The sequence below is a fragment of the Gorilla gorilla genome, chromosome 2 (assembly GCF_029281585.2).
Source record: "Gorilla gorilla gorilla isolate KB3781 chromosome 2, NHGRI_mGorGor1-v2.1_pri, whole genome shotgun sequence".
NCBI lineage: Eukaryota > Metazoa > Chordata > Mammalia > Primates > Hominidae > Gorilla > Gorilla gorilla.
The window spans coordinates 153,335,634-153,479,812 of record NC_086017.1 but is presented as its reverse complement, the minus strand read 5'-3'; the positions used below and the strand labels follow the sequence as shown (position 1 = coordinate 153,479,812).

The following is a 144,179-nucleotide window of genomic DNA, read 5'->3' as shown; positions in this document are numbered from 1 at the left end:
ATGCATTTTTTACCAAAATCCCTTTATGGTAGGGTAGGAAGGAATTGGAAAGAAGACAGTAAGGAGGGAAGAAAGCCTTCCTGCTATTTCTGCTTCCAGCTTTGCCCCATAAACCTATCTCTCCTATTGTACTTTATGAGTACAATATGACCAGGAGGAGTGCTCACATTCTGATATGGTATTCAGCCACCTGGATCCAGGAGGAAACATGGTCTAGGACTACCAGTGGAGACTTAGCTGGCTGGCTTTCTACTTTATTCCCCAGGCTACCGGCTCCCCACACCGAGATTCTCAGGGACTGCCCCTCTTCACCCAACTCCTATCCCCTCATTGGGCCTCCCATCTTGGTAATATTTTTTTTACTTGAGAATCAAAACAAGCCAAAACCCACTCAAACTAGCTTATGAAAAGGAAGTGTGTTGTAAGAATGTGGGCCAATCTCAGAGAATCCAATCTAGGAAGGACAATCAGGCTTCATTGGGGATGTTACCTTCCAATTCACTCTGTCTCTTCTCCATGGGGTCTTGGGGTCTGTGTGGTCTATGACTCTGCAGATCAGGTCTTTGTTCATTTATCCAGAGGAGGGATGGGGAGGGCAAGGCCACCATGAAGGGGGGCAGTCCCTGCTGAGCTGCGAGTGGACAACTTCTCTTACGGAATCTGGACAGGCAGGTGAGAAAATGCTGACCAATCTAGGGTAGGCTCTTAAGCAACAACCACACCTTGGGCCAGCAGTCAGTCAAATCCTTAAAGAGTTTTACATAGAAGATGGTCTGCAAACCAGCTTTGGCAAATATTCACCAAAGCTTATTGTCTATGACACATCTGTAGTCAGCTCTCAATCCCAGCTAAATTCCTTCAAGTTGCAAAATGTTGGTTTTAGAAATTTCCAGTGCTTTATAGCGTCACTGATCCCTATAGTTCTGGGAGCCCTAACCCTGTTTTAAAATACAGAATAGATATACATTCTAAATATATTTTTATTCTAAATATAGAATGAAAAAGACCTATATCTACTGATTATTAAATGCTTGTTAATTATTATATCCCAGGCTAATGTCCTGAGTAGTTTATATACATTATCTCACTTAATCCTTATAACCCTATGGAGTAGGTGGTTTTCACCTATGCAGTAGACTGATTCGAAATCCTACATTCCTAACTACTTTGCTCTACTATAAGGCCTAGGTTTTATTTATTTATTTTTTGAGACAGAGTCTCCCTCTGTCACCCAGGATGGAGTGCAGTGGCACGACCTTGGTTCACTGCAACTTCTGCCTCCTGGATTCAAGCAATTCTTCTGCCTTAGCCTCCCGAGTAGCTGGGATTACAGGCGAGCACCACCAAGCCCAGCTACTTTTTCTTTCTTTCTTTCTTTCTTTTTTTTTTTGAGATGGAGTCTTGCTCTGTTGCCAGGCTGGAGTGCAGTGGCACAATAGCTCACTGCAATCTCTAACTCCCGGGTTCAAGCGATTCTTCTACCTCAGCCTCCCTAGTGGCTGGGATTACAAGCACACGCAACCACATCCAGCTAATTTTTGTATTTTTAGTAGAGAGGGGGTTTCACCATGTTGACCAGGATGGTCTTGATCTCCTGACCTCGTGATCCACCCGCCTCGGCCTCCCAAAGTGCTGGGATTACAGGCATGAGTCACTGCGCCTGGCCCAGTTTTGTGTTTTTAATAGAGACGGGGTTTTGCCGTGTTGGCCAGGCTTGAGTTGAATTCCTGACCTCAAGTGATCCACCTGCCTCAGCCTCCCAAAGTGCTGGGATTACAGCATGAGCCACCACGCCCGGCCTAGGTCTAGGTTTTACAATATGGTTTTTAGGTCAACACTGGATAGTTTTATTACGAATATATTCTTTCACTTATTTGCTATTTATTAGTATCTCCTAAGGGCCTAGCACAACCATGGGGGCTACGAATAGAACATCTAATCTTGACTGTCCATAGAGGCTAGTAGAGGAGGGATGGGGAAACCACCAGACACAAGAGCAGCATGACAAATACACAAGAAAGAAGTACTTCAAAGGCTGGGAAGTTATTGGGGACTTTTCCTGGAGGAGCTGAGCTTTAAAGGAGATTGATCAGAGCTGGATTATGTATGATACACATTAAGAGGTAAAATGGAAGCAAAGGCAGGCACCAGCATAAAGAACATTGCAAACCAGGTGAAAGTGTTTGAATTTCATCCTAAATGCCATGTTAGTGAGAGCTTTTTTGTTTGGATACAACAAAATCTCACTTAAACTAGCTTGAGAAAAAATAAAATAAGAATGGGGTTGAAGATTTATCCATAAGGATGCAGGAAAATCATCTAGATTCCAAAGACAGGAACACAGCTGGGTTTTAAAGGGACTTTGACCAAGAACAAGAAAGCCATCAGGAACCGGGGTAGCTGCCTCCTCTAGTCTCACCTCTGCCTTTCTATTTAACATGCATGGCTTCTATATGCCAGTTACACATTGCCTTGGTTCCAGCAATCAGTCTAGAATTAGCATCTCCATCTCAACTCCAAATGTGGGAAGTTTACATCAGATGGCCACCTCTGTGCCTAATTCAAGTAAGGTCAACTAATGTAAATGCTCACTATGTTGCTTAGGCTGGTCTTGAACTCCTGAGCTCAAGTGATCCTCCCACCTTTGCCTCCCAAAGTGCTAGGATTATAGGCATAAGCCACCACACCTGGCCCTATTTGATAATTTTTTTGAAGGGTTACTTGGTTTGAAAATGAAAACTGGTGGCATTGAAGAGAACAGAGAGTGAAAAGCATAGACAGGGAGACAGAAAGCTATTTAGTAATTCAAGTGAGAATGATGTGGCTGCACTCTTAGAAGCTCTTGTATTGTTCAGCATGTTGGATATTGAAGTGAAACAAGAAATGTGGAAGGAGAGTCTCCAAGATCACCCTCTGAGGCTGACCTATTAATATTTACCAGAGATTCTCTCTGGTGTGTTGCATTTCAGGTGTATCAGCTTCAGAAATGACACGAGACCATCAAGCCTAATTGAGGTGAATTACTTTCTCCCACACTCTCCCATATATGACCTGCTGAATCTCTTTATTGTCTAAGAAATGTAGAAGTTCCTTCCAAGAAGTCTTTCAGCCTTATGGAATTTCCTAGAATGTCAAATGGATGTTGACTTCTACAATCACATTCATGGATTATTACCAAGAGCATAAGCTCCTATTTCTTACCAATAATGCATCACCTTACCTTTGATTATTATGTTAGAACGGCATGTTCTACAAAAGAAAACTGGGCACAGATTGGTGGAAAAAATCTCTCATGTTATGGCCAAAGCTGGAAATTTCTCCACTACCTTGGTTTCAGGGCTTTATAACTTCTTTTTTATTATTATTATTATACTTTAAGTTTTAGGGTGCATGTGCACAATGTGCAGGTTAGTTACATATGTATACATGTGCCATGCTGGTGCGCTGCACCCACTAACTCATCATCTAGCATTAGGTATACCTCCCAATGCTATCCCTCCCCCCTCCTCCCACCCCACAACAGTCCCCAGAGTGTGATATTCTCCTTCCTGTGTCCATGTGTTCTCATGGTTCAGTTCCCACCTATGAGTGAGAATATGTGGTGTTTGGTTTTTTGTTCTTGCGATAGTTTACTGAGAATGATGATTTCCAGTTTCATCCATGTCCCTACAAAGGACATGAACTCATCATTTTTTATGGCTGCATAGTATTCCATGGTGTATATGTGCCACATTTTCTTAATCCAGTCTATCATTGTTGGACATTTGGGTTGGTTCCAAGTCTTTGCTATTGTGAACAATGTCGCAATAAACATACGTGTGCATGTGTCTTTATAGCAGCATGATTTATAGTCCTTTGGGTATATACCCAGTAATGGGATGGCTGGGTCAAATGGTATTTCTAGTTCTAGATCCCTGAGGAATCGCCACACTGACTTCCACAATGGTTGAACTAGTTTACAGTCCCACCAACAGTGTAAAAGTGTTCCTATTTCTCCACATCCTCTCCAGCACCTGTTGTTTCCTGACTTTTTAATGATCGCAATTCTAACTGGTGTGAGATGGTATCTCATTGTGGTTTTGATTTGCATTTCTCTGATGGCCAGTGATGATGAGCATTTTTTCATGTGTTTTTTGGCTGCATAAATGTCTTCTTTTGAGAAGTGTCTGTTCATGGCCTTTGCCCACTTTTGATGGGGTTGTTTATTTTTTTCTTGTAAATTTGTTTGTGTTCATTGTAGATTCTGGATATTAGCCCTTTGTCAGATGAGTAGGTTGCGAAAATTTTCTCCCATTTTGTAGGTTGCCTGTTCACTCTGATGGTAGTTTCTTTTGCTGTGCAGAAGCTCTTTAGTTTAATTAGATCCCATTTGTCAATTTTGGCTTTTGTTGCCATGGCTTTTGGTGTTTTAGACATGAAGTCCTTGCCCGTGCCTATGTCCCGAATGGTAATGCCTAGGTTTTCTTCTAGGGTTTTTATGGTTTTAGGTCTAACATGTAAGTCTTTAATCCATCTTGAATTGATTTTTGTATAAGGTGTAAGGAAGGGATCCAGTTTCAGCTTTCTACATATGGGTAGCCAGTTTTCCCAGCACCATTTATTAAATAGGGAATCCTTTCCCCATTGCTTGTTTTTGTCAGGTTTGTCAAAGATCAGATAGTTGTAGATACGCGGCGTTATTTCTGAGGGCTCTGTTCTGTTCCATTGATCTGTATCTCTGTTTTGGTACCAGTACCATGCTGTTTTGGTTACTGTAGCCTTGTAGTATAGTTTGAAGTCAGGTAGTGTGATGCCTCCAGCTTTGTTCTTTTGGCTTAGGATTGACTTGGCGATGCGGGCTCTTTTTTGGTTCCATATGAACTTTAAAGTAGTTTTTTCCAATTCTGTGAAGAAAGTCATTGGTAGCTTGATGGGGATGGCATTGAATCTGTAAATTACCTTGGGCAGTATGGCCATTTTCACAATATTGATTCTTCTACCCATGAGCATGGAATGTTCTTCCATTTGTTTGTATCCTCTTTTATTTCCTTGAGCAGTGGTTTGTAGTTCTCCTTGAAGAGGTCCTTCACATCCCTTGTAAGTTGGATTCCTAGGTATTTTATTCTCTTTGAAGCAATTGTGAATGGGAGTTCACTCATGATTTGGCTCTCTGTTTGTCTGTTGTTGGTGTATAAGAATGCTTGTGGTTTTTGTACATTGATTTTGTATCCTGAGACTTTGCTGAAGTTGCTTATCAGCTTAAGGAGATTTTGGGCTGAGACGATGGGGTTTTCTAGATATACAATCATGTCATCTGCAAACAGGGACAATTTGACTTCCTCTTTTCCTAATTGAATACCCTTTATTTCCTTCTCCTGCCTAATTGCCCTGGTCAGAACTTCCAACACTATGTTGAATAGAAGTGGTGAGAGAGGGCATCCCTGTCTTGTGCCAGTTTTCAAAGGGAATGCTTCCAGTTTTTGCCCATTCAGTATGATATTGGCTGTGGGTTTGTCATAGATAGCTCTTATTATTTTGAGATACATCCCATCAATACCTAATTTATTGAGAGTTTTTAGCATGAAGGGTTGTTGAATTTTGTCAAAGGCCTTTTCTGCATCTATTGAGATAATCATGTGGTTTTTGTCTTTGGTTCTGTTTATATGCTGGATTACATTTATTGATTTGCGTATATTGAACCAGCATTGCATCCCAGGGATGAAGCCCACTTGATCATGGTGGATAAGCTTTTTGATGTGCTGCTGGATTTGGTTTGCCAGTATTTTATTGAGGATTTTTGCATCAATGTTCATCAAAGATATTGGCCTAAAATTCTCTTTTTTGGTTGTGTCTCTGCCCGGCTTTGGTATCAGGATGATGCTGGCCTCATAAAATGAGTAAGGGAGGATTCCCTCTTTTTCTATTGATGGGAATAGTTTCAGAAGGAATGGTACCAGTTCCCCCTTGTACCTCTGGTAGAATTCGGCTGTGAATCCATCTGGTCCTGGACTCTTTTTGGTTGGTAAGCTATTGATTATTGCCACAATTTCAGCTCCTGTTATTGGTCTATTCAGAGATTCAACTTCTTCCTGTTTTAGTCTGGGAGAGTGTATGTGTCCAGGAATTTATCCATTTCTTCTAGATTTTCTAGTTGATTTGCGTAGAGTTGTTTGTAGTATTCTCTGATGGTAGTTTGTATTTCTGTAGGATAGGTGGTGATATCCCTTTATCATTTTTTATTGCATCTATTTGATTCTTCTCTCTTTTTTTCTTTATTAGTCTTGCTAGTGGTCTATCAATTTTGTTGATCCTTTCAAAAAACCAGCTCCTGGATTCGTTAATTTTTGAAGGGTTTTTTTGTGTCTCTATTTCCTTCAGTTCTGCTCTAATTTTAGTTATTTCTTGCCTTCTGCTAGCTTTTGAATGTGTTTGCTCTTGCTTTTCTAGTTCTTTTAATTGTGATGTTAGGGTGTCAATTTTAGATCTTTCCTGCTTTCTCTTGTGGGCATTTAGTGCTATAAATTTCCCTCTACATACTGCTTTGAATGCGTCCCAGAGATTCTGGTATGTTGTGTCTTTGTTCTCGTTGGTTTCAAAGAACATCTTTATTTCTGCCTTCATTTCGTTATGTACCCTGTAGTCATTCAGGAGCACGTTGTTCAGTTTCCATGCAGTTGAGCGGTTTTCAGTGAGATTCTTAATCCTGAGTTCTAGTTTGATTGCACTGTGGTCTGAGAGATAGTTTGTTATAATTTCTGTTCTTTTACATTTGCTGAGGAGAGCTTTACTTCCAAGTATGTGGTCAATTTTGGAATAGGTGTGGTGTGGTGCTGAAAAAAATGTATATTCCGTTGATTTGGGGTGGAGAGTTCTGTAGATGTCTACTAGGTCCGCTTGGTGCAGAGCTGAGTTCAATTCCTGGGTATCCTTGTTGACTTTCTGTCTCGTTGATCTGTCTGATGTTGACAGTGGGGTGTTAGAGTCTCCCATTATTAATGTGTGGGAGTCTAAGTCTCTTTGTAGGTCACTCAGGACTTGCTTTATGAATCTGGGTGCTCCTGTATTGGGTGCATATATATTTAGGATAGTTAGCTCTTGTTGAATTGATCCCTTTACCATTATGTAATGGCCTTCTTTGTCTCTTTTGATCTTTGTTGGTTTAAAGTCTGTTTTATCAGAGACAAGGATTGCAACCCCTGCCTTTTTTTGTTTTCCATTTGCTTGGTAGATCTTCCTCCAACCTTTTATTTTGAGCCTATGTGTGTCTCTGCACGTGAGATGGGTTTCCTGAATACAGCACACTGATGGGTCTTGACTCTTTATCCAATTTGCCAGTCTGTGTCTTAATTGGAGCATTTAGTCCATTTACATTTAAATTTAATATGTTATGTGTGAATTTGATCCTGTCATTATGACGTTAGCTGGTTATTTTGCTCGTTAGTTGATGCAGTTTCTTCCTAGTCTCGATGGTCTTTACATTTTGGCATGATTTTGCAGTGGCTGGTGCCGGTCGTTCCTTTCCATGTTTAGCGCTTCCTTCAGGAGCTGTTTTAGGGCAGGCCTGGTGGTGACAAAATCTCTCAGCATTTGCTTGTCTGCAAAGTATTTTATTTCTCCTTCACTTATGAAGCTTAGTTTGGCTGGATATGAAATTCTGGGTTGAAAATTATTTTCTTTAAAAATGTTGAATATTGGCCCCCACTCTCTTCTGGCTTGTAGAGTTTCTGCCGAGAGCTCTGCTGTTAGTCTGATGGGCTTCCCTTTGAGGGTAATCCAACCTTTCTCTCTGGCTGCCCTTAACATTTTTTCCCTCATTTCAACTTTGGTGAATCTGACAATTATGTGTCTTGGAGTTACTCTTCTCGAGGAGTATCTTTGTGGCGTTCTCTGTATTTCCTGAATCTGAATGTTGGCCTGCCTTGCTAGATTGGGGAAGTTCTCCTGGATAATATCCTGCAGAGTGTTTTCCAACTTGGTTCCATTCTCCCCGTCACTTTCAGGTACACCAATCAGACGTAGATTTGGTCTTTTCACATAGTCCCATATTTCTTGGAGGCTTTGCTCATTTCTTTTTATTCTTTTTTCTCTAAACTTCCCTTCTCACTTCATTTCATTCATTTCATCTTCCATCGCTGATACCCTTTCTTCCAGTTGATCGTATCGGCTCCTGAGGCTTCTGCATTCTTCACGTAGTTCTCGAGTCTTGCTTTTCAGCTCCATCAGCTCCTTTAAGCACTTCTCTGTATTGGTTATTCTAGTTATACATTCTTCTAAATTTTTTTCAAAGTTTTCAACTTCTTTGCCTTTGGTTTGAATGTCCTCCTGTAGCTCAGAGTAATTTGATCGTCTGAAGCCTTCTTCTCTCAGCTCGTCAAAGTCATTCTCCATCCAGCTTTGTTCTGTTGCTGGTGAGGAACTGCGTTCCTTTGGAGGAGGAGAGGTGCTCTGCTTTTTAGAGTTTCCAATTTTTCTGCTCTGTTTTTTCCCCATCTTTGTGGTTTTATCTACTTTTGGTCTTTGATGATGGTGATGTACAGATGGGTTTTTGGTGTGGATATCCTTTCTGTTTGTTAGTTTTCCTTCTAACAGAGAGGACCTTCAGCTGCAGGTCTGTTGGAGTACTTGGCCGTGTGTGGTGTCAGTCTGCCCCTGCTGTGGGGTGCCTCCCAGTTAGGCTGCTCAGGGGTCAGGGGTCAGGGACCCACTTGAGGAGGCAGTCTGCCCGTTCTCAGATCTCCAGCTGCATGCTGGGAGAACCACTGCTCTCTTCAAAGCTGTCAGACAGGGACATTTAAGTCTGCACAGGTTACTGCTTTTTGTTTGTCTGTGCCCTGCCCCCAGAGGTGGAGCCTACAGAGGCAGGCAGGCCTCCTTGAGCTGTGGTGGGCTCCACCCAGTTGGAGCTTCCCAGCTGCTTTATTTACCTAAGGAAGCCTGGGCAATGGCGGGCGCCCCTCTCCAAGCCTCGCTGCCGCCTTGCAGTTTGATCTCAGACTGCTGTGCTAGCAATCAGCGAGACTCCGTGGGCGTAGGACCCTCCAAGCCATGTGCGGGATATAATCTCCTGGTGCGCCGTTTTTTAAGCCCATCGGAAAAGTGCAGTATTCGGGTGGGAGTGACCCGATTTTCCAGGTGCCATCTTTCACCACTTTCTTTGACTAGGAAAGGGAACTCCCTGACTCCCTGTGCTTCCCGAGTGAGACAATGCCTCGCCCTGCTTCGGCTCACGCATGGTGTGCGCACCCACTGACCTGCGCCCACTGTCTGGCACTCCCTAGTGAGATGAACCCGGTACCTCAGATGGAAATGCAGAAATCACCTGTCTTCTGCATCGCTCACGCTGGGAGCTGTAGACCGGAGCTGTTCCTATTCGGCCATCTTGGCTCCTCCCCCAGGGCTTTATAACTTCTATTGTTCACAAGCATTGTCATATCATTAATTATGTCTCCATGAATCCAAAACTGAGTTTTGTTCTCAAGGCTCAGTAATAACAACTACTACTACTTATGGGATATCTACTAGGTAGGTACCAATCAATTTATATAACACTTTCAATCCTCCAAACACTAATAATATTATAATAATATAAGATATGGGCTGGCTGGGCATGGTGGCTCACGCCTGTAATCCCAGCACTTTGGGAGGCCGAGGCGGGTGGATCATGAGGTCAGGAGATCGAGACCATTCTGGCTAACATGGTGAAATCCCGTCTCTACTAAAAATACAAAAATTAGCCGGGCGTGGTGATGGGCACCTGTAGTCCCAGCTACTCGGGAGGCTGAGGCTGGAAAATGGTGTGAACCTGGGAGGCGGAGTTTGCAGTGAGCTGAGATCACGCCTCTGCACTCCAGCCTGGGCAACAGAGTAAGATTCCGTGTCTGAAAAAAAAAAAAAAAAAAAAGGTACAGGCCAGGTACAGTGAGTGGCTCACACCTGTAATTCTAGCACTTTGGAAGGCCAAGGTGGGTGGATCACTTGAGTCCAGGAATTTGAGACCAGCCTGGCCAACATAGTGAGACCCCATCTCTACAAATAAAAAAAATGAGCCGGCCATGGTGGTGCACACCTGTAGTCCCAGCTACTCAGGAGGCTAAGGCAGAGAATTGCTCAAGCCCAAGAAGTCAAGGCTTCAGTGAGCCATGATCACACCACAGTACTCAGCTTGAGTAACAAAATGAGACCCTGTCTCAAAAAATTAAAATAAAATAAAATAAATATATCTCATTTCACAAATGGGAACACTAAGACACAAAACTGTTAACTTGCCCAAAGATAGTTGCTGAACTGAGATTCAAAATAGGCCTGTTGAATCCCAAAACACATGTTCTTTCTTTTCCCTTTTGAATTAATTTTTAATTATACAAGTAACACATGGCTACATCTCCTGGTGAAGCAGCATCACTGTCTAGGGTAAATATCCAGGGTTCGTCATCTCATGCCAAGAAAATTAAGGGCACAGACATGTGGGTGGATTAAGGAATGGAAAGTTTAATAGGCAGAAGAAAGGAGAGAGGAGAGCAGCTCCTTGCAAGAGAGAGGTGTCCAAAAAAGAGAAAAGCAGTGGAGTGCAGCAGATTTTATAGGCAGGCTTGAGGAAGCAGTGTCTAATTTATGTAGGGCCCATGGACTGGCTCAATCAGGTTTGACATTTACGTAGCACTCAAGGAAGGCTTGTCACCCCACCCTAATCTTATTATGCAAAAGGGCTTTCCACTTGGCCAGCACCATCTTGTCTGCTCCTTACTGTACATGTGGCTGACAAAGAGAAGGGAAGATGAAGCCACCATTTTGAACATCCCTAGTCCCATGTAGTATTTTTCTATTGGCACAACTGCTGGCATTCACTTGTGCAAGCTTCCAGCTTGCTTGTTCATGTCTGCAACTCAATTTTACAGACTGTTCTTTTTTAGTAAAGAAAATGATTTTGGGGCTGCTTTTTATTAAAAGGAAAACCTTACCGAGGACTCCCGTGCCCACAATATCTGCGTAAGTAATTTGTTCTTAACTCCTGTATCATTCTGCCCCTCAGGAGTGGTAAGCCTAACTGCTGTTAGGATGTGTTGGACGACAACTCTTTCTGGCTACTTCCTGCTGAAAAGTGGTGTCATGTGGGGAACAGCAGCTAGGGCTCTTCCTGGGGTTGGTCTAAGGTTCCACAGAAGAAAGGCATGTCCATATGTGTTTCTATGTGCAGCACCATTGGAGGTTGATTGCAGTCACCCATTCTGATGGATTGTGATACTGGTTTGCCTCCACCAGATGCTGCTGAAACATTAATATAAAAGTAACATTCTTTTAGGATAAGCGACATTGGATTTGGGTGACTAGAGTAACTTTAGTGTTAACCTTAAATCTTCCCTGCAATTATTGATCCCTTCATGACTTTCACAGACCATTTATGACATGCTTAGACTTTCTAGCTTGTCCTAAACATCCCTCTTTTTAAAGAACCAGTAATTCTCTTTAGGACAAAAATTTAATATACAAGATCCCTTCTTATATAAAGTTTATTTTCTTTATAACCCTCTTTGCATAGCTAGGCTGTGACACATTACCAAAGCCAATAAAAAATCTTGGCAGACTCAGTGATAGTAAAACCTTCATGTTTACTTCTTGATCAGTAGCTATTATCCCTGCTATAAGTATAATAATTAAGCAAAATACTACAACAATGGAAACTCTCTGTCCAATATTTCAGTTAGAAGGTGCTATCATATATGGCTTTACTGCAAATAGTAGAGTGAGTATCGCAATTCCGGCAAGGGTGGCATAGTGGATTATTTCCATCTAAAATTTTACTTTCCAAGATACACAATTTCCCTTTGGAGGTTTGTGAAGTTCCTTGGCTTTATTTTCCCAAACAAAGAAACCTCTGGGTTATGGACACCCTACTAACTTTCATTACCTGGCAGGATTTTCAGGATAATTGCCCAGAACTAGCATATTGATCCAGATTTTTACATTACCCATCCTTTTGTGTTTCTTCTGAGCTGCAGGAGATCATGATTTGATTCACAGGAATAAGCAAGTTTAGTCTAAAATGTAGGCAAAAAAAACTTAAAAACAATGAGACTAGAATTTAATGACAAATATATAAGTTTTGGAATACAATTTTTCTCCCTGTTGTCCTCATTTTGGTAAAAACAAATTATGATAGGACCATGTTATTCATAGAATAAATTTTAGTCTTATACTTGACCTGATTATTTGCATAAAGTCCAGCAAGATCAACTATTTCTACATGGGCCTTTTGGGTTGGGTTTGATGGAACTCTATTCCCCAAGGAAACTGAAATAAGACTTTTCAAAGCCCAGCCCAGCCATGGGATTGTATTCTCAAATGCCTGTGAATTGGGCGATCCTCTCAAGATAAACTTGGAGCTCCTGGACCTCTTAGAAAGTGACGTTCTTTACTGACAACAGGTCAGGAATGCTGTATGGGGACTGTGTAGACAAGGAATGAGGCCAGTCTTCCCCAAGGGGCTTTTATTTGCTCTGCATGTCAAGCTCGATTCCTTAAAGGGAAACACATGCTTCCAGTCAAAGCACTGGTAAAATAAGAACTTTTTTTTCCCAATGGTGTCCTGTTGCAAAAGAAAAATGGATTCTTATTGCACTGATGCCAACAACCATGTTGCCATAAGTTAATAATACTCACAGATAGTTTCCAAATTCCAGAGGAACCAGACAGAGAGAAACAAACATGCTCCAAATTTTATTAACAGGAGTATACCTTACTCATGAGGTATTATTATTATTAAAGGCTGTAACTAGTTCAAAATAAGTTTCCTTGACTCTGAAAAACAAAACAAGGATCAGCAATATTCCAAGCAAAAGTTGAAAAGGTCGATTTAGCTTTCTGAGTTCACTTAGTTAACTCTTGGTTTTGTTGATATTTGTGAACATTTTAGCTTGTCATGAGTTCTGTACTTTTTTTTATATTCCAATGTTATAATCTTCAAAGCTATTAGAAACCTGCATTTGAGAGCACCTGTTAACATCTTATAGCTTGACTATAAATCATCTTTTCAGAAGGAACAAAGCAAGACAATTGTCTGCAAATGAAAAAATTTCCAGGGTACAGTTAAAAATGCAACTGATAAAGAAGTTTGGTTATCTCTATGGTTTACAATGACTTAACATAACAACCTTAATTATGATGATAGCATATATTCAGACATTAGAATTTTAGAAATCCCCAATTTTGGAACATATATTATTATTATTCACCAAAATATAACTTAAAGATTGAACATCATTTTGGCAATCCCATCTAACTAAACATATCAAATAATTCTGTTCACCACCTCTCTGGATGCTTCAGGGGCCCTCTGAACCATCCAGAAAGCCAGACATCAGGAAAGGCAATTTTGAAATTTGAAGTTTGATTTTGGAGAGGCTGTTAATGTTAGAGGTTTAAAACACTTGATTTTATGAAGTAGAATTCCAGATTACAATAAATTATTTATTTTTCCAAAATGATGACTCAAAAGGCAAAAACCTTTTATTAGCCTTTACTATCACATGAAAATCCTATTCAAAGCAAAATTTTACCCTTGCATTAGTTTATTGTTAACCCCAATTTTTTTATGAAACCTCATAGACAATTCCATTTCATCTTAACCAATTTGACCATGAGGTGAAATCTTTACAAACCTTTTATAACCCTTTTGCTAAAGGGCAGATTAGCGTTTTAAGACAACCTTTATTTCAATGCTTAATTTATGAAACGACCATATAATTCCCTTTTGAATGTAGTTAATGTTTACACATGGAATTTTTGCAACATTAATTTTTACAACCTTTCTATAACTTGCTTAAACCTTCAGCTTTCTTATCTAACTTAAGACAATCTTTTATGACTAGGAAAAATGTACATTTCCATGCCTTCTCATAATCTTTTACTAGAAAATACATTCTACTGTTTTTACACACCTTGCATATAAATTTATTTTTAGTAGTTTAAATTACATGTTATTGAAGTGGCTATGTTGTCTGGGGTAAATACCCAGTGTTCATCATCTCATGCTAGGAAAATTTAAGACACAGACAAACATGAGGAGTTTAGGAGCAGAGGTTTCATAAGCAGAAAAAAGAGAAAGGAAAACAACTCTTCTAGTGAGAGAGAGGGGGCTTCTGAGAGCAAAAAAAAAAAAAACTGGCCAGCGATGAATGTGCTGGATTTTATAGTCAGACTTGAGAAGGCAGTGTCTGATTTACATAGGGCTCACAGATTGGTTCAATCAGGTGTGACGTTTACATAGCTCTCAGGGAAGGCTCCTCATCCCACCCTAATCTTATTATGCAAATGAACTCTCCCCTGGGCCGGTGCCATCTTGTCTGCTCCTTACTGTACAGTGGCTGACAGATAAGGGAAGATGGAGCCACCATTTTGAACATGTCTAGTCCCAGCTAGTTCTTTCCTACCTGCATTCATTCGTGCAAGCTCCCAGTTGCTTGTCTATGTCTGAGGCCCAACTTTACAGGCTGCTCTTTGCTAGAAAATGATTTGGGCTGCTTTTCATTAAAAGGAAAACCTTACCAAGCACTTCCATACCCTCACTATCTGCCTAAGTAATTTCTTCTTTGTCAGGCCTCTGAGCCTAAGCTAAGCCATCATATCCCCAGTGACCTGCACATATACATCCAGATGGCCTGAAGCAACTGAAGATCCACAGAAGTGAAAATAGCTTAACTGATGACATTCCACCATTGTGATTTGTTTCTGCCCCACACTAACTGATCAATGTTCTTTATAATCCCCCCCACACTTAAGAAGTTTCTTTGTAATTCTCCCCACCCTTGAGAAGTTACTTTGTGAGATCCACCCTCTGTCCCCAAAACATTGCTCTTAACTCCACCGCCTATCCCAAAACCTATAAGAACTAATGATAATCCCACCACCCTTGCTGACTCGTTTTTTGGACTCAGCCCACCTGCACCCAGGTGAAATAAACAGCCTTGTTGCTCACACAAAGCCTGTTTGGTGGTCTCTTCACACGGACACGTGAAACATTCTTAACTCCTATATCATTATGGTGGTAACTTTGGGTAATTTTTAACTTTAATGTGAAACCTGGTAGGTTGTTCTGATTATGTATTAGGCATAGATAAAGTCTGACTTTTTCCAGCATACTTAGGGGTGTGGTTAATTTCGTATGTCCCCAGGCCTTACCAAGTTGTAAAGCAGGTAGTTTACAACCTTGGAACATTTAGCAAACCTAGTATCTGACTTACATGATTTAGACCATCTATTTACATGTTTATTACCCTTGTATTTTACCAATAATTCTTGACTATTTTTATTTCTTAAAGATTAAAGTCATATGAACTAAAAAGCATTACAGCTTTTTATTTTTTCTTTAAAAATACTTGATTTAAGCACTCATTTTTCTTTAAGCCAATCAATTAGAGCTCTTTTTATAGACATTACACACAACACATATATACACAGACAGACAGAAGATTCAGCACTTCTGAGATTTTTCATTTGTAAGTTTATTAATTGGATTACCTGCTTCAGGGTAAAGCCCTTGGAGGAACAGGAAGGAATGCATTTTTAGGGCCTAATAAGCAGGCACAGCTGAAGGCAAAGACAGATCCCCAAAATTAAGGGTGCCATTTTATACTGGATCTTGGATCCCCAAAATGAGGGAGATGCTACAGGAGGAGACAGTGCAGTGCTTCTACCTTGCATATCATTGCAAGGCAACCCAAAGCCAATCGGCTTGTTTTGTAATTAGCCCATCCTCCATGGAGTCTCATCTCTTAATGGGAGTGGGGATGTTTCCATATCTTCCAGGTGGACAAGAGCATGCTTCTCTGATTCAAATGTGCAAAGAGTTAAGTATCCCTCCATGAACACTATTAGCCATCCCTTAAAGTATATTTCCTACCTAGTTATTACACACCAAAGCTCTCTCATACTGCAAGGTAACTTTTGATACCCCCAAAACTTAAAACTATCAGATAACACAATGCAAAACAGAACAGAGCCTTTGATTTTGAGAGGGATCCATCCACTTTTAATTCCTGGGGTTACATGAGGAAAATAGGGTTTTTTTCCCCCAAAATGGAATCTATGGTGCCTCCTCTGTTTTTCCCAAGGAGTCCCAGGCTACCAGAAGTTATCTTAGGGCCTCTCATGTGTGCATTAAGAGTGGAAAGACAAAAAAATGGAGAAAAATAATTCAGTCGACTGAGAAGAAAAAAACCTTTTTCCAGAAAAATAAGATCCAAGAAGGGAAAAACATGAATGCCTTTTAAATATACTTATAACTTGGCTATCCATTTTTAATTAAGCTGAGCACTATTTAAGAAAATCCTTTTAAATCTTTTGTTACTCGACTTCAGCCATGCAAAACAATTAAGATTTTCAGCTTTTGAACTTTACAAAAAGTAACCCCACAGGTGAAACCAACAAGCCTTAATTAGGTTATAACTTAACCTCCAGTGTATGAGGTATTTTCAAAGGGGTGGTAAGCAGCTTTTGAAACCATCATTGCAAAATTGTGACTGAGACAGTGAAAGAGATCCAACCCAAGTAACTCCATCTTGCTCCAGCCTGCAAGCTGTCCTTGCCCATCCCTCGGCGTGGGCTAAGCCAACTTTGGGAGAACCCTGGTTTGCAGTTTACAGTTTAAAACAAAGATGATAACAGCCCCTTCCTAAGGTATACTTCCCTCTTGCCTGGGGACCAGACAAGAAACTAGCCACAAGATTAGAAACCATGGCCTAGAAGTCACACAGCTGGAGGTTACAAGATTTTGACCCTCCCTAAGCTGCTCTCAAGATCAGCACTTAAGATGTTTTGTAAACCCTGGCCTTGACGGATCATCTGGCACCACCCAGATTGATAAACTGGCTTATCTGATTTTGTGGCCGCCACCCAGGAACTGACTTAGCACAAGAAGACAGCCACCATTGTAAAATGGAGACTAAAAGTATTGCCACGTGGTTACAGGTCATGTTTCCAAGGACACGAAACAAGATGGAGGCCTGTAGCCAAGTTTGTTACTGATCATTTTGTTAGGCTGGCTTGAATAGCAGTCTTATGCGGTCCTGGCCCTGCATCCTAAGGTACCCTTTCTTTTGACAAAACCATGTAGAAAGACACACAAAACACAACAGATTGGCTTAAGACCAACCACACAAATCCTTTTTCATTAATTAAAACTTTATATAGAGAATATAAACAATAATCCTTATTTCCCCTTTTACCAGTTTACTCAGGGAAAGAGAACCAAAAGCTCAACTGGTAAAAAACAAAACAAACAAACAAAACACACACACAACTTTTACCCTTTTTTCAGCATGTCAGGCTTCTGGGTTCCCTTACCCCTAGCTCAACTCTAAGCCAAGCATTTTAAGGTTTGAGGAAATTAGCTCTTCCCAGGTTGGAAGAACATTATAAAAGAAGAGATAGAAGCCATTTTAAACCACGAAAGAAGGAAAATTACCACAGAAAAGTCTGGGAGTTCCAATTAGGATTGTCAAGAGGTGCTGCCTCGCTTCCTATTGGGAATGGTGTTTCCCCTATTTCTTCACATTCTCTATTTTCTCCTTTCCCTTTTGGCCTGCAGTAGGAAACATATTGCTCATCTCTGAAATGCTCTGCCGCCTGCAGAGCTGCCTGTTTTTCAGCTACGGTTAGGGTTTGGTTTAGGAGCAGCATAATATCACTTTATGAGAGGTTAAACACCTGAGTTAAATTTTGGAAAGCTTCTATATAACTATCAGGGTTGTCAGAAAATCGGCCTAAGTCTCCCTTTATTTACCTAAGGTCCTGTAATGATAAGGGAACTTTAGGGGGCCCCAAGTTAGGGGGATCCTCAGATGGTTCCCCCAGAAGTTGCTTCTCCAATTTTGGGGAATCATTCTCTATAGGCCTGTCTGATATGACTACTACAAGAGCTGGGTTGATTGTGCAATGCTTGCAAAGGTCTAGTAAGAAGGCCATGCCCTTGTGTAAAAGAAAGTGAGCCACTTTTTCTTCAAAGTCTCAGGGTTAAAGGAGTCCCTGTGCTTCAGGATGCACCCCAGAGGGGTGCAAGCTGAAGATGGTTTGTTACCCATTTAGAAAGAGAAGCAAGAAAAAGGCATCCCTTTTGTCTCCTTCCTTTTGGTGTGACCAAGGGTGGAGGAAAAGACAATGGGGGCATCCCCTCTGCTGTTTTCCCTCCTTGGTTCCTAGGTCCTGGCACCTTGTTGAACACGCCACCCATGGTTATAAGTGTGACCCCTGCCAGCCATGGAACCAGAGGAACTAAGCAATTGAGATTAGTCACGCTTACCCATGTGACTCTAGTCCTCTGCCTGTGATTTCCCTTTGACTTCCTAGACTTGTGTGATCTGTGTGCCTCCCTGAAAAATGGATACTGGGAAGGACTATGTAATAGTTGCCTTTGGAGCTGGGCACAGTGGCTCATGTCTGTAATCCCAGCACTTTGGGAGGCTGAGTCATGTGGGTCACCTGAGGTCACCCAGGTTGGTTCGAGACCAACCTGGCCAACATGGCAAAACCCCATCTCTACTAAAAATACAAAAATTAGCCAGTCTTAGGCCGGTTGTGGTGGCTCACGCCTGTAATCCCAGAACTCTGGGAGGCCAAGGTGGGTGGATCATGAGGTCAGGAGATCGAGACCATCCTGGCTAACACAGTGAAACCCCGTCTCTACTAAAAAAAAAAATAAAAAAAATACAACAAAAAAAGAAAATTAGTCGGCTTGGTGGTGGGCGCCTGTAATCCCAGCTACTTGGGAGGCTGAGGCAGGAGAATGGCGTGAACCTGGGAGGTGGAGCTTGCAGTGAGCCAAGATCACGCCACTCCACTCCAGCCTGGGCGACAGAGCAAGACTCCGTCTCAAAAAAAAAAAAAAAAAAATTAACCTGTCTTGGTGGCAGGCACCTATAATTCCAGCTACTCAGGAGGTTGAGAGGGGAGAATCACTTGAACCCAGGGGGCAGAGGTTGCAGTGAGCCGAGATTGGACCACTTCACTCCAGCCTGGGTGAAAGAGCAAAAACTCCATCTCAAAAAAAAAAAAAAAAAAAAAAAAAAGATCGTTGCCTTTGGAGGGTATTAGATTGAACTCCATATTTTGCTATTATGGCCCATGCTGAAGCATTTCCCCCTAGAGAATGGTTCTCATTAACTTCTGGACTTAAAATCCCCTTACTAAGTATTGCTTTAACTGGAGACATAATAGGTGACTTAAAGGAACATAGGGACCTAATGGTGATTTTCCTGCTGATGGGACAGTATTGGAACTAAAATTTGGTTCTGGAGGACATTTTACTCCTAATTGTTGAATGCAGAGTTTTCCCATCCACAGAAGCAGCATAAAGCTTGGTCTCTAGTGGAGAGGTGCAAAATGGGAGAAGAATTGGGAAGGTACAGTGTTATGTCAAAGGACTGACAACACCTCATGGAGATGATTTTTAGTTCACTAGGTGGCGATATTGACCTTAAAATGCCATGTGCTCTCCAGCTCAAGGGCAGAGAGTGACCTGGAGATGCCATGTGCTTTCCAGATCAAGGGCAGAGGGTGAAATGCTCGCTGTGGGAGAAGACTTTCTGTTCCTAGGAAATCACAATGGCATTCCCCTGAGCTATAGTCCAGTTACTACAGCATTTCCTGATCTTTCCTAACAGGATTACTTCCCTGAACTATAAAAATTCCTGCGCATTGCATGCAGAGAAAATAGGAGACATGGTGACCATGGATAGAAGAGGAGGAAAATTTTGTGACAGGATAGCTAGAGATCCTTTTTACCAGCACTCAGATGGGTGGCCAGAGGCTGGGTTCAACCCAGAAGCCTCTGGATAACACCAGGGTGTGCCCTGGCCAGAAATCCTTAGTTGCTCCAGGACCTCTCCCAGCCCCACGCAATGGCTGGGAGTGTGATCCCCCCAGCCATGGAACCAGAGGAACTAAGCGATTGAGTTCCATGAAAGGAAACTGGTTTGAAGCATTTTTAAATGGAGTCTGAGAGCCTTGAAATTAAAGGTCAGATTTAAGGTTTGCTCCACACTTACTGCTCTGATGTTTATACTTTCCATTTTGGTTCTGATCCTGCATGAGCCCCCAAATGAAGCGGCATTGTTGTCTAGGGTAAATACCCAGGGTTCATTGTCTCATGCCAAGAAAATTAAGGACACAAACACATGTGAGTGGGTTAAGGAGCAGAAAGTTTAATAGGCAGGAGAAAGGAGAGAGAAGAGCAGCTTCTTGTGAGAGAGAGGTGTCTGAAAAAGGGAAAAGTGGCAGACCATAGCAGATTTTATAGGCAGGCTTGGTAAAGCCCACTGATCCGTTCAATCAGGTTTGACGTTTACATAGCCCACAGGGAAGGCTGGTTTCCCCACCCTAATCTTATTACGGAAATGGGCTTTCCACTTGGCCAGCACCATCTTGTCTGCTCCTTACTATATTCATGACTGACAAAGAGAAGGGAAGATGGAGCCACCATTTTGAACTTGCCTAGTCCCACGTAGTATTTTTCTATTGGCACAACTGCTGGCATTCACCTGTGCAAGCTTCCAGCTTGCTTGTCCATGTCTGTAGCTCAATTTTACAGGCTGTTCTTTGTTAGAAAAGAAAATGATTTGAGGCCTGCTTTTTATTAAAAGGAAAACCTTACCAATACCCTCAATATCTGCCTAAGTAATTTCTTCTTAACTCTTAGTGCTAAAGGTCTTAGCTGATAGTAGCCACTGACAGCAACAGGCACTGTTAAGGGCTTTTTTCTTTTTTCCAATGTTTTATTATGAAAATTTTCTAATAGATAAATCTAAGTTTAAGATATTATCAGATGAACATCTATGTACCCACCACCTAGATTCTACCACTTACATTTTACTGTACTTGCTTTATTATATATCCATTCATCTATCCATCTATGGAAATATTTTAATCTTGGAAGAGCTCCTGGGAGCACCGTGTTGAGTCATCTGCTCTGCTTAGAATGTCAAAGAATGACTATTATGCCACCTTGCATGAGTGGGGAGCAGTAGCAAAACTATGTGCTTTTCTGACTAGGTGTGGTAGCTCACTTGAGGTCAGGAGTCTGAGACCAGCCTGGCAACATGGTGAAACCTTGTCTCCACTAAAAATACAAAAATTAGCTGGGCATGATGGCACACCAGTGTAATCACAGATACCTGGGAGGCTGAGGCATGAGAATCACTTGAGCCCGGGAGGTAGAGATTCAGTGGCTGAGATCACGCCACTGCACTCCAGCCTGGGCAAGAGAATGAGACTCTGTCTCCAAAAATAAAAATTAAATTTAAAAATAAACCATTTGCTTTTTCAAAAGAAGGTACAGGAGAACTTTGTCAAGAATCCAGATTAACATCAAGGAAGAAGACTTCAAGGATGACTTCCCAAAATGGATCAATGTCTTTTCCTATCCAACTCCCAAACTTCTGGTGCAACAGCCCTGAACCAACTATTTGCAGCACCAGAATGGCAAGAACTATCATTTATGACAATAAGTCTATCTTTATTTCACTTGAGATGAGGGAATTTGTGATCAAGTGTGACTAAACCTACAGATGGACAGGTTAAGATAGTACAGACTTCTAGGTATCAACTTGCCAGGTTTTGTATCCCTCCACATCTATTATTTTTAAAGAATGTGACTAAGAGTAAATGAATCAATGTTTTAAAAAACAAAGCAGAATCTCAAAACTGGCTTTGACTACTTGTAGCAAGACTTAAGGGGCATACAGCATTCTAGCTGCAGTGTTGTCTGTAGGGGCTCTTCACATAGGCTTCTTCCAGGAGTATGTTCCCACGTCTGTGACTCAGGTTACTGGGCCTATGACATGTAAGAGCAGGCAGGCCAATGTGGCATCCCCACTCAAAGGTGTCCCTTGAAGCATGTAAGAGATGATGCAGTGCCAAAAAGGTGAGCCTTCTGCCAGAGGGCAGGACATTATTGGAGGAAATGTCAACAAGGACCAGGGGCAGAATCAGTGGGGCTGGCCATGCAGAAGGGAAAACTTGTGACACGGCTCAAAGGAGTTCATTCAATGCAGTTTCGTAAGTATTAGCTGGGGGCTGTCTTAGTCCCTTCTGCTGCTATAACAAAATACCTTAGACTGAGTAATTTATATATAATAGAAATTTATTTCTCATAGTTCTGGACTCTGGGAAGTCCAAGATAAAAGGCACCAGCAGATTCAGCGTCTGGTGAAGCTTTGCTCTCTGCTTCACAGATGACGTCTTTTGCTGCATCCTCACGTGGTGAAAGGCAAAGGGCCAAAAGGTCAGGCAGTCTCTGAAGCCTCTTTAATAAGGGGATTAATCCCATTCATGAGGGCAGAGCCCCCATAACAATCATTTCCCCAAAGGCTCCACTTCTTGATACTATCACCTTGGGACTTCAGTTCCAATGGAGAGGAACATACCATAGAGACATTGAAACCATAGCAGGGGCCTGCTGTGTTCCAGAAGCTGCCAGGAAATCTGGTCTTCCAGAGAAGAACTCTGAAGGAGTGGGAGAGAACCCTGGGCTCAGCCAGCATACAGATTTCGATCCCTTCACAGAAAGGGGAACTGTGTGCTTACTACACAATGCTCTTGCCTCACTCAGGAACTTAAGGAGCAATTTTTCTTCTCTCTTATCAGAACATTAAAAAAGTAAGCTGGCATAATTTCCAGGCAAGCAGTTCTTTTGACAGAAAATTTTACTCTCTTCATTTGTTGCTACATACTGTATTTTCTGGAGAATGAGCACAGAGGCCCTTGCTAGAGAACAGCAGATATTAGTCACAGCTCGTTGATTTCATCTATTCCTCCCTAGAAGGAAAAATCACTACAGGGTGATATAAGAAAGTAACTAAGAGTAGGATGCCAATCTCAAATTAGCAGTTATGAGACAAATGCTGGTGTTTGTAAGCAAAGGACTCAGGAGTTTAAACCCCAGAATCTGCACACATTGCAGCATAAACTGAAACAAATTAGTAAGGCAGTTTTTGTGGCCTTTGTGATTATTTATTTATTTATTCATTTATTTTTGAGACGGAGTCTCGCTGTGTCGCCAGGCTGGAGTGCAGTGGCACAATCTCAGCTCACTGCAACCTCTGCCTCCCAGATTCAAGTGATTCTCCTGTCTCAGCCTCTGCGTAGCTGGGACTACAGGTGTGCGCCACCACGCCCAGCTAATTTTTGTATTTTTAGTAGAGACAGGGTTTCACCCTGTTGGCCAGGATGGTTTCGATCTTTTGACCTTGTGATCCGCCTGCCTTGGCCTCCCAAAGTGCTGGGATTACAGGCGTGTGCCACCGCACCCAGCCTGTGACTTTTTTAACCTGTAATCCACCATTGCCAGATAAATCTTCCCTGAATTCAAAACATGCACACACACACACACAAACACAGACACACACACACACTTCTCCCAAATCAAGAACTTAGTCAAATACTAGCAGTCTCTCTCTCTCTTTAACCACAAAGCAAGGAGAGGAACCTACAATCTTAACCAGCATTTATGGGGTTATCAGATAATGATTTCTCAATTACACTTCCTCTAGGTCACTAAGTGAAGTAAGTCATCATTTTTTGCCAGAAATATCATCATCTGGTATTTCTACACTTATGAACAGCAAGTAATACAAGTTACAATTATATGAATCATCTTTGATTCTGCCTTTCCTTCCCCCTTCCTCGCCTCCCAAATCCAGTTGGTTCCCAAGTCCTAGTGTGTTGTTATCTCCTGTATCTGCCCTCTTCTCTCCATCTGTATGGTTAATGCCTTCATACAGGTCCTCTTCCTCTCATATTTGGACTGTTGCAATAGTCCACTATTTTCCTCCTTTCAGTCTTGAACCACTTCAGTCCATAAAAATAACCGTAAGAAATACTGTTCACAGATCAAGTACTTCATAAGCATTCTGTCATTTAACCTTTACCACACTGTCATGAGAGAGCCATTATTATTCCTGTTTTCTGATTAAAACTCAGGGAAATGAAGTGACTTACATGGGAACACACAGATGGTGAATGGTAAAGGCAGAATTCAAATCTAAATCTGCATGATCCTAAAGCCAGAGACCAAGACACCATGCAACACTGCCTGCCTCCCCACTCTGCTATCAGAGGCTTCTCCTAAAATGAACCTGACCTGCTTCCTGGCTCGGAATTCTTCAATCACACCCCATTGCCAATTGCAGGGAATCTTTTTTAAAGCCATAGAATCCTTTAATCAATAAGATTGAAAGCATTATTCTTCTATATAAAGCAGATAAAAATGTAGCTGACATGCTTGGTACAGGTGTGGAGATCTAGCTGACTTGCAATGGTAGTGCCAAGAGATGTGTGGACTCCCACAATTTAACGGAAAACATTCGTAAGATTCTTCCCATTGTTTGATGTAAAAGTAGTGTTAGGTAAAACATTATGTAAAATAAAGATTCAAGCTTTCTCTTCCAGCCAGATAGATGTCTCTCAGTGACTTTACTGCAGTTCTCCCACGCTCACTGCAACTCATCTTTTCCCTCTGCTCCCCTCCCAGTTCTAGACCTGAGGCTCTGGCCCTTGCACTTCAGATTGGGCAATAGGAGTGAAACTCCATCTCAAAAAAAAAAAAAAAAAAACCTAAAATAAAATAAAGGGAATCCAAATAGGTACAGAGGAATTTAAACTGTCACTGTTTGCTGACAATATGATCCTTTACCTTGAAAACCATAAAGACTCCTCCAGAAAGCTCCTAGAAATTATAAAAGAATTCAGCAAAGTTTCCAGATACAAGATCAATGTACACAATTCAGTAGCTGTTCTATACACCAACAGTGGACCAAGCGGAGAATCAAATCAAGAACTCAACCATTTTTACAATAGCTGCAAAAAAAAAAAAAAAAAAGGTAGAAATATACCTAACCAAGGAGGCAAAAGACCTCCACAAGGAAAACTACAAAACACTGCTGAAAGAAATCATAGACAACACAAACAAATGGAAACACATCCCATGCTTATGGATGAATAGAATCAATATTGTGAAAATGACCATACTGCCAAAAGCAATCTACAAATTCAATGCAATTCCCATCAAAATACCACCATCATTCTTCACAGAATTAGAAGAAACAATTCTAAAATTCATATGGAACCAAAAAAGACCCCACATAGCCAAAGAAAGGCTAAGCAAAAAGAACAAATCTGGAGGTGTCACACTACCTGATTTCAAACTACACTACAAGGCCATAGTCACCAAAACAGCATGGTACTGGTATAAAAATAGGCACATAGACCAATGGAGCAAAATAGGGACTCAGAAATAAACCCAAATACTTAGAGCCAACTGATCTTGGACAAAGCAAACAAAAAGATACAGTGGGGAAAGGACACACTTTTCGACAAATGGTGCTGGGATAATTGGCAAGCCACATGTAGAAGAACGAAACTGGATCCTCATCTCTCACCTTATGCAAAAACCAACTCAAATCTAAAACCTGAAACTATAAAAATTCTGGAAGATCAAGCACTTTGGGAGTCTGAGGCGGGCGGATCACAAGGTCAGGGAGATCAAGACCATGGGTCTGTCGTGGGGTGGGGGGCTGGGGGAGGGATAGCATTAGGAGAAATACCTAATGTAAATGACGAGTTAAAGGGTGCAGCAAACCAACATGGCATATGTATACCTATGTAACAAACCTGCACATTGTGCGTGTGTACCCCAGACCTTAAAGTATAATTTAAAAAAAAAAAAGGAAGAAGAAAAAACATGGAGATAAAAAGACCACCATCAGATACTGGCTGGGAAAGGAAGTTGAGACTGACATTGCAGAGTGGTTACTCCCAGGCAACAAAGAATTAATACTAATTCATTCAAATGAGAGAGTGTCATCTGCTCACACTGTAATTGGCTATTAAAGCTTAGTAATTGATACCAAGAGACTTTGACTCCCAGCATTTGGCCCAGCTGTCATGAAGTCAGCACAGTCAAGACTGACAAAGAAGCTTTGTTGTTGCTCATGGTGATCACTGAGAGTTTTAGGCAAAGAAAAATCATTCTTAGAATGTGGGGTCTTTGGCTTGCTGAGAAAAATGTCTGTCCAATTTCCTTGCCAAGTTTTAAGACTCCAAACAGTAAGAAGGATGAGTTTGATGACGTATATTTTGTTATTTCTTTACTTATTATTGCTTTCCCACTACAGTTTATTATAAATATTTCCAAATGCACATAAAAAGGGAACAATATATCAGTGAACATTCATGTACACATTCGTTATATTTTACCATTAACATTTTCCTCTTCTTACTTCAGCGTATACTCAGCGTATACTGCTCCTTCTATCCATCTCTCTTTCCATCTAACAATCCATCTTATTTTGTATACATTTCCAAGTAACTTGTAGACATCAGTATATTTTCTCCCCCAAAATCAACTAGAGTTCAACATTTGTATGGTTTGTTTTTGTTTCTTTTGAGGTAAAGTTTACAAAAAATGAAATGCACAAATCTTAAGTGTACTAATTCATGAGGTCCGGCACGTATATACACATGCAACCTAAACCATGATCAAGACACTGAACATCACCATCACCCACAGAAAATTCCTTCATAGCTGATCCAATGACTCTCCACCCCCAACCCCGAGAAACAACCACTGTTTTGAAATTTTTCCACCACAGATTAGTTTTCCCAGTTGTAGAACTTTATATCAATGGAGTAATACAGTATGTATTGTTTGCGTAAGGTTTCTTTTTCTCAATATAATGTTTTGGGATTCATTCATGCTATTGTGTGCATCAGTAATTTGATTCTCTTTATTTCTGAATAGTAGTCCATTGTGTGGAGAATACAGCTAGTTATTTATTCTTTAACTGATGGCCAGCTGGGCTATTTCCGGTTTGCCACTCTTAGGAATAAAGCAGCTATGAACATCCTTGTACAAGTCTTTTTGGGGACATTTGTTTTCCTTTATCTTGGGTGAATACCTAGGAATTGAATTTGTGGGTCATAAGATAGGCATTTGTTTATTTTCAGAAGAAACTGTCAGGCTTTTTGTAAAGTGGGTGTGCCATTTTACGTTCCCACCAATGACAGATGAGAATCCAGGCTACTTCACGTCCCCGCCAACATTTGTCTTGTCAGTCTTCAATTTTTGCCAGTCTGTTTGATATATAAGGGTTCTGTTTATTTATTTACCAAAACAGAGTCTCGCTGTGTTACCCAGGCTGGAGTGCAGTGGTGTGATCATGACTCACTGTACCTCCACCTTCTGGACTCAAGCAATCCTCCCACCTCAGCCTCCCAAGTGTCTGGCACTATAGGCATGTGCCGTCACGCCTGGCTAATTTTTAAATTTTTTGTAGAGACAAGGTCTCACTATGTTGTTTAGGCTGGTCTGAAACTCCTGAGCTCAAGCGATGTTCCCACCTCAGCCTCCCAAAGTGTTGGGATTACTGGCATGAGCCACCATGCCAACTTATTTATTTTTTGATAAATACATTAACACAACCAGATCTATTTACTTTTTCTACTTTAGACAACAAAGTCAGATTATTTTTAGAAAAATCAGTCATGCGCACTTAGAGAAATTGATAAAACTTTGTTTTCTTGTACTCAGGGAATTAGAATATTTTATTTTATATATTCTTTTTTTTTTCCTTTGGTAGACAATTCCACTGGAAAATTAGGAATTTTTTTTGTTTTTTGAGATGGAGTCTCGCTCTTTCGCCCAGGCTGGAGTGCAGTGGCACGATCTCGGCTCACTGCAAGCTCTGCCTTCTGGATTCAAGCCATTCTCCTGCCTCAGCCTCCCGAGTAGCTGGTACTACAGGTGCCCGCCACCATGCCAGCCTAATTTTTTGTATTTTTAGTAGAGACGGGGTTCCACCGTGTTAGCCAGGATGGTCTTGATCTCCTGACCTTGTGATCCTCCCACCTCGGCCTCCCAAAGTGCTAGGATTACAGGCACGAGCCACCACGCCCTGCCGAAAATTAGGATATTTTTAAATGTACTTGCATTCTCTTTTCTTAGACCCCGTCTTATTTTATTTTTGGACTTGCAGTTTTTTATTGTGGTAGAATACACATAATAAAATGTGCCATTTTTGGTATTAAGAACATTCATGGTGTTGTGCAGCCATCACTACTACCTAATTTCAGAACATTTGTATCATCCCAATGGGAACTCTGTACCCATTAAGAAGTCATTCTCTACTCTTTTTCCTCACAGCCCAGGCAACCACAAATCTGCTGCCTACTGTGTTTTTTGTTTGTTTGTTTGTTTGTTTGTTTTTGAGACAGGGTCCTGCTCTGTTGCCCAGGCTGGAGTGCGGTGGCACAATCTCAGCTCACTGCAACCTCCACCTCCTGGGCTTAAGTGATCCTCCCACCTCAGCCTCCCTAGTAGCTGGAACCACAAGCACAGGCCACCATGCCTGGCTAAATTTTTTTGTATTTTTTTTAATAGAGATGAGGTTTTGTTATGTAGCCCAGGATGGTCTCGAACTCCTGGGCTCTAGTGATCCACAAGCTTCAGCCTCCCAAACTGCTGGGATGACAGCCATGAGCCACCACGCCCGGCCATCTGCTTCCTATTGTATGCATTTGCCTACTATAGGTATTTCATACAAATGGAATTATACAGTATGTGGCTGTTTTGTGATTATATGATATAAGGTACAATTATAGTTCCTTTGCATGGCCGGACACTCAAAAACGCTACCATGCAGGACCACACCTGGGGTCAGGGTAACAGTAAGCTGGAACTGTAGAAGCAGCTTATGTATGACAAACAGGGTGGGGTTAGCTGGGTGTTGTGGGCTTCCTAAAGATTGGGTATTCTGAATAATTCCATGGGCCCCACGAAGAAGAGCCAGTCCCTGGCTGTGGGTACCTTGGGGCCTCTTGCAGTTGAGTGTATATGAACAGAAATCCAGAGTGCTACAGCCCAAGAAAGGAAGTGGCTAGGGTGGAGCCTTAGCAAACTGCCCATGAAGGGAAATTGAGAGGTGTAGACATGACCTCAAAACTGAGTCAAGACAGCACTTGTGAAATATGATTTTACTACCATGACCTCAAAACAGGATCAAGACAGCATTTGTGAAATAAGACAGGATAGCACCCGTGAACAACGAGAACCTGAGGTGTGAAGTCGCCGGGATGGAGAGTTAGCAAACTGTCCACAAAGGGGCAGCAAGACTTTTAGCCAAGTTTTAGCTTGACTCAAAATTGGGTCAAGAAAGAACTTGTGAAATATTCTATTACAGTGGCCTTTTGCGTTAGGCTTCTCTCACCTAACATAGTGCGTCCAGGGGTCATCCATGTTGCAGCGTGTATCAGTCCTTTCTTTTCAAGGCTGAATAATATTCCACTGTATCCCATATTTTGTTTATTCATTCAGCTGCTTAATGGGCATGAGGGTTGCTTCCACCTTTTGGCTATGGTGACTTGTGCTGCTGTAAACATTAATGTGCAAGTTTTTATTTGTGCACCTGTTTTCAGTTCTCAAGGACATATACCTAGGATGGAATTGCTGGGGGTTATGATTTAACTTATTGAGATGCCATGAAAGGAAAGCATTTTCCACAGCAGCTGTATCATTTTTCACTTCTACCAGCAATGTGCTGTGTTTCTTTACATACTTAACAGCACTTATTTTCTATTTTTTAAAATTATGACCATCCTAGTGGGTGTGAAGTGGTATGTAGTCGTGGTTTTAGCTTGCATTTCCTTAATGACTAGTGACAATGAGAATCTTTTCACTGGCTTGTGGGCCATTTGTATCACTTCTTTTAAGAAATGTCAAGTCTGTTTCCCATGTTCCATTGAGTTGTTTGTCTTCTTACAGGAAGTCTCTTTTAACTCCAAAAAACAACCTTCTTTCTCCAAATAATTTTATCTTATTTTTAGTATTTGCAGTGTTGATAGGGGATTAAGGTTTGTTTATTCCAACATGTGATACTTTTAAGGCATGGTAAAACAAAGAGTGTGCATTGTTCACCTAAAAGGATCAACTTTTCAGATGACACTATTCTAGTTTTATGAAAAGAGCTGAATATCCTGATTAGAGGGCATTACGTTGCAATGAAATTCAAATCTTTAAATCCTATTATCAGAACCGGTGGCAAAAACATTGCTTTTGTAATTGAAGAAGTTAAACACAATGGAGAAATAGTGAGTCTCCTCAATTAAACCTCATTAATCCTCCAAAATAATTTTTAATGTAGACAAAATACTGTTAAAAATTCATAGAAAATGAGGTCTTAATGACCTTAATTCTAGGCTATTTTTAATGCCTACATTGGGCAAATGGTATCATAACCAAGAAAATCATAGCCAACATAATCAAATTGAGGGGTTTACATCTCATATACACCACATTGTAAACACCCAAGCGTCAGGGAACCCACAAAATCTAAGTCAGTTAATATTGCTTGAATCAACCTGGTTAGGAACCGCAGTTTCTCTAAGTGGAAAGTGGGCCAAAGTACTCCAAAAAACATCTTTGAAGTGTCAAATAAGTGGACACAATATATATAAACAAGGATAAAATATATTTTGTCTACAAAAATTAGTGTGACAAGGCTTTACATTAAAAAATATTTTTAAAGAGATTCCTTGGTCTTAAGGAAAATTTATCTGTAGAACCGCCTTCGAGATAAGAAACAGGGTGAGTATAAATGGACTCCTCTCAAACAGAAAATTGTCATCTCAGGAATCAGAATGCACACTTATTTCATTTAACATTTTGATTATCATTCTACGAGAGGAAGTTCACAATGACATATTTAGGTTGTCTGACGAATTCAAACTGTTGAGTTATAAAAACATCAATCCCAGCAGCAGCTCATGGTGGGAGTTCAACTCTGAAAGCTTACTGTCTAGATCTAAAAACGGGAATGGTTCCCAAAATGGTTTAGCTAAACTCAAAGATTTGTTGCACCTTTCTTTGACGTATTTAATTAATGTTTATTCCACCCCTGCTGTGTGGTTGGTGACAATACAAAGATGAAATAAACAAAAGTCCCTGAGCTTAGGCGGGTCTCTATGCAGGGAAAGGAATTGGTGCATGAAGTTAATGGATATATGCTGACATGGAAGTGTCTACAGGGCCCTGTGGATCACAGCAAAGAAAGCGTACTAGTATCAGGACAGGCTTCATAAAGAATGTGTTGAGCCTTTTCCCCCTCCCCAACTCCTCATTTGAAAAAAGAAGTCAAACCTACAGAAAAGTTGCAAGGAGAATATGATAAACATCTCTCTCTCTAAATGTAGATGGATGGATGGGAATATATGTATTTCTAAATATAAATATAGCCATCATCCAGGTTTCCCAATTGTTGACATTTTTGCCGCATTAACTCTTTCTCATTTTCTCTCCGTAGCCTTCTCTTTTTTTCTGATCTTTTACTTCTAAATACTTAGACATATATTTTCTAGAAACAAGTGCATTCTTCTACTAAAACACAGAATATTACAGTAAGGAATTTTAACCTGGATATAATTCTATAGCTAATATGCAGAATGTATTCAAATTTCCCCAATATTAGAACTGCTTTTTTTGGTTGTTGTTCAATCTAGAATCCAAATAAGAATTGGGGCCAAGCCCTGTGGCTCATGCCAGTAATCCCAGCACTTTGGGAGGTCAAGGCAGGCGGATCATTTGAGGTCAGGAGTTCAAGACCAGACTGGCCAACATGGTGAAACCCTGTCTCTACTAAAAATACAAAACTTAGCCAGTCATGGTGGCTCATGCCTGTAATCCCAACTACTTGTGTGGCTGAGGCACGAGAATCACTTGAATTTGGAAGGTGGAGGCTGCAGTGAGCCAGGATCGCACCACTGCACTCCATCCAGCCTGGGCAACAGAGCGAGACTCTGTCTCAAAAATAAAAAATTTTTTTTAAGAAAGAATCAGATTAGCACTGAATTTAGTTGTCATGTCTCTCTAATCTCCCTTAATCTAAATTAAGTCCTCAGGCATATTTCCCTAATAACACTGATATTTTTGAAGGTTCCAGGCCAGTTGTTGTGAAGAGAGGCTCTCAGTTTGGATTTGTCCAATTGTTTTCTCATTATTAGATTCAGGTTAGACATCTGCAGCAAGAGTCCAACCTTGGTGATAGTAAGGAGGCATTGGCAGGTAGTGATAGGTATGGTTGGGATTTATACTCAGAACAGTTTAAACAAGGAAGTAGACAAGTAATAACTGACATTCAGTAAATAGTGAGGGCTGACCAGATGCGGAAGCTTTGCCCCCAACCATGCCCACTCCCAGTCAAATAAATAGAAATGCTGGTTAACACCTAACAACAGCAACCAAAAATTATTTTATTTATTACTATACTTGAAACCAAGAAAGACGAATCCTGAGGTACTTAGAGTGGTGAGGAGCTGCTATGGGTGGAAAAAGTCCTTTATGAGAAACTAGAACCTTTGTGTTTGGAGATAATTTTTGATATGGTTAGGCTTTGTGTTTTGACACAAATCTCATCTTGAATTGTAATCCCCGTAATCTCCACCTGTCAAGGGAGAGACCAGGTGGATGTAATTGAATCATGGGGTGGTTCTCCCATGCTGTTCTTGTGATAGTGAGTGAGTTCTCACGAGATCTGATGGTTTTATAAGAGGCTCTTCCCCTCTTCCCTTGGCACGTCTCCTTTCTGCCACCTTGTGAAAAATGTGTCTTGCTTTGCCTTCGCCTTCCGCTGTGATTGTAAATTTCCTGAGGCATCCCCAGCCATGCTGAACTGTGAGTGAATTAAACCTCTTTTTAAAAATATATTTATTATTTTTGAGACAGAGTCTCGCTCTGTCACCCAGGCTGGCATGCAGTCGCACAATCTCAGCTCACTGTAACCTCCACCTCCCGAGTTCAATCAATTCTTCCACCTCAGCCTCCCGAGTAGCTGGGATTACAGGTGTGCACCACTATGCCCGGCTAATTTTTTTTTTTTTTGTTTTTGTTTTTTTTTTTTTTTGGTAGAGACAGGGTTTCACCATGTTGGCCAGGCTGGTCTTGAACTCCTGGCCTCATGTGATCCACCTGCCTCCACCTCCCAAAGTGCTATGATTACAGATGTGAGCTATCACATCTGGCCACCTCTTTCCTTTAAAAAATAACCCAGTCTCAGGCAGTTCTTTATAGCAGTATGAAAATGGTCTAATACAATTCTCCACGGCATTTCTTTTTTTTCTTTAGACAAAGTCTACTTCTGTCACCCAGGCTGGAGTGCAGTGGCATAATCTCAGCTCACTGCAACCTCTGCCTCCCAGGTTCAAGCAATTCTTCTGCCTCAGCCTCCCTAGTAGCTGGGACTACAGGTGTGCACCACCACACCCAACGAATTTGTATATTTTTAGTATTGATAGGGTTTCACCATGTTGGCCAGGCTGATCTCAAACTCCTGACCTCAGGTTATCTGCCCATCTCAGCTTCCCAAAGTGCTGGGATTACCGGCATGAGCCACTGCGCCCGGCCTTCCATGGCATTTCTACAAGTCTTATGACAATTTTAGTCTCAAACTCCCTATTCAAGCATGTACACGAGATGGCCTTGGAAACTAGAGATAGTGCCTCCCTCTGGATAAGAGAGCAGATTGTTCCTTGATAAGGATAATAAAGACAATATTTTCCTCAGAGGCGAAGATTGGTATTTTTGCCAGCAGTCCCTTCAAAAAGGTTGGAGGTTTCCTAACCTCAGTGCTGCAGTCACTGTGTCACTGTGACACAGCCGAGAAACACTGAGCTCCTCCTCAGCACTCTTAGTACCTCAGGACTTGTCTCGATGCACAGAGTGCCCCAAAGTGAGCATGAGGCTTGCGCTGCCTGCTGTGCCTAAGCCATCAGGATTTGTCTCCTTAGTGGCTGAATATATGGAAGTGTGGTGAGCTGACCCAGCAGCAACTGTAGTCACTGGTACTTAAGGACTGCTTGACACTATGTCACCCACCAATGCAGGGTCTGAATTCACAATACTTCATATGGTAGGAACACTAAACTGAGAAATTAATATGGAAACTCATTTGAAACCCATGAAACCTTCAAGGTCCTGGCAGAGGCAAACATGAAACTGCTCTATAGGGATGCTCACGTAACCCACAATGCACAGAATTTCCATGGAGAAAAAAAAAAAAACTCCACCAGAGATAATTTCACAATTTACAAGATGAAAAACCACAGAAGAAAATTACCACTGTGAGGGTGAGGGAACATACACAGCAATTGGAAGCATTTACACTTCAAGAGATAGAGATAATAGAGCAATCTGAAAAAGAATTTGAAATAAGTATGTGTATTAGTCTGTTTTCATGCTGCTGATAAAGACATACCTGAGACAGGACAATTTACAAAAGAAAGAAGTTTATTGGAGTTACAGTTCCACGTGGCTGGAGAGGCCTCACAATCATAGCAGAAGGCAAGGAGGAGCAAGTCACATCTTACGTCGATGGCAAGAGGCAAAGAGAGAGTTTGTGCAGGCAAACTCCTGTTTTTAAAACCATTAGATTTTGTGAGACTCATTCACTATCACAGGAACAGTGAAGGAAAGACCCGCCCCCATAATTCAATCACCTCCCACTGGGCTTCTCCCACAACAGGTGCAAACTGTGGGAGTTACAATTCAAGATGAGATTTGGGTGGGGACACAGATAAGCAGATCCATATGTTAAAAATAATCAAATAGGTAAAGCAAAGAAAAGACCCTCTCTGGCAAGAATAATGTAAAATAGTAATAATAAAGAACAGATAATTTTAAGTAGAAATTCTAGAAAATAAAAAAAATATAGTCAGTTTTAAAGCTAAGTGGTTAGATCAGAGACATAGCACAAGAGAGGATGATTAGATTGGAAAATGGAGCTGAGGACATCACCCATAATATAGCACAAAGTGATAAATAAACAGAACATGGGAAAGAGCTATTAAGATATATGGCCAGGCACGGTTGCTCATGCCTGTAATCCCAGTAGTTTGGAACACCCGATGTCAGGAGTTTGAGACCAGCCTGGGCAACGCAGTGAAACCCCGTCTCTACTCAAAATACAAAAACTAGTCAAGCATTATGGTGGGCACCTGTAATCCCAGCTACTCAGAAGGCTGAGGCAGGAGAATCACTTGAACCCGGGAGGAAGAGGTTGCAGTGAGCCGAGATTGCGCCACTGCACTCCAGCCTGGGTGACACAGCGAGACCCCATCTCAAAAAAAAAAAAAAAAAAGAGGTAAATGAAGAACAGAGTGAAAAAATAAAATATATGTAGTCTGGGCATGGTGGCTCACGCCTGTAATCCCAGCACTTTGGGAGGCCAAGGTGGGTGGATTGTCTAAGGTCAGGAGTTCGAGACCAGCCTGGCCAACACAGAGAAACCACATCTCTACTAAATATACAAAAATTAGCCAGTATAGTGGCATGCACCTGTAGTCCCACGTACTCAGGAGGCTGAGGCAGGAGAATCGCTTGAACCCAGGAAGTGGAGGCTGCAGTGAGCTGAGATCACGCCACTGCACTCCAGCATGGGTGACAGAGCAAGACTCTGTCTCAAAAAAAGAAAAAGAAAAAGAAAAAAAAGCTACCTGAGAAACAAGACAGATACCCTCAAAAGAATGAGAATTAGATTGACAGCTGATTTATCCTTAGCAATAATAGTGCTAGAAGCCAGTGAAACAGTATTTCCAAAGTAGAGAAAGAAAGTAACTGTCTGGCTGGGCATGTAGCTCACACCTGTAATCCCAGCACTTCGGGAGGCCGAGGTGGGTGGATCACTTGAGGTCAGCAGTTTGAGACCAGCCTGCCCAACATGGAGAATCCCCATCTCTACTAAAAAAGAAATATGCAGACCAATATATTTTATGAGTATGAGTGCAAAAGTCCTCAACAAAATACTAGCAAACAGAATCCAGAAACATATAAAACAAATTACATTCCATGACCAAGTGGAATTTATCCCAGAGTGCAAGTTTGTTTTAACATCCAAATGTCAATTAATGGAATATGTTATATCAATAGAATTAATGTAATATATCCTACCAGTATCAAATAATCATCTCATTAAACACAGAAAAACTAGTGGACAAAATTCAACACCCTTTCATGATAGAAACAACATACTAGGAATAGAAGGAAAATTTCTCAACCTGATAAAAGGCATCTATAAAAAACCTAATTTAAAAATAGACAAAGGTAAGCCATGATCATGCCACTGCCCTCCAGCCTGGGTGACAAAGCAAGACACTGTCAAAAAAAAAAAAAGGACTAAAGATCTGAATAGATATTTCTCCAAGGAAGGCCAATAATCACAATGAAAAGATGCTTGACATCATCATTAATCACTGGGGAAATGCAAAGCAAAACCACAATGAGATACCACTTTACATCCACTACAATGGCTAGAATAAAAAGGTCAGGCAATAAACCGGGCACAGTGGCACACGCCTATCACCCCAGCCCCAGCTACTTGAGAGGTTGAGATGGGAGGATTGCTTGAGCCCAGGAGTTTGAGCCCAGCCTGGGGGAAACATAGTGACACCCCATGTCTCTCTCATTCTCTTTCTTTCTCTTTTGTTTTTCTTTTGAGACAGGGTCTCACTCTGTCACTCAGGCTAGAGTGCAGTTGTGCAATCATAACTCACTGCAGCCTTCAGTGCGGGTCTTTGAGTAGTTGACTTTCTTAGTTTTTGAATACTCGAACATATCTTTATATAGCTTCACTTTTAAACCATAGTTGAGCTTGGTTAATAATGCTAGTCTAGTCTGATGTTCTTTTCCTTTTTTTTTTTTTGAGACAGAGTTTCGCTCTGTTGCCCAGGCTGGAGTGCAGTGGTGAAATCTTTGCTTACTGCAGCCTCCACCTCCCGGATTCAAGCAATTCTCCTGCCTCAACCTCCTGAGTAGCTGGGATTTACAGGTGTGCACCACCACGCCCAGCTAATTTTGTACTTTTTAGTAGAGATGGGGTTTCACCATGTTGGCCAGGCTGGTTTCAAACTCCTGACTTTAAGTATCTGCCTACCTCAACCTCCCAAAGTGCTGGGATTACAGCGATGACCCACTGGGCCTGGCCGGTCTGTAGATTTCTTTTTTTGTTGTTGTTTGTTTGTTTGTTTTTGAGACGGAGTCTCGCTCTGTCACCCAGGCTGGAGTGCAATGGCACGATCTTGGCTCACTGCAAGCTCCGCCTCCTGGGTTCAAGCAATTCTCCTGCCTCAGACTCCCGAGTAGCTGGGACTACAGGCGCCCGCCACCACCCCCGGCTAATTTTTTGTATTTTTAGTAGAGACGGGGTTTCACCATGTTAGCCAGGATGGTCTCGATCTCCTGACCTCGTGATCCACCCGCCTTGGCCTCCCAAAGTGCTGGGATTACAGGTGTGAGCTACCACGCCTGGCTGTAGATTTCTTGTGTTGCCTTTGTACAGTTTTAATATTAGGGTAACAGTGGCCTCATATAGTGAATTGGGAAGTATTTTTTCCTCTTCTATTTTTTGAAAGAGTTTATGAAGAGTTGGTATTAGCTTTCTGCGAATGTTTGAATGTTCGGTAGAACTGAGCAGTGAAGCTACCTGGGACTTTTTCGTGGGCAGTTTTTTAATTTTTAAATACTAATTCAGTTTCTTCATTTGTTATAGGTCTATTCAGATTTTCTATTTCTTCATGAGTCATTTTTAATAGTTTGTGTCTTTGAGGAATTTATTTTGTCTAGGTTATTTTATTTATGTATGTATTTATTTTTGAGACAGGGTCTCACTCTGTCACCCAGGCTAGAGTGCAGTAGCACAATCTTGGCTCACTACAACCTCTGCCTCCCAGGTTCAAGCAATTCTAGTGCCTCAGCCTCCCAAGTAGCAGGGATTACAGGCACCTGCTACCACGCCCGGCTAATTTTTTGTATTTTTAGTAGAGATAGGGCTTTGCCATGTTGGCCAGGCTGGTCTCAAACTCCTGGCCTCTACTGATCCCCCCCACCTCAGCCTCCCAAAGTGCTGGGATTACAGGCATGAGCCACTGTGCGCAGCCCATAGATTATCTAATTTATTGGCATGCAGTTATTCATAATATTCCTATATAATCTTTTCATGTCTATAAGGTCAGTAGTAACACTGCCTGATTCTAGTAATTTTGAGAGAGAGGAATAGCACTGGGTGGTGGCGGGAGGATAGAAAACCCCAAACAGCTAAAACAGGAACTATGCAAAGAAACTGCAGAATAGAAAACCCAAAATAAGGGAGAGAAAATTGTCAAAATTCAGGTTTGGGTGACCTGTCCATGATTCTTCCAGGGAAACCCAAATAAAGGAGAGGGGTTTTCCCTGAAATCCCCTTCTTTTCCTAAATACCTAATAATTATTCCATCTTCTTTTTTCTTAATTTTTTTTCCTTTATAGAGGTGGGGTCTCACTATGTTGACCAGGCTGGTCTCAAACTCCTGGCCTCAAGCAATCCTCCCACCTCAGCCTCCCAAACTTCTGGGATTACAGGTCTGAGCCACTGGGCCCAGTCATTATTCCATCTTCTAATTAAGAAACACCCAGCAATTTCAGGTAGCAGCAAGAAAGGAGCTGTTAAAATTAGCTACAAGGATAAGAACAAGCCTGGGATGGTAAGACCCTAACAAACAGGATGGTGCTAACCTGATTGAGACCAACTGGGTTCACCATGGTGCTGGATTTGATCCATGCCTTACCCCAGACCTCATTATACGTTCATTACCATACTAAAGCACACACCCACCAACGCCATGACAGATCCGGGCATGCCCAAAATGTGTGGCAACCCAATACTAGTAAATCGCCACATTTTTCCTAGAAGACCTCATGATTATTCTACTCCTTTATTAGAAGAGCCCATAAAATTAGAAACCCAAACTCTGTTGCATGTGACTCACCCTCCCGAGCACACCCCTAGCCACTCTCGCTCTTAAGTGTGTACTTTTGCTTTGCAATAAAAGCTTCTTGGCCGGGCCCGGTGGCTCACACCTGTAATCCCAGCACTTTGGGAGGCCTAGGTGGGCGGATCACTTGAGGTCAGGAGTTCGAGACCAACCTGGCCAACACGGCAAAACCCGTCTCTCCTAAATGTACAAAAATTAGCTGGGTGTGGTGGTGCATGCCAGTAATTCCGGCTACTTTGGAGGCTGACATGGGAGAATCATTTGAACCCGGGAGGCGGAGGTTGCAGTGAGCCAAAATTATGCCATTGCACTCCAGCCTGGGTGACAGAGCAAGACTCCATCTCAAAAACAAAACAAAACAAAACAAAAAACAAAAAAAAACGCTTCTTGTCTTTTGTTTTATTCTGTCTCATCCCTGAATTCTTTCTCGCAATGGTTTCAAAAACCTGGAACACCCGCCTGGGGCTGGGGTCTCACCAGCACCTGGAGACCAACCTAAGCTCTCCAGCAACAATTTGAGTCTTATCTTTTTTCATTACAAATTTCCTCTTATTTCTACTAACATTTTTGTTTTACAGTTTATTTTGTTTGATATTAGGATAGCCATTTCGATTCTTGTGGTGGTGATTTGCAAATCTTTTTCCATCCTTTTACTTTCAATCTATTTGTATCTTTGAATCTAAATTATATTCTCCATAGATATTATATAGTTAGATCTTGTTTTTTAAAATTCAGTTTTACAAGTTCTGCCCTTAATTAGATTGTTTAATAAATTCATATTGAATGCTATTGTTGATATAGTTGGATTTATGTCTACCATTTTACTTATTTTCTATGTGTCTCATCTCTTTTTTGGTCCTCTATTCTTCCTTTACTGCTATCTTTTGCATTAAGTGAATATTGTTTAATGAAGCATTTAAATCTCTATAGTGATTTTTTTTCCTACTTTTTGAGGTTTGTTTTTTCAGTATGAGGCAGAAGAATAGGGCCTGGAGGCAGGGAACCTAAGGACTTCCTAGAACTAAATCAAATGGAAACACTTCAGCTATGACAGGAAATATCCTCTTCATTTACAGGGTATACACCAAGCAAATAACTTTGCAACTTCACTTTAGCCTCTTTATTTACATAGGCAGTACACCAAGTAACCAATGGAAACCTCTAGAGGGTATTTAAACCCCAGAAAACTCTGTAATTCGGCTCTTGAGCCCCTATGCTCCTGCCCTGTGGAGTGTGCTTTTGTTTTCAGTAAATCTCTGCTTTTGTTGCTTCATTCTTTACTTGCTTTGTTTGTGCGTTTTGTCAAATTCTTTGTTTGAGATGCCAAGAAACTGGACACACTCCACTGGTAACAAGGGCTTCTTAACAAATTAGAATTAACTTCAGATTTATACTAACTTAATTCAAGTGAGATATAGAAGCACTATTTTTATATAAGTCTATTCTTCCCCCTTCCTTTTTTGGTTTTGTTGTACATGTTAACTCTAGTAATGTTACAAACCAAGTAATATATTGTTATAATTATTATTTTACCATCTGTAGTCACTTACTTAGTTCAAAACAGCTTTGCTTCCAATCACCTCCTTTGGGTTTTTATTGGCAAATATATTAAAAATATATTCTACTCCTATATGTTTTAGGCTTAGCAATATATACACATTTTACACAATTGCTTTTTAAATAAGAGAAGAAAAACAAAATATGCATTTATACTACCTTTCATAATTATATTTTCCTAGAGTTCTCTTGTAAGTGATGAACTGTTTTTTTCTTGTGGTTTTGAAGATTATCCCTTTGTCTTTGACCTTCAGTATTTCTACTATGATGGTCTGTTTTTGGACTTCTTTGTTTTTATCCTACTTGAAGACCCTTGAGCTTCCTAGATACGTAGGTTGGTGTTTTTCAGTATGGGATGTTTCTAGCCATTATCTCTTTGAATATTTTTTCTGCTCCTCTCTGTCTGCTCCTTCTGGTATTCCCATTACATATATGTTGGTGTGCTAAATGGTGTCCCACATTTCTTTGAGGCTTTATTATTTTTCATTTCTTTTTCTTCCTGTTCTTTGGATTATGTAATTTCTATCGACTTATCTTCAAGTTCACTAAGTGTTTCATCTGCTGGCTCAAATCTTTTTTTTTTTCATTTCAGTGATTGTTTCCATTTACAAATTTCAACTGCAGAATTTCCATTTGGTGCTTTTTATAATTTCCATCCCTTTATTGATATTTTGTATTTAGTGTGATATTGTCATCACAAGTTCCTTTACTTCTTTGTGGTTTCTCTTAGGTCTTTGAACATATTTATTTATTTATTTGTTTGTTTGTTTATTTTTTGGGACAGGGTCTCACTGCCATTACCCAGGCTGGAATGCAGTGGTATGATTGTTACCAGAAAGGGGTCCTGATCCAGACCCCAAGACAGGGTTCTTGGACCTCAAGCAAGAAAGAATTCAGGGTGAGTCTGTAAAGTGAAAGCAAGTTTATTAAGAAAGTAAAAGAATAAAAGAATGGTTACTCCACAGGCAGGACAGCCTATTTATTATTTATTTTTGAGATAGGGTCTCACTGTCACCCAGGCTGGAGTGCAATGGCACACTCATGGCTCACTGCAGCCTTGACCTCCCGGGCTCAAGCAATTCTCCTGCCTCAGCCACCTGAGTAGCTGGGACTACAGGGGCACGCCACCACATCTGGCTAATTTTTTGTATCTTTTGTAGAGATGGGGTCTCATCATATTGCCCAGGCTGGTCTCAAACTCTTCAGCTTAAGGGATCCTCCATCCTCAGCTTCCCAAAGGGATTACAGGTGTGATACATTGTAGATAACATATGGTAGCCACTCTGGGTCTGTCCCTACCCCTTCCAGAGCTTGTTGGTATTATTTGCTGTTTATTTGTTTAGTGACTGGCTGGACTATTTTAATGAAGTCTAGTTTCTCCCCCACCCCCAGCCCCTCTGCAGTACTAAGCCTCTCATGTTGCTCCTCAAGGAGGCCCAGGTGGGGATGAACACAGTCACCCTGGCAGGGCAGGGGACTTGGCTGTGTTCACCTCATTTCTTTCCCTGACTATACCCCTCTGTTAAACTCCATGAATTGCTAGCTAGTTGTTCTATTGTTTTCAGAGAAGCCTTAGAGGGTGAAACCACCTTTGCAAAATTATGACTGAGACAGTGAAAGAGATCTAACTTTACTGACTCCATCTTTCTTCTAACCTCCAAGCTGCTCTTGTTCATTCCTGGGCATAGGCTGAACTAACTTTGGGAGAAACTTAGTTTATAGTTTAAACAAAGACAGTAACAGCCCCTTCGCAAAGCAGACCTCCTTCTTGCCTGGGAACTAGATTGCCTTTGTAGGACTAACATAAGCCACAAGATTAGAAATTATGGTTTAGGAGTCATGCAGCTGGAGTCTAAAAGATTCTGACCTTCCCTAACTGCTCCTAAGATCAGTGCTGGAGATATTTTGCAGACCCTGCACTTGCTAGATCAGCTGGCACCACCCAGATCAATAAACTGGCTCATCTGCTCTTGTGGCTCCCGCCACCCAGGAACTGACTCAGTGCAGGAAGACAGCTTCGGTTCTCTATTATTTCATCTCTGACCAATCAGCACGCCTGGCTCGCTGGCTTCCCCGCCCCCCAACCCATCAAGTTATCTTTACAAACTCTGCTCCTTGAATTCTCGGAGAGACTGATTTGAGTAATAATAAAACTCCGGTCTCCCGCACAGCCAGCTCTGTGTGAATTATTCTTTCTCTATTGCAATTCCCCTGTCTTGATGAATTGGCTCTGCCTACCCATCAGGGAAGGTGAACCCTTTGGGCGGTTACAAGGGCATAAATTAATCTAGAACTAATCCAGTAAAATTCAGGCTCCTTCAAAGAGATAGGTCTGGGTGTCAGTATTGGATATTTGTTCTGACACCAGGGTGCTCCTCCCAGCTGTGTCTTTCTCTGGTTCTCTCCTGCAGACAAGCTGGCCCATGGTTTAGCCTGTGTCTTGAATCTCCTCCCAATTGCCTTTCACCACAACCTCCTCTGTTTTTGAGAGCACCCTTATGACAAAGTGGAACCCGAAAAATTGGTGTTCAGCCTGGGAGGCCAACGCTTTCTTGGCTTCATGGAGGGAAGAATTCAAGAACGAGATGAGAGAATAAAGTGAAAGCAAGTTTATTAAGGAAACAAATGAAATAAAGCCTACAGCATAAGCAGAGTGGTGCTGTGGGGGTTGCTGCTAGCTGGCTATTTGATGGCTATTTCTTGATGATATGCTAAACAAGAGGAGGATTGTTTCATGAGTTTTCTGGAAAAGGGGCAAGGAGCTCCCAGAACCAGGGGTTTCTCCCCCTTACAGACCATATAGGGTAACTTCCAGGTGTTGCCATGGCATTTGTAAACTATCACGGCACTGGTGAGCATGTCTTTTAGCATGTGAATGCATTATAATTAGCCTATAATGAGCAGTGAGGGTAATCAGAGGTCACTTTCATTGCCATCTTACTTCTAGTTGGTTTGAGCTGGCTTCTTTTTTTTTTTTTTTTTTTTGAGACGGAGTCTTGCTCTGTTGCCCAGGCTGGAGTGCAGTGGCGCAATCTCAGCTCACTGCAACCTCTGCCTCCTGGGTTCAAGCGATTCTCCTGCCTCAGCCTCCTAAGTAGCTGGGATTACAGGCGCACGCCACCACACCCAGCTAATTTCTGCATTTTTAGTACAGATGGGGTTTCACCATGTTGGTTAGGCTGGTCTCGAACTCTTGACCTTGGGATCCCCCCGCCTCAGCCTCCCAAAGTGCTGGGATTACAGGCGTGAGCCACTGCACCCAGCCGATGATGGTATTTTGATGGGAATTGCATTGAATTTGTAGACTGCTTTTGGCATTGGTATGGTCATTTTCACAATATCAATTCTACCCATCCATGAGCATGGGATGCATTTTCATTTTATTGTGTCATCGATAATTTCTTTGAGCAGTGTTTTGTAGTTTTCCTTGTAGAGCTTTTTCATCTCCTTGGTTAGGTATATTCCTAAATATTTTATTGTATTTTTTTTTTTTTTTTTTTGCAGCTGTTGTAAAAGGGGTTGAGTTCTTGATTTGATTTTCAGCTTCGTCATTGTTGGTGTATAGCAGTCTACTGATTTGTGTTCATTGATTTTGTACCCTGAAACTTTACTGAATTCATTTATCGATCTAGGAGATTTTTGGATGAGTCTTTAGGGTTTTCTAGGTATATAATCATATCATTGGTGAACAGTGACAGCTGGACTTCCTCTTTACCAATTTGGATGCCCTTAATTTCTTTCTCTTGTCTGATTGCTCTGGCTAGCACTTCCAGTACTATGTTGAATAGAAGTGGTGAAAGTGGGCATCCTTGTCTTGTTCTTCTTCTCAGGGGGAATGCTTTCGAGTTTTCCTTGTTCAGTGTAATATTGGCTGTGGGTTTGTCATAGATGGTTTTTATTGCCTTGAGGTATGTCTCTTCTATGCTGATTTTGCTGAAGGTTTTAATCATAAAGTGATGCTGGATTTTGTCAAATGCTTTTTCTGCATCTGTTGAGATGATTATATGATTTTTGTTTTTAATTCTGTTTATGTGATGTATCACATTTATTGACTTCCATATGTTAAACCATCCCTACATCCGTGATATGAAATCCACTTGATCATGGTGTATTATCTTTTTGATATGCTGTTTGATTCAGTTAGCTAGTATTCTGTTGAGGAATTTTGCATCTATGTTCATCAGAGATATTGGTCTGTAATTTTCTTTCCTTGTTATGTTCTTTCCTTGTTTTGGTATTAGGGTGGTACTGAAGCAGGATTTTTTGTTCCTTAGTTTATTTAAATCTGGGTTCTTGTCTAATACCCAGGAAAAATTAGGCATGTGGACAAATTGAAAGGTGAGGAGAGTGGAATTTATTAAAAGAACGCTCTCAGCAAAAAAGAGGGGGTCCTGCCAACAGGCTCCCACCTCACAGATTGAATACTGGACCACCACACATGAGCTGAAGAGGACAGGCTTCCTCCCTCCTGCATAAGGTGCAAATTCCTGATGGCTCCACACCATTCTCCCAGTGCACAGATGGGCCCTTAGTCTGAGCCACTCCACGTTGATTTATTTCTCTTACTGTGCATGTGTTAGGGGACAAAATTTTTCACTGTGGGCGTGCTTAGGCAAGCCCCATCTGCACAATGACCTGGGCAGCATTTGGCTGTCTCCTGTTTCAACACTGGCTTCGTAGAATGATTTAGAGAAGATTCCCTCTTTCTCTATCTTTTGGGATAATTTTGAACCAATTATTCTTTGAACACCTGATAGAATTCAGCTGTGAATCCATCTGGTCCTGGACTTTTTTTGTTGGCAATTTTTTTAAAATTACTATTTCAACCTTGCTACTTGTTATTGGTCTGTTCAGTTTCTATTTCTTCCTGATTTAATCTAGGAGGGTTGTGTATTTCCAGGAATTTATCCATCTCCTCTAGATTTTCTAGTTTTTGTGTAAAAACGTGTTCATAATAGTCTTGAATGATCTTTTGTATTTCTGTGGTATCACTTGTAGTATCTCCTGTTTCGTTTCCAATTGAGCTTATTTAGATTTTCTCTCTTCTTTTTTTGGTTAATCTCACTAATGGTCTATCAATTTTGTCTGTCTTTTCAAAGAACCAGCTTTTTGTTTATTTATCTTTTGTATTTTTTTTCAATTTCATTTATTTCTGCTCTAATCTTTGTTCTTTCTTTTCTTCTGCTCAGTTTGGGTTTGGTTTGTTCTTGTTCGTCTAGTTCCTTGAGGTGTGACCTTGGATCATCTATTTGTGCTCTTTCAGACTTTTTGTTAAATTTAATGCTATGAACTTTCCTCTTAGCACCACTTTTGCTGTGTCCTGGAGGTTTTGATAAGTTGTGTCACTATTATCATTCAGTTCAAAGAATTTTCACATTTCCATATTGATTTCATTGTTGACCCAAAGATCATTCAGTAGCAGATTATTTAATTTCCAGGTACTTGTATAGTTTTGAGGGTTCCTTTTGGAGTTAATTTCCAATTTTATTCCACTGTGGTCTAAGAGGGTACTTGATATAGTTTCAAATTTCTTAAATTTATTGAGACTTGTTTTGTGGCCTATCATATGGTCTATCTTGGAGAATGTTCCATGTGCTGATGGAAAGAATGTATATTCTGCAATTATTGGGTAGAATGTCTAGGTCTCTAGTGAGGCCAGGAAAGTTTTCCTTGATTATTTCCTCAAATATGTTTTCCAAACTTTTAGATTTCTTTTCTTCCTTGGCAACACCAATTATTCTTAGGTTTGCCTGTTTAACATAATCCCAAATTTCTTGGAAGCTTTGTTCATTTTTGAAAAATTCTTTTTTCCTTGTCTTTGTCTGATTGAGTTAATTCAAAAGCCTTCTCTTCAAGCTCTGAAGTTCTTTCTTCTACTTGTTCAATTCTGTTGTTGAAACTTTCCATTGCATTTTGTATTTCACTAATTGTGTCTTTCATTTCCAGAAGTTGTGATTTTTTTTTATATTATCTATTTCTCTGGAGCATTTTTCATCCATATCCTGTATTTTTTTTAAATTTCTTTAAGTTGGTTTTCACCTTTGTCTGGTATCTCCTTAAGTAGCTTAATAATCAACCTTCTGAATTCTTTATCTGGCAATTTAGATATTTCTTCTTGGTTTGAATCTAATGCTGGGGAGCTAGTGTGACCTTTTGGGAGTGTTATAGAACCTTGTTTTGTCATATTACCAGAATTTATTTTCTGATTCCTTCTCATTTGGGTAGACTATTTTAGCAGAAAAATCTAGAACTCAAGGCCTGCTGTTCAGATTCTTTTGTCCCATGGGGTGGTCTCTTGATGTGGTACACTTCCCCTTCCCCTAGGGACAGGGTTTCCTGCAAGCCTGACTGCAGTGATTGTTATTGCTCTTCTGGGTCTAGCCAACCCGTGGGGCTACCAGGTTCTGGGCTGGTGCTGGGCAATGTCTGCAAAGAGTCCTGTGACCCGATCTGTCTTCAGTTCTCCCAGCCGTGGATACCAGAACTTGCCCTGGTGGAGGTGGCAGGGGAGTAAAGCAGACTCTGTGAGACTCTTTGGTTGTAGATATGTTTAGTACCCTGGTTTTCTCGAATGCTGGATATGCTGGCAGTGAAGTTGTCACATGGACAGACTCAGGACCTCTGGTTAGCCAGGATGTTGCAGGCAGTGGAATTAGTTGTTGTTTTCTCCTTCCTTGGAGCAGGGGTATTCTGTCATGAGTTGCTGTAATATCCTGAGTTAGTTAGCCTCCAGCCAGGAGGAGGTGCTTTCAAGAGAGCACCAGCTGCAGTAGTAGAAGGGAGATAAAAGCTTGCCCTAAGTTGGCCAGGACACGTATTCAGGTTTCTCAAGTGATAGATGGGGTCATAAATCTCCCAAGTGTTTATGTCTTTTGTGATCTGCTACCAGGGCAGGTAGAGAAATACCATTAGGTTGGGGCAGGGTTAGGCGGATCTGGGCTCGGACTCTTCTTGGATGGGGCTTGCCATGGCCATTATGGGGGATGGGAAGTGGTTCTTAGGCTAATGGTATTATGTTCCAAAGGGGATTATGGCTGCCTCTGTCATCAGGGAAGTGTGGAAAAGCTGGTAGCAATAGGCCTCATCCAGCTCCCATGCAGTTGTTGAGGCCAGTCTTGCTCTGATCATGTCCTAATAACAGCACTGAGCTTATCTCCAAGTAGCCCACACATGGGACTAAGACCTAATCCCAGGCTATAAGTTTCCCTGCTGAGAAAGCAAGCACAGCTTTCAGGCCATGCCCCTCCCTGCCTGCCATACTGTCAGCTGCAACTCCTGCTGTCCTTTCTGCAGCAGTTCCCATTCGTCTCCAGATTCTGCTCAACAGTTTGTACCCAGTCAAAATTATTAGGAAGTTCAATTGGAAACTTCTTTCACCTTGTGACCCCTCTGAAATTCCACTGGCTGCCTTCCCCGAAGGCCCTGTGAGATATGGTCAGGGTTGGCTTCCCTGGGCTCAAGCTGGAGAATGGCAGTGCCAACATGGCTCTTCCTGCTGGTGCTTCTACTTCTATATTTCACACTAAATCTGTTTTAGCTCTAGATAAGGTTAAATCTTTCTCCCATAACCTGTATTACTTTGGGAATTCATAGTTTGTCGCCTGCCTCAGATAATTTGCAGTGGCCTGTCTCTTCTCTCAAATGATCTGTAAATTCTTTTGGTTTTCTGGGTGTGCTCCTGCAGTGGTTCCTTAAGCAAAAGTCAGTGGTGTGAGTCTCCATATGCTGTTCTGTTCGTCCAAGTGGGAGCTGCACATCAACCCTGTCTCCTATCTGCCGTCTTCTCCCCATAATCCTCCAGTGTCCTCCTTTTTTATGGCCAAATAATATTTCGTTGTGTATATATACCACATTTTCTTTATCCATTCGTCTATTGTTGGAGAGTTACGTCGTTTCTATATCTTGGCTATTGTAAAAAGTACTAAGCTGGGCGCGGTGGCTCACGCCTGTAATCCCAGCACTTTGGGAGGCCAAGGTGAGTGGATCATGAGGTCAGTAGTTCGAGACCAGCCTGACCAACATGGTGAAATCCCATCTCTACTAAAAATAAAAAATTAGCCAAGCATGGTAGCACACGCCTGCAATCCCAGCTACTCAGGAGGCTGAGGCAGGAGAATTGCTTGAACCCGGGAGGTGGAGGTTGCGGTGAGCGGAGATAGTGCCACTGCACTCCAGCCTGGGTGACAGAGCAAGACTCTGTCTCAAAAATAAAAATAGAAAAAAAGTACTACAATAAGCATGAGAGAGCAGATATCTCTTCAACCTACTGATTTCATTTCCTTTGGACTTTTACCTAGTAGTAATGGGATTGCTGGATCATATAGTAGTTTTATTTTTAATTTTTTGAAGAAACTCCATACTGTTTTCCACAGTGGATGTACTAATTTAAAATCCTACCAAAATATGTATGTGTTCCCTTTCTCCACGCTCCACCCAATACTTTCTTCTGTTTTTTTTTTTTTTTTTTTTTTTGTGTTGGAGTCTTGCTCTGTTGCCCAGGCTGGAGTGCAGTGGCATGATCTTGGCTCACTGCAACCTCCGCCTCCCGGGCTCAAGTGATCCTCCTGCCTCAGTCCTCCAGTAGCTGGGATTACAGGCACGTACCACCATGCCCGGCTAATTTTTGTATTTTTAGTAGAGGCGGGGTTTTGCCATGTTGGCCAGGCTGATCTCAAACTCCTGACCTCAGGTGATCCACCTGCCTCAGCCTCCCAAAGTGCTGGGATTACAGGCATGAGCCACTGCGCCCGGCCCTCTTCTGTCTGTTCTATAATAACCATTCTAATTTGTGTGAGGCAGTATGTCCTCGAAATTTTGATTTGCATTTCCCTGATGATTAATGAAATGTAGCATTTTTCATACACCTGTTAGCCACTTGTATGTCTTCTTTTGAGAAACATGTTAAGATCCTTTGCCCATTTTAAAATCAGATTTTTGTTTTTATGTTAAGTTCTTTATGTAGTCTAGATATTAACCCTTGTCAGATATATGGTTTACAAATATTTTCTCCTATTTTGTAGGGTCGTCCCTTTGCTACACAAAAGCTTTTTAGTTTAATGTAATCCCATTTGTTTACTTGTTGTCTTGTTGACTGTGAATTTGAAGTCTTATTTTTAAAATCCTTGCCTAGTCCAATATCATGAAGTGTTTCCCCTATGTTTCCTCATTGTACTTTCATAGCTTTGGGTTGGATGGATTGTTTTTTCTTTTTCTATTCTTTTTTTTGGGGGGAAGGTCTTGCTCTGTCACCCAGGCTGGAGTGCAGTGATGCAAACGTGGCTCACTGCAACCTTGACCTCCTGGGCTACAGGCATGCACCACCACACCTGGCTAATATTTTCTTTTCTAAAAACTAGAGACAAGGGTCAGGCACGGTGGCTCAGGCCTTTAATCCCAGCACTTTGAGGGGCTGAGGTGGTAGGATCACCTGAGATCGGGAGTTCAAGACCAGCCTGGCCAACATGCTGAAACCCCATCTCTACTAAAAATACAAAAATTAGCCAGGTGTGGTGGCATATGCCTGTAGTCCCAGATACCTGGGAGGCTGAGGCAGGAGAATTGCTTGAACCCGGGAGGCGGAGGTTGCAGTGAGCTGAGATCGTGCCACTGCACTCCAGCCTGGGCAACAGAACGAGACTCCATCTCAAAAAAACAAAACAAAACAAAACAAACAAAAAAACAACAACAAACTAGAGACAAGGTTTTGGTATGTTGCTCAGGCTGGTCTCAAATTTCTGGTTTCAAGTGATTCTCCAGCCTTGGCCTCTCGAAGTGCTGTGATTAAAGGCATGAATCACCATGTCTGGCCAGTTTTGGGTGTTACACTTAGATCTTTAATCCATCTTGAATTGATTTTTTTGTATGAGATGACAGGTAGGGATCTGGTCTCATTCTCCTGCATGTGAATATCCAGTTTTTTCTGTACCATTTATTAAGAGATTATCTTTACCCCAGTGTGTGTTCTTGGCACCTTTGTTGAAAATCACTTGGCTGTAGGTGTGTGAATATTTCTGGGTTCTCCATTATATTCCATTGGTCTGTGTGTCTGTTTTTATGCCAGTACCATGCTGTTTTGCTTAATATGACTTTGTAGTATATTTTGAAATCAGGTAGTATAATGTGTTCAGCCTTGCTTTGCATTTGCTCAGGAATGCTTTGGCTATTTGGAGTCGTTTGTGATACTATATGAATTTTAGCATTGTCTGTCTTTCTTTGTCTCTCTCTCTCCTTCTCTCTTTCTTTCCCTCACTCCCTGCCTGCTCCCTCTCTTTCTTGACAGTGTTTTGCTATGTTGCCCAGGTTAGAGTTCAGTGGCTATTCACAGGGTGACTATAGCATAGTGCAGTCTCAAACTCCTGGGCTTAAATGATCATTCTGCCTCAGCCTCCTCCCAGTAGCTGGGACTATAGGGATGTACCACTATGCCTGGCTGCTTTTTCTATTGCTGCAAAATATGTCATTGGTATTTTTATATGGATTGCATTAAATCTATAGATTGCTTTGGGTAGTATGTCTATTTTAACAACATTATATTCTTCCAGTCAATGAACATGGAATATCTTTACATTTTTGGGTGTCGTCAATTTATTTCATCAATGTTTTATAGTTTCCATTGTAGAGAGCTTTCATTTCTTTAAGTTAATTCCTAGTTATTTAATTTTATTTGTAGCTATTGTGCATGGGATTAATTTCTTGGGTTCTTTTTTTCAGACTGTTTGCTGTTGGCATATAGAAATGCTACTGATTTTTGTATGTTGATTTTGTATCCTGCAACTTTACTGAATTTATCAGTTTTAATAGTTTTTTGGTGGAGTCTTTAGTTTTTTTCCCAAATAAAAGATTATATCATCTGCAAACAAGGATAATTTGACTTCTTTCTTTCCAATTTGGATGCTCTTTATTTCTTTCTCTTGTTTGATTGCTCTAGCTAGGACTTCTAATACTATGTTGAATAACAGTGGTGAAAGTGGGCATCTTTGTCCTATTCTAGATCTGAGAGAAAGGCGTTCAGTTTTTACCTGCTAAATATGGTACTAGCTGTAGGTCTGTCATGTATGGCTTTTATTGTGTTCAGTTGTGTTTCTTCTATACCCAGGTTTTTAAGAGTTTTTGTCATGAGGGGATGTTGAATTTTATCAAATACTTTTCCAGCATCAGTTGAAATGACCATATTGTTTTTGTCCTTCATTCTGTTGATATATCACACTGATTGATTTGCACATATCGAACCATTCTTGCATCCCAGGGCTAAATCCCATTTGGTCATGATGAAGACTTTTAATGTGTTGTGGAATTAGGTTTGCTAGTATTTTGTTGAGGCTGTTTGCATCAGTGCTTATCAGGGATATTGGACCGTAGTTGTCTTTTTTTCTAATGTGTCTTTGTCAGGTTTTGGTATCAAGTTAATACTGGCCTTGTAGGATGAGTTTCGAAAATTTCCTCCTCTTTATTTTTCAAAATAGTTTGAGTAGGATTGGTATTATTTCTTCTTCTTTTTTTTTTGAGACAGGGTCTCACTCTGTTGCCCAGGCTGGAGTACAGTGGTACGATGTTGGCTCACTGCAGTCTCCACTTCCCAGTATCAAGCAATTCTCTAGCCTCAGACTCCTGAGTACCTGGACTACAGGTGTGAGCCACCAATGCCTGGCTAATTTTTGTACTTTTTTGTAGAGACAGGGTTTTGCCATGTTGTCCAGGCTCTTCTCAAACTCCTGAGCTCAAAGTGATCCACCCACCTTGTCTTCCCAAAGTGCCGGGATTATAGGCATGAGCCACTGCACCCAGCCTATTGTTTCCTCTTTAATGTTTGGTAAAATTCAGCAGTGAAGATATCAGGTCCTGGGCTTGTCTTTGCTGACAGACTTTATTATAATTTTGATCTTGTTACTTGTTATTGGTACATTCAGGTTTTGGATTTCTTCATAGTTCAATCTTGGTAGGTTGTAGATGTAGAAATTTGTCAATTTCTTCTAGGTTTTCCAATTTATTGGCATATAGTTGCTCATGGTATTATCTAATGACCCTTTGAATTTTTGTAGTATCGGTTGTAATGTCTCCTTTTTCATCTCTAATTTTATTTATTTGGATCTTTCTTCTTTGTTTTTATTGTTGTTTGAGACAGAGTTTCACTCAGTCACCCAGGCTGGAATGTAGTGGCGTGATCTCTGCTCACTGCAACCTCCAACTCCTGGGTTCAAGCGATTCTCATGCCTCAGCCTCCCAAGTAGCTGGAATTATAGGTGTGCGCCACCACACGTGGCTAATTTTTATATTTTTGGTAGAAACAGGGGTTTTGCAATGTTGATCAGACTGTTCTTAAACTCCTGACTTCAAGTGATCCACCCTCCTTGGCCTCCCAAAGTGCCAGAATTACATGAGCAACCATGCCAGGCCCCTCTTTGTTTAGTCTGGCTAAAGTTTTGTCACTTTTGTTTATCTTTTCAAAAAACCAATTTTTGTTTTGTTGATTTTTTAAAATTACGTTTTAATTTATTTCTGCTCTGATCTTTATTATTTCTCTGACTAATTTTGGTTTTGGTTTGCTTTTTCTTTCCTAGGTTTTTAAGATGCATCATAAGTTGTTTATTTGAAGTTTTTCTACTCTTACAATTTAGGTGCTTATTGCTATAAACTTTCCCTTAGTAATGTTTTTGCTGTATCCCATAGGTTTTGGTATGTTGTGTTTCCATTTTCATTGGTTTCAAGCCAGTTTTAAATTTTCTTCTTAATTTCTTCACTGTCCCTCTGGTCATTCAGGAACATATGGTTTAATTTCAATGTGTTTGTATAGTTTTCAAAGTGGTTATTGCTTTCTAGTTTTATTCCATTGTGGTCAGAGAAGATATTTTATATTATTTCAATTTTTTGAATTGTTTAAGATTTGTTTTTTGACTTAATCTATGGTCTATCCTTGAGAATGATCCATGTGGTGAGGAGAAGAATGTGTATTCTGCAGCATGATCTTTGGGAGTCTGATTATCAAATGTCTTGAGGTAGTCTTCTTTGAGTTTAATCTTCTTGGTAGGTTGGGTGTGATGGCTCACACCTATAGTCCTAGCACTTTGAAAGGCTGAGGCAGGAGGATATCGTAAGCCCAGGAGTTTGAGACCAGCCTGGGCAACATAGTGAGACTCTGTCTCTACAAAAATTTTTAGAAAATTAGCCAAGTATGGTGGGATGCACCTATGGTCTTAGCTACTGGGAAGCTGAGGTGGGAGGATTGCTTGAGCCTGGAAGGCCGAGGCTGTGGTGAGCCGTGATTGTACCAGTGCACTCCAGCCTGGGCATGACCCTGTCTGAAAAAAAAAATCTGCTTGGTATTCTATAACATTCTTTTGCTTGAATATTGGTATCTTTCTCTAGATTAGGGAAATTCTCTGTTATCCCTTTGAATAAACTTTCTACCCTGATCTCTCTCTATATATCTTCTCTTTAAGGCCAATAACTCTTAGATTTGCCCTTTTGAAGCTATTTTCTAGATCTTGTAGGCATGCTTCATTCTCTTTTATTCTTCTTTCTTTTGTCTCCTCTGACTGTGTATTTTCAAATAGCCTGTCTTCCAGCTCACTAATTCTTTCTTCTGCTTGACCAATTCTACTGTTAAGAGACCCTGATGCATTCTTCATTATGTCAATTGAATTTTGCAACTTCAGAATTTGTTTCATTTTTAAAAAATTATTTCAATCTCTTTGACAATTTATCTGATAGGATTCTGAATTCCTTCTCTGTGTTACCTTGAATTTTGTTGAGCTTCATCAAAACAGCTATTTTGAATTCTGGGTCTGAAAGATCACATAGCTCTATCACTCTGGTATTGGTCACTGGTGCCTTATTTAGTTTGCTTGGTGAGATCATGTTTTCCTGAATGGAGATGCTTATGGATGTTCATCAATGTCTGGGCGTTGAAGAGTCAGGTACTTATTGTGGTCTTTGTAGTTTTGGCTTGTTTGTGCCATCAAATTCAATGGACGGGTATCTTGTTGATCATTTTTGCATCTATGTTCATCAGGGATATTGGCCTGAATTTTTTTTTTTTAATTGTGGAGTCCTTGTCTGGTTTTTGAATCATGGTATTGATGACCTCATAAAATGAGTTTGGAAGGATTATCTTCTATTCAATTTTCTGGAATAAGTGAAAATAATTGGTATTAGTTCTTCTTTAAATGTTTGGTAGAAATCAGCAATGAAGCGATCAAGTCCTGAGCTTTTTCTTTGACGGAAGTCCTCTTATACTGATTCAATTTCCTTATTCATTTTTTGTATCTTTTGTATCTTTTGGGTCTTCTCATGTTTTGTATTTCTTCACATTTAAAAATAAAGAAATGGATAAATTATGTTTGAATTGTTCATAAAAATTTCATGAGACATTAAACAAAGCTAGTCATTTTCTTGTTATTTTTCTTCTTAGTAACAATTATCAAAAATCGTCACAGAACAAAGAACCTAAAAGAAAAGTTATGGATCTTTTTAATTCTCTCCTTTTAAAAAATGTCATGTTTGACACACATCAAGCAATTTATTTTTATTGTGTATTTGTTCATAGGTTAAATTTATTTATAATTTTACGACGTGTCTTAGTTCACTTAATTTGCTATGGTAGCTGAGACTGGGTAGTTTATAAAGAAAATAAGTTTATTAGACTCATGATTCTGGTGGCTGGAAAGTTCAAGATTGGGCATCTACAACTGATGAGGGCCTCAGGTTTCTTCAATTCATAGTGGAAAGCAGAAGAGGAGCTTGCATGTACAAAGAAATCACATAGCAAGAAAGGAAGCAAGAGAGAGAAACTCAGGAATCCACTCTTTTTAACAATCTACTCTTTTAGGAAGTAATCTATTCCCATGTGAGTGAAAACTCACTCACCCCTGAGGGAGAACATTAATCTGCTTATGAGGGATCTGTCCATATGACACAAACGCCTCCTACAAAGCCCTATATCCCCAAACTGGCACAGTGGGGATCAAATTTCAACATTTTGGCAGAGACATACCAAACCATAGCACCATCCTAAACCACAGGAGCTTTCTGATTAGTAAACCCAGGTACAAGCAGTTGTGTGTCTGCATTATAGTTAATGTTAACAACTCTAAACACGTGCCTGTTTTAATTAAACCAACAGACTTAAACTAGCTTTTTATTTACTAACGTTCATCCCAGGTCATGTAAACTTGAAAAATATTTGGGTTATTTCCTATTTTTCTGAGAGAATGCTTAATTTACAAAAGCATTTATTTTCTTCCTTCAAGCCATAGGTACAAATAGGACAGTTGTTTAGGATGAGAGCTCTTTTAGAAATATACTTTTGGATACAAAAATCCCAATCTCCAAAGATATACCTAGTTCAATTGCCACTTAAACCAATAAGCTTTTTGTGGCTTAACCATGGATGTGAGAAGTGCCCCTAAAGAGGGTGCAAAAGATGCAGTCTTGGCTGGGCACGGTGGCTCATGCCTGTAATCCCAGCACTTTGGGAGGCCAAGATGGGTGGATCACCTGAGGTCACGAGTTCGAGACCAGCCTGGTCAACATGGTGAAATCCCATCTCTACTAAACATCTCTACTAAAAATACAAAAATCAGCCAGGTGTGGTGGAATGCGTCTATAATTCCAGCTACCCGGGAGGCTGAGGCAGGAGAATTGCATGAACCCAGGAAGCGGAGATTGTAGTGAGCAGAGATTGTGCCATTGCACTCCAGCCTGGCTGACAGAGCGAGACTCTGTTTCAAAAAAAAAAAAAAAAAGTTGCAGTCTCCCTGAAGATCCAAATTTTCTCCCCAAGATAGCCTAACAAAGCAAAGACCCTCATTGTTCACAAGGCAACACAGCTTGAGACAATTAAGACAAATTCCCCTGAGAGCTGGCTCGGTTAGACAGAGGCATTTTGTGTTTTGTTCTCTTAGCCAGCTGGCTAACAACCTGACCCAAGCCCAACAACCTGTACCCCCGACCCTGGCTGGTGGAGACCAGAGGGAATATCCTGTTCTCACTGGTCACAAAGCCAAGCTCTCAAGACATAAAAGAAAATGAAAGGAAAATGTATTATAATTTTTCTCCTTTCAACAAATTACACAAAAGAGGGAGAGGGGAAAAACAAGGTCTATTTTTGGGAGGCTTTGGATTAATAATCAATGGGCACCCAGAACCAAATTCGCAAAAGTCACAATTTAAATAATCAATTCATATTGGTGTTTTTATCCTGGTAATCCAAATCTAGAAAAGAAGGGACAAACAAAAATGTTTATCTTCTTCTCTCAGACAAGCACTACAGACAGAGATATGGAGGAGCTGACTTTGGTAAGAATTTCAGGTCTCCCAGGATCCCTTTTGTAGGCTTCATTACAAGCAGGATGTCCCAGGCTTTAGGGTCTCTTTCTCATCACCAGAAAGTATAGGGAAAGACAATTACATTTTCATCCTTTTAGGTTCTGGGCTGGTTCCAAAAATTAAATCAATATAAGATAGATTAGCAGGAGAAAAACACGATACAAGTTTTATGTAAACTTATAAATGGGGCCCTTAGAAGGAAATGAAGACCCCAAGGAAGAAGTTAGAGTCAGTTACCAATATAATGGATTGGAGAAAGAATAGTAAACTGTGAAAATATTACTAAATTATGTGGGGAGAGTTAAAAATAAGAGTTATTTCAACAAGGTCTGTGCAGTATTCTCTCAGTCTCAGCTTCTCATTCTTGAAAATAAGGTTGTTGCCTTTCCTTCTAGTATAGGGAGAATGTCTTTCATATGGGAATTTCATTTTCTGTGCTAAGAAACAGTGTGAAGATCAAAGTGATCCTTTTTGCTCTTGCTCTTCTTTAAGTGTTTATAATTTTAAAAATCAATATACCAGAATAGCATATTTTAACGTCTTCACTTCCCCTGACTGGAACTTCCCTAGAAGTTTCAAACATTAAAAGCTAAGTTGGTGGCTGTGGAAAGAAGAAGAGCGTAGGAAAAAAGGGATGTACTAGTCAATTCAGGGAGTTCATCTAGAGAAGGATAAAGAAGAGGAGGAGTGGTAGGAAAGGAAGCAGAAGGCTCTAGAGAGGAAGGAGTCTCAGCCAGCTTTGAGACAGTATTTTGCAGGAAGGCAACTTTTGAGTCCTGAATGCATTTTCTAATCTTGAGATGCCAATTAAAATGTGCATCCTCTGGCCGGGCGCGGTGGCTCACGCCTGTAATCCTAGCACTTTGGGAGGCCGAGGAGGGTGGATCACGAGGTCAGGAGATCGAGACCATCCTGGCTAACACGGTGAAACCCCGTCTCTACTAAAAATACAAAAAATTAGCCGGGTGCAGTGGCACGCGCCTGTAGTCCCAGCTACTCGGGAGGCTGAGGCAGGAGAATGGCGTGAACCCGGGAGGCGGAGCTTGCAGTGAGCGGAGATCGCGCCACTGCACTCCAGCCTGGGCCACAGAGTGAGACTCCGTCTCAGAAAAAACAAATGTGCATCCCCTTTGAACTGTTTGACCCTCTAGCCATGGTCTTCTAGTTTAATTCTAAGGAAAACAAGCTTGGGAGTTGGAACGATCCTAAAAAATGGCCATTGGAGCTCTAAATTATCTTTGGTATAATCTTCACGTCAGTTTAAAAATGCACATGGATGCGCCATAATGTTTAAACATGCAGCCGGCTGGGGTCCCTGAAGGAGGGTTGTCCTGGCATGCCTTCGAATTTCAAGACCCCATCCTGTTTCTTATTAACCTCTCAAGAGCAAAGAGAAAATCCTATAAGTCATATGAGGAGGTTAGGGGCTGTGGGCAAAGCGTTTTGCTTTTTTTTTTTTTTTCCTTTGAGACGGAGTCTCCCTCTGTCGCCCAGGCTGGAGTGCAGTGGCGTGATCTTGGCTCACTGCAACCTCTGCCTCCCAGGTTCAAGCAATTCTCCCGCCTCAGCCTCCTGAGTAGCTGGGACTACAGGCGTGCGCCACCACGCCCAGCTGATTTTTGTAATTTTAGTAGAGAGGGGTTTCACCATGTTGGCCAGGATGGTCTCGATCTCCTGACCTCATGATCTGCCTGCCTCGGCCTCCCAAAGTGCTGGGATTACAGGCTGAGCACCGTGCCCTGCCCGTGTTTTGCTTTTAATAAGTATGCCTGGCACAGTATACTTGCTTTCCTTGATGGAGAGCCTTTGTTCTAGTTGCCCAACCCATGACCACCTGTGAGCCAGGGCAAGGATGACCAGGGCCCCAGTAGGCTCAGTAGTATCACGCCTAAGGTGCAGCCTCCACTCCAGGGATGAACTGCACTTATCCGGAACTGAGCTTCAACAACAAGGTAACTGGAGACAGGATGAAAAATGCTGACATTGTGCTCCTCCCGGGTACAAATCCCTCTAAGTGGTGTCGGCAGTTGAGAGGAAAGGGAACCCTGTGTTCTTTTCTCTTTTTGAGACGGAGTCTCGCTCTGTCGCCAGGTTGGAGTGCAAGTGGCACAATCTTGGCTCACTGCAAAATCCACCTCCCGGGTTCAAGTGATTCTCCTGCCTCAGCCTCCCGAGTAGCTGGGACTACAGGTGTCCACCACTACACCCGGCTAATTTTTTGTATTTTTAGTAGAGATGGGGTTTCACCATGTTGGCCAGGATGGTCTCGATCTCTTGACCTCGTGGTCCACCCGCCTCGGCCTCCCAAAGTGGTGGGAGCCACTGCACCTGGCGGGAACCCTGTGTTCTTGACTTCTGTCTGTACTGGAGTCCCTGTCTGGCTTAGTGAGGAGGAGGGGACCGAGGAAGCTGTCTCCGTTCAAGTATCTCAGACTGTCACTCTTTTTAACTGAATTTTCATAGACTTTCTTGTGTAGATGTTTCTTCATTTGCTGTTTGACCTTAGGACAATTTTCAGAGGCTTTAAATTGTGTATTTTGTTTTTATAATTTCACTGGTTTTACTAGGGAGTGGGTCTATGGGCTTTCTCATGCTGTCATGCCAGAAGACAGTCTCTTCTGCCTAAGGATTTTAGAGTTGCATTTACAAATTATTAGAAACTTGGCTGGGCATGGTGGCTCACGCCTATAATTCCAGCACTTTGGGAGGGCAACGCAGGCAGATCCCCTGAGGTCAGGAGTTCAAGACCAGCCTGGCCAACATGGTGAAACCCTCTCTCTACTAAAAATACAAAAAATTATCTGGGTGTGGTGGCATGCACCTGTATAGTCCCAGCTACTCTGGAGGCTGAGGCAGGAGATTCGCTTGAACCTGGGAGGCAGAGGCTGCACTGAGCCAAGATCATGCCACTGCACTCCAGCCTGGGCAACAGAGTGAGATCTGTCTCAAAAAACAAACAAACAAACAAAAAACAAATTATTACAAACTTCATCTCTTAAAGCAACACACATTTACCATCTCACATTTCTAGAGCCCAGAAGTCTGAAATGGGTCTTACAGGGTAAAATCAACGTGCTGGCAGGTGTATGTTTCTTCTGGAGACTCTAGGGTAGACTTCATTCCTTGCTGTCTCCTGCATTCCTTAGTTCATGGCCCCCTTCCAACAGTTTCATCACTCCAACCCCTGATTCTGTCATCACAGCTGCTTCTCTGAAGCTCTGCCTCCCTCTTATCCTTATAAAGACCCTTGTGATTACATTGAGCCCATCCACAGAATCCAGGATAATCCTCCCATCTCAAGATCTTAATTTAATCACACCTGCAAAATCCCTTCTTCCATGTAAGGCAACACATTCACAGGTTCTGGGGATTAGGACCTGGACATCTTTGGCAGGGGAGGGCATTGTCTGCCTACTTCAGAGCTACAAACTAGACTGTTCCTGAGCGCTCTGATTACTGTTTTTTTCTCAGGATTGATAATAGAAGTTGAGCCATAAGAAGATCATTAGCACTCAAGAGTGTTATTTAGATGAACAGGAAGCTCATAAAAATATTTTTCTCCTTCACTAAAATAAAACACACAATTAAAAACAAACCGATTTTATAATTACTTGTAAGTGAATCATCTGAAACCCAGTATGTGAATTACTTTGTCATAGTTCCTAATAACCTATTAAGTTTTAATCATACTAAATCATGTGAGGCCATCTGTGCTGAAGATTCTCTCATGACCACTGGTAATGTTCTTCCCTATTTATCATGCCTGACTTTTGAATATATAATAAAGAAATAGGTGCATATAAATGGAATAAGATCTTTATCTTTTTTTTTCTTTTTCTTTTTTTTTGAGATGGAGTTTCGCTCTTGTTGCCCAGGCTGGAGTGCAATGACATGATCTCGGCTCAGCGCAACGTCCACCTCCTGGCTTCAAGCGATTCTCCTGCCTCAGCCTCCCAAGCTGGGATTACAGGCATGTGCTACCATGCCTGGCTAATTTTGTATTTTTAGTAGAGACTGGGTTTCTCCATGTTGATCAGGCTGGTCTTGAACTCCTGACCTTGTGATCTGCCCTCCTCGGCCTCCCAAAGTGCTGGGATTATAGGTGTGAGCCACCATACCCAGCCTTGGAATAAGATCTTTTTACCTTCAACCAAAAATGTTTTTTCTTATTATCTTTATTTTAACAAGCATGATTTTTCTTAATACTACATTAAGATAATATATCTAAAAGAGGGAGAGTTTTAGGTGATGATTGCAGAACTCTCAAATGTTAAAAATGAAATTATAGCCAGGCATGTTGGCTCACGCCTGTAATCCCAGCACTTTGGGAGGCTGAGGCAGGCAGATCACCTGAGGTCAGGAGTTCAAGACCAGCCTGGCCAACATGGCAAAACCCCGTTTCTACTAAAAAATACAAAAAATAGCCAGGTGTCATGGCTGGCACCTGTAATCCCAACTACTTGGGAGGCTGAGGCAGGAGAATCACTTGAACCTGGGGGGCAGAGGTTGCAGTGAGCCAAGATCTTGCCATTGCACTCCAGCCTGGGTGACAGAGCAAGACTCCATCTAAAAAGAAAGAAAGAAAGAAATTATCAGTTAGTTTATCCTCATTATTCTTTGATTCTCCGTTTGCGAATTAGTCTGCTCACTAACATTTATTTGTAACCCCCAAATGTACAGTGTAACATTTCCCATTAAAAAAATAAATACTTGTAGTGTTCTCAGGGTAATTTATGGACATGTATAGAGCTGTGAAAAATCTGAGTCACTCAACATGCATGTTCCCAGCTGAGCTCAAATAAGATGATCTTTGCCTTCCTATTTGTAAATTGGTGTCCTTTTCAGTGTCTGTTTAGAGCCATATTTTTCACATTTTATGCTTTTTGTTGGTGATTTCACTGTTTAAAATAGTTCCAAGTGTAGTACTAAAATGTTCACCAGTGTTCCTAAGCATAAGAAGGCTATGTCATTGTAGGAGAGAATATGTGTTAGATAAGCTTTGTTCAGGGGAGATACTAGGTTCAATGTTAGTTAACCAACTATGTATTAAATAGGATGTCTTTAAGCAGGACATAAAGTACAAGGTTGTGTATTGATCGATTCAAGAAAATGTGACCAGGGGCCTGCAGGAAGTTAACCCTGTATTTCCTCTAGGAAAAATGGTTCAATATTTGCTAATTCAGGGTTGCCAGTGATGTTACAGAACATAACTACTGTGAGTAATGAGAATCAAGTATAATTCTCCTTTTTTTTTTTTTTTTTTTTTTTTGAGATGAGGTTTTCTCTTAATGCCCAGGCTGGAGTGCAATAGTGCGATCTCTGCTGACTGCAACCTCTGCCTCCTGGGTTCAAGCAATTCTTCCACCTCAGCCTCCCAAGTAGTGGGGATTACAGGCTCATGCCACCACGCCTGGCTAATTTTTGTATTTTTAGTAGAGATGGGGTTTTGCCATGTTGGCCAGGCTGGTCTCAAACTCCTGACCTCAGGTGATCCGCCTGCCTCAGCCTCCCGAAGTGTTGGGATTATAGGCATGAGCCACCATGCCCGGCCGAGTATGATTCTTTTTCAGTTAAAAATCAGTATATACTGCTTATAGTCTTTATTTCTACTTTCGTTTGCATTTGAATCAATTAGGTTTTATTCATTCTAAGTTCTATTCTCCATTATAGTAATAAAGCATGATGGAGAGCTAGAGCTACAATTTGTGAAATATAGTCTGTACTAAGTATATTTTAAAGTAGGGCTTTTTTTCCTTGACAGGATAAAATCTGAACATACCTACTAAATGTCCTCATTGCTGGTTGGGCATGGTGGCTCACGCCTGTAATCCCAGCACTTTGGGAGTTCAAGGAGGGCATATGGCTTGAGTCCAGGAGTTTGAGACCAGCCTGGGCAACATGGCAAAACCCCACTCTACAAAAAAAAAAAAAAAATTAGCTGGGCATGGTGGCACATGCCTGTAGACCCAGCTACTCTGGAGGCTGAGGTGGGAGGATCACTTGAGCCCAGGAAGCAGAGGTTGCAGTGAGCTGAGACTGTGACACTGCACTCCATCCTGGGTGACAGAGTGAGACCTTGTCTCAAAAAAAAAAAAAAAAAAAGAATAAATGTCTGGGTTGCTAACAACCATATCAAGTACTTTATTATGCTTAGCTTTACATAAAAGTATCATTAGGGTCAAAGTCCCTAGGTCCACACATCCTGCCTGAATGTTATCAGAACTAAGAGCTCATTTAAAGTCAGCCTGGAAACTGCAACTTTTTCAGATGTGCTGTATTAAAATTATGGATCAATCTTTTATTCCTTTTTTTTTTTTTTTTTTTGAGACAGGGTCTTGCTCTGTCACTCAGGATGGAGCACAGTAGCACGATCTTGGCTCACTGTAACCTCTGCCTCCCGGGTTTAAGTGATTCTCATGTCTCAGCCTCCTGAGTAGATGGGATTACAGGTGTTTGCCACCATGCCCTGCTAATTTTTGTATCTTTAGTAGAGATGGGGTTTTACCATGTTGGCCACACTGGTCTCAAACCCCTGACCTCAGGTAATCCACCTGTCTCAGCCTCCCAAAGTGCTGGGATTACAGGCATAAGCCACTGTGCCTAGCCCAGATCAATCTTTTCAACTCCGGAATTCTGAGTTTTATATATGCAGATGACATCACCTTATGCTCACTATAAAGAGTTGAGTCCTATGTGCATAGAGGGCTTCTTGGAGTGATGGAAATATTATCTATCTTGGTGGGGATGGTGTGGTTACATGGTTGTATACATTTGTCAAAACTCATAACTGTACATTTCAATAAATCTGACCTTAAAATGAAAACAATCCCATTTGAGAAGAAACTTTATGTCGATAGAGGTTAAGCAATGTGTGGGGAAGAGTTTTCTTAGGCAAAAGGCTAAGATAGTATTCTTTACTATTAAAAATATACCTTGGGCCGGGCACAGTGGCTCATGCCTGTAATCCTAGCACTTTGGGAGGCTGAGGTGGGTGGATCATTTGAGGTCAGGAGATCGAGACCATCCTTGCTAACACGGTGAAACCCCGTCTCTACTAAAAAAAAATACAAAAAATTAGCTGGGCATGGTGGCATGCACTGCTAGTCCCAGCTACTCGAGAGGCTGAGGCAGGAGAATCACTTGAACCCAGGAGGCGGAGGTTGCAGTGAGCCAAGATCGTGCCACTGCACTGCACGCCAGCCTGGGTGACAGAGTGAGACTCTGTCTCAAAAAAAAAAAAAAAGTATATATATATATATATATACACACACACACACACACACATACATACACACCTTGAGCCTGGGCAATATAGGGAGACACTGTCTCTACAAAAAAGAAAAATATTAGCTGGGCACAGTAGTGCACATGTGTAGACCAGCTATTTAGGGGGCTGAGGTGGGAGAATTACTTAAGCTCAGGAGGTTGAGGTTGCAGTGAGCTGTGACTGTACTACTGCATTCCAGTCTGGGTAACAGAGCAAGACCCTGTCTCAAAAAGAAAAAAAAAAAAAGATGCTCAAATATATCTTCAATCTAGTAACTTCCCTTATTTTTTGCATTTTCTTCTGTATAATCCTTCTTTTTTTTCTTTCTTTCTTTTTTTTTTCTTTTTTGAGATGGAGTTTCACTCTTGTTGCCCAGGATGGAGTGCAATGACGTGATCTTGGCTCACCACAACTTCTGCCTCCCGGGTTCAAGCGATTCTCCTGCCTCAGCCTCCCGAGTAGTTGGGATTACAGGCATGCGCCACCATGCCCGGCTAATTTTGTATTTTTAGTAGAGACGAGGTTTCTCCATGTTGGTCAGGCTGGTCTCAAACTCCTGACCTCAGGAGATCTGCCTGCCCTGGCCTCCCAAAGTGCTGGGATTACAGGTGAGCCACTGCGCCTGGCCTTGTATAATCTTTCTTTACCTTGGATTTTAATTGCCTTATACAAACATTTTCCTCAAAAAATAGTTTTATCTGTATCCATGTATTCACAAATGTTTTCAGCCAAACTCTAATGTGGTTTAACTCTTAATCCACAGAACTCACTCACTTGAGATGTTACAATGTCCCTAGTTAAGGAAAAGGCATCTGACCATAAGTAAAACATAGCGACTGAGATGAGACGACAGATGCTCTTCTTAGGCAGTGGCCTCTCTTTAGAACTTTCCAGGCCTTGGCTGTTCATTAACATAAAAAGTGAGTCCACAAAACTTGTGCCCCAAGTGGCTCCTTCCTGCCCACGACCTGAACAGATCGGTAAGTGAATGAATGAAAAGATTTCCTGTCACTCAATACACTTTAGGAGGGGAGAATTTAAGAGAGGGAGGAAGAAGCCTGCTCATGTTTCTGACACTGGATGCCTCTTAAGTGCATGGAAATGGGCAGATAATTGGCCAGGTGTGGCTTTGTGACTCTGGTTTCCCTGGATTAACGGTAACCCTTTCCAAGGCTCCCTGCAGCTTAGCCATGGGGACGCCATCACTTCCCCCAGACCCGCTTAAGATTTAGGCAGGCAAGTCGCTACTCAGCTCTCTCTGGGAAGGCTGGAAAAAGCCAGCCTCAGACACAGTGGCATCTATGCTGTCAAGTTTGCACAAACATATCTGGGTGGCAGGGTAAGTCCTCATTGTTTACCTCTGGAAACACTGGATGTTTCAGCCCCTCTGAAGAACTACTGTATAGGGGAAAAGATCCTGCTTTCATCACGTACTGTCTGTGCAGCCTTGAGGGGTTATTCCCTACTGTAACAACATAGTGACCCTTATTGAGTTCTGGAGCGAATTAAGTAAGAGAACATACAGGATTGTACGTGTAAGGACAAACGCAGTATTCGGCACAGCAGTCACTCACCTCACATGACTTCTTTCTCTCTGATAGAAAATTCATACTCCCTTTCATGCTTTGGTTTCTAGGAAGCATGAGGAACTCAGTGTTTATTCGTTTGATTTATGAAGCAATTTCCTTTAGTCTAGGTTTTCTGGTGTTGTTATTCTACTTTTCAATTTCCAATTCTCCCCTTGATTTCGGTCTAACTCAAAGTCCTCTTTTATCTTCAGATCTTGATGGACATTAGTCCTGAGAATTTGAAGTTTCTGGGTCTCATTCCTTCTGGTTCGACTGCTTCAGGAAGTAAATGGGCTTAACAGCAAGGCAGGCTAGGACTTCATCGAAGAAGGGTGTTCAAGGCCAGCCTTCAAGGCTAGGACTGTTAAGTGGTGAGGAATTAGCCTGCTGAAAGAGGTGGTGCCAAGGAAGGAAGCCAGTGTTTTTTTGTTGTTGTTGTTTGTTTGTTTTGAGACAGAGTCTCGCTGTGTCACTGTGTCACCCAGGCTGTAATGCAATGGCACGATCTTGGCTCACTGCAACCTCCGCCTCTTGGGTTCAAGCGATTCTGCTGCCTCAGCCTCCCAAGTAGCTGGGACTACAGGTGCACACCACCACACCCGGCCAATTTTTGTATTTTTAGTAGAGACGGGGTTTCACTATGTTTGCCAGGCTGGTCTTAAACTCCTGACCTCGTGATCCACCTGCCTTGGCCTCCCAAAGTGCTGGGATTACAGGCGTGAGCCACTGCACCCGGCCCGGAGGCCAGTGTTTACAACTGTAATACTCAAGAGTTGTTGTGGAAAGTAAAAAGTTCCTCTTCAAAGTTTCCCTTCTTGTTAGAGGATAATAATAATAATACATGTTAGAAATAATAGTTTCTCTTAAAGACTAACTTTCTTCAAAACCTTCTTGCTTTTTCTTAATAACTCTTTGTTAAGCACTGTCCTATGTAGCTGTTAGACATAAGGGAATAAGTACATTCTATGTCCTTGTACTTTAACCAAGATATTTGTGCTGGACGTGCTCACAGGCATGTCCCAGCTCACAGCCTAGGCCCTTTCCTTATTTGGGAATATTATTACTTTTCTAAGTCCTTTTTAAGCAACTTCCTCTTTTCCTCTGTTCTCCATTGCTTTTACCTATTTACAAAAGTTTTTAAGCTGTTAGCCAATCGGGTTCAGTTTAGATTGTGAGGTTTGGCTCCAACCAACAGAGATCAGACACAGCAGTAAGGACCCAATGTGTAAGGAATAAATATGCCTGCCTTTCCTTTGTTCATTGTGCTCTCATGGCAGGATTGCTAAGGGGCAGCACCCTTTCTGCAGAAAGTAAAATTACTTTGCTGAGGAAACTTTTTGTCTAAATGTTGATTTTTCCTTGCGGTACTGAAAAACAAACATTTTGCGTGTAACAGTTGTCAAGGGAGGACAGACAGTCTTAGCAGGTATCACACTCCAGGGGCTTCAGAATGGCGAGTGGGGAGTTCTGGTACTCAAGAGTGGGTACATGGCAGCCTTCCAGACCACAACATGGGGATCCAGGAGAGGGAGTCCAGGCCTTAGAAAAGGATGAATTTCTGAGGAGTATATAAGTGGGGGGAAAAATTAAGGTTTTACAGGACCTGAAGCTTGTAAAACCTGGGGAACCCCCTTTAAGGAAACAAATAAACAAACAAAAATATTTCACTTTTCAAATGCTTTAAAGCATAGACTGTGAACAGTTTGCTAGGGCTCTTCTCATGGCCTTGGCAGGGGCCCATGCCAGGGAGGGGCCTGAAGCTTAAGCTTCATTAACTCCACAGCTCATCTACCTCTGTCCTGCAGAGGGGTCTGGGCTCCAGACAGTCAAATTAGGAAACTGAGACAGCTGTCCACTCCAAAAGAGGCAGGGCTCATAAAACAAGGGTTAAGAAAAAGGAGGTGGCTTAATGTTCATGTGATTATTCAGGGAAGCTAGCTCAACCCCAGGCCTTCTGTTCAGGTTGGATGATCTGCGTTGGTGGTCACATTACAATGTGCCCAGCATAATGCAGAGATTAGGAAGGGCCCAGTACCCTCTATGTCTTGTGGCCAAGTCAGGCAGAAGATGAGGTCTGGTAGGGACTTGTACATATTTGTTTGTTTATTCAGTCACTGAATACTTTTCCTTCCTTCCTTCCTTCCTTCCCTTTCCTTTTCTTTTCTTCCTTTATTTCTCTCTCCTTCTTCTCTCTTCTCTTCTCCTTTCTTTCTTCCTTCCTTCCCTTCTTTTCTCCTTCCTTCCTTCCTTCCCTGCTTCCTTTCTTCCTCTCTCTCTCTTTCTCTCTTTCTTTCTTTCTGACAGTCTCGCTCTATCGCCCAGGCTGGAGTGCAGTGGTGCGATCTTGGCTCACTGCAACCTCTGCCTCCCGGGTTCAAGTGATTCTCATGCCTCAGCCTCCCACGTAGCTGGGATTATAGGCATGGGCCACCATGCCCAGCTAATTTTTGTATATTTAGTAGAGATGGGGTCTTGCCATGTTGGGCAGGCTGGTCTTGAACTCCTGGCCTCAAGTGATCCACCTGCCTTGGCCTCCCAAACTGCTGGGATTACAGGGGTGAGCCACCGCACTCGGCCAAGTCATTGAATACTTTCTGTGCCTTGAGGATAAAAGACTAAGGCCCCATCCCTGCTCTGAAGGAGTTCACTGTCTAAAACCAGCAACTGACACCAAAACATGATGTAGCCAGAGTCCCCAAAGGAAGTTACTTGCAGAACCCAAGAGCCTCTAGGAAGACTAGTGAAGAGGAGGTTGGGATGATGATTAGGCCCTAAAACATTGGTAGGAGCACTTGGAGCTTCTGAAAGGAGTAGGGTGACCAACTGTTCCAGCTTGCCCTACCAACTCCTGATTTTAACAAAGTCCTGTGTTCCAAGAGATTCCTCAGTCAAGGGAAAACTGGGATTGTTGGTCACCCTAGGAGGAAGGGACACTGACTAGTTTCTTTGGAGGAAGGAGGGCATTGAGGTCACTGGGATCAGTCCTGAGGCACCATTCATTTCCCTTTGGGGTGTGACAGGGAATGATGACCTTTACACGATTTCTGATCCAGCCCTGAGGAGCTGCGATCAAATTTCTTGAGAGTGTGGGAGGCTGGTACAAGGATTTGTAATCCTGGGCCTGCTTAAGAGGGTAACGTGTAAGAAGTGGCAGTGGTGGAGAAGCAGCCTGGGAGAGCAGTCCAGCCCAGAATCTAAGATGTAGCAGCTGGGTCAGATGAAAGATAAGGCCACCAGGTAATGCAGCACACAGCAGCAGTGGCCTCTGAATCAATAACAATGGACTACCCCAAAGAAAGGAAATCAGTACATCGAAGAGCTATCTGCATTCCCATGTTTATTGCAGCACTATTCACAATAACCAACATTTGGAAGCAACCTAAGTGTCCATCAACAGATGAAATGGATAAAGAAAATATGGTATTACACATAATGGAGTACTATTCAGCCATTAAAAAAATGAGATATTGTCATTTACAACAACTTGGATGGAAATGGAGGTCATTATGTTAGGTGAAATAAGCCAGGCACAGAAAGACACACTTCACATGTTCTCAGTTATTTGTAGGAGCTACAAATTAAAATAATTGAACTCATGGAGACAGAGAGTAGAAGGATGGTTACCAGGGGCTGGGAAGGGTAGTGGACAGGGGTGAAGGGTAGGGCCGGGGGAAGTGGGGATAGCTAATAGGTATAAAAAAATAGAAGGAGTAATAAGATCTAGTATTTGATAGCATGACAGGGTGTCTATAGTTAAAAATCACATTTTTTTATTTCAATAGCTTTTGGGGTACAAGTGGTTTTGGGTTACATGGATGAATTATATAGTGGTGAATTCTGACATTTTAGTGCACCAGTCACCTGAGTAGTGTACATTGTACCCAATAGGTAGCTTCTTATCACACACCCCCGTCCCACCCTCCTGTTTCTGGGTCTCCAAAGTCCGTTATATGACTTTGTGTACCTTTGTGTACTTAGCTCCTACTTCTTTGGTTTTCCATTCCTGGGTTAATTCGCTTAGAATAATGGCCTCCAGCTCCATCCAAGTTGCTGTAAGACATTATTTCATTCCTTTTTATGGTTGAGTAGTATTCCATAGTGTGTATATATACCACATTTTCTTTATTCACCCATTAGTTGATGGGCACTTAGGTTGGTTCCATATCTTTGCAATTGTGAATTGTGCCATAATAAATATATTTGTGTAGGTGTATTTTTCATATAATGACTTATTTTCTTTTGGATAGATACCCAGTAGTGGGATTGCTGGATCAAATGGTAGATCTACTTTTAGCTCTTTTAAGGAATCTCCACACTGTTTTTCATAGAGGCTGTACTAATTTACATTCCCAACAGCAGTCTGTGTTCCCCTTTCACCACATTCACACCAACATCGACTATTTTTTGATACAGTCAATTTAGTTGTACATTAAAAATAAGATATAATTTGATTGTTTGCAACACAAAGGATAAATGCTTGACATAAAGGATACCCTATTTACCTTGATGTGATTATCATGCCTGTATCAAAATATCTCATGTAACCCAAAAATATATACACCTACTATGTATCCATAAAATTTTTTAAAAATTAAGAAAAAAGAATGACTGACCAGCTATCAAAGGCCTTAGAAGCCTCTGAGCCCTGTGCCTTGTTGCCCATATACTCCTTTCCCTTAGAGAAGAGCAGGGTTAGAGGTGCTGACAGAGAACAAAGAAAGTGGGAGAAACAGGTATCTCTTTGTTCCCCCAGGCCTCTCCTACTCAACAGTGAAATAAGATCTTGATTTTTATCTGAGATCTTTATGTTTGCTTTACCCAACACCCAGCACCTGAAGTTATGTGCAAAATTTTGTGTGTATAAGCATCTTCTTGGGAAGATAGTGTTCATTATGGCCTCAAAGTTGTTCAACATCTGAAAACAATTTGAGAAACACTAGATTAAGTGGTTTCTAAGGCCCCTGTTTTCAAATTCTATGATTTGATAATACCCAATGTAATTTATTTGAATTTATAAAAAGGATCATTAAGGAAGTGTCAGGTTTCAAGAAGCCAAGAAATATCACTTTGAGAAATATACTAAATATTAACATCAGGTAATACAAAGCCGTTTTCTCTGTTGTGAATGGGGGAACTGATATGGTTACTATTATGTGTGAACTTGGCTAGGCTAGTTAGACACACTGTATGCCCAGCTGTTCGGTCAAACACCAGTCTAGGTGTTGTTGTGAAGGTATTTCTTAGAAATAATTAACATTTAAATTAGTAGATTTTGAGTAAAGCAGATCATCCTCCATAACCTGGGTGAGCCTCATACAATTGGTTTTAAGCTTTAAGAACAAAGACAGGTTTCCCAAAGAAGGAAGTCTCCTCAAAACTGCAACATGGAAACTCTTCTTGAGTTTCCAGCCTGCTAGCCTGCCCCACAAATATCCAGGACTTGCCAGCCCTCACAATCACATGAAGCAATTCCTGAAAATAATAAACCTCTCTTTCTCTTTCTCTCTATCCTATTGTTTCTATTTCTCTGTAGAACCCTGACAAGTACTGGACCCATTAGTCATTTATTTCGAATTACAATAATTCACACACACACGACCAGAATGGTCAGCACTGGTGAAGGCAGTCAGTCCTTGAGGCCACTTGGAACAAATCAGTACTGTTGAACAGGGTACAAAGAAAAAAAACATACTCTTCCAGGTGTATGTTCCAAGCTTCACGTTGTATGGCCAAAGAGCCAATTTTGTCAAATTGTCTGAAAGCAAGTTGATTAACAGGACAATTTGGTCAAAAGAATGACTTGGCCCTGCGCAGTGGCTCACGCTTGTTTAATCCCAGCACTTTGGGAGGCCGTGGCGGGCAGATCACGAGGTCAGGAGATCCAGACCATCCTGGCTAACATGGTGAAACCCCGTCTCTACTAAAAATACAAAAATTAGCTGGGCATGGTGGCGAGGGCCTGTAGTCCCAGCAACTTGGGAGACTGAGGCAGGAGAATCGCTTGAATCCGGGAGGCGGAGGTTGCAGTGAGCCGAGATCGCAGCACTGCACTCCAGCCTGGGCAAACAAGGGCAAAACTCCGTTTCGAAAAAGAAAAAAAAAAAAAGAATGATTTGGCTGGGCACAATGGCTCACACCCATAATCCCAGCACTTTGGGAGACAAAGGTGGGAGGATCACTTGAGGCCAGGAGCTCAAGACCAGCCTGGCCAATATGGCGAAACACAGTCTCTACAAAAAAATGCAAAAATTAGGCGGGCGTGGTAGTTGTAGTCCCAGCTACATGGGAGGCTAAGGCAGTTGGATCGCCTGAGCCCGGGAGGTCGAGGCTGCAGTGAGCTGAGATGGCGCCACAGCACTCCAGCCTGGGCGACAGAGCAAGACCCTGTCTAAAAAAAGTTTTGATTCAAAATGAGTATGTATGTATGTATGTATGTATGTATGTATGTATGTATGTATGTATTTTGAGGCAGAGTCTTGCTCTGTCGCCCAGGCTGGAGTGCAGTGGCATGATCTCGGCTCACTGCAACCTCCGCCTCCCGGCTTCAAGTAATTCTCCTGCCTCAGCCTCCCCCGTAGCTGGGATTGCAGGAGCCCGCTACCACGCCCGGCTAATTTTTGTATTTTTGTAGAGATGGGGTTTCACCATGTTGCCCAGGCTGCTCTCAAACTCCTGACCTCAAGTGATCCGCCCGCCTCGGCCTCCGAAAGTGCTGGGATTACAGTCGTGAGCCCCCGCGCCCCGCCAAAATGATTATCTTTTACCTTTTAATTGATATACCAGTTGGCACTGTTAAACGTTTTCACACAAAACATATATTCATATGTTTGCTAATTTTACAAAAAGAAGATAAGGAATATTTTCAGGCCTCGGCTTCACATATTGCTGGTGGCAGTGGAGAGGTGGGTGGCGCAGGTGGAACCACCTCCCCACTACTTGCAGATCAGGACCCTCCCCGGGAAAGCTCCAGGCCCAGGAACTTAAGCCGCAAGAATCTCGAAATTTCCACAGGACACCTTGTTCCTTTTGGCCAAGTGTCTGGATGAGCCCATCCCCTTGGGCAGCAACAAAAGGTAAAGGGCCTCTGTGAGGCTTTCAGATTCCAAAAAAAAGCAACCGCTGGAGTGGAGTGTGATGGTCAAAGCAGCCACCTTAAGCTTTCTCCTTTCTTTCCCACTAGAGGGCTGAGAAAAGTCTTCTTCCTTGCGTTGTATTTCATTTGGCAAATATTTACCGCTTTGTATTGTGTGCAAACTTTACCAGGTTTTCTGGGAAGAGAAGTCGTGGGGAACTCTCAGTTTGTTAATAAATATTAATACTTTTGGCCAAATTTTGAATTTTTTATGTCACTTGTTTTATTTCATTTTTGAAAAACAGCACTTTATTTCATTTAACTCTAGCATATTCAATGGCTGTGCATTTAATAATACTGAAATAAAGTCCCACCCAAAATGTTAGCAAAAAAATGGAAACTATATATGGTAGTGACCTCTACAAATGTTTTAAGCTTGAAAAATTCTGCACGAACGCAGACACAGGTTAGTCTGCCAAAGTTACTCAGATAAAAATTTCTCCAACCCTCAAGTCATAATCATAGTTGAGAAATGAATAAATGTGCCTATGGCACCTCGAAACTTTTTGAGATTTTTATATAAACTAGCCTGTACTTCTCTCCTTACGATTAGCATATGGGGTAGCTATTTTTCTTTAATAGAGATTCTTCAAATGTAGCTAGGGTTAAGAGAAACGCTGGCGCTGCCTCTCAGGAAGCTGGAGACGCAAAAGAAAAAATTAAGAGTTAAGGGCCGCCGGGCTCGGTGGCTCACGCCTGCAATCGCAGCAATTTGGGAAGCCGAGGCGAGCGGATCACGAGATCAGGAGATCGAGACCAGCCTGATCAACATGGTGAAACCCCTTCTCTACTAAAAATACAAAAATGAGCCGGGCGTGGTGGAGCGCGCCTGTAATCCCAGCTACTCGGGAGGCTGAGGCAAGAGAATCGCTTGAACCCGGGAGGCGGAGGTTGCAGTGAGCCGAGATCGCGCCACCGCACTCCAGCCGGGGCGACAGAGTGAGACTCCGTCTCAAAAAAAAAAAAAAAAAAAAAAAAAAAAAACAAGAGTTAAGGGCCAAGTCAATCCAACCGCGGCCGGCGACTGGAGGCTGAGCATGGGTGGCGATCTGGGGCTCCAGATCACGGCGCAAACCCGCTCACTTCCACCCCTCCCGCGCAGCCGCCGGCGCGCGCCCGTGGCGTCACGGCGTCGGGGTGGAGCCGGCGGCAGGGGCCGGGCCTCTCTAGGCTCTCCGGCTGAGCCGGGTTGGAGCCCGGGTTGGGGGCGGCGGCCCGGCGCGGCGCCCTGGGACTCTGGAGCATCGGGATTTATAGCGCGCCCTCTGGGTAGGCGGCTGTAGCGGAGAGGCGTGCGGGATCGGGATGTCGGGGCTGCTCACGGACCCGGAGCAGAGAGCGCAGGAGCCGCGGCACCCCGGCTTCGTGCTGGGGCTGGATGTGGGCAGTTCTGTGATCCGCTGCCACGTCTATGACCGGGCGGCGCGGGTCTGCGGCTCCAGCGTGCAGAAGGTGACTTGGGGGCGGGCGTGGGGCGCGGGTCTGACTGGGTTTCGCTGAGTCCCGGGGTCCGGCCTCGGGAGGCGAGCGGGCAGGCCCCACCTACCGCCCTGGACGCGGCCACCTGCAGCACCCGCGGGCCCTGGGGCCAGAACGGCGCTCCCAGACCGGCTGAGTCTTCGCGTTCCCTCCCTCGGCTGGGCTGAATCCCGCGCGCCCTTCCTGTCCAGGCTGAGGGTGCCAGGGGCCCGGTGTATGACCTGGGCCGCTCGCTTGCCTCTTGCCACCTGGGGGGCCACCTGTCCGGCCTTACCTGGATGGGACTGAGGTGACTCGCTGGACGGGACTGGGCAGGCTGTGCACATCCAGCCAGAGGGTGGTTTGTGAGTTGCTTGGTTCTTCCTGCACTTCCCTGATAGATCTCCCACCACATCTTTATTTACATTTTAATTTTTCAAAACTTTTTTTCTTTTTTCTTTATTATAGCCTTTGGACTTGTGCCTCAATAACTTTTCATATCTTTGTAGAATTTAAGTTTATTCTCTATTCTTCACTTGTCATCATTATTAACTACTACTCCTCAAAATGCTGGTTCCTTACGTGAGCAACTGATTGCCGTGGATATTAGAGGTATTGGGCAAGTTTTGAAGGCTGTGTGGTCATCACTTTTCTATTTTCCATCTTTGAGAATTCATAAAATTCTTTATTTCCCCTCGTTTGAGAGACCTGCCAAATCATTGGTTGGTTGTTAGTAAAGCCTTGAATTGTTGATAATATTGGTCAGCAACCAACAAATTGATATCCTTCTGTTCTCATATTAATGAAGTGTTGATTTATACACAATTGTCAATGCACCAAAAATAATATTTATTTGTTATGGTGTTCTTATTGTTGTTCCTTTTTTTCTTTTGAGACAGGGTCTCACTTTGTCACCCAGGCTGGAGTGCAGTGCTGTGATCTCGGCTCACTGCAGCTTTGACCTCCTGGGCTCAAGTGATCCTTCCACCTCAGCCCCCCGAGTAGCTGGGACTACAGGCAAGGGGCCACCATGCCTGGCTAAATTTGTTTGTATTTTTTAATAGAGATGGGATTTTGCCATGTTGCCCAGGCTGGTCTGGAAATTCCTGGGCTCAAATAATTCACCCGCCTCGGCCTCCCTAAGTGCCAAGATTACAGGCGTGAGCCACTGCGGCCAGCCTGTTATGGTGTTCTTATTTTCTCTTCCCAGTACCAACATCTTTTTATGTTAGAAATTTGAGGGAGGGCCGGAGCCATCAGTTACCTAACCATTCCCAGCAGCACTGTATTCCCCCTTTTTCTCAGTGTCCTATTCTTCCCACCACCTTAGAGGTGTTTTTCTTTGTAGCACTTGCCCAGGAGCAAGGTCCAGCTAGAGTGCCAGTGAGTAGTGACTGCTTTGAGCATTTGCTCTGGGGAAACATCAGACTTCCTTCCATTAAGTTTTTTTTTTTTTTTTCTTTTGAGACGGAGTCCCGCTGTCACCCAGGCTGCAGTGCAATGGCATGATCTCGGCTCACTGCAACCTCCGCCTCCTAGGTTCAAGCAATTCCCCTGCCTCAGCCTCCTGAGTAGCTGGGATTACAGGCACCCGCCATCATGCCTGGCTAATTTTTGTATTTTTGTAGAGACAGGGTTTCGCCATGTTGGCCAGGCTGGTCTTGAACTCTTGACCTCAGGTGAACCGCCTGCCTCAGCCTCCCAGAGCACTGGGATTATAGGCGTGAGCCACTGCGCCCGGCCTCCATTCAGGTTTCAGGACCAAGACAGTGGAACTGGGATTGTAGCAGTTCCCTGGTCCCTTCTCTGGCTAGCTGTGTGGGAACACTGCCCACCCACCCACACACTATCCCTATCCCAGCCTGAAAAGAAAAATGAAAGGCAGACACCACCCTTCAGTGACTGGGTACTCATTACCTTTCTAAGAGTATTTATCACAAACACGATACTTTTTAAAGTCTCCCTTATAATTCTAGACACAAAGTACTTTTAAGCACTGTTTTTTTGTTTGTTTTTGTTTTTCTTTTAAGGAATTGAAATATTTGGAACCAAAGGGAGAAATGAATTACTAGAAAATGCAAAGTTTCCCAGTTAATATATAATTTGGGGCAGATCATTAGTTTTTTTAGGAATGAAGTGAGGAATCTCAAAGATGGATCAAGATTGCTGTGAGTGGCAGGAGGCCAGGAAGATTTGCACAGACTCTAAACTGTGGAAAATGTGTCTGGATAAAAGAAAGATATGAGTAAATAAAAATACAAAAAAAATGCCTGCTCTTCCCGGATAAAGCACAGTCATAGATTAAGAAATGTGCAGCAATGCCCCTCTGTGTGGTAGGAGTTTATAGCAGTACTGCTTAAAGTGTAGTTACAGGGCTGCTGGGATTGAGATAATAAAAGAAAACTAAGCATTTAGGAACTTGTGTAGCAACTTAGCAGAATAATTTTATGTCTATTGACTCTAGTAATAAAACATTTGGGATTTTATTTTGTATGCTTTTTTTTTCTGGAAACTTTATAAAAATTATTGTTATTTTTAGAGACAGATTCTAACTCTGTCCCCCAGGTGGCCTGATCACAGTTCACTGCAACCTTGAACTCCTGGGCTCAAGCACTCCTCCTGCCTCAGCTTCCTAAAGCTCTGGGATTACAGGCACGAGTTACTGCACTAGGACTAAAAACTTAATTGTATCTTAAAAATTGCTGGTCCACAATGAATATAATTTTTTTTTTTTCGAGATGGAGTCTCGCTCTGTTGCCCAGGCTGGAGTGCAGTGACTGATCTTGGTTCACTGCAAGCTCCGCCTCCTGGGTTCATGCTATTCTCCTGCCTCAGCCTCCTGAGTAGCTGGGACTACAGGCGCCCGCCACCAAGCCTGGCTAATTTTTTGTATTTTTCATAGATATGGGGTTTCACCGTGTTAGCCAGGATGGTCTCGATATCCTGACCTGGTGATCCACCCGCCTCGGCCTCCCAAAGTGCTGGGATTACAGGCATGAGCCACTGCGCCTGGCCAATGAATATAAATTTTTTAAAAAAACAATTAGCAACTGGTCCTTTACTGCAGATCATTTGAGTTTTTTGGGAACAAGGATCTTGTTGGTCTCCATTGCTGCTTAGTACCTGGTTTATTACCTCATTGTTACAGAATAAATAATTGAATTACAGTTAAAATGTTAGGAATTCATGGGGCTCTATGACTTAGACACAGAACTTGATTGTGTTTATTCTGTCGAGTGAAAATTACACCTCTTGTAATATTCCAATGGAAAGAATGCATAATAGAAACCTAAAACCTCTTAGTGTATGATTTGATTATACTGGGAAAGAAATTTTTAAAAAAGAAAAAAGAAAAGAGATTCCCCTTTGTAGACAAGAACAAAATAGGCTGTGAGAAGACGTCAATCTTACTTCTTATGGCCTTTATTTTTTTAAATGTTTAACAGTAGAGATACATTTTTAGCTTTTTTCTGTAATTTGTATTTTTAAAAAATCTTTCTTAGGGACTCTGAAATATACGAATTAACTACTAGAAGAATATTTTGTGTTGGAAACTCCACATATGAACATTTGATATTTTGGTTTGAAAAATAGAGAATATTTATCATGTTCCCCAGTGGAACATCATGCCATTATGAGAAACTATAAAAAATGATAAAGTCTTGGTTGGAAGAACAGGACAGAAAGGTCACTCCAAAGAGTAATACTGTATACTCTCTGTACATGCTTGAAAAACAGACTAGGTGGTTGTTGTCTTTTGTTTTTAATAAAAAAAAAATTTAACTTTTATTATATAATTGATCTAATTTTGGTTTGGTTCTCCTGTAAAAGAACAGATTTCACTACTGCAACTTGTTTGGGAATGGTATGTGACATCCTGATTGGTAAAGTGGGGGGAAGTGACCCTGAGTCAAGTCTGAAGGTTTATAGCCTTGAAGCAATGATATCCACATTGAGTTTTCTGGGGTAAGAAAGTGTTTCTTGTAGTTAAACTATTACAGTCTGTAGTCATAAAAGCCTTGCCTAGAAAGGGCAGAAGTATTAATTGACAGAAGGAGAATAGATTGTGTTAAATCTGTTTTTTTGATGAGCTCACTGGGGAATAAGAGATTCTTTTTCCACATCACCTTGTGTAACACTTATACTCCCCATATTGTCACTGTATCCTCAGAGTTCCTTTTTTCTTTATTTTGGCCTTTTCATACTACATGTTAGAAATTTTCCTTAACTAGTGATCTTGATTGGTTATCTGCATTTTTTTGGTACCATGCCTTGCCCTGGCACTTAGGTATATCTGTCATTTGCAAGTACAGAACTCTGGTTCAACCCCTCCAGAAATAAATCTCTTACATTCTCTTTCTGCCAGGTTAGGGAGGGGCAGTGATCTGGACGGAGGAAAGGAATTGGGGCTCCTTATAAAGACTTTGAACCAGTCCTACGTACAACCCCATCTGGCATCCCAGCTTTCAGAGGAACCTCTAATTTCCAGAGTTCCACCCTAGAATCTCTGCCCTTTGCTTACGGGCATCACTCTCATAGTTCACTCATATGTTCATTCATATACTCACTTTATATTTATGGAATATCTAAGAAACCATAGGCACTTCTAGATGCTGGGGATAAAATGAACTAAGGAGACACATTCCCTGCCCTCTAGGAACTCACATTCTGAGGAGAAGGGTAGAGGTGACCTGACTCTGGTCTTATAGGCCATTATAAGGAATAATGGTTTTACTCTGAGTGAAATGGGAGCCAGGGTGAGTAGAGATGCAGTGTAATATGAGCAGGCAGTGAGGTATTGGCATTTCCTCCTCTGTCCTAAGCCATGTACCACCTGCCCACTCACTGTTCGTATTAAAAACATTTGTTGCCAGACGCGGTGGCTGACGCCTGTAATCCTAGCACTTTGGGAGGCTGAGGCGGGCGGATCACGAGGTTAAGAGATCAAGACCATCCTGGCTAACACAGTGAAACCCCGTCTCTACTAAAAATACAAAAAATTAGCCAGGTGTGGTGGCGGGTGCCTGTAGTCCCAGCTATTCAGGAGGCTGAGGCAGGAGAAGTGTGAACCCGGGAGGTGGAGCTTGCAGTGAGCTGACATTGCGCCACTGCTCTCCAGCCTGGGCAACGCAGCGAGACTCCGTCTCAAAAAAAAAAAATTTGTTAAAATCTGGTCTGATCCTATTTGCTCTTCTCTTTGTCCTTGTGCATTTAAACCTTGTTAATGTTTTCCTTTTAATAGACTGGGAGGAATTGGAGATGCATGCATATGTTTAAGCCATCATTTTGACTTGAAGCCATAGATTTTTATGAAATTTGTTTATTGATTGATTGATTAAGACACTCTCCCTCTGTCTCCCAGGCTGCAGTGCAGTGGCGTGGCCACAGTTCACTGTATCCTCTACCTGCTGGACTCAAGTGATCCTCCCACTTCAGACTCCTGAGTAGCTGGAACTACAAGTGTGGGCCACTACACCCTTTTTGTATTTTTGTAGAGATGGGGTTTTGCCATGTTGCTCAGGCTGATCTTGAACTCCTGGGCTCAAGCAATTCTCCTACCTCGGCCTCCCAAAGTACTGGATTACAGGCCACTGCATCCAGCCTATAAAATTTATTTTATTTTTTAAGTTAAAGTAAAATAGACTTTTGGTGTATAGTTATGTGAACTTTAGGACATGTGTAGAAGTAATCCCCAAGCTCCCTTGTGTTACTTTATTGTAGTCACATCTCCCCAGTCACCTAACCTCTAGTAACCACTGATCTGTTTTCCATAACACAGTCTTGTCTTTTTGAGAATGTCATATAAATGGAATCATACAGCAAGTAGCCTTTTGAGACTGGATTTTTTTCAGCATAATGCCTTTGAGATTTGTCCATATTGTTATGTATATCACTTGTTTATTCTTTTTTATTTCTGAGTAGTATCTATTATATGGATGTACTACATTCATTCACCTGTTGAAGTACATTTAGGTGGTTTCTGGTTTCTGGTGATCATTAATAGAGCTGCTATAAACATTAGTGTGCAGATTTTAAGGGGAATATTAAAAAGCTTTGAACCAGTCCTGTGTACAACCTTATAGGGTAAATTTCTCTAGGGTAAATACCTAGGAGTGGGATTGCTAGGTTTTATGGTAAGTGAATGTTTATCTTAGCAAGAAATTCAGAGTGGACATACCATTTTGCATTCTCATCAACAGTGTATCAGAGTTCCAGTTGTTCCACATCCTCATCAATACTTGGTATCATTAGTTTTTAAAACTTTACTTATTTGATTTGACTTGCATTTCTCTAATGGCTAATGATGCTGAATATCTAACTTCATGTACATATTTGTAATCCACATGTTTTCTTTAGTGGAGTGCTTGAAGTCTTTTGCCGATTTTTAAATTGAGTTCTTTGTTTTCTTACTGTCGAGTTTTGAAATTTTTTATATATTCTGGATATTAGTCATGTGCTGGATATGTGATTTGTACATATTTTCTACCAGTCTGTACTTTTGTCTTTTTATTTTCTTAACAGTATCTTTTGCAGAACAAATGTTTTTAACTTTGATGAAGTCCAATTTATCAATTTTTTGTTATATGAGTTATACTTTTGGTGTTCTAAGGACTCTTTGCCTAACCCCAAGTCACAAGAATTTTCCTTGTGTTTTCTTCTAAACATTTTATAGTTTTACATTTTACATTTAGATCTTGATCCATTTTGAGTTAATTTCTGTAAGTTGCAAAGTTTGGGTTGAGGTTGATTTTTTTTTTTTTGACCTGGAGCCTTGCTCTGTCGCCCAGGCTGGAGTGCAGTGGTTCGATCTCGGCTCGCTGCAACCTCTGCCTCCCGGGTTCAAGCAATTCTCCTGCCTCAGCCTCACGAGTAGCTGGGACTACAGGTACCACTGCCACACCCGGCTATTTTTTTTTTTTTTTTTTTTTTTGTATTTTAGTAGAGACGGAGTTTCACCGCGTTGCCCAAGCTGGTTGCGAACTCCTGAGCTCAGACAATATGCCCGCCTCAGCCTCCCAAAGTGCTGGGATTATAGGCGTGAGCCACCATGACTGGCCTGATTTTTTTTTTTTTTTTTTTTGCATATGGATGTCCAATTGTTACAACCATTTGTTGAAAAAACTATCTTTTCTCCATGGAATTGCCCCTGTACTTTTGTTGAAAATCAGCTAGTCAATATTTGTGTGAGTCTATCTCTGGACTCTGTATTCTGTTCCATTGATCTGTGTGTCAGTTTTTATGCCAATAGCATACTATTTTGATTACTGTAGCTTTATAGTAAGTCTTGAAATTGGGTACTGTGCCTCTAACTTTATTCTTTTTTTTCCTCTCTGACTTTATTCTTTTTCAACGTTGTTTTGGCTATTTTAGTTTTTTTGCCTTGTGTAAATTTTAGAATCTACAAAAAATACTATTGGGATTTTGTTATAGAAATCTGGGATGGCAGTTCTTTTAGCACACTGTAAATGTTGAGCCACTTATTTCTGGCTTTCATGGTTCTGATGAGAAATCCACAGTCATTTAAATTTTTGTTCTGTATATGTGAAATGTCTGGTTTCAAACTTTTTGCTTTTAGTTTTCAGCATTTTAATTATGATATCTGGGTGTGTAATGCTTTGGGTTCATTCTGGTAAAGGTTTCCTGAGCCTCTTGAATATATAGGTTTCACTGAACTTGGGCAGCTTTTAGCACTGTTACTTCCCTCAAGTAATTTTTTTTCCTGTTCTGAACCCTTTCTTTTCTTCTTTGGAGACCCCTGATTAAACAAATATTAGACCTTTTGCTATGTCCTGGGGCTTTGTTCTTCTTTTTCCTCCAATCTTTTTTCTTTCTGTTGTGCAGATAATTTCTATTGATCTATCTTCAAGTTTATTAATTTTCTTCTATCTCCCTTCTGCTATTGAGCCCATCCAGTAAGTTTTAAATTTTGATCAGTACATTTTTCAATTCTAAAACTTTTCTTTTTTATGTCTTTTATGACTTTCTTTTTTCTTTCTTTTTAAAATGGGATATATTTAAGGCATTCTTCATGATGTCTTGATATACTGACCTTGATATACACATATGTAGTTAAATGATTACTGCAGTTACCGTTGCTGAGACTGTCTGTCTTTCCATTTGTTGCAAGTGTATTCACTCCTCTTGGAGTATTTTCATAATAGCTGCTTTAGACTATTTATCAGATATCTGTGTCATCTTGGCATTGGCATTTCTTGATTATCTTTTCCAACGTGAGTTAAGATTTTTCTGGTTCTTCATATACCTTGTAGTTTTGGATTGTATCCAAGAAATTTTGAATATTATGTTAAAAGACCCTGGGGTTTTTATAAATCCTATGAGGATTTTTGTTGTTTTTCTTTTAGCAGGTATTTATTGCATTTGGGTTCAGGCTACAAATTCAGTCTTCTGACTGCAGTTTCAATGTCAGATTTGTTTTCAAAATCTTGGCAGTACTATTTGGATCTGCCCTGTGTGTGTGCAACCTAGTAGTCAGTCTGGGACCTGGGCAGTGGTCTATCCTTTAGTTCTGTTCTTAGTATCTTTGGTATAGTGTTTAGGATTACATCCATGCAAGTGCAGCTTTGGGGTGAGCCTAAGAGTTCATACACAACTTTCTGTGGTATCTTTTCCAAGTTCCTCCCTCTCTGAGATGGTTCTGGTACTTTTTGATTCCCTGAACCTCCCCTTGTGGTCCCCGGCCAAAAAGCTGGGGCTTTTGTTACTCCACTCGGCTGGGTATGTCTGGGGTTAGGCAGCAGAAACACACAGAGAAAAAAGCCATAGGGGTTGACCACACCCTCTTGGGATCACCGCTCATCTGATTGGAGAGGAAGTTTTACCTTCCTCAGGATTTTAGGTACCTGTTGAGACGCACCGATACCATTATTAACTGCTGCTGCCACTGCTACAGGATTTTGTGGGTATAAAAGTATGGAGACAAGGGAAAAAAGAAAAATGGGAGATCTGCCCCATTTCCTCTGAGTGTTAGGAGTTCCCTTTCTCATTCTTTGAGCCAAAACAGTAGAGCTTTTCCTGGCGCTTCCTCTGTGCCCTAGCTCCCAGTTCTGGTTTTCAGGATATCTTGAGTCTAAGCCAGGGGATTTCAGAAGAAAAATGGGAAACTCACCACCAGTTCCATGGTACCTGAATTCTTATCTACTTCCCCAGTCCACCTGCTGCCATATACTTTTTAAGAGTCCACAATGGCTGCTCCATGCATTCTGTCCAGGTGTTATATTTGTATTTAGCGGAAGAGACAGGGTGGAGTGTGCTTACTCTATCGTGGTCTGAACTGGAATTCACTTTTTTTAAAATTTATTTTTAATTTTTTAAAAGCCTTTTTTCTTATTTTAAAAACACACCTTCTTGTAGAAAACTTAGAAAATTAAAGTAGAGATAAACAAAGCTAAAGTCTTCTGTGAACTCATGAGTTACTGCTATTTGGTGTTGGCATATAGTCCTTTTTTATCTCATAAATGCGTCTTTTTCAATTTTAACAATAAAAATTAATTAGATAATAAAATCATGTTAATTATTTTAACCAGTAGTTTTGAGACCCAAAGACCCATACTGTTGACTTGATCTAATGCTGTTTTTACTAAATCTTCTTTTCCTTAATAGGTAGAAAATCTTTATCCTCAGATTGGCTGGGTAGAAATTGATCCTGATGTTCTTTGGATTCAATTTGTTGCCGTAATAAAAGAAGCAGTCAAAGGTAATTGGATTTATAAAAATAACAATAATCTTTATGGTTTTTTTTTTTTTTGTAATAGTTTTCCTCAGGCTTCTGTAGTTGTGGTTTTCCTAAGTTATACATATATATAGTATTTTATTGGGATTACAGTTTCCCAGCATTTTTCAACGGAAATTTGTAATTCACAGTGAGCTCCTTTGTCAGGGAAAGGTAACATCTGCTGTGTCCTCTGGTTTGTCTCTTTTCGACTGTAATATAAATGCTCACCATTTCCTCATTCCAGGTTATAGCTAGTGCTGTTTTGATTTCCTGTTTGGCACAAAATACCAGAGGATTATAAACAGAAGTTACAGTGTATAGCTTCTACTCTCATGGGTTTACAACTGAGTTATTTCTTTTGTAAAATGAGTTTTTATTTGTTTTTTTTCTGGCCATTTGACGTAAAGTGCTTTCCTGGCCAAAGCTATGGTCTAAGTCTTAGTTCTTTAAGAATGTTAGAAACATTCTTAAACATTGACAACATCTCAAAACATTGAAATGGCCACCTTGCTTGAGAACATGGCAAAGATTACTTGCAAATGTGAATTCTGAAAGATCTTTTACTTCATTTTTCTGGCTGAATTGCTTCTTCTCATCTTTTTGGTTTGAAATATTTCAGTCTATGCAAAAGTTGCAAGAATAGTACAATAAACTCTTGTATATCTTTCTCGTAGATTCAAACATATTTTGTAATATTTACCATTTTCTGCAAACTGTTTTTTTCTTTCTGAACCATAGGAAAGGAGTATTTTCTCCTATAACCACAATGCAATTATAACACTCAGGAAGTACAACATTAACACAGCACTGTTTTCTAATACTCTGTCTTCAGTATTTGCTCTTGTCTTAGTGAAAACAAAAAACAGAAAAACTTCTTTTTTCAATCTAGAACCCAGCCAAAGAGGAGGCATTGCATTTAGCTGTCAGTCGGCTTAGGCTCCTTTCACCTACAGCACATTCTTATGACATTGGCAATTTTCGAAAGTACAAGCCAGTTTAGTAGAGTGTCCCTCATTTCGAGGTTTTCTGATTGTTTCCTCCCAGTTAGATTCAGGTTGAATAACTTTGGAATACTATATGGGGGTTGATGTGTTTTCCTCAATGCTCAAATTGAAGTTGTCCCAGATTTTCCCAGTGTGATAAATAGATTTTTAAAGAATATCACAAAAAATACTCGAGTTGCTATATTTTAAGAAATTTGGACCAAAAAGTCAATATTTTTGTTTGCATCCTGGCATCAGTTTGTGTTGAAAATAAGGTCTCAGCTTCAATAATTATACTACTTTCCTTGAGAGTTTTCCTTTATTGTCATTAACCAGCTTCTATTATGATTGATCATTGCTTAAATTAAGATCCAATCTTATTATTACCAAGAAAAAATAAATCTGACATACTTTGAATAGTATTTGTTTTTTTCCCAACACCTAAAACAAAGCTACTTTGTTATTCAGAAACAACCTTTAAGGCCGGGCACAGTGGCTCATACCTGTAATCCCAGCACTTTGGGAGGCCAAGGTGGGCGGATCACCCGAGGGCAGGAGTTTGAGACCAGGCTGGCCAACATGGTAAAACCCTGTCTCTACTAAAAATACAAAAAATTAGCCAGGCAGGGTGGTGCACACCTATAATCCCAGCTACTTGGGAGGCTGAGGCAGGAGAATTGCTTGAACCCGGGAGGCAGAGATTGCAGTGAGCCAAGATTGTGCCACTGCACTGCAGCCTGGGCAACAGAGTGACACTTTGTTTCAAAACAAAAAACACGAAAACAAAAAACAAGAAACAACCTTTGTTTTCTTCAAGTAAAAATAAATGCTGCAGAATCATCTTAATAATGCTTTATTTATTAATTCCAGTTGTTTTGTTAGAATGCTAAACCCAGGTATTTTTCTTAAAGATTATATTGGATTTCTTTTTCTATATTGTAATATTATAAAGAAAAATATCACTGGCTTTAAAACATGTGTTTTATCCATCTTTACTTTTAGCTGCAGGAATACAGATGAATCAAATTGTTGGTCTTGGCATTTCAACACAGAGAGCAACTTTTATTACGTGGAACAAGTAAGTACATTTTGTGATAAGCACCCTACTGCTGGGTTCATGCCACAGTGAGTACACAGTTATGAAATCTCTTTGGGGAGTTTTAACTTTCTGAATTGAGAATAGTTTCGTTTGGTTAAGAGGGATGAAATGTGCCTGCTTTCTGGCTTGTATGCTCACTGCATGTCATTTGGGCTTGACTTATATAATACCACAAAAAGACTTAGCTGTCATTAAAATTATCCATTTCTTTCTTTCGGGTAAGTTAGCTTTTCAAACAAGCATAGATCAAAGATCTAAAAAATTATACCTAAAGAGAGTCAGAGGAAACTCACAAATTTCAGAAACACAGTACTGTACTATGGTTTATATTTTCAGTCTACTCTAAATTTAATATTTGTCTATAGCATATGAGGCATATATACACTAAACACAGTTATAATATTGTAATAGCTACTGTATAGTAAACATCTGTGACAGTCCCAAGTTCCATTATCCTTACAACAAACCTATAATTTAGGCATCATATCTGTTTTTACAGAGAAATAAGTTGTTCAGGGTTGCTCAGGGAGCAAATAGAGCCAAGATTCTAAATTGTCTTTTTGACTCAGAAGCATATGTTCTTTATACTAACCCCATATTGCCTTCAACATGTTTCTTTCTTTTTCTTTTTCTTTTTTCCTGAGACAGGGTCTTACTCTGTTACCCAGGCTGGAGTGTAGTGGCATGATTACAGCTCACTGCAGCCTCAACTTCCCAGGCTCAGGTAATCCTCCCGCCTTAGCCTCCTGAGTAGCTGGGACTACAAGTGCACTCCACTATGCCTGGCTAAGTTTTTTGTATTTTTTGTAGAGACGGGGTTTCACCATATTGCCAAGCTGGTCTCGAATTCCTTGGCTCAAGCAATTCTTCCACCTCAGCCACCTCCCCCAGCTAGCATGTATTTCTCAGTGTCTTGGTTTAAACACCCACCCACATTCCCTCCCCCCAAATCCCCCCGCCCACGTACCCACACACACCACTGTAAAATGTGTTTTTGTTAAAGCATTAGGCTCCAAAGGACATCTTGAGCTTGGGCAGTGGGAAAGAAAAATGAGCAGAGGGGGAAAAGATGAATCTGAAAAATATAATTAGGGTGAATTCACAAGGACTTGGCTTCTAATTCAGTATTGGGCAAGAAGAAGAAATTTGAATTTACCAATACTGCTGGCCTTGATGTTTGGGCTGTATGATAGAAATCATAGAGAATGTAAGGAGGAATGGGCTGGGTAGTAGTGAGAGTAGGTAGAAGGAAAAATGATAAAATGTTTGGTTTTGGACGTGTGAATGTGGAGATATCTCAGAGGTGACTAGAACATTGGTTTAACTTGGACTGAGGCATAGCACATCTCCGTCAGATAGGATCTTTTTATTTTCATTTTTGGGGGATGAGGTCTTCACTTTGCTACCTAGGCTGGTCTTCACTTTGCTACCTAGCTCACTGCAGCCTCGAACTCCTGGGCTCAAGGGATCCTCCCACATCAGCCTCCCAAGTAGCTAGGACTATAGGTGTGTACCACACTATGGCTGGCTAATTTTTAAAATTTTTATAGAGATGGAGTCTCACCATGTTGCCTAGGCTGGTCTTGAACTCTGAGCCTCAAGTGATCTGCCTGCCTTGGCGTCCCAAAGCGCTGGGATTACAGGCGTGAGCCACCATGCTCGGCCCAGTACTCTTTTTTTTCAGGACATGCTGCATCTCAGATTGATGCCTACATCTGCAGTTCCTCTGTGCTTACTCCACTCCCCAGCACTGGCCTTGGTTATGGCAAATCTTAAATAAATCTTAAATAGTAGTATATTGTCAGATGAAGGGGTGAATGAATTAAACTTACCTGTACAGATAAGGTATCTAATCTTAGTGACCCTGTTGACATTTTGAGCTGAATAATTCGTTGTCATGGGGACTGTCCTGTGGTGTTGCAGCTGTTTAGCAGCATCCCTGGCCTCTACCCACTAGATGTCAGTAGCACCCCAGCCCACCTCACCACCATTTGTACCAACCACAAATGTCTCAAAACATTACTAAACATCTCCTGGGGACATCCCCAATTTGGAACCATTGGTGTAGATGAAGTCTCAAAAAATAGGTGTGTTCTCTGGTAGAGCTTATGTGGAGAAAAGAAAAGCAAGCTAAGGATTTGGACTGTGGGTCCCCGCTCCCACCAAATTTAAAGTGAGTCAGGGAAGAAAAAGCCAGCAAAGCAGGACTGACGCTAATCTGGGAAGTGGATGGATGAAAGTGGAGGGAGGAGTATTCTCAGGGAAAGAACTGATTGGATGTGTACATTCACTTGGCCATTGGCCCCAGTGATTGCTTTCATCAGGACCTGGCTACCGTATCACTCATGACAGTAAGGTCAGAATATTAGGAAGCAGAGTTTTTGTCTGATGCTAGGACTATACATCACCATTAGAAGGAATAGAAGAGTTAGATTTCAAGACAGTTCACTTTCCTTACTGGTGGTGGTGGTGTTGTAGAGGGATAAGACTTCTTCCTAAAGCAATTCATTGTGAGTTTTTTATCTTGGCTGTCCTTTTTTCTTTTTTGAAATGTTTGTATTCTTTCATGAGTTTTGGGAACATTCTTTGCTTGTAGAAACTGAAATAGTGGATATTTTTTGAAAAAAGACTGAAAGCCTTTGTGCTTCTTTTACATTAAAATAATGGAGCAGAGCCTATTCTGCTCATTGGGCCCCAGGGAGCCAATGTGGTGTATGATGCTGACAGATTCCACAGAGCCCTAGCAAACAGCCGGGACACAACACAGATGGGCACAGCACAGGGACAGCCAGAAGCACTAATTGTTCATTTGTGAGAGAAAAGGAGAGACAGACTAGATCCTGTGGAAAAACCTATTGTTCGTTCCAGTCCTGGCCGGCAGCTCCTCCTCCCAGCTTGTTGTTTTTTTCCTCCTGCATCTATGGTGCATTTCTGTCCTCATGGCCGTAGAAACATTATTTTCCTCACAGTTGCTGTCAGGAGGTCTAAAACTTTGAACTTTCTTTTTGTTTTTCTCCCTATCTCTCCCCCATCCCCCTGTTAGGGACCAGGAAACTTACGAACTTTTTTCAGTCTTTGAGCTTTCTTCATGTTCTTCAGGTTAAGCTTTTTTTCCAATATATTCAAAAAGTGGTGTGTTTAGCCTGCTTTCTAAAATAACTCTAACTGATAACACTTCCATTTTGGTTCTTTTAAATTCCTTTTGTTCTAAAAAAAAAAAATCACGAGCTGTTTTGTTTCTTTAGTCAATGTCTCTTGGGAGATTTCTGCCAGCTAACTTCAGATCAGGGTGTGTGCCAATTAGCAACACAAACTGTGAGTCATGGCAGCCTGGATTCACTCATAACTGTTTGAGGGCTCACAGGGAGTAATGCACCGTGCTGGGGGCTGCACTGCGTGTACAGATGAATAAGAATACCAGCCCTAATTTACAATCTCATTATATAGGTACACAAATTACTCTATATTCCCATTGCACAAAATAGATTTTTATTGTAGTATTTGATACTTACATTAATGAGTCTTACCAAATACTTATGACTTAAAATATATTAAGAGCCACAGAATGGTGTAAAGTGTTAGAAGGGTTTAAGACAATTAATTTACAACATTGCCATTTACACTTTTCCTTCATTTTTCCTTTTTTTGTTGATAGAGATAAAATAAACCCAAGTCAGTGCTGAATGAATATTGGAATATATGCTATTACTTGAAAAATCAGTATTCTAGATTGTCTTGTTCTATGTTATAAATTAATGATGCCACTTTCATCTTGTGATTTTGTCTCTCCCCCTCACTGCTTTTCAGCCACACTAGCCATTCAGTTTCTCTAAGACATGCTTCATCTTGCTCTAGGACCTTTGAACATATAGCACATTTTGTTGGGAATGTTCATACTTCTGATTCCTTCTTATCCTTCAGAGCTGAGATCCATTGTCATTTCTCAAGCCTTCACTGACCACCACACGGGCCATCTGTTAAATACTCTCATGGCACCTCTATTTATCCATTTTTTTTTTTTTTGAGGCGGAGTCTCCCTCTTTTGCCCAGGCTGGAGTGCAGTGGTGCTATCTCGGCTCACTGCAAGCTCTGCCTCCTGAGTTCAAGCCATTCTCCTGCCTCAGCCTCCCGAGGAGCTGGGACTACAGATGCCCGCCACCGCGCTCGGCTAATTTTTTGTATTTTTAGTAGAGACGGGGTTTCACCATGTTAGCCAGGATGGTCTCGATCTCCTGACCTCGTGATCCGCCCTCCTCGGCCTCCTAAAGTGCTGGGATTACAGGCGTGAGCCACCACGCCCGGCCTCTATTTATCCTTTATACGGCATATTCCAGCTGTAAGTGAGCAACTGAGTAATTGATTATTTGTTTAAATTCCCTGGTAGAAAGTACAGTCATCAGGGCAAAAGTGCTGTGTGTCTCTGTTCATAGCTGTGTACCCAACTCCTGGTACAAATTGGCTTATAAATTTTTGCTGAAACCAGTGATTGAACATCAGATTTAAGTGTATAAGTATGTGCTGTTGTAGAATGGCTCTGAAGAATTATATATCAATAGATTTTATCTTTATCAAACACAATCTGATCTTTGACAAAGGTGCTAAGACCAGCCAGCAGAACAAGAATAGTTTTTTCAACAGATGGTGCTGGGAAAACTGAACATTCACATGCAAAAGAATTAAATTGGACCCTTACCTAATAGCATATACAAAAATGAATCCCAAAATGCATCAAAGACCTAAATTTAAAAGCTTAAACTATAAACTAAAAACTCTTAGAAGAAAACAGGAGAACATCATCATGACTTTGGATTTGGCAATGATTCCTTAAATGACATCAAAAGCAGTTAACAAAATAAAAAATAGATAAATTGGACTTTATATATCAAAGGACATTTATTTTTTCATTTGTTTATGATGACTAATTTTTCAATTTTCTTAACTATTGGAACTCTCCAAAGTAGAAAAATTACCCTAAATTTAATTGTAAATAATAAGTAAGCTATGTTAAAATTAATTTGACGTAATGTGCAATTTGCATTTAAAAAATGTCTGAAAAAATTTAGTCATTGATATCTAATATGCAGTTAGGCTTCAGAAAACCACCTGCAGCATGTAACGTGGAAGGTGTGCATCTTGGTAGGTTTGATTTGTAATTTCATCCAAGATTGAGGACTAAAACAATAGGAAATCACTCCTCTGATTTGCACTCATGATAATGGTGACCATTTGGATCTCTAAAGGGAAAAGAAGTAACATGCTCATGATCTAGGCAAATGTTGCGATTTCCATTAATAAAGGTGAAAAACAGGACCCTATCAACAGAGTGAATATTGTGTAATCTGGCCAGCAGCCCGCAATGCAACGGGGCTCTCTCTTTTTTCCTAGGTGGATCAGCAGGTTGAGAAATAATAGATACACACAAGATAGTGAAAGCTGGGTCCAGGGGGGTCACTGCCTTCTGGTCCCGCGGTGCCAACAATGCACTGGATATACCAGCATTTATTATTAAGTTTAGTGAGGGTGGGGGTAGGTTAGTGAGAGATTTAGGGTCATTTGATTATGAGGTGAGATGGTCACATGGGTATGAAGTAATTCTTTAACATAACATTTGTATGTAGAAGTACAGTATACAGAGATAAGAATTTACAATATAGTGTGTGCATCAGTAATTTCTAACAGAGCCTTAAAACAGAAACACAATCTTTCCATAACCTGTGATTAGCAAGATATTGATCAGCAGTAACAGTTGCAACAAAAGCTGGTTAGAAACAATCCATGGAAACAGGACGTGAAGCTAGACAACCAGTTAGACCAGAAATTCTCAGAAGGGAGTATGTCTTAACCCTAAAGAGGCCTAGAAGAGCCGTGGCAAGATGAGGGCGTTTATAACCCTATCTTATCCATATGGACAGGCACCCCCCTCATGCATCCGTTTATAGGCTCTCCACAAGGGTCACATTCCATTCCCAGAGCTATGAACATCTGCTTTTCTGGGATAGGAATCTTGGTGATGTGAAACCTCCCTGACTGCACGTCCATTCATAGGCTCTCTGCAGGGGGAAGCACATCACCCGCTGTTGGCTCGTTCTGGCAGTCCAACCTGGCATTGTCTTTACACAATCCTGCATGCAATTCTGTATTTACAATAATCAGGAGCATTTCATCTTTTATTCTGTAGCCATAGTTTCAGGGGGTCTCCCTACATCTCCCCCTTTTCTCTGATTTAAATGAACCGTAGCAATCGTAGCTTGGTGCTGATCACGATTGGATTGAAGAATAATTTTTCCAATTTTACACGTGAACAATAAACCAATAGCACAAATTATACACAGAACAAAATTAACGATAGTGGATCCTCCCAAAGATTTTACCCATTGAATGGGGTTGAGATTAGATAATCCCTCAGAGATACTGTCTAAAACAACTCATGGAATGGGAGAAAATATTTGCAAATTGTAACCTCGAAGCATGTAACATATTAATCCCTAATCCCTAGTAAGGGATTAATATCTAGAACATGTAAAGAATTCCTACAATTCAACAACAAGAAAGCAACAACGCAGTTCATAAATGGACAAAGGACTTGAGTAATACACAGATGGTCAATAAGCACACACAAAGATGCTCAATGTCATTAGTAATTAGGGAATTGCAAATTAAAACCATAATGAGATACCACTTCACACCCACTAGAATGGTGATAATTTAAAAAAAGGAAGATAACAAGTGTTGGTGAGGATTTGGAAAAATTGGAACCCTCATACATTACTGGTAGAAATGTAAAATGGTGCAACGACTGTGGAAAACAGTTTGCCAGTTCCTCAAAAAGTTAAACATAGAATTACTATATGACCCAGCAGTTCCACTTCTAGGTATATACCTAAAAAAATTGAAAACAAAGACTCAAACAGATACTTCACAACAATATTAAAGCAGCAGTAATCACGATAGCCAAAGAGTACAAACAACCCAAGTGTGTACCAACAGATGAATTGATAAATGGTATGTAGTATATAAATACAGTGAAATATTGTTCAGCAATAAAACAGAATACATTTCTGATACATGCTACAACATGGATCAATCTAGAAAGCTAAATTATATTATACTATGTGAAGTAAGCCAAATATGAAAGAACAAATATTGTATAATTCTACTTATATATGATATACCTGGAATAGGCAAATGTATAGACACTGAAAACAGAATAGGGGCTATGAGGGATGGGGTGAGGAAGGAATGGGGAATGATTTCCTAATTGTTACAGAGCTTCTGTTTGGGGTGATGAGAGTTTTAAAAACAGTGGTGATGGTCGCACAACGTTGTGAATGTACTTACTGCCACTGAATTGTACACGTGAAATAGGTAAAATGGTAAACCTCATATTATGTATATTTTGCCACAATTTTTTTTTAAGTTAAGTATTAGAGAGTGCAATGGCAAGCTATTAAAGTAATAGACCATGAGATCTGGGAAAGTAACCAAAGTTAGGAGTGGTTGGTCGGAAGAAAAGGGAATGTTTGAGGGATTAAAGGTTGCAGTGAGTTGGAAGGCCAGGTATTTAAGGAGTAAGATTGAGAAAACTGAAAACTTTTCTTCCTATGTGCTGACTAATATTGGAGCATTAGACTTTGAGTGGTAGACCATGTAAAGGTGAGGATATGACCATGGGTGTGGAATGCTTAAGTAGAGTAGAGAATGAATCTTAGCAATTGAACATGGTTCAAGTCTCACAGGAGGAGGCCTGGAGTTGGGGTAGAAAGCAAGCTTGACTTGGATGTTGATTAGTAGATGCCAGTGGTTGATTTGCGGGAGCCGCAAAGGAAAAAGGATTTTTTTTTTTACTTCTGTATTTCTTAGCTCTGTACTTTTATTGTAGTATTGACCCAAGGTTTGTTGAATTTCTATTTATTGGAGAGATTTTGGTAAGCATGTTAGGTTGCCAATGGCTAAGCCAATCCTAAAGTTAACAGATGTAGAACTAGGCTCAGGCAATATTTCAGCTCTTCTGTAGGTCAGGAGGTTTTTGTTGGATTACGTGTATCAGGACAAGTGCAGTAAAGGGGAAAAGCATTGGCTTTTAAAAAATCTGCTTTTAAAGTGTGTAGAGCAGGTCTTCAAAGGCCTTTTCCTTAGTTAGTTTTGGTTTTGGAAGTATATACATTTCATACTATATGTCACATAATTGTTGTGCAGTGTGTTCAACTTATAAAATCAAGAAGAAATCATTCAGAAAGGCACATGTAACTAAATTATACTTTGCAATTACAGTATGGCCTCTAATTTTGTTTTCTCTTATGGCACATCTTTAACATAGTCTCTGATTTATGCTGGGTCTCAAAATACTGTTTTATTCTTTCTAGGAAAACAGGAAATCATTTTCACAACTTTATAAGTTGGCAAGACTTAAGAGCTGTTGAACTTGTAAAATCTTGGAATAATTCTCTTCTTATGAAGGTAATCTTTTTCATGTGTGATTTGGATATTATTGTTTTTTTTCTGTAAATGTCCCTTAATTGTATTATTTCCTACCTATTTTGTTTTAGGACATTAAGAAGACATATGCACACACTCCCCATTCCAGTGAAGTTTAATAATAGTCAATCAAAGGCGTATGTGGTAGACTTCAGTACTTGCACCTCAGGAAGTTCTAAGGAGGTTTGTGGTGGACCAGAGTTTCACATGTTAGTGAGAATTTGTGTTTCTGTCCTTGAGAAATGGAAAAGATACAGACTAGATGAATGAAATGCCCAAATTTCATCTTTTATAAAAGCTCAGGATGGATATTGAGATATTATAGATAACTAGCAGACTGTTACAAGCTTTTATCATTACAGGCGTGATGGCTCGCGCCTGTAATCTCAACACTTTGGAAGGCTGAGGCAGGGGGATTGCTTGAGGCCAGAAGTTCAAGACCAGCTTGGGCAACATGGTAAGACCTCATCTCTACAAATAATGCAAAATTAGCTGAACATGGTGGTGTGGACCCCTAGTCCCTGCTACTTGGTAGGCTGAGGTGAGAGGATTGTTTGAGCCCAGGAGTTCGAGGCTGCAGTGATTGCCACTGCACTCCAGGGCACTCTGTCTGGGTGACACAGTGAGATCCTGTCTCAAAGCCAACAATACCAAATTATGCCTGATACATAGTAGGCATCAGTAAATGACAATGATGATGGTGACAGTGACAATAGCAACATCATGAAGTCAGCTGTTCTTCTGTTATTTGTCTCAAATTGCCCTCACTCCTGAGTGTGAGATTCCCGAGTCAAAGGGTAAAACAGTTTTCCAGCTCCTCGAGTGGTGTCAGACCTACAGTATTTTATGTCATAATCAATATTCCATATTAATTATTTTATTTTATTATTATTATTTTTTGAGATGGAGTCTTGCTCTATCGCCCAAGCTGGAGTGCAGTGGTGCGATCTCAGCTCACTGCAACCTCTGCCTCCTGGGTTCACGTGATTCTCCTGCCTCAGCCTCCCAAGTAGCTGGGACTACAAGCATATGCCACCACACCCAGCTAATTTTTTCTATTTTTAATAGAGACGGGGTTTCACCGTGTTAGTCAGGATGGTCTTGATCTCCTGACTTGATGATCCACCTGCCTTGGCCTCCCAAAGTGCTGGGATTACAGGCCTGAGTCACCGCGCCTGGCCCATATTAATTATTTTAATACCTATAATGCCTCACAGTTAAATGCCTTCTCTGCTAGTGTACTAGTATCAGATGGTGCCCAGGGGACTGTCTACAGCATCAGTTTTACTTGATAAGTATTTGATGATATTAATTTAATATGAAAACAAATGTGAATATATTATAGAATATAACAGCAATGCATGAGTGAAACAATTTTGCCATAATCTCACCTGAATTGATTTTCCTTTTTGATAGTTTAATATAGAAAAATGTACCTTGCTGCAATAACTTGTGAGAGGTGCTGTTAACAAGAAGGACACAGTAATTAAGGGAGTAAAAGTGGTTAGAAGGAAATGTCATGAACTCTCAATTGTATAATTTTAAATTATGCAATTTATAATCTATAATTTTATACCTTAATATATAATTTTAGTTTTTAATAGTTCATCAAACGTTCTTTAAGTTGGTCATTGAGGTGTTTAACACTTTTATTGCTTTGAAAAAAATTGTGATTTGAAAAGAAAAATTGTGATTTGAAAACATTTACTTCCGTAATATGTCTCATATTTCAAATCTTTTTTTGTTTGTTTGTTTTGAGATGGAGTCTCCCTTTGTCACAACCTCCACCTCCTGAGTTCAAGCAATTCTCCTTCCTCAGCCTCCTGGGTAGCTGGGATTACAGGCGCATGCTGCCAAGCCTGGCTAATTTTTGTGTTTTTAGTAGAGACAGGGTTTCATCATGTTGGTCAGGTTGGTCTTGAACTCCTGGCCTCACTTGATCCGCCCACCTCAGCCTCCCAAAATGCTGGTATTACAGGTATGAACCACCATGCCTAGCCTCAAATTTCCAATCATAATGCAGAACTGTGACCTCAAGCACAAAATTGAGCATTTAAAGCACTTTTGTCTACTTGATATGGAACATGCACATGATCAAAGTTTTGGTTCTCTTAGCAAAAAAATGTACACAAACACAGGCTTTCACAGTTTAGCACACATAATTCTAGGGCCTGTCCTGGCAGTGAAGGAGCCCCACTTTGCAATCATCCCTTTCCAGTTGCTAATGGTTTGATTGTGGCCCTTGGAAATGTTTAGAGTGTTTTTGCCAGAACTGGCACCAATGTCATTAGTTTGGCTAAGGCTAGTCTGAAGCAAAATGGTGAAGTAATTGAGGTGTGTTTGCAATCTCTTGCTACTGTTGCTTTCCTCCAGTCTCCCCAGATGCCCGGTCTTCCTCTTACTTTTTTGTTCTTATTCTTGCCTGATGATTGCTAAGGCTTTCTTCTCTTTGCTCTTAGCATAAAATCCCAACTCCTTACCAAGCTTTGGCTCTTTCTACACTTCTGACCACCTCCTAGACCTCTTTCTCCCTGAGGTTGCTAAAGATTAGCAACTCCATCTTTTTCAGCCTGTTTTTGTTCTTGTAGCACTCAAGCCCTTTCTTACCTCAAGGCCATTGTACACACACGGGGTCTCTCTGCCATCATGGCTGGATCCTTCTCATCTTTTTAGGGTCGACCTCATGTAGCACATCTGGGAGCCCTTCCCTGCCACCCTACTTAAAGGAACCCCCTTGCCCTCAATCTCTTATGTTGCCCTTTGTTTCCTTCATTGTACTTACTAAATTTCAAAGATTCTTAGATACACATTTTTTAAACTGAAAATTAAATGGAAATAATTATAGATTCACATGCAGTTGCAAGAAACAGTACAAAGATCCCTTAGACTCTTTGCACTTTCTCCCAATGGTAAAATTTTGAAAAACTATAGTATAACATCACAACCAGGACATTGACATTAATACAATCCATAAATTTTATTAGGATTTCCCCAGTTTTACTTTATATTTGTCTGTGTGTGTGTGTGTGTGTGTGTGTGTGTGTGTGTGTGTGTGTATGTGTATGTATATAAGTTCTATACAATTTTTTCCTATCTGTAGGTTCATGTATCCAGGAGCATATGCAAGATACTGAAGAGTTCCATCACTACAAAGATCTCTTGTGTTGTTCTTCTGTAACTATATCTAGCACTCTCCTATACACCTCCCTACCCTGTCTCATTCCTAGCTCCTGGCAACCACTAATCTGTCCTCCATTTAAAAAATATTCTAATTTGAAAAATGTTATATACATAGGATTATACTTTTAAATATATAACCTTTTGGGATTTGCTTTTTTCACTTAGTATAATTCCCTGGAGATTCATTCAAGTTGTTGCCTGTATCAGTAGTTTATTCCTTTCTATTGCTGAGTTGTATTCAATAGTACAGCTGTATCACAGTTTATTTAACCATTCACTTGTTGAAGGACATCTGTGCTGATTCCAGTTTTTGGCTATTACAAATAAAGCTTTTATGAACGTTCTTTGTATAGAATTTTCTGTGAATGTAATTTTTCATTTCTCTGGGATAAAAACCTCAAGGTCATATGGTAATTGCATGTTTTCTTTTGTAAGGATCTGCCAAACTGTTTTCAAGAGTGACTATACCATTTACTTTCCCATCAGCAATGTATAAGTTATATTTTAACATCTCTGAAATCAGGATGCATTTCTTAGTAGCATGTTAAATAATGATTCATTTTACAGTCTGTCTTCTTAAATCATCTTATTTATTGACTTGATTGCTTATTTGTCTTCTCACTAAAATGTAAATGTTAAAAAGACAAGGATTCTGCCCATATTGTTCAATTTGTTTTTACAAGGCCTAGCAACAGTCCTTGGTATGCTATAAGTTACTCAGTAAATACTCATTAGATATATGAATGAGATATATGAACATATAATTGTTTATATGTTGTCTAAAAGTGCAGGTATTAGAGCTCGTAATATTTTTGTATGACCTCACCACCCATCCTGAGGTATCTACATTTTAACAGAAGATCTCAGAAGTGTCCTAAATCTAATTTTTTATGAGAATAGTGTAGGGTATATAAAGAAGAATTGCTCATTTTAGTTTAAATTATTTCTTATAACAAATCAGAAGAAGGCTTATGGGTGGTCACTTTAAATACTTTTAAAAAGTCTTATGTTTTAATAAATAATGTGAAAAATCTATATGCCATGTAAAATATAAAGAAATGATAGGGTGCAGTGGTTCACGCCTGTAATCCCAGCACTTTGGGAGGCCAAGGTGGGCGGATCACCTGAAGTCAGGAGTTCGAGACCAGCCTGGCCAACATGGTGAAACCCCATCTCTACTAAAAGTACAAAAATTAGCCAGGCGTGGTGGTCCACATCTGTAATCCCAGCTACTTGGAGGCTAAGGGAGGAGAATTGCTTGAACCTCGGAGGCAGAGGTTGCATTGCACTGAGATTGCGCCATTGCACTCCAGCACTCTAAGCAAAAAAATGTAAGCCTGGGGAACAGAGTGAGACTCTGTCTCAAAAAAAAACAAAAAACCAAAAACCATATGTATGTGTGTGTATGTGTTTGTGTGTGTGTGTGTGTGTGTGCGTGTGTATATATATATATATATATATATATAGAAATAAAGAAGATGTGAGCACTGAATAAGATGAGAAGGAAGTTAAAAGGACTAGACTGAAAGAACTGAGTCTACAAATTTTATTAATTGATGTGTTATCAATTAAACATGAAAGAAAAAAATTTATATTACTATTTTTCACAAATAAACCAACATCTTTAAATTTATTTTAGGGAGTGAGGTAGGATTAACAAAAGTGGGTAAGTTCAACAAGAAGTGGGCAATACTTCATAAGTGTTTTGTAAAACATCAGTTTTACAAGTTGAAGTGTCCATCTACATCCCTGTAGTGTGTGGCAGGATAGGGTTTTTTTTTTTTTCCCAGTATGTCTTAAAGACCTTAAAACTCAAAGCTTGTTTTCTGTATACCTAAGGCTTTTTGTAAATTAAAGACTTTGCTTATGTCTTATCTTTGATCATTAGATAAGTATAGGTAGTATTAAATAAAATCATACAACCAGATTTTAAGTACTTAATGTATAGGGAAATTTCTGTCTGTGTTAGTGCGAACTTAATTTCTAGTAGGAAAGCAAAAAGCTAATAAGAGCTCATCCTTCATTGTCTAGTATTAAGAGTTCTCAGGTCTTTGATTCATAGAGGCAGCTTGAAGCTAAGATATAAGATTATGATTAATGTGAAAATATTTGAACTATGAGTCTTCAAAATCAAAGATTAGCTGATAACTTTATATAGATGTTATTACTATTGGAATAGTAGTGAATTAATGCTATTCTACTAAATAGTATAGATTTATCTGGGAGGCCTGCAATAAACTTAAAATGTACATATCCCACTGAAATAAGAATACTACAAATATAGCCTCCTTCCTAGATTCTCTCCCTTAACTATCATAGTTAAAAATAGGTAGAGAGGTAAAAATATAGTTGTTTTTTTAAAAAAAAGTTTATAATAAGTACCTGAGCATCTGGTATTTGCTAAAATAATTCAAAGTAGATGTGTTGCATTTCATATGTTAGAATACAAACTGCCCATTTAGGATAATATTGCTGTTTTTTATTTTCTTAAGTGCAGAAAACACTATTACAAGTAGTTAAATGACTTGTTATTGGGTTTGTTTGCATGTATATAGAATTGATGTGGAAATTTTAAACACTATTAAATGCATTTTCCTAAAATATGTTTTTTAAAATATAGATATTTCACAGTTCTTGCCGAGTGCTTCACTTTTTCACTAGAAGTAAACGACTTTTTACAGCCAGTTTGTTCACTTTCACAACCCAGCAGACTTCTTTGAGATTGGTCTGGATTTTACAGAACCTGACTGAGGTAAGAAAATACTGTGTGTATGTGGAAACCATATAAAGACTATGGGGAAGAAATAATTAAAGGAATAAAGATAGTAATTTGATTATTTGAGGGAAAATTAAGTGTCTACCACATATTGGAATGGAAGACAAAGTGGCATCTTGTTTTGTTTGTTTTGCTTTTCTTTTTGAGACAGACTTTTGCTCTTGTTGCTCAGGCTGATGTGCAATGGCACAATCTTGGCTCACTGCAATCTCCGGCTCCCAGGTTCAAGTGATTCTCCTGCCACAGCCTCCCGAGTAGCTGGGATTACAGGTGCCCGCCACCACACCTGGCTAATTTTTTGTATTTTTAGTAGAGATGAGGTTTCACCATGTTGGCCAGGCTGGTCACACACTCCTGACCTCAGGTGATCCATCTGCCTCAGCCTCCCAAAGTGCTGGGATTACAGGCGTGAGCCACCATGCCCAGCCATATCTTTGATTTATATCAGTGGAATTCTTTTGTATCAGACCCCTTTTGCTCAACATTATGTTTTTGACATATAGCAATGTTGTGTGTAAATTAATTTGCTTATATTTTCATTGCTATTTGCTGTTCAGTGTATGATTTTACCATAGTTTATTGTCTATTCTATTCATGTACATTTGGGTTATTTCCTGTTTTTAGCTGTTATGAATAATGCGTCTCTTGGTGTACATGTAATTGCTATGTCTATACATAGGAATGGAATTTTTAGGGCATGAATGTGTATATGTATCTTCACCTTTTTTTTTTTTTTTTTTGAGACAGAGTCTCACCCTGTCACTCAGGCTGGAGTGCAATGTGCGATCTCGGCTCACTGTAACCTCTGCCTCCCAGGTTCAAGCGATTCTCCTGCCTCAGCCTCCTGAGTAGCTGGGATTACAGGCGCACGCCACCATGCCCAGCTAGTTTTTGTATTTTTAGTAGAGATGGGGTTTCACCATGTTGTCCAGGCTGGTCTTGAACTCCTGACCTCGTGATCTGCCTGCCTCAGCCTCCCAAAGTGCTGGGATTACAAGCATGAACCACCATGCCCAGCCATTTATCTTTATCTTTAAAGGATAATGTCAAAACACTTTTGCAAAGTGATAATAACAATTTACACACACTCTATCAGTATGTGATCAGAGGACTTTTTATTTCATTTACTATCATAATTGACGTCATTAGTCTATATTTTAGCCATCCTAGTTGGTAAGTAAGAATATCTGAGTGTGATTATAGACTGGATAAAAAAACAAGATCTAACTATATGTTGTCTATAAAGGACACACTTAAGATTTAGAAAATATAAAGAGGTTAAAACTAAGTGAGTGGAAAAGATATGTCATGTAAACAGTCACTGTAAGAAGCTGGAGTGGTTATATTAACATCAGACAGTATAGACTTTAAAACAAAAACATGTTACTAGAGATAAGAAGGGAATTTTATAATGATAAGATGGTCAATTCATCGTAAATATATAACAGTTATAAACACCTAATAACAGAGGTCCACAATACATGAAGCAAAAATGGACAGAATTGAAGGGAAAAATAGAAAGTCGAGCAGTGATAGTTGGAGACTTCAGTACCCCACTTTCTTTTTTTTTTTCTCTTTTTTTTGAGACGGAGTCTCACTCTGTCTCCCAGGCTGGAGTGCAGTGGCGTGATCTCGGCTCACTGCGAGCTCCAGCTCCCAGATTCACATCATTCTCCTGCCTCAGCCTCCCGAGTAGCTGGGACTACAGGCACCCGCCACCACACCTGGCTAATTTTTTGTATGTTTAGTAGAGGTGGGGTTTCACTGTATTGGCCAGGATGGTCTTGATCTCCTGACCTCGTGATCCACCTGCCTTGGCCTCCCAAAGTGCTGGGATTACAGGTGAGAGCCACCGTGCTTGACCCTCACTTTCAATATTGGATAGAATAACTAGACAGAAGATTAACAAGGAAGTAGAAAATTTGATTAACAGTAACAACTAACTAGACCTAACAGACATTTATAGAAAACTCTACCGAAGAACAGAATATACATTCTCCTGAAGTGTACATGGAATTTTCTCCAGGATAGATCATAGACTAGGCCATACTATAAGCCTCAATAAATTTAAAGGGGTTGAAATCATATGAAGTCTGTTGTCTGACCATAAAGGCTTCGAATTAAAAGTAACAGAAAAAACTTGGGAAGTTCAAAAATATATGAAGATTAAACAGCACACTTAAAAATAACCAATGGGTCCAAGAAGAAATCATAAGAGAAATTAAGAAATACTTTGAGATGAATGAAAATAAGATACAACATACCAAAACTTATGAGATGCAGATAAAGTACTTAGAAGGAAATTTATAGCAAGATGATATTACATGTAGAAGAGTATATTTAAAAAGAAACAAAATATCAAGTCAATAATCTACCATTCTACCTTACGACATGGAAAAAGATGAGCAAACTAAGTCCAAAACAAGCAGAAGGAAAGAAATAATGGAATTAGAACAAAATTAATACAATAGAGAATAGAAAAACAGCGAAGAAAATCAATAAAACTGAAGGTTGCTTCTTCGAAAAGATTAGCTAAACTGACAAAGACGAGAGAAAACCCAAATAACTAAAATTATGAATTTTATGAAATTATGGATATTAATACTGACCTCACAGAAATAAAAAGGATTAATAGGCAATACCATGAACAAGTGCATGCCAACAAATTAGATAACCAAGATAAAATGAAAAATTTCCTAGAAATACACAAACTACTGGAAATAACTCAAGGAGAAATAAATAATCTGAATAAATCTATAACAAGTAAAGAGACTGAAGTAATAAATAATAAATTCTCACCTAGAAAAGCCCAGAGCCAGATGGCTTTACTAGTGAATTCTACCAAAAGTTTAAAGCAGAATTAACACAATCCTTTCACAAATTCTTCCAAAAAATAGAAGGGGAAAATAGACAATTGAATAGTAATAGTTGGAGACTTTAATACCCCACTATCAATAGTGGATTATACTTCCATTATTGGAGTGAGAGATACTTACTTCCCAGCTCTTTCTTTTAGGCCAGTATGCCCTGATAACCAGATCAAAGACATCAAGAGAAAAGAAACTGATAGACCAATATTCCTTATGAATACAAATGCAAAAATCCTCAACAAGGCTGGGTGTGGTGGCTCATGCCTGTAATCCTAGCACTTTGGGAGTCTAAGGCAAGAGGATTGCTTGAGCCCAGGAGTTCAAGACCAGCCTGGGCAATATAGCAAGACACCATCTCTCCAAAAAAATTAAAAATTAAAAAATTAGCTGGGTATAGTAGTACACACCTGTAGTCCCAGCTACTTGGGAGACTGGGGTGGGAGGATTGCTTGAGCCCAGGAGTTTGAGACAGCAATGATCTAGGATCACACCACCACTGCAGTCCAGCCTGGATGACAGAGCAAGACCCTGTCTCTGGAAAGAAACCACATACACACACAAAACTTCAACAAAATATTAGCAAGTCAAATCCAGCAACATATAAAAAGGATTATATATCATGACTAAGTGGGATTTATCCCAAGAATACAGGATTGGTTTAGCATTCAAAAATCAATTAATATGGATCTTTTATAAAAACTGGTAAATGTAAAAAAATAGAAAATTAATATACACCATATTAATAGAATAAAGGACAAAAAAACACATGATCATGTCAGTAGATATAGAAAAAAGCATTTGACAATATCTAGCCCCTCTTCATTATAAAATGCTCAACGTACTAGGAATAGAAGGAAACTCCTTCAACCTGATCTTTGAAAAACCCACAGCCGACACCATACTTAATAGTTGAAGACTGAATGTTTTTCTCCTAAGTTCGGGAACAAGACAAACATGTCCACTCTCGCCACTTCTAATTAACATTGTATGAGAGGTTCTAAGCCAGGGCAGTGGAGCATGACAATGTAATAAAAGTCAACTAGATTGGAAAGGAAGGAGTAAAACTATCTCTATGATGCAGATGACATGATCTTGTATATTGAAAATCCTAAGGAATTTCCTAAAAAAATCAGGACTAATATTATAAATGAGTTTAGTAAGGTCGGAGGGTATAAGATCAATATACAAAAAAAAAAAAAAAATTCTTTTTTGACACAGAGTCTGTCACCCAGGCTTGAGTACAGTGGCACGATCGCAGCTCACTGTAGTCTCAACCTCCAGGCTCAAGAGATCCTCTTACTTCAGCCTCCGGAGTAGCTGGGACTACAGGCGCACACCACCATGCCCAGTTAATTTTTTTTTTTTTTTTGAGATGGAGTCTTACTCTGTCATCCAGTCGGGAGTGCGGTGGCATGATCTTGGCTTACTGCAACCTCTGCCTCCCAGGCTCAAGCGATTCTCCTGCCTCAGCCTCCCAAGTAGCTGGGACTACAGGCATGCGCCACAACGCCCAGCTAACTTTTGTATTTTTAGTAGAGACGGGGTTTCGCCATGTTGGCCAGGCTGGTCTCGAACTCCTGACATTAAGTGATCTGCCCACCTCGACCTCCCAAAGTGCTGGGATTATAGGTGTGAGTCACCGTGCCTGGCCCCAGTTAATTTTTAAATTTTTTGTAGAAACAAGGTCTCACTATTTTGTCCTAGCTGCTCTTGAACTCCTGAGCTCAAGTAATCTTCCCACCCCAGCCTTCCAAAGTGCTGGGATTACAGGTGTGACCCGCCGCACACAGCTAAAAATTAATCGTGTTTCTATATACTAGCAATGAACAACTAGAAAGTGAAATTAAGAAAACAATTTCGGCTGGACGCAGTGGCTCATGCCTGTAATCCCAGCACTTTGGGAGGCCGATGAGGGTGGATCACCTGAGATCAGGATTTGGAGACCAGCCTGGCCAACATGGTAAAACCCCGTCTCTACTAAAAATACAAAAATTAGCCAGGCATGGTGGTGGACTCCTGTAATCCCAGCTACGCGGGAGGCTGAGGCAGGAGAATCACTTGAACTGGGGAGGCAGAGGTTGCAGTGAGCTGAGATCATACCATTGCACTCCAGCCTGGGCAACAGAGCGAGATGCTGTCTACCCACACAAAAAAAGAAAGAAAACAATTTCATTTACAAAAACATCAAAAAGAATAAAATACGTATGAATAAGCTTAACTACAAAATATATACTTTGAAAAGTACAAAACATTGTTGAATACAGTTAATGAAGGCCTAAATAAATGGAAAGACATCTATATACATGGATTGGAATATTTAATACTGTTAAGATTATAGTATTCTTCAAATTTATCTACAGGTACAACACAATTTCTACCAAAATTTCTGCTTTTTTTTTTTTTTTTTTTTTTCTGTAGCAGACAAGCTGATCCTAAAATTCACATAGAAATTTGAGGAACCCAGATTAGCAAAAGAATCTTGAAAAAGGAACAGTATGGGAAAACTCACACTTCTCAATTTCATTGTGGCTTTAATTTGCATTACTCTATTTCCTAACAAATTGATATCTTTTCACATACTTACCATTTGTATATCCTTTTGTGAAGTACCTCAGTCCTTTGTTTTCTAAAAAATTATTACACTTTAATTTTAGAGTAGTTTTAGGTTTACAGAAACATTCAGCAGTAAATATAGTTTCCATACGCCCTTACTCCCCAACAGTTTCTGCTGTTATTAGCATCTTATATTACGGTGGTACATCTGTTACAATTAATGAACCAATATGGAAACATTATTATTAATGTAATGTATCTACCATTGCAGTACTATTATACACCATAGTTCACTGTCCTGAAAAATCCGCTATCCTTCACCTACTCACATCTCTTTCTGAATCCTGGGTAACACTGATATTTTTATTGTCTCTAGCTTTGTATTTTCCAGAATATCATATAGTTGGAATCATATAGTATATAGACTTTACAGACTGGCTTCTTTCACTTAGCAATATGCATTTAAGGTTTCTCCATGTATTTTTGTGCCTTGATAGCTCATTTCTTTTTATCACCTAATAATATTCCATTGTCTGAATGTGGCACAGTTTATCCAATCACATTTTTTTTTTTTTTTGAAATGGAGTCTCACTCTGTCGCCCAGGCTGGAGTGCAGTGGCATGATCTCAGCTCACTGCAACCTCCACCTCCCAGGTTCAATCGATTCTCCTGCTTCAGCCTCCCAAGTAGCTGAGATTACAGGTGCCTGCCACCATGACCAGTTAATTTTTGTATTTTTAGTAGAGATGGGGTTTCATCATGTTGGCCAGGCTGCTCTCGACCTCCCGACCTTAAGTGATCCACCTGCCTTGGCCTCCCAAACTGCTGGAATTACAAGCATGAGCCACCGTGCCCGGCCTATCCAGTTACCTATTGAAAAACATCTTGGTTACTTCCAGTTTTTGGCAATTATGAATAAAACTGCTATACACTTTTGTGTGTAGGTTTTTATTTGGACATAAATCTTCAACTCATTTGAGTAAATAGGTGTATGATTGTTGGATCATATGGTAAGACTGCATTTAGTTTTGTAAGAAACTATCAAGCTATCCTCCAAAGTAGCTGTGTCATTTTGCATTCCCGCCAACAGTTGGAGAGTTCCTCTTGCTCCATATCCTTGCCAACATTTGATGTTGTCAGTGCTTTGGATTTTAGCTATTTTAATAGGTGTGTAGTAGTATCTTATTGTTTCAATAGGTGTGTAGTAATATTCATTGTTTACAGTTCCCTAATGACTTGTGATACAGAGCATATTTTCATGTGCTTATTTACCATCGGTATATCTTGGGTGAGGTGTCTGTTCAGATCTTTTGCCATTAAAAAAATTTTTGTTTGTTTATTTTGAGACAGATTCTTGCTCTGTCACCCAGGCTGGGGTGCAGTGGCATGATCGTGGCTCATTATAGCCTCAAAACTCATGGGTTCAAGTGAGCTTTCTGCCCCAGCCTCCTGAGTAACTGGGACTACAGGCGTGTGCCACCATGCCCGGCTAATGTTTTCACTATTTATTTATTTATTTAGAGACAGAGTCTCACTCTGTCACCCAGGTTGAGTGCATTGGCATCATTTCAGCTCACTGCAACCTCTACTTCCTGGGTTCAAGTGATTCTCCTGCCTCAGCCTTCCAAGTAGCTGGGATTATAGGAGGCTAATTTTTGTATTTTTAGTAGAGATGAGGTTTCACCATATTGGCGAGACTGGTCTTGAACTTCTAACTTCAAGTGATCCACCTGCCTCGGCCTCCCAAAGTACTGGGATTACAGGCATGAGACACAGCGCCCAGCCAGATTTTTTCACTTTTAATAGAGACAGAGTGTCGCTGTTTCCCAGGCTGGCCTCAAACTCTTGAGCTCAAGTGATCCTGCCACCTTGGCCTCCCAAAGTGCTGGGCTATAGGTGTGAGCTATCGCACCTAGCCCCACTTAAAGTTTTTTTTTAATGTGTAGACTTATTGTTAGGCAATTGATATCTTTTGTAGCTATTTTAACTAGTCCTTTAAATTATTATACTTCTTGCCAGGCGCAGTGGCTCATCCCAGCACTTTGGGAGGCCGAGGTGGGCGGATCACGAGGTCAGGAGTTCAAGACCAGTCTGGCCAATATGGTGAAACCCTGTCTCTACTAAAAATACAAAAATTAGCCGAGCGTGGTGGCACGCACCTGTAGTCCCAGCTACTCGGGAGGCTGAGGCAGAAGAATCTTTTGAACCCGGGAGGTGGAGGTTGCAGAGAGCTGAGACTGCACCACTGCACTCCAGCCTGGGTGACATGGCCAGACTCTGTCTCAAAAAAAAAAAAATTATTTATACTTCTTTTTGGCTGGTCTTTAGAAATATAGTTACTTTTTGTGAATTGACCTTTAATCCAGTAATGTTGCTGAATTCACTTAGTTATTCTAGTAACTTATCTAATAGCTTTTTTTGCAAGGGATGTTTCTGTGTATACAGTTATGTCTTTTGCAAATGACTGGATTTTTTTTCTGCTGGTTTAACACTTTTTTTCTTTTTCATTGGCAAGGACCTCCAGGATATGTTGATTAGAAGGAGGGATCATTAATTCTTTTTCTTATTTCTGATCTTGGACCAAAGGCTTTCAGCATTTCTTTACTTAGTATGAATTTGGCTTTGGGGTGCTATCCTTTGTACTTTATCAAATTAAGGAAGTTCCCTTTCTTTCCTAAGTTTGCTGACACTTTTTATTATGAATGGGTATTGAATTTATCAAACATATTTTCTGTGCTTATTATCTAGGTTTAGTGTGTTTTATGTAAGCTACTTGGGGTTTGTAGGGCTTTTTGAATTTGTTGCTTGAGGTTTTTTTTGATTTTGAAAAATTCTCAGGTGTTATCTCTTCAAATGTAATTTCTGCTCCATTCTCCTTATCTTTTTTTCTGAAAGCCCATATATGGGCCATTGCCCTAGGACCTCAATTCTCTATGGATCTAAGGAGAGTTGTTGATTTTCAGTTTGCTCAACTTTTTTTTTGTGAGGATGTAAGTAATGACTTCCAAGCTCTTTACCTATCAGATGGGAAATTGGAGTCCCCTCTTGTACATTTTTAAGTTTAGACCTTCTCACTGAATCCCCTGTATATCTAACCCTATCTTACATATTTTCCATCCTTTTGTCTCTCTGTGCTTCATTCTACCCAGTCTATTCCAACCTGTCTTCCAATCTATTATTCACTCTTCAATTGTTTCTAATGTGCTATTAAAACCCATCAAGTTCTTAATATTTTAGTTCTATAATTTTTATTTTTTCCCATATAATTAGCATGTTTATTTTAAAGTCCACGACTGTGAATTCCATCATCTGTAGCTCCCATGGACTGTCTTTTTTTCCTGTTTTTGTTTTTCTTCCATGTTATTGTTTCTTCATATGCCTGGTTACTTATTTGTATATATGTGTATATATGTGACCTTGACATTATATTTGTAAAATTCTGTGTAGAATTTGAGAGCCTTAACATAATGCTGTCTTGCTCTAGATAAGATTTATGTTCGTTTCTTCCATTCTTCCAGTTAACAGGATTATCTCAATCCAACTTAATAATTGAGATGATTCAAATCTGACTTGTAGTTCCTATGACAGCCTGTCCTAGTTTACTCCTACTCTTAGGGTAGAGCCATTTGCAGTCCTTAGCCAATGTGAGGGGGGTTGACCTAGGTCCTCCTACCTTAGGAAGCCCCGATGTCTACTCTGTGTCACCCTAGCCTCCTAAGGGCCTAGCACCTATCAGAGGCCCTGACTCATAAATATTTTTTTAATAGATGGATGAATTTACCACCTGTCAGGCATTGTGCTACTCACTGAAATACAGGTTAACTTTTGGCTATTAAAAAAAGTTGTATCTGGAACAAATTTTAGAATAAAAATTTCTAAATTTAACAAGAGTTTGAAATATAAGAATACTTTAAAGCGCTCCATATTTAAGTGGCATAACTCTTGAATAGAATCTTAAAGTACTTGTATTATAAATAACCTACAAATGACCTCGTTTTTGGAACTCATGTCGTTTGTTTTCATTTTACTGATCCTTTCTACTATTAAAGTATAATTTATCTTTAAATGTTTCCATTTGCTTTTCTTTTTATTTCAGTTATTTACTTACTTAAGTATTTTTTGGAACATCTGCTATTTGCTGGGAACCCTCCTAGGTGTTGGGGATATGAATATAAAGGCAATCTTGTCCCTGCCCTTAAAGAGCTAAGGGTCTGGTAGAGGCAGTAATGGTGCGAGAGAATGGCTAAATGGAAGCTATCTATAGAATGCTACAGACTGAGTTAGAAGGAGTGTGGGAGTGGGGTAGGCTTGGACAAAGCCAGGAAATGCTGGTCTTGAAGGACAAATAAGAGTTATAGAGGTGATAAACTTTGTTTCAAGAAATTGTTTTTCAGTATGTTAATAACACCCTAACAGGCATTTCAGTTTCTCTGCTAGCTATTATAGTTTACAGACGTGTTGACACTTCTGTTTCTCTTGGCATGCTTTATGCCAAGAATCGGCCTGTTAATAATATTTTAGGCTTTGAGGGGCATAAGGTTTTTGTCACAACCACTCTGCCATGAAAGCAGCCATAGGCAACAAATGAGCATAGCTGTGTTCCAATAAGACTTTACTTATGGACACTGAAATTTGACTTTCATATAATTTTCATGTGTCACAAAATATTCTCCTTTTGTCTTTTTAACCATTAAAAATTATGAAAACCATTTTTAATTTGCTGTACAAAAACAGAGAGTAGGCTGGATTTGGCCTGTGGGCCATAGTATGCCATCCCAGCTTTGGGCTTTTTTTGTTTTGTTTTGTTTTTGAGACGGAGTCTCGCTCTGCCGCCCAGGCTGGAGTGCAGTCTCGGCTCACTGCAAGCTCCACCTCCCAGGTTCACGCCATTCTCCTGCCTCAGCCTCCCAAGTAGCGGGACTACAGGTGCCCGCCACCATGCCCAGCTAATTTTTTTTTGTATTTTTTAGTAGAGACAGGGTTTCACCGTGTTAGCCAGAATGGTCTCAATCTCCTGACCTCGTGATCCGCCCGCCTCGGCCTCCCAAAGTGCTGGGATTACAGGTGTGAGCCACCGCGCCTGGCCATTTTTTGCATTTTTAGTAGAGATGGGGTTTCACCATGTTGGCTAGGCTGGTCTTGAACTCCTGACCTTAGGTGATCCACCTGCCTCGGCCTCCCAAAGTACTGGGATTACAGGCGTGAGCCAACGCACCCAGCCGACTAGTGTATGTTTAAACTAAAAATGTATATACTTTGTTTTTTTTTAAAAAAAAAAAAAAACACAAAAGTAACTAACGCATGCTTGGTATACAACTAAAACCTTTCAGAAATATTATACAGAAAATGAAAATCTTGCCTGTCTCCCCTGGCTAGATCTCATGCCCTATATAATAATCACTTAGAACCATTTGGAATATATTCTAGAAATGTTTTTGTGTACATATTAATTTTTATAAAAATGGGTTTATATTGTATCACTGATCTGCATTTAATCATGCACTTAGTAATTTAGCCTTTTTGAATCGATTTTGTGCTGTTGTGTTTTCAAGGTGCAAAAGGCAGTTGAAGAAGAAAATTGCTGCTTTGGGACTATTGATACCTGGTTGTTATATAAGCTCACAAAAGGTAAAGATGACCTGAAAGGTCTATTTTAAATAACCGAAATTTGGTCAAGAGAAATGATTTGCCTAAAAAAAGTAGAAGTTACTTTTTTTTTTTTTTGAGCAAGGGTCTCGCTCTGTCAACCAGGCTGGAGTGCAATGGTGTAATCATGGCTCACTGCAGCCTCAGCTTCCTGGGCTCAAGCGATCCTCCCGCTTCAGCCCCCTGAGTGGCTGGGACTATTGGTATGTGCCACCATGCCTGGCTAATTTTTTGTATTTTTAGTAGAGACAGGATTTTGCCATGTTGCCCAGGCTGGTCTTGAACTCCTGGACTCAAGCAATCCATCTGCCTCAGCCTCCCAAAGTGCTGGGATTACAGGCGTAAGCCACTGCACCTGGCCAGAAGTTTGTTTTTTTTTTCCCCCTTCCTGTACTCCAGACATACTGCTCTTTGGTACCCTATTAACAGCATGTTCTAGTAAAGCTAGACTTATTCTAGATTTATTATAAGAGGAGGACAATTTTTAAATACATTGTGATGAAACTTCAATATAAGATTGGGGAACAGTCTTAATTTCAAGAATGATAAGACAAGTTCAGTAACAAATCTGCCATTTTGCTAGTGGGTATAACTATGGGTGACATTAACATCTTTGAGCCTCTTTGTCATCTTTAAACTGGGGGATCATAAAGTGACAACATGTATGTGAGTACTTTTGCACAACTATAAAAGTTCATAAATATTAAGTGGGAAATTGCTTTTGGAGACTTCACATTGAAAATACACATTTTGGGCCAGGTACGGTGGCTTATGTCCGTAATCCCAGTACTTTGGGAGGCTGAGGCAGGCGGATCACTTGAGGTCGGGAGTTCGAGACCAACCTGACCAACATGGAGAAACCCTGTCTCTACTAAAAAATATAAAATTAGCCGGGCGTGGTGGCACATGCCTCTAATCCCAGCTACTCGGGAGGCTGAGGCAGGAGAATCACTTGAACCCGGGAGGCAGAGGTTGCGGTGAGCCAAGATCGTGCCATTGCACTCCAGCCTGGGCAACAAGTGAAACTCCGTCTCAAAAAAAATTAAAAAAAAAAGAAAATACACATTTTGGAATGAATTTGAGGGTAGACAAAGGTCTATATTATATACTATCGATAGGTGTTGATTTATACTATCTGATAATAAATGTATTATTTCCTATTTAAATTTAGGTTCTGTATATGCCACAGATTTTTCAAATGCTAGTACAACTGGACTTTTTGACCCATATAAGGTAAAAATTTTTTTTCTTCTTTTTGAATCACACATTTTTGTGTAATATAGATAGATTTAAATTTTTAAAATTAGTTTATTTTTAATTGACAAATATATCATGTACAACATGATGTTTTGATATATGTTTAGAGGTTTGATATATGTAAATATGTATATTCTGATGATATGTTTTTATGCTCAGATGTGTTGGAGTGGGATGATTACCTCTCTAATTTCGATACCACTTTCTCTCCTACCTCCCGTGAGGGACACAAGGTAATAATAAACATCAGACATAGTAACCAGCACAATGGTTCTTGAATTCATTTTGTTTTGTGGGGAAAAGCATTTTATTACATGTTTGAAGGACTTGTATGTTCATTATGTAACTTTTTGGCTTATGCAAAAAAACAATTTGCTGAGTTTTAAAACTAATATTTGTAGAGCTGTAACTAACTTTTTAATGAATTTTATTTGAAGCCACAATTTTGGATCAGTGGATGAAGAGATATTTGGTGTGCCTATACCAATAGTTGCCTTGGTAAGTAGGAAACTTGAGGGATTCCCTTTGTATAGTATAAACTAAAGTAATATGTATTAATAATTGGGACTAGCTTTAAGAGAAACAGAAGGTCTTTGGCAGAGTAAGATTAAAGTATTTTTTTTTCTTTTTAAGTTAAAGGTCCCTAGATACGACCAGAATATCTGCTATATTTTTGGGAAGGGGACCATTGAGCCAGTATTCTATCATGGAAGTACTTTATAACCTTTTCTGACTTGCCTGTATATTGTTTATCAGAAAACTTAAATTAAAAAAAATTTTTTTTAAATTCTGAGTAGTATTTAGTTTACATTTGGTACTCTGAGACAAAACAAGTGATGGGGTGAATATTTATGTTCTGTTTGATAAAGTGTAACCACAGACAGTGTTAGGGCAACTTAAACTAGCAGAGAAAGTTGTATGTACATTTAATAAAGTCCTTAGCCAGCATCTACCAGTAAATAAGTTTGTAGAATAATGAAATATTTGCCATTTTTTATTTATTTATTTATTTTTTTGAGACAGGATCTCACTCTGTCACTCAGGCTGGAGTGCAGTGGTATAATCACGGCTCACTGCAGCCTCGGCTTCCTGGGCTCAGGTGATTCTTCCACCCCAGCCTCCCAAGTAGCCAAGACCACAGGTGTGTGCCACGACACCTGGCTAATTTTTTGTATTTTTGGTAGACATAGGATTTTGCTGTGTTCTCCCGGCTGATCTCGAACTCCTAGACTGGGGCCTTCTGCCACCTTTGCCTCCCAAAGTGCTGGGACTACAGGCATGAGCCACTGTGCCAAGCCTGTTTTTGATTTTTAAGAGTCCTTTCACATTGCCTTTGATTTCCTGCGGCAGCTTAAGCAGGAGGTATAGACCACCTGTTGCAAGATGTGCAGTCTCCACAGTAGCTGGGGGAGCAGCTGAGGGAAAGGGAATTTAATTTCCAAGTTACAAATTCATTATCATTTAGAGAGGATCGGTCTTATTCAATCTAGGCATAGGTGCAGGGTTAGATTAAGGTATGGCTGGAAGAGTTACCAATTAGTGACAGAGGGTTCTTTAAATGAGTTGTTGTTGTTGTTGTTGTTTTTGAGATGGAGTTTCACTCTTGTCTCCCAGACTGGAGTGCAATGGCATGATCTCACCGATGGCTCACTGTGACCTCTGCCTCTCGGGTTCAAGTGACTCTTCTGCCTCAGCCTCCTGAATAGCTAGGACTATAGGTGTGAACCACCATGCTCGGCTAATTTTTGTATTTTTCCTAGAGATGGGGTTTCACCATGTTGGCCAGGCTGGTCTCGAACTTCTGACCCCAGGTCTCCCAAAGTGCTGGAATTATAGGCATGAGCCAGCAGGCCCAGCCTTTAGATGAGTTTTGATCCTTAAAATGTTGCTGTTTGTATATCTACATTTGACTATATTAACAAAATGTTACAATTTTTATTTTAACAAAAATGTATGGTTGGGAAATAGATGGTTTTTACTTACATCTATTTATATCAAAACATTTACCTATGTTTTATATTGTTTAATAAAATAAATTTGTGAGGGTTAGTTATTTTGACTAATGAATGAAACAAATGTTAGTTGAAAATGAAAAAAATCTTAGTTGTTTTTTTGGTTATCATTTTTATTCTTATCTTCATTTTTTTTTTTTTTTTTTTGAGACAGAGTCTCACTCTGTCGCCCAGGCTAGAGTGCAGTGGTGCGATCTTGGCTCACTGCAAGCTCCGCCTTCCAGGCTCATGCCATTCTCCTGCCTCAGCCTCCCGAGTAGCTGGGACTACAGGCACCCGCCACCACGCCCGGCTAATTTTTTGTATTTTTTTTAGTAGGGATGGGGTTTCACCGTGTTAGCCATGATGGTCTTGGTCTCCTGACCTCGTGATTTGCCCACCTTGGCCTCCCAAAGTGTTGGGATTACAGGTGTGAGTCACCGCGCCCGGCCTCTTACCTTCATTTCTAGGATTATTCATAGATACTTAAAAGTCGTGAAGTAGGTTACCCATTAAAAATTCCTAAGGCAGGCCGGGCATGGTGGCTCATGCTTGTAATCCCAACATTCTGGGTGACCAATGTGAGAGGATCGCTTTAGGCCAGGAGTTTGAGACTAGCCTGGGTAATATAGTGAAACCCTATCTCTACAAAAAAAATGTTAAAGAATTGGCCAGGCGCAGTGGCTCACGCCTGCAATCCCAGCACTTTAGGAGGCCGCGGCAGGTGGATCATGAGATCAAGAGATCGAGACCATCTGGCCAACATGGTGAAACTCCACGTCTACTAAAAATACAAAAATTAGCTTGGCGTGGTGGCACGCATCTGTAGTCCCAGTTACTTGGGAGGCTGAGGCAGGAGAATGGCATGAACCCAGGAGGTGGAGGTTGCAGTGAGCCTAGATCACGCCACTGCACTCCAGCCTGGCGACAGAATAAGACTCCGTCTCAATGAAAAAGAATTAGCTGGATGTGGTGGTGTGCACCTGTAGTCCTAGCTGCCTTGTAGTCCTAGCTACTTGGGAGGCTGAGGTAGGAGGATCACTTGAGTCCAGAGGTTTGAGGCTGCAGTGAGCTGTGATCTTACTGCACTCTAGCCTGGGTGACAGAGCAAGACCCTGTCTCTAAAAAACAAAACAACAACAACAACAAACCAAAATAAAAACAATTCCTGAGGCATGTCAGTTATCTGCAGAGTATTAGTCCTAGGGAGACTCCTATCCTATGGTTGTTGCCCCCTATTCTCTTTGGGATTTTTTTTTTTAATTTTAAGGAAAAGGAAAAAGAAATGAAGATGTTTAATCATGAGAGTACAATAAGTGAGACAATGGGCTATAATAAAATTGGCCACTGTTAAGGGCAATGGGTTTACATTTGAACATTTTTGGTAGGTTGCTGACCAGCAATCAGCCATGTTTGGAGAGTGCTGCTTCCAGACAGGTGATGTGAAATTAACCATGGGAACTGGGACATTTTTGGATATTAACACTGGAAATAGCCTTCAACAGACTACTGGAGGTAAGTAGTTAGGATTTATCCTATTTATTAATAAAATATCACTTCTGTTCATATTTAACTTTTGTGATACTTATACTATTTTCCCATTTTGTGATATTCTCTAACATATTTTATTATTCTTAAAGACAGTTAATTATCATTTCCCTTTCTTTTCCCTTTAAGTGAAAAGCATAAAAAACAAGAATGATATTATTGAAAAATTCAGGATATATGGTCAGCTTTCTGGGTATTTTTCTATAATACATGTTGTATTTGTTCAAAACTCCTTACTAGGGTCTGGGCATGGTGGCTCATGCCTGTAATCCCAGCACTTTGGGAGGCTGAGGTGGGCAGATCACCCTAGGTCAGGAGTTCGAGACCAGCCTGGCCAACATGGTGAAACCCCGTCTCTACTAAAAATACAAAAAAATTAGCTGGGCGTGGTGTCAGGCACCTGTAATCCCAGCTACTTGGGAGGCTGAGGCAGGAGAATCACTTGAACTGGGGAGGCAGAGGTTGCAGTGAGCCAAGATTGCGCCACTGCACTCCAGCCTGGGTGACGCAGTGAGACTCTGTCTAAAAAAAAAAAACAAAACAAAAAAACAAAACTTCTTACTAGGGTTCTAAATTTTTTTTTTTTCTATTTGTTAGAAAATTATTTTGTGAATTTCTTCGAGTGGTAGTCCTCAGCTAGTGACCAATGCAATGGATAATGACAATTGCTAAGAATTTGCTCTTTTTAATAGAACAAATCCTGGGATTTACAAACCAAGAAATCTAGATTATAGAACTATACTCTGGAGGGCTGGGAGCTCTTAGCTTGGCCTCTGTTTCCGTAACATGGTTACTAAGAGGTGGCTTAAAAAATCTTTTTCCTACCTTTTATCCCTCCTCAAGCTCTTCTTTTTCCCCTAACTAGGAAGATGGAGTTAGAAAATGTTGATAATTCTATTAGATTGTTTCTATTTAGGAGCCTTGTTTGAAAACCACAGATAAATACAATAGCATAGTTCTCTAGCAAACCAATCTCATAGTACCCTTTTATTTCTCAAGTAAAATATTTATTGCCATATTTCTAGAGATGTAGACATGCCTATAGCTAATACAAATTAGTATTTATTGTTCATACTATGTGCCAGGCACTGTGCTAAGTTCTTTTTATGTGTTAATGCAGTTTGTTCATTTCGTAGCTCTCTGAGGTAGGCCATTTTGTAGTTAAGGAAACTGAGGCTAAAAGGTTAGAAAGTTGCAAGACTACAGCTAGTAAATGTAAGAGGGCTAGAGTTTGAACGTCCACGGTCTGACTTCAGAGGCACTTTGCAGTTTTTTGAGATAACCAAATCATTACATTGTAGAAGTCTCTATAATGAATTACGCATATATTTGACTTAACATTCGTTGTTTGTTTTGCAAGGCTTTTATCCATTAATTGGGTGGAAGATTGGGCAAGAAGTCGTATGCTTAGCTGAAAGCAATGCAGGAGACACTGGTACTGCCATAAAATGGGCTCAGCAGTTAGGTAAGTTGTCTTTTAAATGGATTTCACAAGCCAGACCTAAAGAATTCAAGAATACCACAGGATTGCAGATTAGTAGGAAGCAAATGGATTGTTCAAATGAAACACTAAAATAAAATGACGTCTATTAAAAGAAAACATAAAGTATTTTTATGATATCGAAATGGTAAAAGGCTAGGTCTTAAAGACAGGAACCATAAAGAAAAAGAATAATAAATTTAACTATGTAAAATATTAGTGGGTAAGGAGAGATATGCCATAAGCAAAATAAAAGACAAATTGGTAAAAACAATTTGTAGCATATGTCAGAAAAATTAATAACATGACAAAAATGGGCAAAGGACTGAAGTACAGGTATTTTACGATCAAATGACTATAATGAAATGCTGTTCACGTACGATAATTAAAGAAATGCACATTTTGGGCTGTGGTTCCAGTGTCAGTTCAGTTTTCAGTGCTTTTGCAGTGCTATTTGGATCTGCCCCTCATTTGTGCCACCCAGTGGTCAGTCTGGGTGGTGGTTTGCCTGGAGATTAGTTCTCAAAGCCTTAAGCTTGTTGTTTAGGGTCATATCTTCACATGTGCAGCTCAAGAGTGAGACTAGGAGTTCATAAAAACCTTTATAAGGTAATTTTTCCTGAGCTCCTTTCTCTCAGTAATCTCCCTGGTACCTTTTGACTCTCGGGATCCCCATATTGGTGTTCTGGCTAGAAAGCTGGTGCTTTAGTTTCTCTACTGAACACCTGCTACTACTTCTACCTCCCTAGCCTAGTGGCAAGAGGGATGAGAGAAGGAGAAAAGTGGGGTCAGAGAGAGAGAGAGAAGGAAAGAAGGGAAAGAAAGGAAACAAAGAAAGAGAAAGAAGGCTGGGCGCGGTGGCTCACGCCTGTAATCCCAGCACTTTGCGGGGCTGAGGCGCATGGATCACCTGAGGTTGGGAGTTCGAGATCAGCCTGACCAACATGGAGAAACCCTGTCTTTACTAAAAATAAAAAATTAGCCGGGCATGGTGGTGTGCGCCTGTAATCCCAGCTACTCTGGAGGCTGAGGCAGGAGAATCACTTGAACCCAGGAGGTGGAGGTTGTGGTGAGCCGAGATCACGCCATTGCACTCCAGCCTGGGCAACAAGAGCAAAACTCCGTCTCAAAAAAAAAAAAAGAAAAAAGAAAAAAAAAAGAGGGAAAGCAAAAGGGATTTTCTTAACCTCTCATCTTTGAGTTTTGGTTGCCTCTGCTGCTCTGTCTGCTGTCACTGCAGCCACAGGATTGCCAGGGGCAGGCAAGACCAAGGGGAGCGGGTGCGCGGGAAGAAGCAAGCAGCAGGGATTTCCCCCCATACTCTTAGCTTGCAGTTTTATGTGCCTGTGCTACTGGGCTGCCATTGCTGCTACCATAGGATTGCCTGGGAGAATGAAAAAAATATAAAGAAAACAAAAAATGAGAATCTCTCCACTCTGTCCTGTAGAGACCCTTGTCTCCTACTGCTCAGACCAGAAAGGAGCTTCTGTTGAAGCTCTTCATGTCTGCACTCAGTGTACAGATCTGAGTCCTTGGGTTTCAGGCTATCGCTGAGTCTAGGCCAGGAATATCAGAGAAAATATAAAAACAGGGAGTCCCCAGATGGCTTTTCCATTTATTCCTCCAAGATTCTTAGTTGCATTCAGTGGGGGAGAGAGAATGGAGTGTGCTTACTCTGAAAGACTTTTTATCAATTAGCTTATTTGACAACAGATTAAGTGGAAGATTATTTAGAGAAATTCTTCAAGCAAGGGATGAAACAAACAGTGAGGAATGTGAATAAGATAGTCTCTCTTTGTTTTCTGTTTCTTTATCTGTTACCAACAATTTTCCTCAAACCAACTGTCTAGTATATTTTCCTACATCTTATCTTGTAAAAATTGAACATTTGGACAAGATTCATTAAAAAGTATAGATTTTAAAACCAATTTTTTTAAAGAGATAGGAGTCTCGCTATGTTGCCCAGGCTGGATTCAAACTCCTGGGTTCAAGTGATCCTTCTGCCTTTGCCTTCTGAGTAGCTGCGATTACAGGCACGCCACCATACTCGGCTTAAAACCAGTGTTTTTAACATTAGTTTTTGAAGTGGTAGAGATATTTTGATGCATTATCTGGACATTTTGAACAAATGGATGAAACTTACGGATTTGATAACTGTCATTTTGAGTAAAATTTGTAGTTATTATTGAGTGATCCTCATTAACTTGAGTTTTAATGTAAGTGCTCCTTAAATGTCTTTAGTGAATTTAAGTATATTAATTTAGTTATATAACAAATCATAAAATGATACAAAGTCAACTTAATTAAGGCTCTCTAAAGCCAGCAATATTTATTACGACCGAGTCTTTTCTTCTGATCTTTGCTGTTCAGTCCTACATACTCGTTCAGAAGTCACTTTACAAACAAGGATATCCAAATGGCCAGTGAAAAGGCCATTTAACTTTATTAGTCAGCAGGGAAATCCAAAATCAAACCACCGTGTAATACTACCAAAATAGCTAAATTGAAAAACATAGACAATATCAATTATTGGCAGGAAGATAGGTGACTGGAACTCTCGTGCCTGCCGCTGGCAGGAGCCTTAAATTGGTAGAGCCACTTTGAAAAACTATTTGGCAGTTATCTGTTAAAGCTGGTTCTAAATGTGAAGACCTTAGAACTGGCCATTCCATTCCTTTGTGTTAATAAACAGAAATGTATACATATGTCCACCAAAAATAATGTACATGAATGTTCATTGGGATCTGTTTCTATTAGCCAAACACTAGGAACTACCCAGATGTATATCACTAATAGAATAGATTGATAAATTGTCTGTAGTCACATAATGGAATACTATATAGAGGTGAGAATGAATGGAGTACAACTAAATGTAACAGTGTGAATGAATCTCACGAGTATGATGTTTAACAAAAGAAATTTGTATCTTGACCTGGGTGTCAGTTACTTGGGTGTATTCACACTGTGAAAACTCATCTAGCTATATACACTTAGGATTTGTGCATTTTTCTGGTCTGTATATCATATACTTCAGTTAAAGTTTACTAAATTAATTGTCTTGTTTTTTTGTTTGCTTGTTTTTTAAAAATTGACTTTTAATATATCTGTTACTGGCCCCTTATTTAACTTATTAGATGGAGTATTTCAGTTAATTTTCTTGGGTACTATATTACAGGTAGATGATACTTTCATCAGAAACCTAGGATGGCTCTTATCTTTCAGAGAATAATTTTTTAATGCCAAAAATCCTACATAGAATTGATTTTTTAAACAGCCCAAATATCTTTAAAGGAAAAAGCGGCCGGGTGCGGCGGCTCACGCCTGTATTACTAGCACTTTGGGAGGCCGAGGAGGGCGAATCACCTGAGGTCAGGAGTTCAAGACCAGCCTGACTAACATGGAGAAACCCCATCTCTACTAAAAATACAAAATTAGCTGGGCGTGGTGGCGCATGCTTGTAATCCTAGCTACTTAGGAGGCTGAGGCAGGAGAATCGCTTGAACCTGGGAGGTGGAGGTTGCGGTGAGCTGAGATTGCGCCACTGCACTCCAGCCTGGGCAACAAGAGTGAAACTCCGTCTCAAAAAAAAAAAAAAAAAGAAAAAAAACATAAGGCCTGCTGCATACAGAGCCTATCTAAGAGGGCCTTCTACCTCCTGTCTCCCTTCTATGGGCCTGGAAACCTATGCAGTGTGAGAATTCAGATAGTACCAGAACAGAATGGTCTTTGTGCTGACCCTTTTAAGTGAGCAATCTTTTACATTATATTCATAATAAATGTTGATGCAGGTAAATACTATCATGTAACATAATTCTGTTTGTGCCTCTCTAACCTCTTCATTTTGTTTTAGGGTTTTTTGTTGTTTGTTTGTTTTTGCAGACCTTTTCACAGATGCTGCTGAGACTGAAAAAATGGCCAAAAGTTTGGAGGATTCTGAAGGAGTTTGTTTTGTTCCATCTTTTAGTGGATTACAGGTATGTATTTTTTAAAGTTAATGGCAATCACAAATATTTTTCTCCTCCTGCCACATCCAAACTTATATATCCACCACTCTGTTACCTTAAAATTTGAGCACTGAACAGAACTAAGATGAAAGGTAGATTTTAGGGCTTAGAAGTTATGCTCTGACCAAGCATGAATTCCATGAGGAAGCAGAGCATCCTGAATGTGGCCCTGCTGGCTTGGCTTGTGCTGGTAGAATTCAGCTGACTTCTGCTTAGAACTGTGTGGAACCTAAGAGTTGGCAGGTTTATCATAGAACTTTTACATAAGACTTAGCATTACTTTATCATGACCAAAAATAGCCATTTCACAGTGGGGGGAATGTATCAGTAAATTTGCATTCTTTACTTAGAGGAAATAAGCCATTGAGAATTAAGAGAAATAATGTCAAGGTACATACATCACACACATATGCACACACATGTATATGTATGTGTATATTTTGCACTTGTACATTTGTAAGTTTTAAACTTTTTTTAAAAATCAAAATCTTGGCTGGGCGCGGTGGCTCACGCCTATAATCCCAGCACTTTGGGAGGCCGAGGCGGGTGGATCACAAGGTCAGGAGATCAAGACCACCTTGGCTAACAGGTGAAACCCCATCTCTACTAAAAATGCAAAAAATTAGCCATGCATGGTGGCATGTGCCTGTAGTCCAAGCTACTCAGGAGGCTGAAGCAGGAGAATTGCTTGAACCTGGGAGGTGGAGGTTGCAGTGAGCCGAGATCACGCCACTGCACTCCAGCCTGGGTGACAGAGCGAGAGTCCGTCTCGAAAAAAAAAAAAAAAAATCAAAATCTCTTTTCATTAATTGTTGTGGTGGAGTATTGATTACTTTGCTTAATCAAAAAATGAACCTAGGAGAAGTCTTGATTTTGTAACATTTAACTTTGTATTTAATTGAAAGATCTCTGATACTACCTTTAATTTTAGAATATTATTACAAATACTTTTAAAACAACTTTTCAAGTATATTATTATGAAAGTTATATATCTGTGTATCATATACTTTAGTTAAAGTTTACTAAACTTTTTTTTGGGAAAGCTCATACTATTTTTAACCCTCCTCTAAATATTTTTTCCTTTCAAAAAATACAACTTTCTCTTTCTTCTTGCTTATCTCATATTCAGGCAATTAGTTACAAAAGTCCAAAATTTGAGTTTGGGTTTATAATATAGAAGCTGGTAGAAAAAAAAATTAGGTCAGGGTGTTTTAAATCTTTAAAAATATCATACTTCCAAAACTAGATTTTAAAATGAGCATTATTTCAATACCTGTAATATTTCTATTTTGTGTACTTTATCCTAAAGGACCGAGAGCTTGTGAATTGATTCCATTGCATCCTCTTCAGGATGATGTGAGGGAACCTCTAAGTAGCACCTATCATAGTCCAGAAAGTGAAAATTTTTTATCTAATTGAGATTTCAGGAAAAAGGTTAGATGAATACTTGTCCTCAGCAAGGTAAGGTTTGGTTAGGCAACTACTGGTTCTTTTCTTCTCTCTGAAAAATGTGCTACAGGACTTAGTAGTCACCTTGTCTTAGCAAGTCTGTCTTTGACTTCTCTATCACCTCACATACCTGTAATATAATATAATAATTATATATATATTATATAATAATAATAATATAAAGTATATTTTTTTAAGTTTTAAACCCAAAAGATTTAGACAAAACTATCTCAGGTTTGATTTTTAATTTCCTCTTGATAGCAAAATGTCCCTGTCCTGCCATGATTGCAACCTGCCCATATACTGGCAGTAGAGGGTAGTTGGGAGAGGTGGTAGGTTGACCGTAGGTCATGTATTTCCCTGTGTAAAATGAAACTTTAACTGGAAATTGAAAGTTAAACCAAACAGCAATAATGTGTTAATACTAAACTGTTTGGAAAATAGGAGGGAAGATCACCTATAATCTGCCTATGTGAACAACTAGAGAAAATGAGGGATGGGGCATGAAAGGAAGGAATGTTTATGTATCTGTGAAACTGCCTTTAGTTTTAGAATATTTTTACAGCTTTAGATAATCGGGATCTGGGTGTTGAAGGCCCCTAATAGTCTCATTTTCTCAAAGGAATCTACTGAGAAAGGGGTACTGGGTGAGCTTTGAGGAAAATGGGAAAGTCTAGGACAGCCACTTCAGGGAATGGCAGAAAGGGTCGGAGCCATACACTGGTGGTGGCATCAGTTAGTGCAACCATTATGGCTTTCCTCTAGCAGGGCTCGTGGTTTGGGGAGTGGGATACTGAAATAGGTATTAGAGGCAAGAATCAGTGGTCATTTACCTGGACGTTAGAGTTACTGTGATGATGGCAGTAATAGGATAGACAGAGAAGCTGTTTGTCCACATACTCTTGAGGACTGGTATTGGAAAGCAGTCAGCAACTGACAGCAGTTCTTAGTGTCTTTGGGTTCCCGCTTCTCTCTGTTCTGCTTTTCTCTTTTCATTACCAGCTTTGCTCTGTGTCCTTTCTTCCTCCATAGCTTCTGCTTAATTGTCATCATTTTTCTTACACTTTTTGCTTCTTCACAACTTAGAAATATCACATACAACCTTCCTCTACCTTATGCATCCTTTTAGCTTCAGTTCCCCCATTGATGAGGTCTTTTTCTTCGGGTTTCCTGGTTTTGGTTTTCAGGGCAGAGAATCTGATTGGACCACCTTGTCCTTTTGTGTTTCAGTCAGACAGTGAGTCAGCTGTACTCACCCTCTGCAGTTGTGGTGATGGCATTAGGACTAGAGCATGAAACATGGCAGCTTTAGTTAACAGGGCCTGTGGATTCAAGCAGTTTCCTTAGAAGGGGATGAAGCCAGCAAGTCCTGTGATTGCCATCTCTAGTTTTGTGAGTGACTAGGATGTCTGAATGGTGCAGTCTGTGTTCTGGGGCAGGAGACTACTAGTTTTGTCCAGGGCACCAAACAGATTTCAGGCCAGTTAAAGCAGTATTTTCTGTGATATCCTGGAAGAAGTCATATTTATGCAGGAGAAAACATAGCATATTGCTAGGGACTAATTGAACTGGCCAAATCTGACTAATCTTAGTTTTATGATACTATACCATCTGATATAAACCAGATTTACTATATACGTTTTTACTAATTAAAATCACCAGAAGGTGTTAATAGATTTGAAAAATTAAAATAAAATCTCAGTAGGAGGGAAATCATAGCTATAGCAAAGATAAGATGTAATATAGAATTTCTTAAGTCATTAAGAAAAATATTGTTTGTTCATTTATTCACCAAATGTGTATTGTTCTCCCATGGGGAGCCAGATATAGTGCTAGGCACAAGAGACACACTGGGAGTACATCGGACAAGGTTCCACCCTGTGGTACTTATAGTGTATTGAGGAAGGTGGGGTTTCAACAAACCATCAAGCAGAGTATGTGATTATAAACTGTGGTGCATGGTATGATGGGAAGTTACAGGGTTCCATAAAAACAGAGACCTCATCTAGTCTCTGGGGTCCAGAGTTTTCCCTGAGGAAAGATTTGGAAGGGAGTAAGAATTAATTAGGAGAAGGGGTGGTAGAAGGTGTTTCAGGTAAAGGGATGATGTGTCAAAACCCTGAAGCTAGAAGGTGCTTTTTCTGAGGATCATAATTTCCTGACAGCACTGGATGTCCTTGAAATGACCATTTTGGTGTGTTGGCGCTCTTGTGAGACTCTTGTCTGTTTCCTTGTGAGACTGCAAGCTCCAGCAGATATCTTTGTTTTTCATGTTTTTTGTTTTTGTTTTTGTTTTTGTTTTGAGACGGAGTCTTGCTCTGTTGCCCAGGCTAGAGTGCAGTGGCGCCATCTCCACTGACTGCAAGCTCTGCCTCCCGGGTTCACGCCATTCTCCTGCCTCAGCCTCCCGAGCAGCTGGGACTACAGGTGCCCACCACAATGTCCGGCTAATTTTTTGTATTTTTAGTAGAGACGGGGTTTCACCATGTTGGCCAGGCTGGTTTCGAACTCCTGACCTCAAGTGATCCACCTTTGTCGGCCTCCCAAAGTGCTAGGATTACAGGTGTGAGCCACCGTGCCTGGCCTGTTTTTCATCTTTGTGTCCCAGAATTGCCTTACATTTCTGGAGATACAAAGATGAATAGAAACCTCATCTGATTAATACATACTTCCAGCTCAACATTTTGGCTCTTTTGAGAACATGTTAGGCTGGATTATTTCTGATATTAGGCAGTAAGGCTATTAAGCTAAGAGAGAAGAGTGTAGTGGTGTTTTTTTTTTTTTTTAGACCCTGTCTCACTCTGTCACCTAGGCTGGAGTGCAGTAACGCCATCACGGCTCATTGCAGCCTCAAACCCCTGGGCACAAGCAATCCTTCCACCTCAGCCTCCCAAGTAGCTGTAACTACAGGTGTGTATCACACCCAGCTAATATTTAAAGTTTTTTGTAAAGATGGTATCTTGCTTTGTTGCCCAGGATAGTGTTGAATTCCTGGGCTGAAGCAATCCTCCCTCCTTGGCCTCCCAGAGTGCTAGGATTACAGGTGTGAGCCACTGCACCTGGCCAGAGTATAGTTTTAATGTCTGACAACATATTTGATTTAAGTTATGACACTAAAAAGTACATTTTTGTAGAAAGCTATTCTACATAGTAAAAAGTAGAAAGCTATTCTACATATTAAACAATTTTAGTGTAAAAACTTTATAGCTGGAGAAGGGGGATTGCTGTGATTGCTCTTCATTTTCCACGTTTATAAAGCTAAGCATTTAATAATTTGTTCCTATATGCTTTAGTTCCTCTTTCTGACATAAATGCAAACAGAAGCTAAGTACAGTAACTATGACTCAATATCGCTTAAATGCTGTTAAAAAGTTATCCCAATATTTATCATAATCTTTTATTTTAAAATTTTTTAACCATAGCATTATTTTCTTCTAATGTGGCTATGTTTTTGTTGTATAGTATTTCCTCAAGTCCGTAGATGTAATTTAGAATAATAATAATATATTCTTGTTATCTCTTACTGTAGGCTCCATTAAATGACCCCTGGGCATGTGCCTCTTTTATGGGTTTGAAGCCTTCCACCAGTAAATACCATCTTGTACGAGCAATATTGGAGTCAATAGCTTTCAGGTATGAAAACCAGCCCTAAACTTCCCCTTCCCCATAGAATATTGCCATGTCTTTCATTAATTTGCTACTAAATGGAAAATTTCTTAATTTTAATTAAATTCTTTGTATTTTTGGCTTATTTGATACTATATATTATGTAATATGTTCTTCTTGCTAATTTCCATGGTATCTTTCTTATTTTTTCTTATATTTAATGTACCAACACCACTCAGACTTGATATCTGAAAATTGAAGGATTTTTAAAAAAAATTCTATTTCTTAAGCATGCAAGATTCAAAATTTGGATTTTCAAAGGTTTAGTATCCTTATTCATGAAAGATAATTCCAAGTAATAATGCTTCTGTTGTACCCCAAAATTGAGTCATCAGAATTATTCTTCATGCATATTTTCCTGTAATCTTTTTGTTATGGGACAGGTGTTAATTATTAAAATTAAGAATGATGCTGTCATGAGTGTGGGATGTTTGTAACATTTAAAATAAAATTTTCTGTGATTACAAAGTAATTGTTTTTATATTTGATGAATTCTATTAGATTTTACTTATGGTTTGTCATCTTAATAGCTATCTATTAAATAGATGCTTGTTTTAAATTTTTCTTTGTAGAATGGTAATAGATAAAATTTAGTTGTAAAATATAAATTATGCCTTCTTACATGAAGGCAAAAAAAACACAAGGACCTGTGCTTCTTGCTTATTTGAGTATCTGTTATACAGTTTCCATTTAGCACAATTTATTTCTTTAATATTTTGTTTTGTACATTTTATAAATATCAAATAAATAAAACTATAGTTTGTATTTTTCAAGATCAGAATAAAGTAGTGAATTATTATGATATGAATTTCTTATAAATAGTTATCTTGTTTTTTAACTAGAAACAAACAGTTATATGAGATGATGAAGAAAGAGATTCATATTCCTGTAAGAAAAATCCGGTATGTAAAGTTTATTTCTAATAGACTTAATTAGAAATTAGAAGTAAGTGGTAGCTGCTATGAGCTACCACTCATTTCTTTTTGAGATCCTGAATAATTCATCTTTATGATTATTGAGGATTTCAAAAATAATTTCTGCTTAGCTCCTTCACAACAAAATTCTTTTTTTTTTAATTTGTGTTTTTATCGAGACAGAGTCTTGCTGTGTCACTCAGGCTGGAGTGCAGTGGCATGATCTCGGCTCACTGCAGCCTCTACTGCCCGGGTTCAAGTGATTCTCATGCCTCACCATCCCGAGTAGTTGTGACTACAGACATGCACCACCACGCCCAGCTAATTTTTTTTGTATTTTTAGTAATGATGGGGTTTCCCCATGTTGGCCAGGCTGGTATCGAACTCCTGACCTCAGGTCATCCGCCCTCTTCAGCCTCCCACAGTGCTGGGATTACAGGCGTGAGCCAACGCTCCCAGCTACAACAAAATTCTTGGTCATAGGAATTCAGAGAGGAAAAGAGTTAATTGTGGATTTATGGAGAATATAATACAATATCAAATTTGGGTGCATCTTGGCACCCATATGTGTAGTATATCAATTTTTAAAATCTCTTTTTTGGGTGTATAGCTATCCTTTGGGCATGTAAGCATCAAACTTCTTGACTTTCTTTTCTGTAATATCTAAGTGAATTTTTATGTTGCCTTAGTTTATTATACCTGGCTTGTTTTGAACTAGTCCTAAGACAAACAAGGACAGGTGAGAAAATTGGTGGCAGAAATAAGGAAAATGTTTAAAGATTACCCAGTAAGGTTCTCTGTCATTAGGTTAATGCTAAGTGATTTAATTTTAGAATTAAAAAGTTAAATTTATAAAATAAAATCAAGGATATCAGGAAAAAAATGTGGCCCACTGAAAAAGAATGATACTTTTGTTGTAGTAATTCATCTTACATATTTTGTTCCCCACAGGGCAGATGGAGGAGTTTGTAAGAATGGTTTTGTCATGCAGATGACTTCAGACCTGATTAATGAGAATATAGACAGACCTGCCGACATTGATATGTCATGCCTGGGTGCAGCTTCTCTAGCTGGCCTTGCTGTTGGTATGTGTGAAATTTATAAGAATGAGAGTTTTCTTGCAAACTGTTCCTTACAGATAGTATTTCTCCTCTCAAATTACAAAATTCTAGAGAGTCTGGAAAGCCTTGGTGTCCATTAAACTCCATACACATATGCATATTACTCACAAAATATCCTGTGACCTCCTCTGTTGGTGAGTCTGGTTGCACCTCTTCTATCCTCACCTCACTCCTTCAGTCAGAAGTATGAGACAAGAACAGTTAATTCTCAGCTGCGTCAGTCTCTAGCAACAGAGAGTCTCTGGGTAAACTTTCTGGATAGATAGTGTTAAAGAAAAAAATTATTCAGTGACACTTATTAAAGAACAATAAGGTGAGCCAGGTGCAGTGGCTCACGCCTGTAATCCCAGCACTTTGGGAGGCTGAAGCGGGTGGATCACCTGAGGTCAAGAGTTCAAGACCAGCTTGGCTAACATGGCAAAACCCTGTCTGGACTAAAAGTTCAAAAATTAGCTGGGCATGGTGGCACATGCCTGTAATCCCAACTACTTGGGAGGCTGAGACAGGAGAATTGCTTGAACCTGGGAAGGCGGAGGTTGCAGTGAGCCGAGATGGTGCCACTGCATTCCATCCTGGGTGACAGAGCAAGACTCTGTCTCAAAAAAAAAAAAAGAACAGTAAGGTGGGCTTTATTCTGGAGGACTATCAAGATAGGTATAGGGACTACTTCAGTGGGATCTTATGGTGGGAGAGAGAATTTAGGCTCAACTTTGAATACAGTAAGGAAGAGTGAGAAATTATAGCCAAAGAGCAGAGTGAGAGTCAGTGGATGGAAAACTACTAAGAGGAAACATTGAGGTAAGGGGAAATTCTTGCTAACCAACCTAATAACATTCTCAGGAAGGCAGGCCAGGGTGATCACATATCATCTGGAGGATGCTGGAGGATGAGATATCGAGGTTGATCAGAAATTGAGGATGGGCTACACTAATTTAGCAGTATTCTTGCTCAAATTAGATAATGCAGAGATGACCATGGAAGTCCAAAAGTTGAGGCCTTGAGGCCTAGTTGGAAAAGAGCTTGGAGGAGCCTGAGTGGAGTTTGGTCAAGGAGGAAACTTTGTCAGCAGGTTTGCCTATGGCATTAGAAACCACTCCATTCTTTTATTTATTGAACAACATTTGTGGAGCACCTGCTACATGACAATCACTGCTGGCAATAAAGGGATTAAAAGCCATAGTCTCTGATTCCTGGTGGGAGGAGACAGGTAAGTCAAGTGATTATTAAGTTTGTTTGATAAAGCCAGTGAACAGTGACAGTGTTAATAAGCAAGTGGTCTAGGCTTCCCAGAGGAGATCACATATGGTTCAATTTTGAAGGGGCTAGCAGAGAGTCAGGTGAGGAGAGGGTAAGAGATGGTTGGCTCAATATCCCTATTGCAACTTGTGCAAAGGCATTCATCAATGATGGGAAGTACTGTTATGGTGAGAGCAAGAAGGGAGTGGGAGAGGTACATAGAGGTCTAATTGTGGTGACTCCTCATAAAGAGGAGTTTGGACCTGATCCTGAAGGCACTGGAGAGCCACTAAAGAATTTTAACTGGGGGCGGGGGGGTGGGGACCATAGAAAGATCTGCATTTGAACAGATCGCTTTGACAATTAGTGAAAAGATCAGTGAGGAGGAATAAGAATGGAAGTAGGCATGTCAATTTAAAGGGCCCCCTAGAAAGCAGGATGATGCCTTAGGATACTCAGAGTATTTTAATGTGTTTCTTTCTGGGGGATGCTTGGTACAAAATAAGATATTTTACATTTAAAAGTTTTAGGCTAATAGTACATTAAAGTTACAAAAAGCCTAAAATCTTGGTAAATTCGGCTTAAACTTGATTCTACTAAAAATCTGGTAATTTTGAATAAAATTGAAAGTACTTTCATTTGTTCATTGATTAACGTTTGATTGAAGTTGAAGAAAATAAACTTTCCCTTAATCCCATTTGCAAATTTGAACTCCTTCATATTCCAACTCCTATAAATTTAGTATGTTTGATTTTCCTCTTATTACTTTCACGTGCCTGATTGAGCAAACTTAGAACTGTAACAAGGTAAATCACAAATACTTAAACAACAAACAAATTGAATAAATTAAGCTATAATTATAGTATATCAAGTTCTCATAAGCATTTTTATACTTATGTTAATCAAATTCTTCTACACTTTTCACCTTATAAGAAGACTAAATAAGTCAGATTCTCTTGAACATTTAAAATGCTTTAAGTAACAAACACATGCAGGGTTTTTTGTTTTGTTTTGTTTTGTTTTGTTTTGTTTTTTTTGAGATGAAGTCTCCCTCTGTTGCCTAGGCTGGAGTGCAATGGCGCAATCTCGGCTCACTGAAACCTCCTTCTCCCAGGTTCAAGCGATTCACCTGCCTCAGCCTCCCAAGTAGCTGGGATTGCAGGCACCCGCCACCATGCCCAGCTAATTTTTGTATTTTTAGTAGAGATGGGGTTTCGCCATGTTGGCCAGGCTAGTGTCAAACTCCTGACCTCAGGTGATCCACTCACTTTGGCATCCCAAAGTGCTGGGATCACAGGCGTGAGCCTCTGCGCCCAGCCCCACATGCAGGTTATCTTTATACATAACACAGTGACTTGAGTTTTATCTACATCATTATATTTAATTTCAGATATTTGCTTCTGTCTCAGAAATGTGAGACTATGTATATCCTCTGTATTTTATAAATTTACCCAGAAATTGGATTTGCTCTATACATACTTAATAAAATGTCTTAAAATATATATGTCTTAAAATGTAAACAATAAATTCTGGAAATGAGGATTTTAAGAAACACATTTATTTTCCTGACTAGATTTATCTAACTATAGTATACTGATGAAAACTATGTTTTTCTTTTAAAAACTTGTCTACATTAATACCTTTATTTATTTTTAATTTAAATTTTTTTTTTTTTTTTGAGATGGAGTCTCACTCTGTAGCCCAAGCTGGAGTGCAGTGGTGCGATCTCGGGTCATTGCAACCTCCGCCTCCTGGGCTCAAGTGATTCTCGTGCCTCAGCCTCCTAAGTAGCTGAGACTATAGGCGTGTGCCACCACGCCCAGCTAATTTTTTTATATTTTAGTAGAGACAGGGTTTCACCATATTGCCCAAGGTGATCTCAAACTTCTGACCTCAGATGATCTGCTCTCCTCGGCTTCCCAAAGTGCTGGGATTACAGGCATGAGCCACCGCACCTGGCCTACATTAATACCTTTAAACATAGATGGTTTAAAATGTTGACTGTAAATAAAAAGAATATGACCTGACAAAATTTTAGAAAGGAGAATTTAATGTGTCAGTTTTATTGGTAAGAAAAAATGTACTTCATGAAGATTTGTAGACTTTTAGTACTTCAAAAGAGGTGTGATAGACCTCTTAGTAGGTGAAATGTGCCAAGCTTACTAATAAGATACCTGTATCATTTCAGACTACTTATGATCTTAGTTATAAATGTTCTCGCCTGGTGCTGTGGCTCACGCCTGTAATCCCAACACTTTGGGGGGCCGAGGAGGGCGGATCATTTGAGGCCAGGAGTTTGAGACCAGCCTGGCCAACATGGCGAAACCACGTCTCTACTAAAAGTACAAAAAATTAGCCGGGCGTGGTGGCACGTGCCTATGGTCCAAGCTACTCGAGAGGCCCAGGCAGGATAATTGCTTGAACCCGGGAGGTGGCGGTTGCAGTGAGCTGAGATCGCACCACTCTACTCCAGCCTGGGTGACAGAACGAGACTCTGTCTCAAAAAAAAAAAGTTCTCTTGCTTTTTATTATATATCATATGATCCTTCCTTCAAAGAGCAGTCTATGCTAGAACTACAAAATTGTCTTAAACTGGAATTTAAATAAATTATATAAAAGGCTATAGTTTGAAAGAGAAACTATTACATTAATCTCCAACTTTGAATTTTATGCATATTCCAGAAAGTTGACATTTACCTTAAGCTGTAAGACAAAAATCTTAATTTGTCTTCATTTATTGTAATTGCATAAAAAAGAAAATATCCTATTTCTTTCTCTTTTTTTTTCTTCTGTTTTTCTATTTTTAGAGACAGGGTCTTTCTCTGTTACTCAGGCTGGAGTGCAGTGATATAATCATAGCTCACTGCAGCCTTGAATTCCTAAGCAAGTGGTCTTCCCTCCTCAGCCTCCCAAAGCGCTAGGATTGCAGGCGTGAACCACTGTGCCTGGCCAGAAAATATACTGTTTTTCACTTGGGATTGTTTTAATAATAGCAAGTTATGAAATTAAATGATGGCATAGGGTAGCTGCTTTAGAAGTGATGTGGTGTCCCACCACACAGAAACTGAGCTGAAAGTTAGAAACCAAAAGACTTGAAAATACTGGTATAATTATTTTCAGGAATGATCGATCTAACAAAATTCAAAAGTAACAAAGTATTTTGGATTGTTTTAAAAATAGTTTTTGTTTACCTTTCTACCAGCAACTCGCATAGGTTTTTGGATAAACTTTATTGGACTCATGATTTGCCTTAAAATTTGAAGATAATTTTTTTATCTATAGGGTTTTGGACTGACAAGGAGGAACTAAAGAAACTGAGACAAAGTGAAGTGGTTTTCAAGCCACAGAAGAAATGTCAAGAATATGAAATGAGTCTGGAAAACTGGGCCAAAGCAGTGAAACGCTCCATGAATTGGTATAACAAGACATAACACTAAATGAAATGATCAAAACCATAGGTAGCTGGTTTATGTGACGTGCAGATGAGATGAAGCTCAGGGATAACCAATATGACAATGACTAAAGGAGAAAATTTTAAATAAGCTTCATAACTTAAGAAGCATTGCTTTTAAAAAAACAAAACGGAACAAAAAACTCTTATTTTTTTCCCCTAAACCATGGTAAGGCAGCAATACCTCAAAACTTTATATCTTCTATTTTGTAGCAAATTCCAAAGGACATTAGTCATTTCCAACCATATTTTGACAGTTATGGGTCCTCTTCCTTTTTATACTGGGTCAGTGGTACATAGGAACATAATGATTTACCATCCAAGCTAATAGTTCTGGGTCAAGTACCATGAACATATTGTTCCAAAATTATGTGAAACGTATTTCTTTAATTCTTTAAGTGGGCTATTTGAAGTACATATAGCTAAAAAGAAAGAATAACTGAGAAAATGTGGAATTTTGAAACATTAATATTTTATGTTTAAAGCCATAATTTCCTAATATTATATCCAAATATGAGCTTAATATGTCCCTCTCAGATAAGCTTATGAGTTAGTTAATGCTTTCCTTTACTGGTCTTAAAGACACTGCCTTAATTTTTCCTTCTTCAACCAAAATCTGAGCATTCTTTCTATGTTGAAAACACTGAAAAACTAATTTTAGTTAATGAACTAGAAAGAATATTGATTTTTTAGAAACAGAAAAATACTACTTATTTTCCTTCTCAAATAACGTTTCTTTCAAAAACTTCTGGCTGAAGTATAACATGCTGGTAGTTAACATAAATCTTGTCTTTCTCTTGTTCTTTATCTTTCTTCGTTGTTTAGATGCTTGTATAAATGTCTTTTGTTTTTATTAAGTGCCTAATTGACAGAGCTTAATTTGAAGAAGTGCCCTAATTTATTGACCACTTAAGAATTGCCTTTATTGGGGTATTTTATTTGTTCCTGCGTCTTTTTGATATTTGTTCAGTCTACTCATCCCTCTGAGTATGTGCGGGGGATAGCTGATAGAAGGGAGGAGAGTGTGTCTATGCTCAGGATTGCCCTTCAGCCACTCAGCCAGAGATCCACAGGGAGCAGCAAGGACAGTTTTACATGCTCAGACTTTCTTGCAAGAAACAGTGAGGAGGAGTAAGTCGTGAGTAGTGTCAAGCTGGATGTAGAATTGTCCTAAGGCAGTTGACCCTACCTTCCAACATGTTTTCACTTTATTTGCCCCTCCCTACATTTGGGGTAGGTTCCATTTGGATTTGCAGCAATAATGACTTTATTTCTCTCTTGGTCAGGATTTGGCACATAAAATCCTTTTATTATAGAACTAGCTATTTTAGTTACATAGTAATGTAACTAATGGAGAGATTTATAGAGAATTTTGTTTTTACTGTCATATATGTCCATTTTGGAGACAGATATGATAGAACTAGAAATTAAGTTGCATTTCTGCAAGTGCCATTTGAATGAACTTCAAGTATCTTCTTAATTATTAAATTTTCTGATGAAGGCATTGTAACAAATATATAGTATCATTAAATCTACTAATTAAGATTTGGAAATATTTTTGTTATTAATAAATAGAGGTATTTTATTTACTGTAAAAAGTCAAACTTCAATATGTAGATAAATCTTATTCTTTTCATTCTTTCCCCTGTTTACATCCTTTTTACAAAGCTTAGTCACCAATTAAAGCTTTCCTATCAAAATCACATGGAAGCTGCTCTGTTGTTTTACTGTTACACATTCTGTTTCTCAGTGGGTGTAATTTTTTTTTCTTTTTTTGTAGAGACAGGGTCTTGCTATGTTGCCCAGGGTAGTCCTGGCCTGGGACTCAATTCCTGGCCTCAAGTGATCCTCCCACCTTGGCCTCCCAAAGTGCTGGGATTGCAGCCGTGAACCACTGCACCCAGCCAATGGGTGTAATTTCATAGGAAATAATTCTTTTTGTCAGAATATACTGAATTGTAAAATTAATACCTGAAAATTTGTTAGTTCACTTCTTTTCCATGTTCTTCTTTCCCAACATATAACCACAAAATAAAGGATAAATACTTTGGGCTGTGTGCAGTGGCTCATGCCTGTAATCCCAGCACTTTGGCAGGCCGAGGTGGGCGGATCATTTGAGGTCAGGAGTCCAACCTGGTCAAACACGGTGAAACCCTGTCTCCACTAAAAATACAAAAATTAGCTGGGCGTGGTGGCACAAGCCTGTAATCCCAGCTACTCGGGAGGCTGAGGCAGGAGAATTGCTTGAATCTGGGAGGTGGAAGTTGCAGTGAGCCAAGATCATGCCACTGCACTGTAGCCTGGGCAACAGAGCAACACTGCGTCTCAAAAAAAAAAAAAAGGATCAATACTTTTCAGATAATGTTGGAAAGTAACTTTGAATGTCTGTCATCGGAATTGAGCATCTCCTCAAGTGTCAGTGGCTATTTTTTTCTTCTGTGAATCTAAAAACTAATATTTTATTTTTAATATTTGTGGCCATTTTTAGTGATAAGAGTTTAATAAATATTTTTGGACTTAACTAAAATCAGAAACATGACCACATTTGCTTTTGTGGTTGCAGAAACAGTTGATAAGATCAATTGAGCAACAAAATTGTCCTTTCTTTTTTTTTTTTTTTTTTTTGAGACATTGTCATGCTCTGCTGCCCAGGCTGGAGTGCAGTGGCACGATCTCGGCTCACTGCAACCTCCCCCTCCTGGGCTCAAGCAGTCCTCCTGCCTCAGCCTCCCAAGTAGCTGGGATTACAGGTACACGTCACTACGCCCAGCTGATTTTTGTATTTTTAGTAGAGACAGGGTTTTACCATGTTGGCCAGGCTGGTCTCAAACTCCTGACCTTGTGACCCACCCACCTCGGCCTCCCAAAGTGCTAGGATTACAGGCGTGAGCCACCATGCCTGTCTTGTCCTTTCTGTCTTCCAAGTTTATTTTTCATTTGTATGCTAATATTTGAAGTTCAGAAAAATTTGTGCTACTTCTCAGCATGTTTTATTTTCCCCTTATAGATCTATCAGATATTTTTAGAAGGTCTGCAACTGTCTGATAAAGGAAGAGAATGTTCCTGTTCAATCTATCTTAAAGTGCTACTAATTGCTTTTATACTATAGACGTACTGATTTTTTCATCTTTTTTATCCAACCATGGCATGGTTTCCTAATCTCAGCATTGACATTTTGGACTGGATAAATCTTCATTTTGGGATGCTATGCTGTACTTTATAGGATGTTTAGCAATATACCTGACCTCTGCCCTCTAGCTACAAGTACCATCCCCCTAGTTGTTATGGCCAAAAATGTCTTCAAACATTGCCATTCTGAGAGGCAAAATTGCCCCCAGTTGAGAGCCACTGATACAGGCTGTTAGAAGAAAACCGAAGACTCAGTGAATATAGTGTCATACTCCTTTTCTTTCTGCCTCATTTTACCTTAGGAAATGGTTGTTAGCAAAAAAATTAGTTAATCGTATCTTGAAATAAATAGGGTATCTATTTTGCTGATTAATGAAGAAAAAATAAATCTCAGCTGGGCACAGTGGCTCACACCTGTAATCCTAGCACTTTGGGAGGCCAAGGCAGGCGGATCACTTCAGCTCAGGAGTTTGAGACCAGCCTGGGCAACCTGGCGAATCCCTGTCTCTACAAAAAATACACAAATTAGCTGGGTGTGGTGACACACACATATAGTCCCAGCTAATTAGGGGGCTGAGGTGGGAAGATCACTTGAGCTCCAGGAGGTGGAGGCTGCAGTGAGCCAAGTTGGTGTCACTGTACTCTAGCCTGGGTGGCAAAGTGAGACCCTGTCTCAATCAATCAACCAATCAATCAATCAACCAATCAATATCTCATGCTGTAATTGTCTTCTGATGTTTTCATCCACCCAGCCCCACCTCTGCAGCCTTAATTACTGGAGTAGGTCCATGATTTCAGTGTAGGGTTAATGTATTCTGCAGATCATCTTTGATTTGACCTGCTTTTTTGCTTCCTTTTTATCTCTGAACAAAGGAGATCATCATTCTCTTTAATCTGCCTTCTGTGTAAATCTCTACCAGACTGGAAGCTCCCTGAAAGCAGAAACTGTCTGCTTCCCCAGAACTTAGCACTGTGCTTTCATGTATGTGGGATAAATTTTTACTTTGTTAGTGCAACTTTGTACACATGTTATCCTTGATATTACATACATTTGTTGATGGGGGCAATTTATATTTGTTGTGAGTAAAATACTTTTTTGTTAGATTAAGAAGAACTATACTCTTCCCAGCACTTTGGGAGGCCAAGGAGGACGGATTACCTGAGGTTAGTAGTTTGAGACCAGCCTGACCAACATGGAGAAACCCCATCTCTACTAAAACTACAAAAAAATTAGCTGTGCGTTGTGGCACATGCCTGTAATCCCACCTAGTCAGGAGGCTGAGGCAGGAGAACCGCTTGAACCCCTGAGGCATAGGTTGCGGTTGAGCCGAGATCGTGCCATTGCACTCCAGCCTGGGCAACAAGAGTTAAACTCCATTTCAAAAAAACAAAAACAAAAACAAAAGAAGAACTACTCTGTAGTGAGAGCTAGAATCCTTATGTTGTTTATTTAAAATTTTTGGCCAAGTACAGTGGCTCATGCCTGTAATCCCAGCACTTTGGGAGGCTGAGGCCAGAGGATCACTTGAAGCCAGGAGTTCAGTTACAGCTTGGGCAGCAAAGTGAGACCTTGTCTCTACAAAAAATTTTTTTTAAATTAGCCAGGTGTGGTGGTATGCCCCTGTAGTCCCAGCTACTCAGGAAACTGAAGCAAGAGAATCGCTTGAACCCAGGAGTTCGAGGGTGCTATGAGCTATGATTGTGCCACTGCACTCCAGCCTGGGCAACAGGGCAAGGCCCTGTCTTAATAAAATAAAATGAAATTCTTAATATGTTTATATATTTGAAAAACTATTTGTGTAGAGACATGTCTGTAAATACACATAGATATATTAACTTTTTAAGCTTTAATTGAAGCCTTTCTCTTCACAGGTTTTATATATTTGACTGCAGATGACTAACATTGAATTTTAAGAGTGCCAAACACTCTGGTGCTATAGGGAAGGAACTTCATAAATAGCCCCTCCTGTAAGGGACCAGTCTTTAAAACAGTCCAGCCCAGGAATCTTGCAAGAATTTTGTAATTATTTGAGGAGAGATGTAGATATACCCTGGAGTTCTTTGACTTTAAGTTATTCTAGAGTCATCCCAGAGATGGCCTAGAAGACTTGAATCTACCCCAAAGGATTCTGAATCCCTTTGGGAAATTTAGACTATGATTTTCAGTAAGAATTAAAAGCCCCAGGATAAGCGTGGTGGCTCACACCTGTAATCCCAGCAATTTGTGAGGCCAAGGTGGGAGGATCGCTTGAGCTCAGGTGTTCGAGACCAGCCTAGGCAACATAGTGAGACCCCAACCATCTCAATTTAAAAAAAGAGAGAAAAAGGCCAGGTGTAGTGGCTCACGCCTGTAATCCCAGCACTTTGGGAGGCCAAGGCGGGTGGATCACCTGAGGTCAGGAGTTCAAGACCAGCCTGATCAATATGGTGAAACCCCATCTCTACTAAAAATACAAAAATTAGCCAGTCCTGATGGCATGTGCCTGTGGTCCCAGTGACTTGGGAGGCTGAGACAGGAGAATTGCTTGAACCCGGGACGTGGAGGTTGCAGTGAGCCGAGATTGGGCCACTGCATTCCAGCCTGGGTGACAGAGCGAGACTCTGTCTCAAAAAAAAAAAAAAAAAGAGAGAGAGAGAGAGGAAAAAAGCCCCAAACATACCTTGGGCCTTTACAACCTACTTGGTCCCAGAATCGTCTTATTGTAAACCCAAAGCCAGGTCTTCTGGTTCGAACCAGTCAAAATGGGTAATCTAAAAAAGTTAAATAGATGATTCAAAATCGTGTTGGTGGTTTTTTCTTTTTAAATCCCCTTTCCAAGTATAAGGAATCTTTTTTTTTTTTTTTTAAGTTTTGAAGCCTCATAGCCGTAAATATTTTGGCACCAGCATCTATTGGCACCTAAGTCATTGGCTGTATCATATTCCCATGGGACCCTTGTTCCTAGAGGAATGCAGGAATGATCTTGGAGTAGGAAGGACAGAAACAGGTGCTTGCAAAATCAGATATTTCTGAAATTCTCTGTTATTCTATTTCTACTGTCTTTCCCTACTTTACTATAAATTTGATCTGTTATAAAATGGCTGTGTTTAGATAGATACCTGTGATGTTTAGGAAACAAATGATATAGAGACTCCCATTTAAATGAATCTTATCTTTATAAGAAACGGCCAAACTGTTTTCCAGACTGGCTATACCATCTTACATTCCCACCAGGAATGTATGAGTGATCCAGTTTCTCTGCATGCTCGCCAGCATTTGGTGTTGTCACTATTTCTTATTTCAACCATTCTGTTTATCCTTTTCAGTGAAATATCTGTTCATATCTTTTGCCCGTTTGCCAATTGAGGCAGGAGGATCACTTGAGCCCAGGAGTTCGAGGCTGCAGTGAGATATTATCACTAAATGTTTGCTTAATGAGCCATATCTTTAAATATCTTTTTTAAAGTTTTTAAAAGTCAGTCCAGTGGTTTATGTGATTATGTGGGATTTTTTAAATCTTTCCAGGCAAAATGTGTATAGCATTTTGAACATATTTACACTGTACTGAGCCCAAGAGTTCTCATATTCTTTCTTTGCTCATTATAGAGTACGGTACTAATACTGTATAATAGTAAATTTTCAAAGATACCTTTATTTAGAATGTTAGAGCATACAGATATATACTTTGTACATAGTTATCATAATGTTTCTAACCTTTTTATTTAAAGTAGGCTGATTTGTGTAAAGGTTTCAGAATGATTTTGTTAATAAGTTATTAGAAACTTTCCTATTTGTGCAAGATGGTAAATGTAGATTCCAATTTGTATGCCTCAGTAAATTCATAATCTTATTTCTCTGATGTGAGCCACCGTGCCTGGCCTTCTCTGATGTTCTTAATGAATTTTGCAGTTTTATTAAATTGTCATTGAGAACCTCATAAATCATTGTTAAGATCTATACAAAAAATCAAGGATCCACAGTAATAGAATATTTTTCATCTGCATATGAATTTTTCCCTTCCCTTTTTGTCTACTTTTAGATTTAAAAAAAATTACCAGGACATTCTTATTAAATACTATTACCTGTTTTGGTTTCTGCATATTAAGAAAGTCACAGAGAAGGCAGACACAGTGGCATGCTCTTCTATTCCCAGCTACTCAGGAGGTTGAGGCTGGAGAATCACTTGAGCCCAGGAGTTTGAGGATATCCTGGGCAACATGGTGAAACTTTGCAAAAACAAAAACAAGGCCGGGCGTGGTGGCTCACACGTGTAGTCCCAGCACTTTGGGAGGCCACGGCTGGCGGATCACGAGGTCAGGAGATCGAGACCATCCTGGCTAACATGGTGAAACCCTGTCTCTACTAAAAATACAAAAAATTAGCCAGGCGTGGTGGCGGGTGCCTGTAATCCCAGCTACTCGGGAGGCTGAGGCAGGAGAATGGCATGAACCCAGGAGACGGAGCTTGCAGTGAGCTGAGATCGCGCCACTGCACTCCTGCCTGGGTGACAGAGTGAGACTCCATCTCAAAAAAAAAAAACAAAAACAACAACAACAAAAAACAACCAGAGAAATAGCACTTGTTAACTACAATTGTGACTCTAGGTAAACTTGGGCCTTAATATGGTTAGATAAGAAGGGTTTTAGGTAACCTTGCCTTTTTAGATCCTATTTAGGCTTATTAGTCTATATTCTACATTCTTGCACGATGGAAATTACTAGAGAAGTGGGATAATTCTTTGTTGTGGGGAAAATAAAATTTGTTGTGAAAATATACTGTATTTTAAAATATTTAGAAAGATTATAAATAACTGGAGAAAAGATAATTTCATATACTAATATGATGGAATTAGCCTAGCAGATGTTAAAAATCCTTTCTGAAAATTATAATCTAAAATTATTTGGGAAATTACAATGAAACTGAATAATCTGTACGTTGGTATATTAAAGCCATTTTTACATTGTGTTTCTCTGTTATTTGCTTTGAGTTCACACACATATTTAGTGACATCTATATGGGTGGAAGATTCAGTCAGATAATCTGGATTCCATTCCTTGACCATAGTGGAGTCTCTCATGAGCCCAGGGTACTATTTCATAGTAGAAGATGTATGAACATTCATAGTAGAAGAATGATGAACATTGAGTTGTTTGAAGAAAGGAAGAGGTTCTGGTTTTGTCATATGTTGTTTTTTTTTCTGTTCAAAGTAGTATTAGTCTATTGAAGAGGACAAGGAACAGGGGACATTATGGAGATATGTGGAGCTGACGTTGCTGAAGTTTCTCTGGTTATTTTGTAGCAATAATTTTGAAGAATGGGTTTTATTTAAAAGAAATTATAGAAAAAAAGAAATTATGATGATATTGAGTATTCGTGTATTTTTTGCTCTTTAGAAAGAAACAGAACCCATTAAGAGGTGGAGCTTAGGCTGGAAGTGGTGGCTCATGCCTGTAATCCTAGCACTTTGGGAAGCCAGGGTGGGAGGATCACTTGAGGTCAGGAGTTCAAGACCAGCCTGGCCAACATGGTGAAACTCTGTCACTACTAAAAATACAAAAATTATTCAGGCGTGGTGGCGCATGCCTGTAATCCCAGCTACTTGGGAGGCTGAGGCTGGAGAATCGCTTGAACCTGGGAGGCCGAGGTTGCAGTGAGCCAAGATCGCGCCATTGCATTCCATCCTGAGGCATGAGAGGGAAACCCTGTCTCAAAAAAAAAAAAAAAAGGGAGATTATAAGGCAAATACATTAGATTTGCCAAATTTTCCTTCCCCCTTGCCCACCACTTGAGCAAGAACATTTGCTGCCAGATCCCAGGGAGTTCTCATATCCTTTCACCCAGCCCATGGGAGCCCTTGTCTTCTCTCTTCCAGAAAGCCATTATTTCTATTAGCATCCCAATCTTCATCACCAAACACCGTCAAGAACTGAGAAGAGTCTGAAATTTTACTCTACTTTGGAAGCTAACAAGTTAGCCTCCCACAGTTTTATAGATACAGGTTGAGTATCCCTTATCCGAAATGCTGGGGATCGGAAGTATTTCGGGTTTAAGATTTTTTTTTTTGATTTTGGAATATTTTTATTATATATACTTTCCAATTGAGCATCCAAAATCTGAAAACTTGAAATCTGATACCCAAATCTGAGCATTTCCTTCACACATCATGTCAGTGCTTAAAAAGCCTCAGATTTCACCAGCTTGGGCAACATAGGGAAATCTTGTTACTAAAAAAATAAATAAATAAGAAAATCAGCCAGGCATGATGGTCATGCCTGTAGTTCCAGCTACTTGGAAGACTGAGGCCCGAGGATCACTTGAACCCAGGAGTTCACTGTAAGATATGATCATGTCACCACACTCCATCTGGGCAAGCAACATGCTGTCTCTAGTAATAAAAATTTTTTAATTAAAAATGTCAGATTTGAGAGCATTTAGGATTTCAGAGTTTTGGATTTGGGGTGCTCAACCTGTACTGATGACAAAAGATATGAGACTCCTGCCTCAGAGATTAAAGACTTTATTACTCATGGCATAGCAAGCATCAATTATCTTCATATTTACGTTGGTTCTCCTTGCCTCCTAAGTCCTGTGAGGAGCATTTCAGGTTAATCCTGTGAATGCAGTGGTTTGTGGTAAAGCTGAAGAACCTCAGGCTCAGGAAACCTGAGTCTTTCGTAATAGATTGGAAGTAAACCTCTCTGATGCTTGTCCCAGAGGAAAATTATTATCACGATGTTTGATCGTTGGACAAAACTGCCCTCTGCTGTGGAGGGAGACACCATCTCTGTCTTACAACAGAAGTCAGTGTCTGTGCTTGTAACACAAACAGAAATAAGAAACCTATTTAGAATTATCTCCCAATAATAAGTTCATTATTTTGATTGTGGCAATGGTTTCATGGGTATATGCATACATCAAAACTCATCACATTGTTCACTTTATGTACAGTTTATTCTATGTCAGTTATACCTCAGTACACCTGGGGGAAACAAAGTCTTGCTACTCAAATATGTCATTGGGACCAGCAGTCTCAACATCACCTAGGTGCTTTTTAGAAAAGCAGAATTTCAGGCCTTATCCCAGACCTACTGAATGAGAATCTGTATTTTAATAAGATCCCCTGGTATTTAATTGTTAACTTTTTGTTTTGAAACAATTTTAGAGTTACAGAAAAGTTGTAAAAATAGTACACAGTTCCCTTTTCATTAGCTTCTCCTAATTAACATCATGTATAACCATAATACAATTACTCATATCAGGAAATTCACATTGATACAGTGGTCTTAACTAATCTACAGACCTTATTTGAATTTTGCCTGTTTTCTGAGTGATGTCCTTTTTCTCGTTCAGAATTCAGTCCAGGATCCCACACTGTATTTAATTTGCATGTCTCCTTAGTCTCCTCCAATCTGAGATAGTTCCTCAGTCTATTTTTTTCATGGCCTTGACATTTTTGAAGTGTACTGGCAGTTATTTTATACAATGTTCCTCACTTTGGCTTGGCCTGATTTTTTATTGT

General features: G+C 40.2%; 1 protein-coding gene across 2 annotated transcripts; it reads left to right on the top strand.

Annotated features, from left to right (window-relative positions):
- The first annotated feature begins 73,790 nt into the window (after window positions 1-73,790).
- On the top strand, window positions 73,791-141,625 carry GK5 (glycerol kinase 5). 2 transcript variants are annotated; one of them, XM_019024024.4, is made up of 16 exons: window positions 73,791-74,113; window positions 83,741-83,834; window positions 85,838-85,913; window positions 94,298-94,391; window positions 100,210-100,341; window positions 111,341-111,416; window positions 112,606-112,667; window positions 112,851-112,924; window positions 113,129-113,189; window positions 116,071-116,197; window positions 117,591-117,695; window positions 121,590-121,684; window positions 126,693-126,796; window positions 127,672-127,731; window positions 128,695-128,828; window positions 133,383-141,625. In XM_019024024.4, exons 1-16 carry the CDS (start codon window positions 73,967-73,969, stop codon window positions 133,529-133,531), a joined length of 1,590 nt encoding a protein of 529 aa, XP_018879569.1. In that variant the 5' UTR covers window positions 73,791-73,966; the 3' UTR covers window positions 133,532-141,625. The 2 variants fall into 2 exon arrangements, with proteins under 2 accessions (XP_018879569.1, XP_055239119.1); XM_055383144.2 differs by having other exon boundaries at window positions 73,812-73,930.
- The last annotated feature ends 2,554 nt before the right edge of the window (window positions 141,626-144,179 follow it).

Coding starts and splice junctions, on each gene's coding strand:
- GK5 (XM_019024024.4), top strand. CDS start 73,967: ATGTCGGGGCTGCTCACGGACCCGGAGCAGAGAGCGCAGGAGCCGCGG. Junction 121,685..126,692: donor CATCTTTTAGTGGATTACAG/GTATGTATTTTT, acceptor CTCTTACTGTAG/GCTCCATTAAATGACCCCTG. Junction 126,797..127,671: donor TTGGAGTCAATAGCTTTCAG/GTATGAAAACCA, acceptor TTTTTTAACTAG/AAACAAACAGTTATATGAGA.